This window comes from Vicugna pacos, chromosome 24 (genome assembly GCF_048564905.1).
Source record: "Vicugna pacos chromosome 24, VicPac4, whole genome shotgun sequence".
Lineage (NCBI taxonomy): Eukaryota > Metazoa > Chordata > Mammalia > Artiodactyla > Camelidae > Vicugna > Vicugna pacos.
Genome location: NC_133010.1, coordinates 2,826,788 through 2,970,966, shown reverse-complemented (window position 1 = coordinate 2,970,966; position 144,179 = coordinate 2,826,788). Strand labels below are relative to the sequence as shown.

Sequence of the window (144,179 nt, the reverse complement as noted above, 5' to 3'; positions counted from 1 at the left end):
GATTCCATGAAGTCAGGGCAAGTGTTAAAGTCCGACTAGAAATTCAACTGTAAGATTCCTGGCAGCTAAAGCAAAAAGAAAAAGATGATGGGGCGGGTGGTAGAGCATGTGCTTAGCGAGCTCGGGGTCAAGGGTTTAAGCCCCATGGCCTCCACTAACAGATAAATACGCCTAGTTACCTACCCGCAAAAAGAGCCCCAAAGAAAACAAAAAGAGAAATTTCTTTTCCAAAAATCCTTGATATTAAATTTGGATTAAATACTTAAAAAAATAAAAAGAAAACTAGAAAAGATAAGTGACACTCTGAAGGAAAAGCCCAGCTGGGTTAACAAGCTAAGTCAGAAATATAAGTGTGATAAGTGTCGGTTTACTGATCTAAGTTTTGCTGGGCTACCTGGTAAACCTGAAGTTTAGTGTCAGTTTACTGGGCTAATAAGCTAACTCCTAAATCCAAGATCAACAATTGTCATTAACGAGATCTGTTCCAAATTGATAAGCTTCAGTGTACTGATTCCTTGCTTTTTGCTCTTTGAGTCTTATTGGCTAATAGCCCCGTACTTGTAATTAACCCTATAAAACCTCATGTGCAGGACTTGGAGGTGCTCAGAGCCACAGAACAGAAGACACTCTGCACCTGCAGGCGTAATAAATCTCAGTACTCCCACCCTCTGTGTGGTGCTTGTTTCTTGGCTAGCGTGTTGTTTCTGTAACAACACAAGCGATAATGCCTGTGAAATAAATCTGCGGTGGCTGCTGGGAGGTCCCCATGTCTCACGTGGGAAAATCTGAAACATCCTTCTCATCAATCATAGTCATCCTCAGTCCACCTCACCCCTCCCGCTGTTAAATGCAGGAGCACAGGCAGGGCCAGGCCTTTGCTCTCTCCGTGTCATCAGAGTGAGACAGGATGGAAAGGGGGCAGAGCACAGCCATTCAAGGAAGGCCACAACAATTAACATCAAAATGGTGAAGGATTCAACCCCAATAGGCCTTGAGGCTCAGGATGAAGAGATTTAAATTCTAGCAGATCTTGAGATTCATTAAACACCCATTGTAATAGTAACATGGTGAATAACATGCCCCCAGACACAATAGCAGTCCCAAGGCTAGCTACAATATATCACAGGATGGGAAATGGCCAACTCCCTGGGAATCCCAGCCCCTTGCCCTTAGGCTGGTCCTTCTACTTATTAGCATATGAAACCACCAAGCCCAAGAAAACAAGCAACAAAGCGCCACCTCACGGGCACCCCTCTCTCTCCCTCTTCCGAAAAGGCCCACACTCTGTCTGTGGATTGTGTACCTACTTTTAATCTGAGCATCAAACCCCCAAATCTCGTGATGTTTCTCTTGCCTTTCAGTGTATCTCTCTGAATAAATCTACCTTTACTCAACACTGGCTTGCTCTTGAATTCTTTAATGCATGAAGCCAAGAAACAAAATACTGGTGGGGCACATCCCAGGGGCTCAATCAAAGCCTGGGACACAGCCCTTCTCATGCCCTACATTTTTTTTTCTTGTATCAACAGGACTGGGTTGTGAAGGGAGCTCTGAGGCCCCAGCTATGGGACAGAAGCAGCCTCCAGGGCTCCAATTGGCGGGCAGCCTCTCCCCCAGCAGGGCCTTGGGGTCTGTCCGGTTCTCTGTGGTTCCCTTTCGTGCTGACTCCCCAGCCAGTGAGCATTCTCCTAGGCCTGTCCCCACGGAACCCTTCTCTCCAAAATACAAGCACATCATGTCACAATCCTCTTGTTCAACCAGGGAATGTTCAGCCCACTTTTTTCCTTCCCAGTTAAATACCCAACTGTCCTCCCTCCAATCCCACCATTTCTTTCTTTGTGAGAACTCTGCACTCTCCACACACCGTCCTGAACGCAGGTGCCTTGCTGGCTGGGACCGAGATGTTTCTTTCTCACACAGCCTGTGTCCTTTCACTTTCCCCTTGTTACCTTAAAAAAGCCTTTCCTGAGTCTCCCACCCCTCTGATGCTGAACTTCACAAAGTGCTGAGATTACAGTCACTATGTGCACACCTCCCAGGTTTTGGCAAGGTTTCCTTCACAAGATCTTCATTAAGGTGTTGCATGAAGAAGTTTAAATAGGCTATTCTTTCATCTGAGTGGAATCTGCATAAAATTTAAATGGCTTTGAAGTGAGAGTTAACCAGGGACAGAGATGTTGCAGGTCCTAGTCAAAAGTGTCATGAGGCAAAATGTTCCTCAAAGGCTCAGGGTGGCTTCTGAATGCAGAGTCGGCAGGGAGGAGGTGACAGGCAGTGAGTGGGGTGAGTGACACAGGGTACGCTCCCCCAGCTGGGGAAGAACTGGATTCTTTTCTAGTTTTCCAAACAATTTCTTACTACCTTTTTCTCTTATTGTCACATATCATTTCCTACGAATTAAGCATATCAATGTCAGTCATTTGGGCCGCTTGGGAGAAGCTACAGGATGACATTCACAGGGCTGGGACATGACAGCCACACCAGTCTAGGTTGAAAGACCACTGGGGATATTTCCATGTTATAAACGGGTATGCAGCAAACTCCGCAGCTTCAATGACCTCATCTCAAAGGTGGGGCCAATAAAACTACCAAGCAAAGTGCGTGATGTTTACGGCCGACACCTGTTTACTAGGTAAGTGCCCGTGAGAGCTGCCGCTTAATGGGGAATGTTTACGATCAATGAGGCCCAGTCTACCTGGCCACTCGCGCCCTACCTTCCTGCCTTGGTGCAGCAGCAGAGATTGTTTAGCTGAGATGAACGCCCCCAGAGCAGCCCCAACGGGAATGCTGCCAGCGCTGAACGGCGAGACCTGTTCCTTCCCTTCTCAGAGCTGATCACAGTTTGCTGTCGTCTGTTTTTATGTTTATCCCTTTTGTAACTGCCTCTCCTCCGGAGTTTTTGCTGAAGCAGCGCAGGGCCAGGTGTGTCTTGCGGCCTGCCGGATATTCTGGGCTGGGAAACAGCCGATCCCACATCTAGCTCTGGTGCTGAATGGAGAGGGCAGAAGGCCCAGGGGCCCATGCTGAACCGAGGCCCCTGCACCCAAAATTATGGTCTGACTTTGGGCAAATTACACAGTCTTTTTTACCCTGAGATTCCTCATCTGTCCATGAAAATAACTGTCCATGGCACAAAGAGCTACAAGTGTTAAAGGAAATCACCAAATTCACAACCTAGCCAAGGGGCTACCAGTGCATCCTCAACAGACAAATACTGCCTTTCCAGCTCTGACACACGCCAAGCGTGGCGGCCGCACAAAGTGTACACTGCTAAGTGCCAGTGTGTTAAGTGCTTCATGTATACTATAATACTCTTTAGAACATACAAAAATCCCTGGAAGAAATGAATACTATCATGCCCATTTCACAGATTCTCCAACAGGTTGAGAGGTTACATTCTAGTCCAAGGCCCTGTGGTGAAGAAATGGTGATTTCAAGCTGAATATGGGCCCAGGCCTGGACTCCATCTCTCTCCCATCCACCTGACCACTTGCCTATGAAATCCACCTGTCCAATACCCAAGTTTGAAGCCAGCCAGCTTTTAAATGCAATGTGTGTCTCCGTTTGTCAATATTGGTTAATTACCATAGACAGTTCTCAGAAATCACTTCAGAAAGAAATGTTGGACTCACGTCCCTGCCCACATAGAAGAGGAATTCTGCCTTGCCTTCTCCTGTAACGTGCAGAAACCCTTCCCATTCACCACTGAATCCTTTTGTATGCTTCCTCCATGTTTATGTTTGCACACGTCTTATTAAAGTAGAAGGTACCTGCAGTAATTCCATGTCGGTTCTTTCCAAGGTTCCAGATTATACATAATCAGTGTAATATCAAAATTTCCTGTGAACAAAAATACTACAATGTGAATGAAAATACTACAACCTTGTCACTAAACAAAGAATGCTGAAACCAAATCATCAGCACTGCCGCCACCCCACAGTGAAGACAGGCCTGCAGCCACTCACAACGGTGCCCTCTGAGCAGACTCAGAATAAGAAAGGATTACTGGCCTTAGATAGCTAGGTGCTTGTCTAAAGAATATATTCAGTCAGCCCAAATGTTTGCTTACTCCCATATATTGAAAAGCACTAAATTCTTGAACTCGAGATACCTGGCTTTCTTTAGATAACAAGCAATGTTTTATTGTTCCAACCACCTGGTCTTTGTTGTAAAGCTCCTATATATCCTAGCTGTTCTCAACCTCTTCTGAGCTGTCCGTCAGAGCAATCTGAGTGGTTGTCATCCCGGCTAGAGTCCTCCCGCCAAATTAAACTTAACTCTAAACTTTTAGGCTGAACATGTATTTCAGTCAACAGTTTTGGCCACCATGAAGGGACCCAGAGCAGACTTCTCTCCACCTGGACTCTCTGATTAACCGGAGCCTTGGTACCATCAGTGGCCCTTTATGCCCATCTGCCTCCTCAGGGAGTCCAGATGAATTTGGGTGAGTCTGTCCTGGTTCTCGGATCTCCAATATTGATTGATGATCCTGAGTTTTATTTGGCGGTGTATCCAGGCACCTGGCCCTCCAGTTGAAGGAGACCGGGGGGGGGGAATTACCCACCCAGTGGAGACATGCTGGGTGGGGCCTTGTTGAAAGGTAACAGGAAATACCCACCTTGAGGAGACACCCGAGGTGGGGCTGTTGGAAAGATACCTGGAAAATACTCACCCAGTGGAGACGTCCCGATTGGTTCCAAGTTGAAAGACACTGGGATCAGGACTGAGTGGCTAGGTAGGAGACTGGTCTAATGCTTTCCTCAATTTAGTTAACTCCATTGAATTTTTTGGGATAAAAGTAAAACTCTTATGAAGAAACTTTCAACTCCAAAAATGGGACCCTCTTCCTGGCTGATAATAGCTTTCTCGGGTGAGAGAGAAACTTGAAAGAGTGGTAGAGGAAAAGACTTCATGCCACAGAGTTGTCCCTGCGGGAAATCTTACTAGCAATTTTATTCTGACAACCCGGCCTTAGAATGGGGCACAGAACTTTCAAAAAAAAGAAAAGAAAAATAAATGACAGATTGCCAACCTCCAACTAATAACCCAGCCAGGTTTATATACGTAGAAAACTTACAACTTTAATTGGGAACTAGAAAAAAAATCTCACTCTGAAAGTAACTAAGCAGGCCTGATAAAAATATTTTTTGGAATTCTGAACTTATAAAAACAAAATCCCCTTTAGGGGAACTTGGATTTCTCTTCCTGTGTCCTTGTAATATAAACGTTTTTATTTCTCTGGGTATTTTGTGTGTGTATATGTATGTACATATGTGTTTCCTTTTTTTTTTAAAGGAAATCTTGGACTCTGCCATGCGAAAGGTACAAGTATTGTGCACATATGGTGGCCACGCAAATGAATTGGGATTCTCAACAATCCTTTGTTTGTACCATTTTTTAGACATTTTGCCATCTTAACCTTTTTTGCATCAGCCTGGACCACAAAGGCCTTTAGCTTTTGGAGAGTAAACTTTTGAATTTCATTTAGGCAACACCCCCACTCTCATGTGGAAAAGCCTCTTCATCTTTTTGGTTTTGAGATATATATATATATATATATAAATTGATGGCCATATGATGGATCCTTTAATTTGGAAAAACTTTTAAATTGGTGAAAGTTGAAAGAGCTCTCAATATAAACAGCTGTTTTCTTGGTACGTATTAAAATCAAGTTTAAAGGTAGAAAAATATATCTAATGTTTAACCCAAGAACTTAGTTATAAAAAAAAACCTGGTTTGAAAAGCTACATTTGTGTTTTTCCTTTCACATCAATGGTTTTAGAGATGCTAATAAAAATTTAGAACAATTAATGTTAATTAGGTTGAATAACTGGAAAGAGGATTGTAAAAATTTCGATTTTTTCTTAATGAAAAAAAAAGTTAAGGGGCTTATCCCAAATGGATAAATATTTTTATGTTGTTATTTTGAATGAGATAAATAAAATGGACAATTTTGGATTTAGATACAAGATTTTGATACTACACTACGTAAAGTTAAAAAAAAAGGGCCAAAGAGATCACCTACTGCCCCCCAACATTAAAGTTGAAACAAGTCCGTTTTATTTACCACAGTTTAATATGTATGTATGAATGTATAGGGCTAAAATATACATATATATATATATTTATATACTGAGATACTTCATCAATGATTGGGACAACAGATCAATTAATCAAATTAAACACTGAGAAGGGTGTAAGCCCTTTGGCTCAAACTTGGGAATTCCAGAGACTTTTCTATTAAATTAGATACAATGCACAAAAACAAGCAAACAAAAAGGCTTCTGGCACTCCTTCTAGAAATAAGAATTATTGATTAAACCTAATAAATATTAAAATTAAAGCTATAAGAGTTAATAAATTTGAGATAAAAGTTTGTAAAATTGGTATATTTAAATCAGCTTTATATAAATTTTTACTTAATTATGTTGTGGGATAGATATGTTTCAATGGAAAAACGCTTCCCCTTTTTGGTATTATAAGGCTGGGCACATATCTGTCCCTCAGAAAATATTGACTGAACAAAGTAAAGGAAAACATTAGAGTTACATGAGCCGTCCAATATAACGTAAAACTAGAAACTAATATTCAGTGGCTAATAAAAAAATATAATAAGAGGTTTACCCTGAGTTTAACTTATAACTCAAGGGAAAGAGACCTTACTTAATGCCTTATGCAAGCTTTGGAAGACAAGATAAAGTAAACTTTAAAGTTTTAACACATGGAATTCTTTGTTTACAGCTCTTCACACTGATTCAAAAAAGCAAATTAAGGAGATGCAATTGGGCCTGGGTGACAGAGCAGTTCTCTGGAGAACTGGACACATGTGTCTCTGTCTTGCAGATCAGAAATGTAAATACAGCAGTGACATAGGTGTGAACCTAATTAGCTCAATGAGATAAAACTTAAGGCCAAAGAAAGTTTTCGCATTTTAGAACTGAGAACTCTGACGGGTCCTTCAGATTTGTCAAGAAATCTTTTATGTCTGTTTCATAAATAGTAAGCCTTAGTGATTTGAGCAAGCAAATTCAGCTTACTCCAACTATTATTATCCCTATCTCATAGGTAAGTTTTAAAGTGAAGCTATGAGATCTCTAGCTTTTGTCTCTTTATAAGCCGGTGTACACATTATAGATGTGAGATATTTATACACCAAAAAAAAAAAAAATACAAAAAACAAAGTCAAAGAGCTCTGCTTAATTGATGTAAAAAATAAGAGGTTACAAATTAAGTATTTTTAAAATAAAAACTGACCAAATTGACCTTCAGGTTCACGTGTACTGGAAAATATTCAATATTAAGATAATATTTGATATTAAGTATTGTTTAAGTAGTTCTAATTAATATAGACATCTTTAAATTCATCAATAATAAGTATAATACCTTTACTGTACCTAGGTTTAATGAAAGTCAAATAAGATCCTTTTACATCCATTGTAGATTTGTCAAAAAAAAAAAAAAAAACAATACTAATGTGGTGTGGTAAAATTTTAAGTAAATTTAATGCAAATGAGATGAGAATTTTGGGTAAATTCTTTCAAATACATTTTTAAAATGTATGCTTAACATAATCTCTGAGTGTTTACTATCTTTAAATTCTAGAGTTGTGCTAAATTAAGTTAAATGATAGGATTTTATTAAATAGCTATGCCATTTTCAGATAAATTAAGATTGAAATATGAATTACATAACATTTAACTTCCTCTTACAGAGAAAATAAAGCTGTTTAGAAATATGAATAAATGATTGGTGCCATCCTGAAATAGTCTCTATTATTAAGGGAAAGATCTCATTATCCTAGGAAACTAAGATAAATGTGTAAGGGAAGATATAACGAATGGAATTATATTTTGTTAATGAAAAATAGTGACTTTGTACTGAAGCTGGTTACTTCTGAATGGAAGAGAAAATGAAGGACACACTAATATGAATATAGAAAGCTGTGGAAGTCTTGTGGAAGAGGAAACCTGAGGAAAGAGTTTTGTACGTGGTCGGAATTGGCCAAGTTTAGAATCAACTTGGGCAAAATAAATGAATATTAGAAGTAAGCTGGTACAAGACTAGAATTGGTTTTCTCACTGTTAAGAGGACAAAATTTTCTTAAAATGATAATCCACCTTCAGTAACAAATTGTAAAACTTCTTATAACACTTAACTGACTTGTTCTGCCTTTACCTTTGACGTATTATCTTTTTAATGAATAAGTACTACTTTACAGTGATCTATATGTTTATCTGACCAAGTGTTTTGAAATCTTTCAAAAAGCTCCCCAGATATCAATTTCTAATTAAAGTTCTTTTAATCTCCAGTTAAGTTTGGGATGCTACAGAGGGCCCCTGAAACATCCCAAAGAGAGATTTTAAACAACTAAGTTTCATTTGGCATGTTAAATAACATGGTATTGTCAAATGAATCATAAATCTTCCTAGGTTATATTGTATGAGAAAATATTATTAATATAGAAATTACAGAATTTATATGGACTCCCTAAAATTCTGGTATATCTGAAATGTTACCATTCATAATTCTGGTTATTGTGACCAGGTTACATTATCAATTATAGTGTAATGGTGCTTAACCATGCTTTTAAATCTTTTGTCATTTATAGACAGTTAATTGTTTTCTTCTGATGATTTTGTAAAATGCATGATCTTCAAGGAGATTTACTGATTTCTAATAAATTTCAAACTATAGCACTGAACTAAACTGGGTAAGAAATTTTAAAGGTCTAATGAAAACTCTGATTGAAAGAATTAGTTACATGGGACTGAGTAAAATGATGAATATGGTAATAATTTTTGATTTTGTCTGAAATACTACTCGCTTTAAACCTGTTTCCCAGACATAAAGAAACTCTTCTCCTTAAGCTAGTTATGATTCACAGCAATTTGATAAATTATACCTATGTAAGCAGCCTTGGAAGAGTTATCTTTTCTCTCTATCTGATCCCTCAAGAGACTAAAAACTCTTAGGTCCCCAGTGGCTCTATCAGACAAATTAGGAAGATCATCTCCTAATAGATATAGGAATCTAAAGATATTTTAAGGATTTTAAAGAGAAAAGAATTTACCTAAATCTGTACGGCAGAAATCCATGTCAAGCCCTTGACGTGGCTTTCCTGGCCTTAGAAAACCTTATTAACTTTCTACCCTTAGACTCCTTATTAAAAGTTCCAAAACAGCCAAGTTAAAAAAGCTTATATGATCAAATAATCAGAATTAACTTGTAAACAAATTAATCCTTATTTGGCTATATTTGAGAAAAATGATGGTCACTTTATAGAGAAAAAAGTTTATATATTAGTGGATATTAAACTCTAGTTTCGTTAATTGAGGTCTATACTTAGTAAGACACTTCCCAGATCATTCCTTGATGTTATGTGACATTGCTGAAAAGTTTAATTGAATTATTGAAAGGATACCCTAGCTTTGTTTCTGAAGCTCAATAATCTAACTTTGGGTAAAGTTCCAAAGCCCCATGACCTGCAGCCAGGGGATTATACATACTGGAACAGGCATGACTTAAAGAACTGTCTACAACCTGAATGGAAGGACCCTTTATCAGGTACTCTTAACTAGACAATACACATCAAAACTGAAGGAAACGGACATTCAGAATCATTTCCTATAAGAAACATCCCCTGCAGTGCAATGGCCAATAGAGCACTGCTCACCTTTAAGCAATGCCCAATTGGAGAAAAAGCTACCAGGCCAGGATGAGAAGAAGACGACATCTGAGGTACACAGCTGACCTAAGACACCGGACCAGGCCTGTATACCAATTACTGTGATAATTTCTCCTACCTTTGATTATGAACTACTCCAATTGTTAAGGTTATGGTAAATTAACTATGTTTATTACTTCTGTGTTACATTGGTGGGTTTCCCTACTCCAAGTCTCTAACTAGATAGCCCTCAGAAACGTTATTCTCAAAAGAAATTATAGTTCTATTTAGGCCACTGTTGATCTTACATGGTGGGAGACATCACCTGGCCAATTAATAACTTCCCTGAGCCTGATCATAAATATGAACTTCCTCGTAAGATCACTCAGACTCAATCAGAAACACAAGCAAAATTTTACCCCAGAATATAACTTCTCAACTATTAAATTCTTACTTGTGACTTTATTAACGTTACTAGCTGTATTAGTTATATACTGTCTATTTTATAAAATTGTTGTCTCTTACATTTCCCAATGTGTAACTAGGCCTACAAGATTGATGATGGCTAAACATCTTGAAGAAATAGATAAAACCTATAACCCTGCAGAAAGTAAATATAATAGTGTGATTCTATTTATGGGAATGAACAACGAAGGGAAAACATTTCCTGGATTAAAATAGGCTAGTATGGCAGGCGATCCAGAGAACTTTCAGTATCAACAGGGCATGAAAAATAACCTAACACCTTGAATGGCAGCTCAGAAGATTCTTCACCTGAACTAGGATATGAGCCATCATAGCACCGTGGGACAAAATTGGTCTTGAAATGTCTCTCAAAATATTGGTCGAATTTAGGAACAAGGGGGAGCACTGTGAATGAAAATATTACAATGTGAATGAAAATACTGCAACCATGTCAGTAAACAAAGGATGCTGAAACCAAGTCATCAGCAGCTGCCGCCATCCCCCAGCGAGGACATGCCTGCAGCCCAGCCTCTCAGTCACTCACAGTGGTGCCCCTGAGAGGACTCAGAATAAGAACGAACAGGATACTGGCCCTAGAAAGCTAGGTGCTTGTCAAATATATGGATTCAAAGACCCAAATGATTGCTTTGTCCATACATGGATAAGCACTAAGTACTTGAACTTGAGATACCTGGCTTTCTTTAGATAACAAGCAATCTTATTATTTCAACTACCTGGTCTTTGTTGTAAAGCTCCTATATAATCCTAGCTTCTCCCCTACTCTTGGGTGTAGTCCCTCAGTGTGATCTGAGGGGCGGTCATCCTGGCTCGAGTCCTCCCGACAAATAAAACATAACTCTTAACTTTTAGGCTCCACGTTTATTTCAATCAAGTCCAAGAATAGACACAAATCGTCAATTCTGTAAAGGGACACACTGGATCAGGAACCAAAAGCGTGTTTTAGTCACGAAAATCTACGGCTCCCTCTTTCTTCCTGTCATTATACAATCCCACCAGAACTCATTAGTTTGCTGTCTGCTCATCTGGTAACCAAACTCAGAGAAGAGTCAACTCAGCAGAGCGCCATGTTCGGGAGAACCCCCGTCGAAACACTGCGGGCTGCCTGCCCTCACGCACGCTCTGCTGACCCCTAGTGTCCTCCGTGGAGACCAGGCCAACAGAACTGCTCCAACAGCTGCAAAGTCCCACACATTAAATAAAAGCATTTTATTTTATACTATATGTTACGTATATACTCATTTCTGAAAACAGCTTTGCCAGAAGCCCAAATCTTCAACATTAATCTGCAAAGTCAAATCCGGTCCCCAAGGGAAAACAAGTCTTAAGACAATGCTAAGGCCTACAAAGTCCTCTCCATGACCATCAACCAAACTTCTGTAGGTCTGCAGCTGCAGGAGGCTACATGTCTGCTTTTAAAGCAACCCCTTCCTGCCCTCGGGTGCTACAATGTCCTTCCACGCCCTCCCATCTCAGGGTAAGAGCAGCCGCTGCAGAACCTTGCAGGGCAGCACTGACAGGACTGGACAAAGAGGATCAGAGCTTAACTAAGCCTTCTGATGACACGAGCTTGTCACTCTGTCACTTTACAGATGAAGATATACATAGAGAGAGGTGGGGTGATCTTGCTCAAAGTCACACAGATAATAAGTGACAAAGTCTATAACTCTGCTCCTCCCTCCGGTGTGACACCCCAACTGGGATACACACAGGGCTCTTTTGTGCCTGCCTGACCAGTCTTTCCCATCACTCATGACATACCACAGGGTCTGAAATTAGCATGCATTTTCAGCATCTTTTCCCTCCAGTTTCACAGGAACAAGGCTGTTCGGGCCACTGTATGAATCCCGGCTCCCCGAAACCTCCGTGCTCAAGCTGGTCTTGCCTGTGCATCCGGCCCCCTGCTCAGAGACTCTTCTCCCATGCAGGAGGATGTTTCCACTCTCCACAGAGACACCCACTCCGGGGAGCCCTACTCTCGCCCCCAGCACGGCAGGTGTCCCAGGCCACACCCCGAGGAGCCCCATTAGGACTGTGGGTGCCCAGGCCTGGTAGTCAGACCAGCAGCCTAAGACCCAGGGATTATGCCCAGGTCACCCTGCAAACCTACTGCCCACCTCACAGTCCCCAGCCAGCAGGTCACATGGAAGTCACAGTAAGTGCCCCACCCCATCCAGGAGTCTCTTCATTTGCCAGCACAACTGATGACAGGTTTCCAACCTTTGGTCAGTTTCGCACAAAACAGCACCCTCTACTGTGAAGCGGGTGGTTTTCGCTTCTGTGCCCCATTCTTACTGCAAACGTTAAGGGAAATCAAGAGGCCTTTTATCAACCCTTTTCTGATGACACCCTCCCACCCACAATACTCTCATGCTCAAGAGCTTTGGATCCACGTGATTTTGTTTCCCTTACGCTAAGTGGCCCAAAACACTGAGGGATTCTTTCCCTTTTGAGGGTATTTGTACTCAGTTTATCAGCTTTAATCTGTTTTTGTCTCTCCCTTCAGTGTCCGTAGCAGTTGCCACTTCTTAGTCACTTCAGCAGCCTCCCTCCCAACAACTAGTCTAGGAAATCTGCTGTGATGAGGGGCCCGGGGTCAGTCACAGAAGATGCAACTAAGGCACAGAGAGGCTACATAATTTGCCCAAGAAGATCAGCTTCAACCCCCAACAGTGTGTGTCAATGCCCTCTGTTTAACTCTTATGCTAAGCAAGCTAACTTTTTGTAGATTATGGTTATAAACAGATGAGGTATCAAAATACATACAAGGACACACATCAACTCTAAGATGGTCATTAACTCCACTATTTTGTTTCTATTTATTTCTATTAAAAAAAATTAAGAACCTCTGCAGTCAATAGAGCAAAATGTTACTGGGGGCTTTAAATCCAGAATATAGAGGTGTTAAGTGTGTCATTACTCAGACTTATTTGTATGTTCACAAGACAAGATGATTTGAATGTAACTCTCCCCTCCCCCTACTCACTACTGGGTCTCACCTGAGCTCCCAGACCACACATTCAAAAGCCTTTAAATTTACCCACAGCTGAACTCATTAGTTTTCCCCCAGAAATCCCTCTGCAGCTTTCCCTAATCATAGCAAAGCAGGACCATCATTTACCTCGTTAATCCACACAGAAACCTTGGCCTTACTCCATCCTACATTCACAGACAACATTCATCCTTTCCTTTTTACCATCGAAACATGCCTTCAATCTGTTCGCTTTTACCCACTGACCATCTCACCGCTCAAGGGGAAGCCACCAACACTGCCCACCTGGACACAAGAGTCTCCCAAGTGGCCCCACAGCCACTCTCCCCTGCTTGAGACAAATGGGCTTGTGTCACATCCGCGTTTTTTGGACTCTTTTCAGACCCACTGTTCCTAGAAGAAACTCCAAGTTCTTCACCTGGTGAAACTCTTTGCCATGAAACTGTCAGCTCAGGGAGGGCAGGACATGCCCTCTCCCCTCGGTCCCGCCCTCTGTAAGAGCATCAGCTTGGGAGGACCTGCTGAACTACACCAGCCTGTATTCTAGACCTTGTCTTGAGTTCTTAGCAAACTGCTTCACTTATCCATACAAATCCAAGGTAGATTACAAAGATTTTAGATGTTGAGCTAGACTATTGATTTGAAGATTTTGCACTAGCAACCGGCAAGGACATGTTCAATGATTCTGTCTTCTTAAAACCACACCCAGTTTAAAGGAGTAATTGTGGAATGTCTTCGGATTAAAGGGGACTGTACTTTTACAGAATTTTTGTTTTATAACATGAACAACCTGGACAGGGTCACAAAAGGAACTGCCTCACAAGTGACCGGAGACAGGTGAGAGGCATATAGCAACAGGTCATAAAGATGGTAAGAGTGAAGTTATTTCTCCAACCCCCAAAAAAATTCCTCCAAGAACCGAAAAATCTGAACTTTGAAAGTAAAATAATATCATATAAAGAAATAAAATAAATAATCCTCTTCATCAGGATTTCAAGGTCTGACTGCAGAACTTTTAGCATGCCATACTGAATCCTAGCACAGAAAAGTCACAAGGACAAGTGGTGAGTAATTTCCAGGAAAATGGCAGTAATTCCTCCACTTGTAAGAGGACACACACTCACTTGTAGAAGGTGATTGTAAACCACATTCTGCAGAAATTAAGAAGATTCCGTCACCGCTTCAAGATGGTGATGACACGGTAGGACGGCTTGGATGCATGCTTCTAACTGAATCACCGGCATTCTTACACTGCAAGGGGATAAGGAGGCCCCCATTCAAGAGCAGAGATATTGCTGTCATGTCTCCCAGGGCTTTCCTCGGGGACTCAGTGTCCTGCAGCATCCGGCCCCAGGCGAGGACAAGCAGCGTAGCCCACACAAGCAGGAGGGGCACTGTGCTTGAGAAATCCCATCTCCGATGGGAGCAAGAGGGGCTGGTGTGGTTGTGTGAACCTATAAATGCTCATAGAAATACACCTGCATACATTCAAGTGATACAAATAACAGTAGCAGGATATTTAACAAAATTTCAATTGTCAGTGTTAATTTTACCATTCTTTTCCTCTTGTTCCCTGCACTCTGAGACAGGCGTAGGCTCTCTCACACCTGCAGCTCTGATGCAATAGTTGTGAAGTTATTTTACTTTGCTGCAAGTGTTTCCACTCCCCGTGTCGCTGTGACTGTCGTGTCTTAACACAGTCAGATGTCTTCCTGGATCTCTCCCTGAGTTCCTTGCTTCTTCTTCTCAGATCCTGAGATAAAGAACAGGTGAAGGCACATGACTAGAAAAGGCACTGTGGACTTGACCAAAGTTCTCAGGGAACCCCTAGGTGAGTGCTGCCCTTATCTTCGATTCTCAAGGTTCTTCTCAGGGTGACATCCAGACCGGAGACAGTCTTCGACCCAATTAAAAGCTGTGTGGTTTGGGTGCGGGGAAAGTTGCAGGAGCTGGTTCTGGATCCGAGTCCCTCCACACCTCTGCTCCTCTCTCTCCCGAGGCCCCGCTTCCAAGCCCCCAGGCTCCCTGACCTTCTGTCCTTCTCTTCTACTCTACTCCAAGCCCTTTTCCTCTTCCTTTATTCCCTGATTATCCCCAGCTGGAGTGATTTTTCCATCACAGTATCTGAAACAATTTCCTGCTGCTGGAAAAGAGGTCTCCAGAGGTCAATGTGCATATGGCGGTTCCTGAAGAGAGCCCATGGTTAGGGGGCACTCACCAACACTCACGGGGCATCAGGCATGTTGCAGGGTTGACCACCCCCAACAAGAGTTTGCTGTGACCCCAAGGCACGCACAGCATACCTGCTCACAAAACTGTAGTTGGGCCACTCATCTGTTATTAAGAAGCAAAAACAAAAAAATTTCTCATATTTCTTACTAAAATCATTTATGAGGTGTAAAAAGAAATTGTAATAGAAAAGAATAAATTTGACTCCATGTTAGATGTGTTCGTTTGGCTTTATACATGTACCCTGTTTGCTATCTCTGCAGCTTTTGTAAAAGAAAGTTGCCTTTAGCCTGAAATATCCAGGAGCGCCTATTCTTGAAGGATGTTAGCTCTTCTACATTTATGTAGAGATGGAAAATTGCAAAATAGAGAATAACCTTTGTTTTTTTGGAGGTTTTACGGGGGCACCATGATTTGACACATATGGACAGCTGCTAGAACAAAGGATTCCAAGGACAAACAATTCATACAGCAAGAAGTTTGCAACAACTGACCACATTCCCGCCACTTTTTACTATAAGAGGAGACTGAATTCTGACTTGGGGAAGAGAGTTCACCTGGATATCAGTATGCCATCTTCTGGGTCTGCCAGCTTTTAAAATAAAGTCACTATTCCTTACTCCAACACCTCATCTCCCGATTTATTGGCCTGTCAGGCAGCAAGCAGAACGAGTTTGGACTTGGTAACAAAATGAATGCACTGGAGGTAGTATGTCTCCACTTTTTCCTCATTTCCAGTATGTCACAGCCTATCAATTTTATATGCTGTTTAACAACACGACCAAAAACCTATTATATGGAATTGATTCCACAGAAATAAAATTATTTCTACTCTTTCAAAATTTATTTTTTCTTTTCTATTTTATTTTGTTGCTTATAGAAAAGAAAATACAAGTCAAATCATTTTATTTCATGTATTTTTATAGCTACATAATCTAACTACTACAAAGATTTAAAATGCAATTAAAATTGTTCATATATTAGCATAAAGATATATACACAATCAATGCAGATTAGGAAATGAGTGGATATTTACTAAAAATCCACTCACATCCAGTCTTTTACAAGCATATTCTGGAATATAAGCTCTATTATCCAGGTGTCCCCCACCCCCATTCTCACTGCCGAGTCCCTTAGTAATCAACTACCAAGGCAGCAGCATAGAACCACACGATCACTATTTTAGGTATACATGAGGGAATTAGCTCATTCAATTCTAAAACAGAAACCTTAAAATAAATACTGAACTTATTTTCAGATAAAGAAAATTGGACACTAAAAGAACAGTTTCTCCCCCACATCACAAAGATAATAACTGGTAAAGGCAAGATTTGAACTCATCTGCCTGATTCTAAAAACTAAGGTGGAAATCCCATTTGGCTGGGGAAGGTCCAGCAGCACAGCCTATCATCCTATCTTCGTTCAGATCTAGCCTTAGACAGCCTGAGACCGTACCCCATTCCTATGGAAGTCGAGGGGAAACGATAACAGTAAGGATTTTATATTGAGTAGTTTCTTAGGTCTCATTTATATATAGTGTCAGCAGGTCAGCAGAAAACTCTGGGAAATATGAGTGGGAACTCAATATATCAGGACAGAGTGACCTTCCCATGAGAGTCCTCATGGACATAAACTAAATGCAACTGAGCAATGAAAACTAGCAAGACCATGGAACTCAAGCAAGAAGGATCCCTGCCATCCCCTGCCCAGTTGCCTCTTCACCTTTGTGGACAAGACGGCAGAAGGTCCATGTTCTTGTCCAAGTTACAACATCATGGATTCTCACCCATATAATATTACGACTCTATGCTGTCTTAAGTCCTTTCCAACTAAAATATGATGACACCATTATCTCAGCAGAATGTCTATGTCTCACTTTCTCTCTTCTATTAGGAGACTATATCTATAACCACAAAGCAGAAATCCAATTAAAAACACCATGCACGAAGCCTGGTGAAAGTCTGCATAAGAGACTTTGTTCTCACGCTCAGTGAATGAAAAGTCAGAAAAAGTAGTCCTCCCTCTGCAGGTGGGAGGTAGCCTGATTGTGTGTGTGTGTATGTGCATGCGCGTGTATGTGTGTAAACCAAATACAATGTATTCTGGGATGTGTACAGATTTTTTTTATGTTACTGTCATTTCATGAGGATGAGCAAACCTTTAAAGTAATTTGAATCTAGTGTTCTGAAAGAGTCTCAGGCTCTTTTGGTGGAGGATGGGAAAGGGGAAAGGCAAGGAGGAAAGATGTAAATGAAGCATAGGAGTAAGAATACTGCTATGGAAAGGCAAGACATTAATTTTGTTCCTACTTGCATTACACACAAATTAGGGACTGGCTTTCCCCCATGTCTTGTCAAGCACTAACTTGCAGAAGAAGAGGCGACAGTCCATTTTTCACTGAGATTGTGACTGTACGTGGCATCTTATAGACAGAAATTATTTACCCTGATCAAACACTCAAGCAGCAGGCTGTAATTCTCCTATTTTGAGAGACAACAAAACAGGAGTTGAAAGAGTGTATATAACTTGACAAAAGTCAGAGGACCAGTAAACTAAAGAGGATGAATTCAAACTCAGATCTGAATGCAGAGTCTGATATTCCCACTCCCAGGGCTCGAAAATCCTTAACTCACAGGCTCCCCAGCACCCCTGCATTGTTCCCAGCACCAAGCATTTCCCATGGCGATGGTCTCCAGCTCTCAGACACAGCACTTTGTGCAGCCAATAACCTCCATTCGACCTTGATCATCTACCTGCCTCGCCCAACAGGCTTCACAATACAGGCAGGAAAGCTGGCTTTCAAGTGCATACAAAGCCACCCCTGTTCTGACCTGGCCTCTTCAGTGGCTTTTCCAGCATAAAGGCAGCCATAAAACTGCTCACAGTTTGTACATGAGCCACATTACCTCTCTCCATCTGTCTCCCCACCTATACTACTTAGCTGTGACCATTTTGATAATGTTGGAAACAAATTTTTAAAAACAGAAAAGAAAGGATTCTGGAACAAGTACTTAATACTTACAATTTTAAATGACAAGTTACAAAGTGAGTGTTTACAAACCGAATCTGCCTTCCTAAGTGTCAGTTTTAACAGTTACAGAATATAAGAGCAAAAACTTCTCACTTACAAAATTAACAAAAACATCAACAATAATCTGGAATAAACTCAAAAACAATGCCCATGTTGTACATGGAGAAAGTACAGGACTGTACTGAGGGGTAAAGTAAGAGGTGTGAATGTAGAGACATCAACATATTTTATGGAGGAAAGCAGTTTTGTAAAGATGTACTTTCTCCTAAAGATAATTCAAAACTTACTAAAAAATCCCATGACAACTCTTATCTATTTTTTTAACTTGAAAATAGTAGTTTAGAATTCTTCAGGAGTAATAAAGTCATTATACTAGCCAAGAAAATTAGGGATGGAAAAAAGAATAAAAAAAATCACACCGTCAAATATTATGTAAATTTTTACAATATGTAAGAAATAGCGCTGGAGTAAGAAAGAAAGATTGATAGAAATAAACCATGAGCTCAAAAAGAGACTCTAGTGTATATAAGTATTTTGTACAGGTGGGATTTCAAATCAAAGAGCAAAGTATGAATTCAATAATAGTCCTGGGACGATCAGGGAATCACCTGGAAAAAACAAATTCTATTCCTGTCATAATGACCACAAGAAAAATTACAGATAGTGATGTAAATTTCAGAAAGTACTAATAACAGAAAACACAACCATTTGCTCATATTAATTCAACTTCTCCTCACTATGACAAGTACTATTATCATCTCCATCTTAGAGATTAAAAAAACTACAGAAGAGATTTATACCATTATAAGAAACTATTCCTAAGGTTAATATCAAGGATAAAACCCAAAAAGTAGACATTTACTATCTTAAGATTATTTTGGGCCACAACAAAGATAAACCTACTGAACAAAATGAAAGGCAAGAAATGACAAGGAAAAGCTCTGTGATACATGCTGATGAAGACAAGGGGTTAATTTTCATAACATACAAAGAGCTGTCACAAAGAAACAAGACGCTCCCTCACTTAAATGTGTGCAAAAGTAAAAAGGAATCATTCACTTTTAAAAGTCAGAAGGCTAATGAGTGAAAAATGCTCAATACATCACTGGTCATCAAGTGCAAACTAAAACAATGAAAAAGCACTTTTCTCAGCATATTGGCAAATATTTTTAAAAGATATTCTAGCTAGTGTACATCTTTCATAGAACAAACTGTGAGTGATCTTTTTGGAGGACGACATGCCAATGGATATGTAAACTCTGAAAAACGTGTGTACACACAGACTGAACTCCACTTTTAGGAATCATTTCGTTAAGGAAAAAAATCAGTTCAAAAAGATGTACTCAGAGCATTTACACAGCACTGTTTACAATAGTGGGAAGAAAAGCTGAAGTGAAATCATATTCAGCTATAGAGAATTGGTTACATAAGTTATTCTACATCTTTTCATTCCCCACAGGAGAAGGAATTTCTAGAGTCACTTGAAAGGAGCCTGTGATGTATACAGTTGTCATATCCAGGGACTAAATTTCCAGAAACCTTAACTAAAGGAATACTCATACAAGATCACAGAAATGTTTGTACGAGAAGGATGCCAGTCAAACATCCTTTCTGGCAGTGGAAAATGGAGAAAACTTATGTGTCTACCATCAAGACAATGATGCAGTAAATCAAGGTGAGCTGTGGGCACTAAGGGTCCGGCGTTTCGGCGTAGTCCAAGGCCTTGTCCACAGTACTCTCCCACGAAAGGTGTCCTTACACAAGAGACCAAACCTGCACATCAGGAGACCCCTCTACTCTATCTGAAAGGACCGGGTGGGTCTGGTGTGGGAGGACATCTATGATATACACTTGAGTGTATAAACCGAGCTGCAGAATACATATAGTATGGCCTTATTTTTCAATAAAGCATTTATACACACAGATATACATAGATTTCTCATATACGTGTATGTATGTATGTGTATATATATATCACATAGGCATAAAATTCATGAAATATATACACCACATTGTCAGCAGTTTTTACTCTCAGGAAAAATGGGAAGGGATGTATGGGCCTTTCGGCACCACCACAGTACTCTTTTCAGTATTTCAGTTACGTATACTTGGAATTTAAAGGTTTATTTAAGTCCGGAGAAAAATGGACGATGCCTCCACAAGACAGAATGCTATACTGGTCATTAAAAATCATGCCAGGGGAGATAGAATATTGTAGAAAAATGTGTAATAAGCCGAATGGAAAATGGAGGTCTCCACACAATAAACAGGCACAGATTGCTCACTGGCTTTTATGACAGAGGTATTACACACTGATGAAAAGAACAGAAAGTAGATGTTAATGTGTTACTTATTATCTCTGAGTAGTGGGATCAGGAAGATCCTTTTGCCCTTTTTTCAGACTTTTATATTAAATACACTTTTTTTCATCTAAAAAAAGCATTTTTAGATGTGTATTACCACACAGTGAAAAAAATACACGAGTACTTACAGAAACAAATAACTAGGAGACACCGTAGCAGCGTCACACAATGTAGAACGGGCGATCCTGAATAACACCGCACAGTTATATAAGGACCCACAAAGTGAGAGCACCTGCTGTAACAGGACGCGGCCCCCTTCTATTTGTCAGCAATGTCTTCAGGGCTGAGGCAGTTCTGAGCACGGCCAGTGTCAGTGCTGGTGTCTGGATGGATGCCACTGGAGGTGAGGGCACCTGCAAGCCGAGAGGAAGGACAGAAATCATCCTCTGCTTTTTCTGTCTTGTTTCATTGTTACTTTAAAAGAGAGGCGTAAATAAGATAAAGAATCTTCCCTACTGAAATTTCAGTAATGAAACCGTTTTTAAAGTGTTCACAACTTATATTCTGCCTATAACTGTCTTTTCAAAAAAGCATCATATTTATTAAATGTTAATTAACCTGTTGAAACCTATTAAAGAACATGAATTGCACTACTTAAAAGCACCACGCCTGTAGTGACTACTTTAGCTGTCTTGACGGCAGTGAATTTAGCCTCCATCATCCCGTGGCCCTGAGCTTCTGACGCTGGTAAGAAAGCACGCTGCCACCTCAGATGGAGAGAAATAGTGAAAGCATTTTTTGAAATCTACAACACTGACAAAGCATAACTGACAAATCCTAGCCTCCTTTGAGGCTGTCATTTTCTTTCTGTGGCCAACACCCGTCAATGAGCAGAACCACCCCATTCCTGAGCCATGGGACTCACGTGGGAAGCAGTTTTGGAGAAATTTCCAGGTATAGAATGTAACCAACTATACATAGAACTCTGAAAAAAGAAAAGGAGCAATACTCTGATTTTGGAACACACTAAAAATATTCTCCTGAGCCTTAGTAGCTGGAAAGGCTGAGCTTCTCCTAAACCACTTATTTATTTCACAGCCAGTGAGCATCTCACACAAACCCTGCTTCCCTGTGTCTACTGGGAGCCTCAGGCACACTGTTGCTGTCGATCTTATCAGTCACAGGGCAGAGGCTTGTGTCTCATGCCTACAACTCTCACACAGGCTTACCTCCTAGACTCACTGTCTGAACTTGGCCCCATTTTCTCACCTGTTTACTTGGTATCTGTTCTTCTGTAAGCTGCCTGAAGTGCTTTTTGGAACAAGTCAGAAGGATCAGTGGATTGAGAAATGGACAGATGGACAGGTGAGAGATGGGGAGACAAACAGAGAGACTCCAAGGAAAGGGGAACAAAGAAAATTTCCTATGCAAAACCGTCTTCTAGTCAGGGAAGAAAACCACCACAGAGAAGTATGAAGAGGCAGGTGGCTTAGGACTGTCTCCTGGATTCCATGAAAAGTCACACCAAGAGATGAGAGGGTAGAATTATAAATAATAAAAGAAAAAAAAGCATGCATGCTTGAAAAATATATCTACACTATGTACTTTCTAAAGAATAGATTCAACTCAGCAGGGCCCAATAACACAATTCTTGGGTATTTACAGAATTGAGAATCCCATCTCCAAACCACAAGGCATCCATTCGGAGCACTGAGTGTCTACACAGTGCGGTCATAAGCCGTCACCGGAAAATCTATGCTATCCTGCACTTACGAGGAACGAGCAGCTGTGCTCGGGCTGCCCACATGAGTCATTTACACCCCACAGCACTGCTACGGGAGGGGGACGCCTAGCGAGCCCCATCTCTACAGGACCAAAAACAAGTCCGGGAAAGGATAAGCCGACCTACCAGTTCTCCATCTCACAAGACTGGTCACTCCAGAGCAGGAATCGAACTCAAACCCACATTTGCAACCACAGTACTACCGTACTTCATGTGCTTTTTGTGTGCATAATACATTTGTTTTGGGCATGAAAGGATATTTAATAAATGATCGGTTGTCTTGTCTATCCAATTAGCTCACAATCTTTATTTTTTTTGAATTGTACACTTTTCCCCTGGAGAAAGGAACGGAAAGAGCAGGGGCCAGAATAAGGTGGGGCTCCATTCTTTAACTGTTACCTTATCTCATTCAAGTCCTGAACCAGGGAGAAGGAGCAAACGTTCTCTTCATCTTTTAAAGAGATTGCTCCACTGATGGTGACTTACTCAACTACAAAACCAAGTCTGGGGGAAGGGTGCATGCAGCAACCAGAGCAGTATCACCTGTAGGTAGGTGAAAAGAGCTCAGGGGATGGCTCAGGGGGTCAGCCTGATTTAATTTGAATCTATAAAAGAATACCACAGTCTAAAAATACTAGCATGCAATGTATTTGCTCTTTCCTGATATCTAACAAGTTTCCACAGCCCACATGTAACATTATCGTAAACTAGTGTAAGGAAGAGTCCACAGACAGGGAAAATCAATGCCACAGGCAGGCTGAAACCCAGGCTGGAGGAAAGGAAGAGAAAGGGCATAGTTAAGAAGAGGGGAAAAGCTGGGAAAAAGACATCATCACAAGGACTCTAAAGCATCATCCAGCAATCATATAATCAATCATTCAAGAGAGAGTTACTGACGTCCTATTTTGTGCAAGATTTTACAGCGGGCAAAGAAACCGCAGCGTCCATGGTGACAGCAAGTGGCGGGGCTATAATACAATTCTGATCCCGGTACCTTGCACAATTGTACTCAGTATAAAGGTAAAAATATAAAGTAAAATAATACTATGTAAACTCTACGCATTGTTGACAAAAAATTAATGAAGACCTAAATACCAGGACAGACACACCATGCACATTCATGGATCAGATGACAGCGCTCTTGGAATGGGAGTGCTCCCCAGAGCGATCCGTATACTCAACGTGGTCTCGATCACAATCCCAGCGGGCTCCTCTGCAGTAACTGACTAGCTGCTGCTACAACTCATATGGGAATTCGAGGGTCTCAGTAACCAAAACGTACTTGAAAAACAAGAACAATGTGAGAGGACTTGTAATTCTCAATTTCAAACCTTACAACTGTATCTCCAGGTGAGATTAGAGGCCATTTTTAAGTTATTACTGTGTTTATCCTTATTTTCTAAATTGTGTACAATGAATATATCTGTTAGAATAAGAAAAATAAAAAGTAAAGTATCTTTTAAAACATGCACACCGATTCATTCATTGGGAAAAAATTATTTTAACTATAAAGAGGTAAAAACATATCTAGTGAAAAAGGAGTACTTAAAAACAAGTGTGCATTTACAATTTTCATAAATTGAAAACTGAAAAGCACAAATACATCAAGTTTCTAGGGAGACTGGTGAAACATATTAATAGCTATTTTCAAAAATTCTAATTGAACAATGAAAACTCAACAAAGGGAAATTCGTGATTAACAACCAACTGGAAACACATGGAGAGCAAAGGCCTAGAAATCACAGTTCCTTTAACTCTGCTACTAACTCAATAGGAGAGGAAATTCCTCACTGAGGGGACAGTGGAATCCCATGCATAAGACAGGATACACAGTACAAACTGCAGTAGTATCGGGCATGAATTCCTTAGAAGAATTCTAAAGTTACAACATTGCTGAAAAACTATAAAAACACTGACAGACAGATTAAAACACACAGTCATATATATTACATAGAAACTTATGAAGCCTGCTCCCATGTTGCATAGAAATACAAACATATTTGTTCATTTATAGGCACTGGTTACTTTATACCAAATAGAATATTTCAACTAAAAGAAAAAATCAATACTACACTCCTCTTGTCAAAACTACTTGGTAAGTTACCCTGCTATGTAACCATAAAGTGTCTAAAATAGGTCTAAAATTAGTGACAAAGATCTTTGTATGTTTCTTGAATTCTTTTAAAAATTCCAAGCTTAATTTTAAAATAGATCTGAGCAGAATTTCTATATTATCTTTTCCCTCGTGAAATGAACAACACAGTCTGTTGTAAAAATTCTGTCCTTACAATGATTCACGAGCACCGTATCCTCACAAAACTGCTGGACAACAAGGCACTATCCAGACACTGTGACCAAACAAATGAAACACAGGGAAGACAGTGACCCTATTCTAGAGGGCTTATAAGCCGTGTCGACACCTGGTTTTTATTTGATTGTTTTGATTGGCTATCAAAATAAAATCAATCAAGTAATTTCTTCTTTGAGCATTCTGTAAGTCATGACTGTTTTTAGTGTCATGAGCAGGAAAGACTTAAGCATGACTTGATTAGGTCAACTAGCAACAATCATCACTGGAGAGTGAGTAATAAAGAAGTTAAGTGATAGCAATGCTTCTGCCTACATGAGACCTAAAGTAAATCAACACTGATATCCGAAATGAAAATAAGGAGATGAGGTCCCTAATGAGAAAACAAACTAACAAGAAATCAAAAAAGGACAGAAGTTTTCATTAACGATTCCAGGCAGTAGTGGAGCATGTTGGTGAAGAGCACAGATGCTGGGGACAAACATGAGGGTCTGAATTCCCACAGCACTGGGTAGCTGTGACACTGATATTTCAGTGAAATTTTCTGCATCTGAGTCTCCTATCCATAGACTGGTGACAACAACTGCACCCATTTACGAGAACGGTCCTACAAATTAAGTTATTTTATATATAAAAGTTTAAATAAAATACCTCAGATTTTAAATAATACCCCAGAATCACAAGGAACAAAGAAAACAGATAAATTGGAGTTCATCAAAATTTAAAATTTTGCTTCAAAGTGCACCATCCAGAAAGTGAAAAAACAGCACACAGGAGAAATTTTTTTTAAATCATTTATCTGACTAGGAATTTGTATCTCCAAATGAAAAAAAACAAACAACTCTACAACTAAACAATAAAAAGGCAACTCAATTAAAATGTGAATAAAGTATCTGAAAATTTATTTTTCAATGAAAATATACAAATGGCCAATAAGCAAAATGAAATGATGTTCAATAGCATTAGATGTAAGGGAAATCAAGTCAAAACCTCTAGAAGAAACCGCTTCACACTCACAAAAATAGATTATAATAAAAAAAGAATAACAAGCACTAACGAGGACACAGAGGAAGCGGAGCATGCAGCCCTTGCTGATGAGGTCGAAACACAGCATGGCAACTTTGGAAAACAGCCTGGCAGGTCCTCAGACAGTTGAACATTTGGTTTCTGAATGACCCAGCAATTCTGTTGTCTGGGCACACACGTAAGAGAATGGAAAACTAATGTCCAAATAAAAACTCCTAAAAGAATATCCACGGCAACACTACTCATCACAGCCAAAAAGCAAAAACAACCCAAATGCCTATCACCTGATGAATGGGTAAATAGTGCGGCCCAGCCATACAGTGGAATATTATTCAGCAATAGCAAAGCATAGAGCACTGACCCAGGCCACAATGTTGACAGACATTGAAAACGTTACTCAGTGTGAAAGAAGTCAGTCACAATAGACGGTTCCACTTACATAATGTGACTCGATTTACATGAAATAGCCAGCACAGGCAAATCCACAGACAGAGAAGAGTGGATCCTTGGGGCTGGGGGAGGATTGGGAAGATGGGAATGACTGCTTATGCATACGGGGCTCCCTGTTGAGGGGATGAAAATGTTCTAAGATTGAATGGGATGCACAATTCTGGACATAGAGTAAAAACTGATATACATTTTAATGGGTGAATTGTATTAAAACTGTTAAGAAAAAAAGCACCTCGGGCGAGTACCTTCCATAGTAAATGCAAATTGCTAATTTTTATTAGAGGAAGAAGAAACTGCCCTCAGAATGAAAGCAGGAGATCAGCAAATGTGAGTTAACCGAAATTGGACAAGAGCATTTCACTTCAAACAGTTGCTGAGTGTAAACGAAATATTCAGAAATAGGAAAATCAATTTCACATCAAGGAGAAGCATTCTGCTTCAAATGCAGATCAAGGCTTCAGCAAGCGCAGCTGCTAGAAATGACCAGAGAAGAAACCTGCTTCTAAAAACAAGCACCAGAGCCAACAAGGAAATGGTGGTGAGGAAAGCAGGTGGACAAATATCTGGAACAGTTTGCTACAAATAATTTCTCCACTGAAAATTTAAAAATAAAATGAAAGTGATGAAATGCTCTGTTGACCTCACGTGAATGGGCTTCCTTCGGTGCTCGATTGTTCTGTAACCCCGATTGAGAGACTCAGGAGAGTCAGCATGGCTCCTGGGAGTCCCCAAGTTACTGCCCACCAGCACGCTGACCACCATCACATCTGCCAGGTTTGAATTGCAAAGAAGAGACCAACTTCTGAAAGGCAGAGAATATGTTAACAAGGGAAGAAAAGGCTGCATTCAGTCCTGGGACAGAGGCCCTGAGAGCAGAGGCCAGAAGTCTGCAGGTGAATTGCTGTGGCCCTGGGGCAGGAAGGGAACACAGGGAAGCATATCTCAATTACCTCCTCTCTCTCCCTCGGGTAGGAGATATAAAGCTTGCATCGTTCTCACCTGGAACTGTGGGTTCTGGCTGGCAGAAGTCTTACCTACAGGAAATGATTACTCCAGACTTTGTGGAAAAAGACAAGAAATTGAGAGGGATTAGGGAGCCAACTCCAAGAGCCTCTCAATTTCTCCCATATTTATTGTGTATAATCAAAGGAAATATTCATTAACAGTTGTGTGATAGTAAGGAGGAACTCCGGGAAAGACAGGGTGAGGCAGAGATTGTACAATACACAATGAGTACAAAGGATTATTGTATCTTTAGGGAAGTCATGGGGTGAGGGGAACAAGATATATTTTAAGATATGTGAATTACAAAGCAGACTACCAGACCAGCCAGGTCCTTGTTTTCGGGATAATAGAATATCTAACAGCACACAAGCCCAGCGTTTATACCTTAGGGCCCCGGTCCTTGCTTTGCAACCAGCAGAGTGCTATCTAAAACCTCAACTATGCAAGAGAAGCATTGTCTCTGCTTTTTAAGGCAAGGAGGCTGGAGAGAGGATGCACAGGCACTTGCTTGCAAAGCAGTTTCAAAGCATATTTTTTTCTTCTTAAAGATTACAGGCGACTGGGGTGTGTTACAATTTGTTAACCCAATCATGGGCTCCCACATGGAACCATTATGGAGGACAACTTAGGGTGACAAATCCTTATTGTGGGTCTTTTCCTGCCAGCTTCAGCCACTCTAGCAGTGTCTAGGCACATCCATGAATAACGATCATACAGAACCACCCACACTCTTAATTCCTGGTGCTTGAAACTTAATTTTAGCTCTACACAACTTACCGTAGAAAAGTTTCAGAAATAAAAAATATAATATTCCTTTTATATTTCAGTATATTACTGATTTTTCTGATTGCTCTAAGCTGCTTCATCTTGGTAAAGCACATAATTCTGCAGCTGAATTCAGTACTTTCCTTTGGGCATATCTAGACAGTTTGGGCTCACTAACTTCTGTTGGTCAACTACCGATACACTTAATTGATTTTTTTGTTTATCAATTTCAGCTGGGAGGAGAGGGAGTGTCACTCTGTTTTTCAGCCCACCCTCAACTCTTTTCTCATCAACTCAGGCCCCCTGAAAACAAAACAAGGAATTTGTTTCCCTTCTACTCTTTCCACACACCCAACAGGATACATCAGCCTCGAGAAAGGATTCAACAAAAGTGTTCAAACAATAATCTACAAACCTGAAGCAACTCCATCTAAGAATCAAGATACACAATGACATGAGAGTGTGTCAGGCACAAAGCATGGGTGAGGCTGACTACCTCATTTCTATTTTTCAAAGGAAGGAAGTTTATCATACTTTTTTATTATCACTCTTTGTCATTGTTTCTGCTTAAGCCAATAAATAGTTTATGAAATAATTAAGCACTGCAAAAACAGATATTTGCTGTATTAATTACAGAAGGCATTCAGAGGTGATAGGAAAATCCACCTCTGTAAATAAACAAAAGTTCTTCCCCTCTGAAGAACACGTATACAAAATGCAACAGAGAATTCAAATTCTTGTGGAGAGGAGGAAAATCCAAAGAATCAATGCAACGTCATTACTATGAGTCAGTAAAAAATTCACTGGACAAACATGCTCAATGCATTCAAATAATTTTAAAGGCATACTGCTAACCATTCACTTAATGATCTGCAGGCTAGAGGAAGAATTTCCCTCTTTAACCGACAACAGAAATCAATAGGGTGCCCCACCAAACAAGGACCAAAGAACAATCAGGTTTTTAACAGTTCTGATAAATCAGCATGTTCTAAAGATCAAAATCCAGAAATTTTAAACATTCATTCAAACCACAATGAAACCAGCACTTAAAAAAAAAAAAAACAGAGAAACTAAGCACATAGATCATGTACATATATCAATGAGAATTTCTTGTACGGCTGGAAGTAAGAACAGTCTACAGCTTTTACTTGAAAAATAAAACTACTTTTAATGATAACTGCTGAAACACATTTCATCATTCATGTTGCCTTGAAAAATCTGAGGCAATTGTATCTGATCAGAAAAGCCATTCTGAGAAATAGTAGGTTACAATTCAGTGCCAGTTTGCTGTAGAAGAAAAAAGAAAAGCTACAGTTTCTCATATCCTGCACAAAGTGTGAAGTGCCTCCTTGCCTCTTTCTCCTCCCATTTTCTAAGCTCATGCTCCCCAACACTTCTGAAACAAGTATGAGAACCTCTTATTCCCAATATGCCAAATGACAAAAGAATATCAAATTATTTGTGTAAATATATGACTACACCATGAACTGGAGGAGAAAGGTATCAGAAGTCTATATGGAAGTTATTTCTACCTTCCTGAAATCACACACAAAAACGTTCACACATACACAGACACATACCCCCTGGATTACTGGGCACTTCACAAGCTTAGTACTTACAACTTCTAGAAGATAACTTTGTAGTTAGTTTAAAATACAAAACTGTCAGCTTTTGAAAGCCTAGATCATCTGCTAAACCATCCAAACATCAAAGAGACCCAATTAGCCTTCTCTGCAGAATGTAATTTCCCTTGATGGCAAAAGGGACCCTAAGAAGTACTGGATCAAAGATTCATGTTTATCACTACCTATGATCGTTTTTAAGCACATTAACAGATTCAGAAATGTATGTCCCAACAACATCTATTCTTATTGAAATAGCATACGTTTTCAACTGTCTATACAGAGACTAGATCCCATGAGGGTGTTTAAGAGCAATTTTGTGTATTGCAATATTTATTTTAAAGTGCAGACAAGGAGGGTGGGTATTACTTAGTTGTAGAGCATCTGCTTAGCATGCACAATGTCCTGGCTTCAGTCCCCAGTACCTCGAAAAAAATAAATAAAAACAAGTGCATATTGAAAAACAAGAATAAAGTTATAAAAAAAATGCAGACTTAAAACCACTGCAATCTAGGTGCTACAATTATACTAAAAAAACAAGTGTTTCTATCAAATATTGACTATATGCCAATCACAGAGACAACCACAAATCACACCTGACAACCATCACGTGTGATTCTCAGCAACCCTACTAAGTAGACACGGATGAGAAACCCAGCGCTGCAGAAGAGGAGACGGAGTTCGGAGGAGCCGGGGACCCTGACCGTCCTGCTCCCCGTGACACCGCGTCAGCCCAGGGCAAGCGCTGACGGAGCTGCTCTGAGGGGACACCCAGCTGCATGGAACCTTGGGGCACTGTGGAGTCCTAGAAAACACTAAAAATTTTTCAGTGAAAAACCAGCTCAAATGTATTACACTGTGTCACATCCTTTAAAAAGGGAACATGACTGAGACCTTTTTGATGCCTCCGTGTCCTTTCTGCCATCATCAATTATTTGCCCTCTCAGCACGACCAATGATGAACTAGAACCCATATGAAGTGCACTCAGATGGAAGAGCTTTTAAAGTTATTTTATGAAGTTTGTAAGACTCTGTCTATGCCTCACACAGGCGGTCATCCATCATTTCTCACCGGTGTTGACGTACCACCTGAAATCACTCCTTTCTTCTATTTAAGATCCCTTCATCTAATCCAGACATTTCAAGGGCAAAGAAGTAGCTCAACCACAGACAGTAACAGCTTTTCACCAAACGGACTCGAACAGCCCATCGGACTACCTGGAAGCCCTTTTCTTCTATTAAACCCACTTCCAGGTACTTCATCATTTTCTGATTGGTGAACTTGGCCTCTGACTGGCTTACTCAGAGAGCTCCCAGCCTCACATCCGGGGTTGGGAGAGGACCCTGCAGTTGGGGGAAATCAGTGCTGATGGTGGAAATCCTCCAGCCAGGTCTGCATGGGTAGAAGTGCCACACGTGCTCAGAAATTATACCGTCAGCACCCCTGGGCTCCCATTGACTGGTTTCCCATTAACCAAACTCATGACACACTGATGAAAGGAAACCAGAAACTTAACTTATTAATGTAACAGAAGATGTGAAACTATGAACCAGACTGAAATATCAGAGTTCAACCATGAGTACATTTTCTCCTCCACCTCCCAATCACGGGCAGGCAGTCACATGGCAAGCATGGACAGAAGCAAAACAGGAAGGGTTTCTAGATTAACTCAATGGACTAAATTTCTGTTATAAGAACAGATATACTGCCTGGAAAACAATTAACATCAATCACGGTGCACTCTCTATGGACAGTGGCCGAGACACGACTATGAGAACCTGTGTAACTCTCCTTTCCCTGTCCTTTCTGGGCTAACTGATGCACAGAGGTACAGAGATTCTGGGATGCAGATACATCTAAAAACCCAAAGCCCATCTCTGGGAGCCTCAAAACCAGACAGCCAGGGTTTAAATACCAGCTGTGCCACTTGCTGGTTCTGTGATTTTGGCCAACTTACTTACCCTCTGTGTGCCTCAATTTCCACACTGTAAACCTGGGACAACAATCAAACCTTCCTTACTCGCTTGTTGAGAAGATTGAAGGATTCATTTCTGTAAAACTCCCAGAAAAGAATGTAGCACACTTTTGGTGCTCGACGAATGTCAACTTAATATCAAAGTGATTTACAAGTCTCCCTTCTAATCATCTTATGTGTTTCCTGGCTAGTCTAAGTCCCAAAGAAAATCCTTATTTCTACTTTTATAAACTCTTGGGGAGCACCCTTCTGTTCCATCCCACCACCTGTTTAAACCAAGGGAGGTGATGCCTCCTAACCACTCCTCTGGGCCATTGAGAGTGCTTCTCCCTTCACACCTCTGGCCCCTGGCCCACACCTAGCACTCATCACACTAACAGAGTGAGGTGTGAGTCCGGGGAGACAAGCAGGGTATTTGAAACCCTTCCTTCCCCTCCAGTGTTGGTCACCAGTGGGAAGCACCCGGGATGCTCAGCTCCATGGCAGGAAAGCCCTGTGCTTGAAGGGGCAGGTCCTCTCAAGGGAAGGCTCGCTGTGGCCCAGAGCTACATGGGATAGGGTGAATCTCAAATTCTGGGACACATTATCATGACACGCATTTCCCACAGGCCTGAAGTTCATGGAGAACGTGGCTTCATCAGTAACAAAGAAGACATTTATCAACTGTCTAATATTTTGTGTCATTTCTCAGTTGGCTGCTGGAGACAACATGTGTATAAGTATTGGATCTCCTTAGGCCCCAACATGTATAAAGTAACAAATAATTCTGTGGCTTAAGGTTGGTTCAGGGCGACTGTGTAACAATTCTTACTCTGCTGATTCTTACTTATGCGTATAGGAACTATGGAACCTCCTCAAATATCTTTCATCATAAAACCAGCTTTTCTTATTTTCCTGTTTCTTAGTAATTGCCAAAGACTCTCAAATGATGACTTCACACCAAAGAGCAGCTAAAGTTTATGAGCCCTCTTGACATACCCACTGAGGTAAACACTTTACATGATATCTAATTCTCACAATTCTACAAAGCAGATACGAATGTCCCCATCTCACAGAAGAGGGAATATCTCAAACGAACTGACTCAGGCTCACATGGCTCAGTGGCAGCACGTGCACGCAAACCCAAGTCAAAAAACTACACACCTTCGTATATGTACCAAATCTCCTACGACCAATTAACGCACAGCGGCGGGGTCAATACTCAGGGAACTCAATACACTTCTTAGCTTTAAGGTGCTCCTGAGGCCGCTTCTAGCTGTTTTATAAAATCCCAGCTCACTGGTTTCTAACACTGGAAGAAAAGTCCAAGTTTTCCATTGTTTGCACAACAAGTCTGAAATGTTCACAGTGACATAACAGAATAAAACTAAGATATAAGCAGAATAATTTTTCGAGGAAGACAGACGTAATGGACATTGTGCTATTCTGAAGCATTAAGCAAAGAAATCAAAATAAAATAACTTTGTTTAAACCTTCTATTACAAATAGGTAAATTAAGACTGTAAGAAGGTGCAACAGCGCTACCTATGGCTAAAATGACCTTCCATGTTGCCAGGAAACATGCAACACAAAAATTGCCTGTAGGATCAGAAACGAGAATCAGATAACTAAAAGCTTATGTAGCACATACTGCACTTTGCTTCTGGGGAAGGGTGGGATGTTCAGTATTTAATCTCATATTGCTAATACTCCTGTATATAAACAGAAGTCATTGGCTCATGGAAACTCATCTTAGAAAAGGAAAGAATACAGTCCAGCCACTTTATTTTACAGGAGGGGAAACTGAGACATGGAATCTGTCCTCCTGGCAATCGGCAGCAAAGCTCTCCTAGGCCTCATGTCTTGCACTGTAGCAAAAACCAACAGATTTGTACTAGACCTATATTCATAAAAGTCACGTCTGTATTTTTCCAACAGTAGGTTATCTAAGTATCTTGCAAAATAGTTCTCAAAGAGCCAGGATATCATAAAAGTTTGTTGAAATACAAAAATATTTATTTACATAATAAAACAGCATGAGCTTCATTCTATTATAAAAGTGACATGTCAAATCAATCTTTTGATATTTTAAACCTGTTAAGAGTGCAGGAAAAAAGTCAAAATTTTCTTTAATCACAAAAGAGAGAAGCTTATTCCCTGAAAATGATCAATGTGGATTTTACTAAACTTAATGGATCTGGTCAGAATCCCACGAATTTAAATGTCTGAGTGGATGGTTACACGGCAACATGAATTCTGAGTTGTAACAACACATTGTCTGTGTAAATAATCTTCAAGGTCATCTGATTAAGGCTATTTAACTATTCCCTGTCTCAGTAGAATGATACAGATTTCATTAAAACTTCATACTACACTAAAAAAAAAATGAATCCTTGTTACTTTAAACCATATTCAAATATAACATATATATACATATTGAATATGCATCAGAAATAAGCGACATTCTTCAGTATTCAGAGTTGATACTTCTAAAATATCTCTCATTATTAAGCACCTCTTGGGTTCTTTGTATACAAGGCGTCTAACTCTCACAGTCAGACACTTTAAACGATATTACTCAAATTTCACAAATGAGGAAATGTACTTAAGCCATGAAAACAACTTATATTTTCATCAAAAGGAAACAAAAGAGTAAAGATTTTACTTACAATATTCACTGACAAACTTTCTTCCCTATTAAGGCTACATAAAACCTATTCAGTCTCTGTAAGTATTTCTGTCAATAAGGGCCACTAGAGAAAAACAAGTAACATCATTAGAAGTGGTTGGACTTTCAAAGCCCACTTCTCTTTTGCACTATAATTATTTTTAATGTTTTGTTTTTAGTGCTTACAGAACACTAAAATAAAAAAAATTAACTTTTTAAATAATTACCTGAGAATGCAACATTTGTGAAACTGTACAATTTTAATTTATGCCACTCTGTCTCACATTCTCAATGGTGTCTCTCTTTTGAAGGCCTCATCAGGCTGAGATCACTATAATCGGCCATTTATGGAGTCACAGGTGTTCGGGTAACCACTCAACGGGAGGCTGATTAGAGGAGCAATTAAGAATGCATACTGTGCAGCCTGGGTTCCAGCACCAAGCTAGCCACCGCCAGCTCCGTGTGATTTGGGACAAGCTGCTCCATCTCACAATCCCTCAGCTGCAAAAAAGGAGACACTGATACCAACCCGCAAACACCTGCTATGAAGTAAAACGTGAGGAAAGCATTTTAGCCTTAGGAAGGTGTCCACTCAGAGAGAGTTTGGTCATTATGATGATGAGGATAGCTGTTAATAAATTAAGATAGACCAAAAAGGAGAAATCACCTTAAAGGAGAAACATTTTAAGTCAATGAGCATTTCTTTTTGGATGGATTGCAGAATATTCTTTTGATTTTTTTAATAAACCAAATTTTGTAAACTAATTATAGATTTACAGTTTCATGGACAAGTCTCCAGAAAAAGAATTAGAGGCCTCTAACCTCTGAATACTAAAAAAGTAAAGTTTAAAAAAAATCAAGGGGGAGATAATACCTCATTTGGGAAAGTATGTGCTTAGCATGCATGAGGCCCTCAGTTCAGTCACCATTAACTCCATTTAAAAGCTTTGTTTTTTAAGAAATGGAGAATTAAAGCAAAAAGATGGAGGAATACAGAATTTTTTAGAGACTCATCTCAGATTTATGATTGGGAAGAAACCATCCATTTCTCAGAAGATATCTTGAGAACTATGTAAACTGGATCTGAGATGTCTAGTCTTCAAACATTATTCATGAATTCATATTACCAAGTCTTAAAACTACCTGATAACCCACAGTGGTGATACTGATCTTAACAGCTGCCATCACGGATCGAGCTCCGGCTAGGACTGCTCTGTTCTGACATCTCTGCCCCTGAGGCCTCACCAGGCTGACAGCACTAAATTCGGTCATTCATCAGCATCACGTGTAAGTCCTCCCATTGTGCTCCTCACTCTCCCCTCACCAGCCCCTCTGAGGGAAGCACTGTTATCATCTTCCCCACCCGCAGATAAGGCCACTGAGGCACAGAGACTAAACCAGTTCCAGGTCACACCGGCATTAAAGGATGTCTGTATTTCTGCTGTTTTGCTTTTGACAAAGGAATCTGAGATGTCAATTCAAGGGAGACCGTTAAATAATCAAGTCTGTCAGGTCTTCACCCCAAAGAGCAGATACTATAAATTCCCGATGTAGGATGAGGCTGCCGACATAAACTGACTCAGCTTGAAATTAATATCCAAGATGAAGCAGCGGATACACATAAATATTCACGACTGTCAACTCCACTCACGGGTCTTGGCCCTTCACTGCCTGAACGGGGGTGAAATCCCCACCCGTGTCCGGGAGGGAAGCGCCGCTCTTCCCGGGTTCACCCAGGTTTCACGGGCTATTACTCCCCACAGACTGGCCTCAACGATTAAAAGTTCTCAAGATTTTTACACCATGCAAAACTAAAAGACATTTCTGCAGATGGAGCACTTTCTCAGGCTTAAACCTTTTTTGCCTACACTCAGCAAGGGGGAAAAAAGAAACATGACTCTACAAAGTCTCTGAACCTCACCTCTCACAGGAGTAGAACGGCCACAGCAGATGACTCTTCACATTGCAGGGTGAGAACAAAATAAAGCCGCCCTACAACAGGCCCTCCCAGAGACAGCATCAGCAGTCTTCTGCACACTCACGGTTGTGCAGCCCTCACCACCATCTATTTCCAGAACACTTCATCACCCCAAAACAATCCCCCTGTCATTAGCAGTCACTCCCTAACACCCCTCCACCAAGCCTCTTCCAACCATCACCTACTCTCTGCCTCTGCATGTGCCTATTTTGGGCATTAAAGATCACTGAAATCAACAATATGTGGCCCTTTGTGTCTGATTCCTTTCACTTAACATGCTGTTACCAAGGTTTGTCCATTTTGAAGTGGTATCAGTATCTCTCTCTTTTATTTTTTTTGAAAACATTAAAGATTATTAGAAGGTGGTAATTACTATCAAAAAGAGTAGAGTGGAGCATAAGTGATTGGGTTTCAAAGGGAAAGGGGCGGGTTGAACAGTCAGGGTAGACTTCCCAAAACAGGTGGCCTTTTTCATTTTCCTCTTTTTTTTTTCTTTTTTATTCACTCTTACGTGTGAATAATGTTCCACTTCATGGAGATACTACATTCTGTCCATCCATTCAGCAGCTATGAATGGACAAAGTTGAGAAGAATGAGTGTAAGGGGTGACTAGCAGGGATGGCATTTAAGCAAAGGGCAAGATGTGCTTTCAAAAAAAAGCCAGCAACAGAGACACAAGGAAATTCAGTGCTTTTCTGAACAAAGTGCGTGCTTGTTTCGGCAGGACTTCCGTGCAGGGCTGGGGCAGATATTGGCAGGAATCACGGTGAGGGAGTCACCTGAGAAGACTCCCCACTGCAAGCAGCTCAACCAATTCTCCTCCCTCATCCTGTATTGTTAGAGCCATGTTTCTAGGTTACTGTTATTTCACATAATAGCACTTTAACTGCACATCTGATCATCTCCATCAGACCACATTAACCCCAACCCACAGAAAATCATTCACTGACTGGAGAAGCTCCAAGACATAACGGTGATGGATCAGGGAGTCCTGCAGCATTCCAGCCTGCAGGCACAAACCCCACATGTGCCCTGATGATGTCCAGAAAATAAAATGTATGGAAATATCTCACTGCTGGTACACGATATCTGCCCTCAAATTGTCCCAAAATCATGCTGGCAAAGCACTACTCAACACGCTCACTACAAAAAAAAAAAAAGCTAAGAAGGCAAATTTAGGCTCTACCATTGAAAACCAGCAACCATCACTGCCAGTATCTGAGCTGGAATGCTCCTGACTTTGAAAACCACTGCGCAGTTACTTTTCAAACTTGAAACTCATATATGTATACCACGTAGATGATATTGCAGTAGGATTTTTCTTTTCAAATTCTCCAGTTGCAACATTATCACAAGAAAGTTTATGTTTCAGCTTTAAAAAAAATTAATTGTCCTCCAGTTTGTTAATTTTGAACATATTATTATTTTGTAAATAGAGTTATGCTGCGTATTATAAACCAACTCTTTGATTTCTGCAAACAAGACCTTTATGACCTCACTATTTCACAGCAAACTTTAATGATTCTTTGAGAGGTGGGGCCTAGGGCACTCAGTAACAGCTCTTTAAATACTGACAAGGATGTGCTATTAAGTAATGCAAAGGCTCTAACTCCACATTAGCTCAGAAAGCAAAGAAACTACACCAAACACTTACTTTAACAATTTTATATATTCCTGTTCTTTTGAATATTAAAGTTCTTAAAAGATATGATTTTTTTTGAAAAAGACAACAGCTGTATTAAATTTCCTCTCAGCAAGAAAGCAATCTTTATCAAGAATAAAAACCACTATGGAAATCGAAATCTCAGGACGTTTCTAGCTAAGTAAACATCCAGATCTGGAAACAAACCTATATCCTATCAGATCTCACTCGAACGAGCTCAACAAAGTCCTGGGCTACACTGGAAATTAGCTCTTCTGTTCCAAATGTTGGCTGAGCTAAGATCATCACACAAGGCAGGGAAGGAGAGAAGACAAAAGTCCACCTGGTGGCCTCCATCGGTTTTCTTCCAGCCACAATGTGCCTCTAGGGTGACCCCGCTAACAAGCCCCCATAAGGAAATCTGGCATCCACACTGCCCCTGCCGTCCCCAAGCAGCCCCGACGCCCTTCTCCCAGCCTGTGAATGGTCTTCTAATGACACCCCAGTTGGTGGCACCCACCCCCTCTTCCCCGCTACACACACACACACACACACACAGCCACGGCAGTCTTCCCAAATCACAAATTTGATTACATCACCCCACTTCAAACCCTTCAGAGGCTCCCTGGTGGAGTTCTAGCCCCACCACTGACCCTGCTCGTTCAGCCTCACATCAGTACCCAGGTCCCCAGTGAACTCAGGGGCCCCCTGACCTGCTCCTACTTGACACTTGCCTCCAAGATTATTTTGACTGTTTCCCAAGGAAGACTTCCTTCCCTCCAAACTCCTCAATTTGTTCCCCTGTTCCTAGAACATTCTAGGCTAAGTCAACTTCTGACAATGCTAAGATCTCAAGAAGCAAATATATTTTGCTTACTAATGTGGCTACACACTCCATCCCCTAGACTCACAGTAGTGCACGTGTTATGAATAAATGAATGATGGGGTGGGTCTCAAAGGGACAGACATACCTGCTCTCGCCTGTCCCGACCCTTCTGTCTGTAGAATATCACAAGCAAAACCAGAAGTACCTTTCCTGAAGGTCACTTTCTGATGACACCCTTCACTGTCTATTATGTCAGTTCTAGAAAAACCCAAATTCTTCCAAAGCCGTACACCCCGGACACTCTCCAGTGTCCTCCCCAGCAGGGGCTCCCTCCACCCTGGACCACACAGGGCACTCTCCCCGGGTCCCCACAACAAAAGCCTGCAGGCCTCTGCCTGGGCTGCACCTGTGACCTGAGCCACATTCTTGACTCCTTCTCCTGGCTGACTCTTACTCTGTCCTCACAACTGAATGTAGAGCCCATTTCTTTCAGGAAGTCCTCTCTGATAATGTCCTTTAGGTCTTGGCTGGGCTCTATGTATAGCAGCAGTACATGGTGATGAACTGGGACTTTGCCCACTACGTTGAGACCACGAAATCTTGGGGGCCACATGGGAAGGAGTGAGAGATTACAAGAGGGGTGGGGAAAGCAAAAAGCAAAAATCACAGCCCAAGTCCCAAATTCAAGGATACTTTCTCAGGAAAAAGTATAAACTATTTCACACTTGTGCAATTTGGCTCCTATTTTTGTGGCTTGTGGACAGCAAGAACTTGGTGTTCTAGTCCAAAGCCCAGATTGCATGCAAATAAATGTATGTATTCATATCCAAAGGAAACCAGAGATGCTCAACAACAGTTTGCAGTTAGAATTGAAAAGAACTTTGATAAAGGCAATCTCTCTCTTTCTCTCTCTTCTTTCTTTTCTGGCATCATATAATTTTAGAAGTATTTGCGTGACTAAGAGGTGGCTACAGCCCGTGATTCTGCGCTGGAGTGTTTGGGGCTGAGGAAGCCCAGATCATATTCACTGTGTAAACGCAATCACACCAACACACTGACAGGAGCCCTGGTGGTGGAGCTGATGTTCCAAAGCGGGCAACCATATGTTGTAAGAGAACTCTAAATAGAAAGTAAGAAATGCAATGTTCTGTACTAAATAACATTTGTTATATGGGCCATTAACTGATTGTATATCTTGACTAATGAAACCCAAAAATAAATTGTCAACGTCGATTTTCTTCATCTGACCATTTTCTGCTAACTTTGGATATTAAACCCTGACTCCATAAATAAAGCTCAGCCTTATGCTGCAGCACAGCTACATCCCATGGAAGAAAGCAGATCAAGGGAGAAATGCAGAGTTTCCCTTCAGAAGCTGCTAAGTCTGGTTTTGCACCTGTACGTCATTTGCAACCACGTCATCATCAAAGGAGTGACACCTTACATCTGTGGGGTGAAAAGCACTGCGGTGCTTCAGAATCATCAAAGAATACTGAGCTTTGTGCAACAGTCCTGAGGCACTTAAATTGCACTTTTTTTGAAAGGTTCCAAAAGTGATCCATTTCACCATTCCAGGTACAATAGGGAAGTACTGGAATTAGTAGAGAAAACACGCCCTTGAAGTCTGACAAGGCCCTGCTTGAATCCTGCTACAGCATTTACTAGCCGCTAAATGAACCAATTCCTTAACCCCTCTGAGAAGGCTTCCCAATCCACAAAAGGGGGCTGCCACCGCCCACCTGGGAGGCATGGATGTGAATGCAACACGCAAGTAGGGCGGCCGACTGGTACCTGACACGGGGCCTGGCTAGTTTATCTCTGCTGACCTTCTCCCCCTTTAAAGTTGCACTGTTCCCCCAGTAAGGATCAAGCCCCCGGAACAAACTGCCCGTATCTTCTGTGTATCCCCGGATACATGCCTTATGATTAGGAGGCCAGAAAAACTGCCTCGTCCCCAGTCACTATCAATGTTCTTAAAAGTCTGGGTATTTTTAACTGTATTTTTCAATGAGACTATTCCAGAAATTTCCAAGCACCATTTTCCAGGTTGGCTCCCCTCCCAGCGCCCATCCATTCTCACCTCAGAAACTCTGCATGATTGCTTCTGTTCATGGGAAAGCGAGTCCGGTAGGGTGGGGACTCCCAAGGACTCCCCCCCTCACAGGTGAGTGTGACTACCTTCACCCCACTCCGACTCCAGCTTCTGAGGATTCTCCCCTCCCAGACCCTGCAGCCTCTGCAGCTTCCCAAGACACACACGTGGCCACGACCCTCCCTTCAGATTTCTTCCTGGCTGGCCCTGCCCTCCCCCCGGCCCCTTAAAGATAAATGGCTTTTGTCTGAAAATCGCAAACGCCGCTGACTGACACACCATAGCTGCATGGTCTGGGCTTTCCTCCAACACAGGCCCAGCCCCGCCCTCCCTCAGCCTAAGTCTGCACCTCTCGAGATGATCTAATTCACATGCAAGGCTGTGAACACCAGTTAAGAATGACGACTCCCAACGTGAATCTCCAGTCCGGCTCCTTCACCTGAGCCCCAGTCTCATAGACACGAGTGCCTCTTTGAAGTCCTAACTTGAATGACAAATGGCATCTTAAAAATGACAAATGTCCACCATTTACTCTGGAATTCGAATCCTGGCAGGTACCTCCCAGGCTCCACATTTTAGTAACAGCCCCAGAACCCACCTAGTTGTTTGAGGTCACATTCAATTTCCACTGTTCCCTCCCCCAAGCCCTGCCCTGGAATCAGTCCTATTTTTTCCATTGCTAAGCCCATATCAAGTCTGGTTCTGCAGGGACAACGGCCGGAACCCTAGAGGCTCACAGCATGGTGCACTGAGTCACAGTCCTCCGTAGGGAGCTCCCTGGAGAGGGAGGCATCTCCTGGCATGGGTCACCTCAAAAGGCACTGGATTCTCACAAAGGAGGCCCAGGAGAAGGGACTCAAGATTCTCCCGTGGTCTGAGCTTTGAAGGGCCCGAGGTCTGGGGGAGCTCCTAATTAGCAGACACAATTGCCAGTGAGCAGATGAGGATGGAGGATCCCAGGAAAGTCTGTTCTCAATCCGACCTCTGGACTCTCGGGAGCCACGGGAAAGGCCTGTGTCCAGAGCGCAGCCCGGCCATCACAGATCCCAGCCTGCATTTGCCAACCCGGACAGCCTGGACTCCATCTACTTGCGACATTTACTTCTATTCTGTTCCCCACCCAGAATGGACTCATTCAGATATTCTGGCCTGACTCAAGCGAGGCAAATTCAGTGAAAAATGAAGTGTCCGCTTTTGGACCAGAACATGAAAGGAGAAACAAGGCCTCATGGACAGCATGATGGTGGTGGCGAAACCCTTCCCCCGGGTGAGATGAACCAGGGTAGGGGTGAGAATGCAAGTTCCTAGGTCGGCCAAACCATCTTCCTTCACGGTTGACTGGGGTGTTGGAGACTCACTACCGCAAACTAATGACAAGGCCGACAGTGGTGGACGTCAGCTGCAACAGGCACGGAGACAGCTATTTACTGCCACCATGGGTTAAAAGTAAAGGCCGGGGCAGGGAGGCCTGCACGGCTGCTGAGGCAAACCACAGACCTGGCTCTGCATGCCCACTGGCTGAAGCAGAGAGGAAGCTACGGTCCCCTTTAGCAGTCCTTGTGTCCACCAGACCCAGGTGAGCCAGCTAGTTAGGAGAAGGCCATGTTGTCCTGATACTCAGAAAAACAAGCCTCGTAAAGGGAACAAAAGAGTGGCATGGATTTTAGACACAATTCTGCCCCTTTATGAAGGCAAAGTAAAGTTAATGGCACGGGGAAGTTGAACGCAAAAAAAAAATTAAATAACAAAATGATGACTGCTTCCTCCAACAGCGTCCCCTGCAGCCGCTCACCCCCGAGCCGGCCACATCCCCACCAGGGACCACCGGCCAGGAAGCTCCGTCACTCACGTCACGCACGTCACGCACGTCACACAGTGACAGCCAGGAACCACGTGCCGAGCACGTTTGTATAAAAGCAGGAATGGAGCAAGATCCTGCAGACTTTGACTTTCCAAGTTTAAATACTTCATGAAAAGAATTCCTCAGCAGCTGCCTAAATCAATTCGCATCTCACTTTTTCAAAACATTCAAACAAATTTAATAAGGGCGCTTTTGTCACCAAATATAAGGAGGACCAAAAAGGTTCCTCAAAGCAAGGATTTTAACAGGTATCAAACTCCAGTGGGTGATGGGCTAACAAGACAAATATTCCAAAAAATTAGAAAATAAAAAGATGACTAGGATAATACATGGATCAAGGCAGCTGTTAAGTTTTTGCTTTTTAAAGAGATGAAGACAGTACGGAGGGAAATCTGGCTATTTCAAATGCAGGGTGTGAACAGCCCACATTTTCAGACGCAACAACATGCTCACTGGGCAGTACAAGAGAAAAAGGAATAAAGAAAAAGGAAAAGAGGAACAAGAGAAAATTAGAAACACACAAGAACAAACATGATTTTCACAGCATGTACAAGATTTACGTGAGTGTGTGAGGCCAGGGACGCGGGGACGATGGGACCCACCCTCACCTCCTGTTCCAGGGAAGGCAGGGGCCTGAGGGGAGTGGTGCTGCCGGGGGACCCCAACGTGGTCAGCACCCCTAACCAAAACTCCACCTACATGCGTCTAGGCAGCTTTAGAGCTACAAATTTTGGTGGCATTTCAGGCTCGACAGTTGTACTCACGCCCACCAAGAGTAGCAGGAGAGAATTAGTCTCCTCTCCTGCGCCAAAGCATTGTTTAAAAAATTAATGACTGTGGAATAGTAAAAGCAACAATGAATTAAAAGAGACTGGAGGAGAATGTGCTTGACCCGAGCTCACTGGCCGCGTTATCTCATTGACGTTCAGATGCTGGCTGTGCCCTTATGATACCAGAACAGACAGGCCCACAAGGAGGGAGTTTTAATGCGCTGCTGTATTTTGATGCCGGAAGCCATGCCTGGTACACGAGGTTCTTGGTAAACAATGGTGACAGTGTCAGCCACTATGGGCTAAGTACACATCCAGCTACTAAGCCAAATCCAAAGGGCAGACTTCAAAAGGCAAAAACAAGCTGACATTCTCTGGTGGGTTTGTAGACTCAGAGCCAAGCAGTTGCTGAGCAAAAATGTCACCAGTACCTCCTATGACAAAAGACGAGGCACTGGCCAGGGGACTGGGGCAGGGCTCCAGGCTTCCACTGCTCACCCACCAGCCTGTCCATGGGGAGAAGATGGTCGCTGCTTATGTTGCACTGATGTACCTACCTTGAGTAATGCCTGAGGCCTCAGCAGGAGGTGACATGAGAGGTGAACAGAGCCAGCCTCAGTGTAGCACAGTGCTGGCAGCTATTCCTTCAGCAGTGTCCAGGCTCATAAACATGCCAGCTCATCTCCAAGAAGCAGAACGGGAGTGCGGGCATGTAGATCACAGGGCCCTGTGTGGACAAGTACAGATCATGGTCACAACATGCCTTGCCCCTTCCTTAAGCCATAGAGGTATGTTCGGGAGGAACAGAAAATTCATCCAGAGCCCGCTAGGTGGGCTCTCACAGGTGGAACTTGGGTACCCTTTGCCTCTCACACACAGGGCTTGTCTGGACATTCTTTTTATCAATTCTCTAGCATCTTATCCTCCAACTTACCAACAACCAGAAAGTAGGATCTGATCTTAGGTAAGTTCAAGAATCACAGAGCACCGCCTCCACAGCGGGCCAGGCAGCACGTGCCAGGTCCTCCGACCGTCACCTGTGGGACCGCCATGAGCACCTCCAAACTTAAGGCCCGAGGCCGTAGGCCGGGGGGACACAGCTTCCCTCACTCTCCACAGGAAAGGGGGACCACCTGTCGGCAAAGGCATCTCACCCTATTCTTCCCGAGGAACAGCACGATAGATACACGTGGAAACAGAGCAGAAGGTGGGGGTTAGGCAGCCCAGAAGAGCTCCTCTGTATTTCCGAGGCAAAGTGGGGCCGTTGACTTAATCACAGGGAAAAAGTGAGGATGAACATTTCCCTGCTTTGTCCCATACTTCATGATACGCCTTTCCCTGCATAAGGAGTTCATTCGGAAGTCCCTGGTGGTGTTTCTGATGTCCTAAATTGGCATGCTGGCTGTCAGGCAGGAAGAGAGGGCCTGAGCCAATCAAGTTCTGGGCCTGGGAGGCAGCAGACACTGGCTCCATCCCCAGCTCAACCAGCGCTGCCTCTCGGGATTCAGCATCTCATCTATAAGCAAAGGGATGAGACTGTCTCAGGACAGGCTGCCCAAGAGAAATGAAATGGGAGCCATGTAAAGGAAGTTTCCCAGTTGCCACAATTAAAACGGTAAACAAAGAAACAAACCAACAAACAAAAAAAAAACTAGAAACTGATTTTAAGAACAGATCTTACTTAATCTACTGTATGTAAAATTCTATTATTTTGACATGTAATCAATATAGGAAGTAACAAGATAGTTTATATACTTTTACTAGACAAGCCTCAGCGTCTGATGAGCATTTGACCTACAGCACATCTCAGCTCAGAGCAGCCTCCTCCCCAGCTCTCCTAGCATCAGTGGCTGTGGCTACTCTATTGGACAGCAACTCCAGGGGTCCCATCATGGTCCTGGCTGAAAAGCGGGATTAAGTGTCCACACTAACCCTAATAGAATCTCTCTGAAACAAAGGCAGATTCACTTTTAAATGTCTGTAAACCGGCGGGCTGCACCTCCCTCCCCCCTTGGCTACAAGACAGCTCTCTTCCTTGCTGATTCCTTTCTGGATGTAGGGAACCAATCCGGCACACAGCCAGGGTGGACTGGCCTCCAGGTACTTACCTGCTGTCTGTGTCCAGTCCCATGACGTCCTCCTTCTCAAACGGGATGTAGACGAGGGGGATCTTGTCCTCAGACTTCTTGGGGGACCCTTCCAGCCACTTCGACTTGGGCAAGATGAAGAGTGACTCAATGAAGTCTTCGACCCTCTTCTCCACCACCCTGCAGTCCTCGTAGTTTGAAGGACAAGTCAGTGGGTGGCTGCTCGGTTACCTTCCCATGCAGCACAAAGACAAAGAGCTGAGAGTCATTAAGCGTGGTGCCATACAGCTCGTCTGCATGTGGAGCTTCTCGAAGGCCCTGGCCGAGACACAGTCGGTAATGGTGACAAGGCCCACGACATTGCGGTGTGTCTGGAAGCCGCTCCACCCATTCTCAGGCACATAGTGGTAATTTTAGTGGATACAGAATGCCCACTGGGGGCCACAATGGCTGATATGGCTATCCAAGGAGATTCGCTTATTGATGCAAAAGAAATTCTCCTCTGAGATGATCCCCATGGGTTGGACCACAACGGGAAGGGTCTGGTGGTCCTCAGCACACTGCACGAAGTCAGGGATGCTAATGTTGCAGGCCCTGCCGACAGGGGAGAGGAGATTGAGGTACATACTCTGCTGTGGGCTGCAGGCCCATTTGGGTGGCGGTGACCTGGTGTGTACCAGCCAGAAGGCAAGGGAAGCCAAAGCAAATCTGGGGGTACAGTTTGTCCTCAGAATCTGCACATGGCTACCGTAGCTCGGATCACATTACCCAGCTTTTGGTCTAGGCTTCCTGCCCCTGCAGAGAAAGGTCATTTCTTATTTTCTGTTTCCAAACAACTAGCAAGGCCCTAATGCAAACTCACTGCTCAAGAATGCTAAATAAAGAAATGAACAAAGGATCTGCTTTCCCCAACCCCCTTCAGCAGAAGATAAAGAAAAGGACTACAGTAGGATCAAAAGATCTAGATTTATGTCCAATATATTTGAATCCCTAAGTTTCATAATAATGGATAGGAAAACTTGCCTTGGGAAAGAGGGTACAATTCAGTGGTAGAGCACATGCTCAGCATGTACAAGGTCCTGGGTTCAAACCCCAGTAACTCATTTTAAAAAGTGAAGTAAATAAATACACATAATTACCATCCTCAAAAAATATTTTTTCACTCAAAATTCAAAAAACCCCTTGCAATTGAAAAAACATTGTAAACTTGACTATATATCAATTTAAAAAAATCCTTGGCTTACAAGAATATATCTGGATTAAGGAAGTTTGCAAATGTAAAATGCCTAGGGTACCACCTGCAGAAAAAGTGGTGACTGTGCAAATTTACTATCGCTCCTTTATGAGCTATATTTCCTTTGGGGGGATTATAACCTCTCAGAGCTAATTTTCTCAGTTTAAAAAAAATAAACGTTACCTCATTCTCAGTACTGCTGAAGAATCAGATAACCCTATGAAAGCATCTGACCCACAGAGGTTTCTCAATAAATGTTTGTTGAATGAATGAATAAACAAGCAAAGTGAATGCTGCTCCCTGCCACAGACCATCATAATGGTACTGCCTGCAAATCTCAAGCTCACGTTCCTTCCATCTCGACACTAACCATGTGGGTGACTTGGGCAGGCCTGAGTGATTCTCTAAGCCCCAGTTTAATCGTGAATAGAAATGAGGGCAATAATGCAAACCTCAAATTGTTAGTGAGACAGTAATGAATTGTACCCCAACTTTGCACGATGGAACCATTCAGGAAAACTGGGCAAAGTGTCCATAGGCCCTCTCCATATAATCTCTTACAACCACATGGGAATCTACATTACATCTCAAAATAAAATATTTAATTTTTTAAAGAGGTTATTGAGGTTAAGTGAGCTCACTGTCTCAAATAAGGGACACACAGTATAAATGGGACAATGCCCAGCCCATGAGATACACTCAGTTAATATTCCCACTGAACCCACTGGTACCTCCAACTTCAGAGCACAAGGATGGGTCCTCGTGGCAATAGGCCACTGCACCTGAAGCTAAGAAAGCTAACAGTGCCCACTTCCAAGAGCCCCTGTCACCACCATTTTTATAATTTTCTATTTGCAATTTTTTACTTTTTATTAAATAGAGACTCCCAAATGCATAGCCTTCACCTGACCAGACATCATGATGGCAGCCCTTCAAAACCTGACCACAGAGATCATGAAGGCAGCCCTCCTTGGTGAAACAATAAAATGAAAAGCCATTTCCACAAGACCTCTGTGTAAATCTACTAGGGAACTTCATCCTGGACTGATGAAGAGGACTGGGAATTTGGGGGAAGTCTGGGGCAAAGAGAACTATGGGCCACCTGTCCCACGATGGACTTTAGACTCAACCTCACCCTCCAGGAACTTCAAAATACAAACCGACACAGTGCTAAGGACAAGATTTTTTTTTTTAAATCCCTGAAACCCTAGCATGTCTGTTTCTACCGAGACAGAAATGGATTCTGTGTATAATGTTTCACTAAAGCCCTAAAATATTATCACCCCAACTTGACACATTAAGAAACTGAGGTAGAGAATTTTATCACATTGTACAAGATTAGAGAGAGGCCATGTCAGACACTGTATTTAAATCCAAGCCCCTGCTCCAATGCTCACACTAGAAAGTGTGACATACTGCCCCTTTCCTGCACTCTCCCTGCAATAAATCTCTGAAGTCTTTTCTGTGCCACCTGGAATCACAGTCACATCAATTTTCCACAAAGAGCTATGTCACTCCTTGGAGGATTTATCAAAATCTAAAGGGTTGGTTTGAGAGGAGAGATTTGCATTTTCTGTTTCTCAAAGGGACCATGGCTTTAAAAGAAACTGAAAAGCGCTTATGTAGTCTAAGCCATCATTGTGCAGAGAAAGAAACGGAGGCTGAGAAGAGATGAGGAAAGTTCCTTATTAACAAATATTCCCTCAGCGCAGCACCAAGCCAGCCCTGGGCACTTCTGTGGGAGGATCTGGGAGTCCAAGGAGAATGAGTGTTAGAAAAAGGAAAGAGAAGAAGCATACAAGGCCCTGTCTCTACACCACCATACCATGAAATTCCACCAAATTACCCAGTGTGGGTGCAGCCAATATTAAGGTGGGCTAAACAGGTTATAGAAACCTGGAATTCTCAACCATAGTGGAAATTCCAACATTTACTGTGCTTTTTTCCCAGTTCAAGCATCAACTCAGTGGGCACTCTGTACCAGGGACTACACGAGGCCTGGAGTTCTCCCAAATACAGATCTCTATTACCACATGTGCAAACCACATAAAGTCCACCAGAAGAAAAGTGCCCACAGATAAGATGGAATTACTGAAACTGAAAGCAGCCAAAGAGCATATATTACTAGGAAAAATGGTGCTCCCTGAAATGGACTCATGGACATAGAAAGCAAACTGTGGTTAGCAGGCAGGAAAGGGAGGATTAACAGATACACAGTAATAAATATAAAATAAATGACAGGAACCTACTATATAGCACAGCGAACTATATTCAATTTCTTGTAATTAGTTGTACTAAAAGCAATCTAAAACATATATATATACATATGCATATGTTTATAACTGAATCTGTGCTGTACACCTGAAACTAACATTGTAAATTGACTACACTTCAAAAAAAATTAATTTAAAGAAATAAGTAAAAATAAAATCAATGCCATTAAGACAAAATAAAAGAACACTCAAATCCCCTTAGCTGTAGGTTGTGGAGATTTCTGGTTGCAAGCACCAAGTCCACTGGATCACTCCAGCACTGGCTCTCACTCTTTCTGACCATCAGAGAATCACTTGGCTTCACTGAGGTTACTTTTCTTTTCTGTGAATTGTTACAGTTGCAACTAATGATGTATAGAACCTCATCATTCACAAGCCCAAAAATTAGTGAGGACTTCCCATGGGTCAGGCTCTGGACAGATAAAAAGATAGGGCCCCAAATATATTCATGGGTAGAAGAAGTTTATGCCATAACGACATTAATTCTTCCTGATTTGATAGACAGATTCATTGCAATTCTGATTAAAATTCCTACCAGATTTTTCATGGAATGTAGCAAGTTAATTTATGGTCAGGAACAGCCAAGAAACTTCTTTAGAACCACCACTGGGGAGGGGTGGACAGGTCATTCATTTCCACTGATCTTTCTGAAGTGATGAAAACGTTCTGGAATAATAATGGTTGCACAACTGTGAATATGCTAAAAGCTGCTGAATTGTAACATTTAAATGGATGGACTTCATGGTGTGTGAACAAAATCACTATAAAACGGTTATATGAAAAAATATTTCTTGACAATTATTTTTCCTTTTATTCCACTTGTCTGCCCCACAATTTAAGAAAAACAAAAACCAAAACAGACCAAACTGTGCCAGGAGCTCTTTTGCACTTCAATGTCCCTGGATCTCCAACGCCTCTGGTGGTGCTGTTCCTGTACACACACTAGCTGGGCTGGTCTAGTTAGGGACTGTAACTATCTTTTGAAAATCGGCGGTCACACGTTTCACCCTGGGAGAGGGAAAGAAGGAGGATGTCACAGCCTCATGCCTTCAGCTCATTTTTAACTGAACCAAGCCCTGCTTTCAACACTGTAATCCCTCGCACTATAAAAACACATGACATCAAGAAGCACTGCCATCATAACACATGAAAGTGTTCAAGGTACTTACCTGGGGCAGAAACACTGAGGGAGGTGACCGAAGCTAGCTCAGCACTGATGATCCCTTTTCCCGACTCCACCAGGAGAAGCTGGGCATTACAGCCTGAGGCTCTCAGCCCAGGGAGCAGTGCCCACGCCACTGAGCTGGTCCTCAGGGAGCGGGAAAGGGAGAGCAGTGCAGCCCCGGGGTCGCGGGGCAGGGAAAGCGGGGGGGGGGGGGACACGGGCTGCAACTCCGCTAGGAGGCCAGCCCCAGCCCCACCCGCCCACCCCTTCCAGGTCCGCAGACCACGCCCGCCAGGGTCACAGCCCGCCCAGTGGTTGGGACGGGCCGGCGGCCAAGTAGAGAAAGCCGGGATGAGAGAACTCGCGGGTGGGAGAGGGGAAGGGGACGCCAGCCGCGGACTGAGGGGAGCCCGGCTGGGTGAGTAGCGGCAGGGGCACACCTGGCCCTGGACAGCTGTGGCTGGGGCGCCAGGGCAGGTGGCGCGGCAGAGGGGTCTGGCCGGAGCAATTCAGCTGAACACAGGCTGACTGGCGCCCTGGGGGTCTGTGACAGGAGGACCACCCTCCTGCAGCCGCCTGACCCCTTTCCCGGGAGCCCCCCACATTGCACTTCCACAGCCAGAGGCCCCGGCTCCAGGTAGGTGCCAAAGGCCTACCGGGCAACAGAGCCAAGAAGCCTTTGGGCCAATCCCCGACTCGGAGTTGGAGCTTCCAACCAGTGGTCCAGCTGGTACCGACTGCGCATGCGCAGGAGGGCCAGCGATCCTTTGTGTTCTGTGAGGGAAGGTGGGGCAGCAAGGGAGGGAGAAGATGGGAGCGGGTGCAGAGGACGGGAAAAGTGGGGGGAGACAGATGGACAGGAGGAGCAGAGAGATGGGAGGGATCTGGAGAGGGGAGGGTCGTAGAGGAGATGGAGAGAAAAAGCTTTACCTCTGGGGCACCCCGAAGGAGGCTGCACACCTGCCTCTGTACCCTTCTGTAACCCTTCAAGGCCCGCAGCTCAAGTTTTACCTCCCTGATCCAGCCCTCCATTGGATGCTTCTGCAGAACCCCTACGGGTATCACACCCTTTGCCCCCACAAGGAGCTGGGTTTTCTGTTGCTCTGGGAACAAAGCACCCTCAGGTGTTGTCGCTCAGAACTACCTTTGGAAGAGTACATATTCCCCTTTTACACGCTGGGAAACAGGGAGGAAGGATCTCTGCCTTAGCTCCACTCTCCCAGGTGTTGGGTTGGCGGGGAGCGTTGTGGTACAAGATCAGAGCCCCAGACGGAGGAGACTGCCTGAGTGTTGATGCATAGTCCCCATCCCTCCTGGGTAAACCACACCCCACCCTAGTGGAACTATCAAGGGCTCACAGTAGTTCCCTGGGTTTGGGAGAGCTGTACTCATGTGAAGGAAAAGTCCAGCTGGGCTAGAAAGCTAAGTCACAAATCTTAGTGTGATAAGTGTCAGTTTACTGATCTAAATTCTGCTGGGCTAACTCGTAAATCTGATGTATAATGTCAGTTTATTGAGCTAACAAGCTAACTCGTAAATTCAAGCTCAACAAGTGTCAGTAACGTGATCTTTTACAAATTGATAAGTTCCAATGTACTGATTCCTTGTGTTTTGTTCTTTAAGCCTTATTGGCTAATACGCCCTTACTTGTAATTAAGCCTTTAAAACCTCATGTGCATGTCTTGCAGGTGCTCAGAACTTCGGAGCAGAAGCCCCTCTGAGACCGCTGGCATAAAAAATCCGAGAACTCCAACAATTCGAGTGGTGCTTGTTTCTTGGTTAGGCTGTTTCCATAACCCTCAGCTCCAGTGCCCAGCTTTCTAGGTAGATAGGAGTGTTACCAAGTCCAAATTCATTCTCCTCAGTGCAGGACAGGCCAATAAGTTGGGAGACCAGGTGTTGGGGCATGGAATAGCAAGTTTCTGTAGACCTAGATGGCAAACTAATGTCATGGAAAACCATCTCCCCAAGTCCCAATTCAGGCCCTTTTCTATGTGCTTGGTTGTTGCAAACTTCTTGGTGTAGGAATTCCTTCTTGTAAGAATTCTTTGTTCTTGCAGCTATCTGCCTGGGTCAGATCCCTGTAAATCTCCAACAAAACAAACGTTTTTTTTCTATTCTGCAATTTGTTATCTTTTTATGAATGAAATAGTGTTAAATATCCTTAAAGGCCAGCGCCTTCAGAATAGGCTCTCCTGTATATTTTAGGCTCTAAGCAACATTGTTTTACAAGCAAGATGAATCCTAGGAGACAGAGGACAGGGTTAAATTCAAAGGAACAGATCTAATATGGAGTCAGATTTGTTCTGTTCTATTATCTGGGCAGAAGCCACTTGAGGATTTAAATCCCTTTAAGTTAAAAAAAAAAGTTTAAAGGAATTTACATACATAGGTAGGAATGTGCAAAGCATATCTGGAAAAGCACCAAAAGGATAGTAAACAGTTGCATCTCCAGAGAGGGCTGAAAGAAGAGAGGTTGAGGGAAAACATCTTTCACTTGTGTATTTTTGTGCTCTGTTTGAGTTTTTTTTTTAACCATTTGCTTGTATTTCTTTTTCAGTTAAAAAAATATGTAATGGAGCAAAGGAGTAACTAGCTTAGCAAATACAGCAGCCATGGAATCACTGAGTCATCACTTTTGATTTAAGCCAGAAAGCATTTATTGACTCTCTCCAATGTGCTCAGTGCTGTTTTAAGACTTCTTTTATTATTATTATTACTATTATTATTATTATTATTATATGAAATTATAACATGGTATACCACACCCTGCCCATGGCTGGCAGAAAACCAACTGAGTTTTTATTGAGTTGTTTTCCAAGGAGTATAGATGTGTTATAAAAAGAACACATATTCAGGGCAAAACAGGCGGAGTGCTTTTCCAGCAGGCCAGACAGCTATGAAGGGTTTTCAATAGATGCGCCCAGAATCTGAGAGACACGGCCACTAGGACACTACAAAAAGCTGTCCAAACTGCCTTCTCCATGGCACTACTGAAATAGGAAAGAATAAATCTGACTCCATATTTGATCTGTTCCTTTGATTTTAATAAAGCCATGTTAATATGCTCCGGTCTTTTCATGGGTTATGATGTCACAGAGGAGATGGACAGGTCAACAAGGAACCACTCTGCCGTGATCACAGAGCCGGGGAAATGGGTGGGCTGCAAAATGTATGACGCAGCCACAACTGTGCCCGTGCTTCTAGGCAGGTACACAAAGTCGCTTCGACAAGGTGTCAAACACTTGTGCCCACGTCCTCATCAACAGACATGTATTAAAGAGAAATGGAAACATATAAAAGGCCAATATCCTTTCTGGGTACACTGTCCAAAGAGCAATGTCTCAGTTTAACAACTGGCCATCTCGGTTCCCTGGGATTCATTCTTTGAGAACCTTAAAAACCACTCCTCTGTCCTCAAGAAGTGCTGCATATTTGTCCTATCTTTGGCTCAGGGATGGAGCACGTTCAAGTGAACTTTAATGTCTGCAAAGATTTGATTGTTTTTCTCCGGGTTCACTTGTCCAATCCAAAGAGGCCTGAGCTAAGTCCATCTTCCGTAAGATCTATTCCCTCCAGTGACAGCTCATTGAGCCTGCAATTAAAAGCCAAGTGAACAAGACTGTCCTCAGCTAAAAATTTCACCCACCCTTCACTGTTTTCTTAATCTCCTCTCCTGGCTAATTTCAACAGACTAACACCTCCCTCCACCAAGATACCCAACTATGTCATTTTGTCTCCCCAAAGAGAAAGTAAGTTCCATAAAACAGTAGACAACTACATAGTCACCTCTGAATTCCTAGCTTATAGTAATGTCAATAAATAGAACTATGATTATGGCTACTTTCCTTTAAAACCTTTGTGGTTATTTGAATGAGACTTTGGAAGAGAGGTGTTTGTGGTCCAGTATCTTGATCCACAGGACTCTGGAGGCCTTTCTCTGAATGGATGTTCACTGATTCATTCAAAACACATCTTCTCAATCAAGGACTAGCTGTGCTATTCTGCCAGGAGTTTGTGGTCACTCTCATGCCAGAACAGCTTTAAAATATATCCTTACTTTGGATTTGTTATTTTTCCCCTCTTCCAACAAAATTGACTTTCCTTAATTTCTTGCCTTGAGGAATATTTTTTTCCTATTTCACCATTTATTTAACCAGGATTTCAGGATGGGCTTGGCCGATAATATGATCAGCCATCCAACTCCCAGTGTGAGAGGCATGGGGCTCCCCTCCTGCACCCCTGTCAAGGCAACTCAAAATCAGTTCAGGAGCCAACCGGCACCCCAGGGCTTCTAAGGCTCGTGTATCTCCCAGAATCCCTGCTTTCTCGTTTGTCTTGGCTTCTGAGGATTTTCCCTCACTTTCTTGACAATTTGTTGTGCAGCTTGAAAGATGAAGAAGGAAGGTTTTATTTCTTAATCAGCATTTTAAGCAACTTGTGTAATAAAGGTTTTCACGAGTTTCTAGAAACCTCCAATGCCAAGACAGAAAACACACTAGATTTTTTCTAATTTTAGCTCTCATGTGCATTTTTAATTTGGTTTTGTTTTCTTAACTGTTAACAGATATTTTTTAATTAAAAAAAAATAAGGCCCCAAATAGGATAGAACATTGAAGGGGAAACAAAATTAAAGGGCAAAGACAGAAAAATGATAAGTACTCTACAAAGTTAATAGAATACATACTCTGTGGATCAGATCAGCAATTCTCAGTAACAGCTAATTGAAACATGACCATGATGTAAAATATCTCTCCTGTCAGGACATGGCCAACAGAAAATAGAATTAAAACAACAAACAAATATCCTAAGTCTGGGCAGGTATAGAAGTCTACTAGCTAAATGTGTCTTCTTCTGGAAAAGAGGGAGACTCACCAGCTCTTTTCAGTGGAGCCTGAGCCCAGGGGAGAACAGTGAAGTGAGCTCTGTAAGTACCCAATTAGCAAAGTGAGTGATGAATAAAGAGACGTGAGCTTTGATGACAGACATGATACTACTATTGATTTGTCCTGTAAAGTATGTCTTCACGTCCAGTGATCAATACTTTGGCGTCCTCAGGGGTTGAGATTATAGGAAAATGCACAGCCCGGGCGCAGACCTCCTGTTTGAGCTCGTGACACTGCACTTAGATGTCTCAAGGGCCCCTCCAACTCCACCTGGAAAGAGCTGACCTCACGGTGCTCCTCCCATAGCCGTCCTGCCCAGGGCCCCTGGTCAGAGGGTAAGGTCTCCCTGTGTCTCACAACTCAGGCCCATCACTCACAGATGTGAATGGACCCCTCTTTCAGGGCCCAGATATCCTCAGTCACCGAGTCCCACCACCCTCACCTGACCTACAAGGTACTCACTGGCACTCAGCACTGACTCTGTGCTGGAGACCACACTGCACACTGTGCACACGTTATCTCACTGGATCTCCACAGCAGTCCTGGGAGGTTGGTACATCACTGCTTCAATTGATTAGATAAATTGTTTCACTTCCTTGAGTGTGTCATCCAAAGTGACACGGCTACTGAGCCACAAACCTGGGACTGAAAACCACTTGAAAACTGAACACTGCTACACCTCGCAGCCACCCTACTCTGACTCATCACATCACCTCCTGCCAAGCCTTCTAAATGTTTCCAAGCATTCTACAAGACAAAAGTGAACTACTAGGACACCCCACTCCCCTACTTAAAATCTGTCAATGACGGTCCACTGCCCTTAGGTGGAACTCCCACCAGGCCTGAGCACAGCCGAATGACCCGGCATCCGCGTTCCCTGCGCAGCCGCGCCACCTCACCCACCACGTAGCTCTACACGTGCCGTGTCCAGGACAGGGATGCTGACTCCGTACAACCCAGGGCTTGTCTCATTCGAACAATCATTACCTTCTTCAGTGATCATCTTCTTCATTGCTGACTCTCAGAAAAATGTTTTCTCAGGATGAATCAATATCTTTTTCCTTACAATTTCCCGTCATTCATAATGAGCTCCCTCCAAAAGAGAGAAGACCTAATGCTCAGTCTCCTTATCTGTAAAGTGAGAATAACAAGGAAATATGTGAGATTTTAAGAGAAATAATATTCATGTGAGGCTGAGGGACAATTCCATCATACAGTAAGCACTCAATATGTGCTTACTTAATATTAATAAGAATATATTGCATTCCAGCAACCTTCAATCAATGTTTTATGACTTTGTCCAACAGACTACTGACAAACTGTTGGATGAACCCCTTTGAGCAGATCAGCAAAAGCGTACTGGGAGAGGAAAGCACGGACTCCATTTACAGCTGCAGCTACCCAGCACTACGGGGTGGGGGCAGTTTGCTCAAACTCTTAGATGTTGCTTGAGCATTTAGTTGTCATTATTGAATAAAGACAGGTGTTCTTTAGTCAAAGCTCCTGAAACATAAATCTTCAAAGATTGATGCAAATTAGGTTTCAAGTACAACACTCTCACTAGAAATTATTTTAAAATGATAGTCTTAACTCCTCTGCATATCAAAAGGGAATGTTCTTAATGTATCTGACTAAATACACCTTAAAGGGTTGTTTAAAAGGAATTAAGAAGAAGCCATCCTGAATAAGCTCTCAGTATCATCTGCACAAAGCCCCACCCAAGTGTCTCATTTCTCACTTCCACATAGGTGTTCAGATAGCTTAACTTGGGTCTTGGTTTCTTATAACACAGGGCGGGGAATAGTTGTGGATAGATTTATTTAGCAAATATAAACCTAGGGTATTTGCTGTGAAGGAATTCTAGAGATAAGAAGATTGATATATAGTCCCACCTATAAGAAACTCAGCCTTTCCATCTACAACAGCATTAAAACTAAAATGAGAGATACATTTAACAAAAATTTACAAGATTTGTACATTGAAAATTTGAAGTATCACCAAAATAAATTTTAAAAGATCTACTTATATGGAAGACATCCCATTTTCATGGAAATATAGACAATATTATTAAAAATGTTAAGACTCCTCAAAGTGATCTCCATATTCAGTGGAATCCCTATCAAAATTCCAGCTGACTTCTTTGTAAAAATTGGCAAACTGATCCCAAAATTCATATGGACGTGCAAGGGGCCCAGGACAGTCAAAACAACCTTGAAAAAGAAGAGCAGAGTTGGAGGACTCTCTTTAAAGTGTACTAAAAAGCTATAGTACACAAGTCAGTATGGTGCTGGCATAAGTTTGGATAAATAAACCAATGAGACACAATAAAAACCCATGGGGAAAAAACTTACATTTACAGACAGTTTTCCACAATGGTGCCAACAACACTCCATTGAAAGAATAGTCTATTCAACACATGGTGCAGGAACAGCTGGGTATCTGCAGGCAAAAGGATCAATCTGGAATCTGGACAGCCATATTTTATATAACAAATAAAAATTAATTCAAAATAGACCACAGACAGAAACGTAAAAACTAAACCTATAATCTTTCTAAAAGAAGACAGAGTATAAATTTTTGTGATCTTACCATAGGCTTTGGTTTCCTAGTTACAGTATGAAGAGCACAAGTGAAAGAAGGAAAAAGCAGATAAACGACTTCATCAAAATTAAAACCCTTTTCTTACAAAGGACATCATCAAGAAAGTGAAATGACAGGGGAAATGGGTATCTCAAGTGATAGAGTGTGTGCTTAGCAAGAAAAATAAAATAAATCAATACATCTAATTACCTCCCCTGTAAAGAAATTGTTTTAATGTTTAAAAATCTATAGTGAAAGGACAATGTGCAGAATAGGAGAAAAATTTTGCAAAGCATGTATCTAATAAGAGAGTAGTACCCAGGATATATAACAAATGCTTAGAACTGAACAAAACAAAAAAATAGACCCAATTTTTAAATTTACCACGAATTTAAATAGATATACAAATGGCCAATACGCATTTGAAAAGATGCTCAGCATCACTAACCAAATCAAAATCAAAATAAGACCTCATTTTACACCCACTATTCTGGTTATAATCAAAACATGGACAATAAGAAGTGTCAGTCAGGAGGCAGAGAAACCTCATATGTAGCCAGGGGAAAGGGACAATGGTGCAGCTTCTTTGGAGAAGTCTGGTATTTCCTCAAAAGCTTAGAGTTATATGACTCAGCAATTAAACTCCTATATATACAGTCATCCCTCAGTATCCTTGGGGGGTTGGTTTAAGGAATCCCCCACCCGGGATACCATAATCCAAGGATGCTCGAGTCCCTTTACAATCAGCCATCTAGATCCATGTAGTGGAAACTACAGATATGGCGGGCCAACTGTACAGCCAAAAGAATGAAAACATATTCTCACAAAAACTTTCACATCAATATTCATAGCAGTATCATTCAGAGTAGCCAAGAGTTACTAACAATATCCATCCATCAATGAACGGATAAACAAAATTACCAAGAATAGGCCCACAAACTTTTGGTCATTGAAACTTTGACAATGAGGTGAGAACATACAATGGAGTAAAGGCAGCCTCTTCAGCAAATGGTGTAGGGAAAACTGAACAGCTGCATCTTAATCATTGAAGTTGGACTACTCCCTCACAACATACACAAAAATGAATTCAAAATGTGTTAAAGACTTAAACATGTAGACAAGACACTATAAACCTCTTAGAAGCAACCATAGGCAAAACATCTGACATATAACTCAGCAATGTTTTCCTAGAGCAGTCTACTCAAGCAATAGAAATACAAGCAAAAATATACAAGTGGGATCTAATTAAACTTACAAGCTTTTGCACAGCTAAGGAAACAGTAAGCAAAACTAAAAGACAACCAACCTATGGAATGGGAGAAAATATTTGCAATAAATGAACTGACAAGGGCTTAATTTTCAAAATATGTAAATAGCTTTTACACGTAATAAGAAAGAAAAACAAACAATTCAATTCAAAAATGGGCAGAAGTCCTAAAGAAACATTTCTCCAATGAAGACATACAAATGGCCAATAGGCACATGAAAAAATGCTCAATATCATTATCAGAGAAATGCAAATCAAAACTGCAATAAAGTATCAACTCTCACCAGTCAGAATAGCCATCATTCAGACATTCACAGACACTAAATGCTGGAGAGGCTGTGGAGAATTGGGAACCCTCCTACACTGTGGTGGGAATGCAGTTTGGTGGAGCCAATTGTGGAAAACTGTATAGAGGTTCCTCAAAAGAAAAAAATTGACCTCCCATATGACCCAGCAATCCCACTCATGGGTATATATCCAAAAGGATCCATAATTCAAAAAGAAGCACCCCAATGTTCACAGCAGCACTATTTGCAATAGCAAGACATGGAAACAACATAAATGTCCAGTGACAGATGACTGGATAAAGAGGTTGTAGCTTATTTGTCCAACAGACTACTATTCAGCCATAAAATAAGAATAAAATAATGCCATTTGCGGCAACATGAATGGACCTGGAGAATGTCATTCTAAGTGAAGTATACCAGAAAGAGAAAAGAAAATACCATATGAGATCGCTCACATGTGGAATCAAAACAACAACAACAACAACAACAACAAAAAAACAAAGAAACAAAAAGATAAACTTATCTACAGAACTGAAACAGACACAGGGACATAGAAACCAAACTATGGTTACCAGAGGGGAGAGGGTGTGGGAAGCAATAAATTGGGAGTTCAAGATTTGCAGATGCTGAGTATGTAAAGAATAAACAGCAAGTTTATACTCTATAGCACAGGAGAATATATTTAATATCTTATAGTAACTTATGTTTAAAAAGAGTATGAAAATGAATACAGGTTTGTTCCTATTTAACTGAAGTATTGTGCTCTACACAAGAAACTGACACAACATTATAAACTGACTAGACTTCAATGAAAATATTTTTAAATAGACAAAAAAAGAAAAAAAAAGAAAAAGTATATTATCAAACAAAAAGAATAACGTACTGATTCAGGCTACAATATGGATGAAAGTTGAAACATTATGCTAAAATAAGCCAGACAAAAAAGGCCAAATACTGCCCTTTAAAGTGAACTGTATCTAAGCGTTTATTGTACTACTCATGTAAATTTTCCGGAGGTTTGAAATCTATCAATATCAAAATAAAATGTATTATTCATTAAAAACATAAAACACTTTCTCACAGGAGGGCTTTAATTATTAAATGCAAAAATGCATGTTAAGCTCTTGGAACAACACTTTGCACGTCCACACACAATCACTACTGTCACTGCCACTCAGAGGGTGGTGCCAGCGCTGATGAGAGCTGCCTCCACTTGCTCCCCTGCAGACAATAGTGAGGGCCTGAGCTCTGACAGGCAGGGTGAGTGTGAACCTGGGTCAGACACAGCCAAGTCCCAGACTCTGCATTACCCAACTTTCTTATACAAACTGCAACATGTAATGTAATCACGCTACAGGGATGTATCTTACAACTCAGTGAATACAGCCAATGTTTTACAGTAACAATAATTGGAGCATCTATTGTACACGTGAAACTTATATCATATTTTAAAACAGCTATATCTTTAGAAAAAATTAAAAAATAATTTAAAAATGTTATCACTTTAATATTCAATTCGGTTTTTAAGTAACTACTAAACAGCTTAGAATGTATAAAAGCATTTAAGTGTGCTGTATGTTTACATATTTATTTACATTCAGCTTCCTGCTAAAAGAGAATTTAAACAATTTTTTTAAACACAGCTTAACAAGCATAACAACAAAAAGGCAAAACTGAGAGTGAAGAGAAAATGGAGATTCAATACTTAAACAAAACCATGGGAAGATAAATTCATAAAAATGGATTCCATGAAGTCAGGGCAAGTGTTAAAGGCCGACTAGAAATTCAGCTGTAAGATTCTTGGCAGCTAAAGCAAAAACAAAAAGATGATGGGGCGCATGGTAGAGTGTGTGCTTAGCGTGCACGGGGTCCTGGGTTTAAGCCCCAGGGCCTCCACTAACAGATAAATACATCTAATTACCTACCCCCCCAAAAGAGCCCCAAAGAAAAGATAAAGAGAAATTTTGTCCCCAAAAAACCCTGATATTAAGTTTGGATTAAATACTTAAAAATATAAAAAGAAAAATAGAAAAGATAAGTGACACTGTGAAGGAAAAGCCCAGCTGGGCTAACAAGCTAAGTCACATATCCAAGTGTGATAAGTGTCGGTTTACTGATCTACGTTTTTCTGGGCTACCTGGTAAACCTGAAGTTTAGAGTCAGTTTACTGGGCTAACAAGCTAACTCGTAATTCCAAGGTCAACAATTGTCAGTAACGTGATCTGTTCCAAATTGATAAACCTCAGTGTACTGATTCCTTGCTTTTTCTTGTTTGCGCCTTATTGGCTAATAGCCCCATACTTGTAATTAACCCTATAAAACCTCATGTGCAGGTCTTGTTGGTGCTCAGAGCTCTGGAGCAGAGAAGCCCCTCTGAGGCCACCGGCGTAATAAATCTCAGTACTCACACCCTCTGATTGGTGCTTGTTTCTTGGCTGGCCCTTTGTTTCCCTAACAACACAAGCGATAATGCCCGTGAGATAAATCTGCGGTGGCTGCTGGCAGGTCCCCATGTCTCACGTGGGAATATCTGAAACATCCTTCTCACCACTCAGAGTCATCCTCAGCCCACCCCACACCTCCCGCTGTTAAATGCAGGAGCACAGGCAGGGCCCGGCCTTTGCTCTCTCTGTGTCATCACAGTGAGACAGGATGGAAGGGAGCAGAGCACAGCCATTCTAGGAAGGCCACAGCAATTAACATCAAAATGGTGAAGGATTCAACCCCAATAGGCCTTGAGGCTCAGGATGAAGAGATTTAACTTCTAGCAGATCTTCAGCTTCATTAAACACCCATTGTAATAGTAACATGGTGAATAACATGCCCCAGGCACAATGGCAGTCCCAAGGCTAGCCACAAAAGGTCACAGTGTGGGAAATGGCCAACTCCCTGGGAATCCCAGCCCCTTGCCCTAAGGCTAGTCCTTCTACTTATTAGCATATGAAACCACCAAGCCCAAGAAAACTAGCAACACAGCACCACCTCGCGGTCATCACTCTCTCTCCCTCTTCGGAGAAGGCCCTCACTCTGTCTGTGAAGTGTGTACACACTTTTAATCTGAGCATCAAACCCCCACACCTCGTGACGTTTCTCTTGCCTTTCAATGTATCTCTCTGAATAAATCTACCTTTACTCAACACTGGCTTGCTGTTGAATTCTTTACTGCACGAAGCCAAGGAACAAAATCTGGTTGGGCATATCCCAGGGCCTCAACCAAAACATGGGTCACAGCACTTCTCATGCCTCCCGTTTTTTTCTTCTTGTGTCAACAGTACTGGGTTGTGAAGGGAACTCTGAGGCCCCAGCTAAGGGACAGAAGCAGCCTCCAGAACTTCAATTGGTGGGTAGCCTCTCCCCCAGCAAGGGCGTTGGGTTCTTCCCGGTTCTCTGTGTTTCTCTGTTGTGCTGACTCACCAGCCAGAGAGCGTTCTCCCTAGGCCTGTCTCCACAAAACCCTTCTCTCCAAAATACAAGCAGATCAAGTCACAATCCTCTTGTTCATCCAGAAAATGTTCAGCCCACTTTTTCACTCCCCAATAAATACCTAACTGTCCTCCCTCCCATCCCACCACTTCTTTCTTTGTGAGAAATCTGCACTCTCCACGCACCATCCTGAACGCAGGTGCCTTGCTGGCTGGGACTGAGATGCTTCTTTCTCACACACCCTGCGTCCTTTCACTTTCCCCTTGTTACCTTAAAAAAGCCTTTCCTGAGTCACCCACCCCCCTGATTCTGAACTTCACAAAATGCTGAGGTTGCAGTCACTGTGTGCATACCTCCCAGGTGTTGGCTGGGATTCCTTCCCAAGATCTTCATTAAGGAGCTGCAACAAGAAGTTTAAAGGGGCTATTCCTTCATCTTAGCGGAGGAGCCTGGAAAAAACCTAAATGGCTTTGTAGAGAGAGTTAACCAGGGACAGAGATGTCGCAGGTCCTAGTCAAAACTGTCATGAGGCAAAATGTTCTTCATAGGCTCAGAGTGGCTTCTGAACGCGGAGTCGGCAGGGAGGAGATGACAGGCAGTGAGTGGTGTAATTGACACAGATTATGCTCCCCCAGCAGGGGAAGAATTGGTATTTTTCTAGTTTTCCAAACAATTTCTTACTACCTTTTTCTCTTATTGTGACATACCATTTCCTACGAATTAAGCATATCAATATCAGTTATTTGAGCCATTTGGGGGAAGCTACATGATGCCATTCACAGGGCTGGGGCATGACAGCCACACCAGTCTAGGTTGAAAGACCAGTGGGGATATTTCCAAGGTATTAACAGGCATGCAGCAAACTCCCCAGCTTCAATGACCTCATCTCAATGCTGGGGCCAATAAAACTACCAAGCAAAGTGCGTGATGATTATGGCCGACACCTGTTTACTAGGTAAGTGCCAGTGACAGCTGCCGCTTAATGGGGAATGAGTACGATGATCAATGAAGCCCTGTCTACCTGGCAACACGCGCCCTGCCTTCCTGCCTTGGTGCAGCAGCAGAGTTTGTTTAGCTGAGATGAACGCCCCAAGAGCAGCCCCGACGAGAAAGCTCTCAGCTCTGCACGGTGAGACGTGTTCCTTTCCTTCTCAGAGCTGATCACAGTTTGCAGTCATCTGTTTTTATGTTTATCCCTTTTCTAACTGCCTCTGCTCCGGAGTTTTTGCTCAAGCAGCGCAGGGCCTGGTGTGTCTTGCGGCCTGCCAGATATTCTGGGCTGGGAAACAGCCGAACCCACATCTAGCTTTGGTGCTGAACGGAGAGGGCAGAAGGCCCAGGGTCCCATGCTGAATCGAGACCCCTGCATCCAAAATTCTGGTCTGACTTTGGGCAAATTACCCAGTCTTCTTTACCTTGAGATTCCTCATCTGTCCATGAAAATAACTGCCCATGGCACACAGAGTTACAAAGATTAAAGGAAATCACCAAATTCACAACCTATTCAAAGGGCTACCAGTGCATCCTCAACCGACATATGCTGCCTTTACTGCTCTGACGCATGCTAAGCGGGGTGGCCCCACACAGTGAACACTGCTAAGTGCCAGTGTGTTAAGTGCTTCATGTGTGCTATAATACTCTTTAGAACTTACAACATTCCCAGGAAGAAACGAATATTATCATGCCCGTTTCACAGATTCTCCAACAGGTTAAGAGAGTTTACATTCTAGTCCAAGACCCTATGGTGAGGAAATGGCGATTTTAACCGGAATCTGGGCCCAGGCCTTGGCTCCAACTCTCTCCCATCCACCTGACCACTTGCCTATGAATTCCACCTGTCCAATACACAAGTTTGCAGCCGGCCAGCTTTTAAATGCAATGTGTGCCAACGTATGTCATTGTTGGTTAATTACCATAATCTGTTCTCAGAAACCACTACAGTAAAGACAGGTGGACTTAAGGAATTCTGACTTGCGTTCTCCTGTAATGTTCAGAAACCCTTCCCTATACCACCAAATCCAAATGTATGCTTCCTCCATGTTTATGTTTTCACATGGCTTATTAATTAGAAGGTACCTGCAGTAATTCCATCTCGGTTGCTTTCCAAGGTTGCAGATTATCCATAATCAGTCTGTGAACGAAAATACTACAATGTGAATGAAAATGCTGCAACCATGTGTGTAAACAAAGAATACTGAAACCAAGTCATTAAAGGCTGCCGCCACCACCCAGCTAGGACAGGCCTGCAGCCCATCCGATGCAGCAACTCACCATGGTGCCTTCTGAGCAGACTCAGAAAAAGAAAGGACAGGCTACTGGCCCTAGATAGCTAGGTGCTTGTCTAAAAAATGGATTCAATGAGTCTAAATATTTGCTTCCTCCCGTATATACAAAAGCACTACATTCTTGAACTTGAGATACCTCGCTTTCTTTAGATAACAAGCAATCTTTTATTGTTCCAACAACCTGGTCCTTGTTGTAAAGCTCCTATATAACCTCGCTCTTCCTCAACCACTTGGGAGCAGTCCCTCAGAGAGATCTGAGAGGCTGTCATCCCGGCTCGAATCCTCCCGCCAAATAAAACATAAGTCTTAACTTTTAGGCTGCACATGTGTTTCAGTCAACAGTTTTGGACACCATGAAGGGACCAACAGCAGACTTCTCTCCACCTCAACTCTCCGAGTAACCGGAGCCTTGGTACCAGCAGTGGCCCTTTGTGCCCATCGGCCTCCTCGGGGAGTCCAGATGAATATGGGTGAGTCTCTCCTGTTTCTTGGATCTCACATATTGGTTGATGATCCTGAGTTTTATCTGGCAGTGTTTCCAGGTACGTGGCCCTCCAGTTGAAAGAAACTGGGGTGAATTACCAACCCAAAGGAGACATACTGGGTGGGGTCTGGTTGAAAGATAACAGGAAATACCCACCTTGAGGAGACGTCCGAAGTGTGTCCGGTGGAAACATATGAGGAAAATACTCACCTAGTGGAGACGTCCCGAGTGGGACGTCCCAAGTTGAAAGACACTGGGTTCAGGACTGAGTGGTTAGGTATGAGTCTGGTCTAATGTTTTCCTCAATTTGGTTACCTCCATTTAATTTTTCAGTATAGAATTAAAACTCTTATTAGGAACCTTTCAACTCCAAAAATGAGGCCCTCCTCCTGCCTGGTAACAGATTTCTCGGGTGTCAGAGAATCTTCCAGGAGTGGTAGAAGGAAAGACTTAATGCCACAGAGTTGTCCCTGCAGGAAATCTTACTAGCAAATTTATTCTGAGAACCCGACCTTACAATGGGGAAAAGAACTTTCCAAAAAAATAAAAAACAGAAAAAAAAAATAAGAAATGACACATTGCCATCCTCCAACTGTTACCCCAGACAGGTTTATGTACATACAAAATTTACAACATTAATTGGTAATAAGAAAAAAAAAAACTCACTCTGAAAGTAACTAAACAGGCCTGATAAAAACATTTTTTGGAATTCTGAACTTATAATACCAAAATCCCCTTTATGGGGAACTTGGATTTCTCTTCCTGTGTCCTTGAAATATAAATGTTTTATCTTTCTCTGGGTGTTTTAAGTGTGTGTATGTATGCGTATATATGTGTACTTTTTTTTTTAAAGGAAACCTTGGACTCTGCCATACAAAAGGTTCAAGTATTTTGTACATATGGTGGCCATGCAAATAAATTGGATTGTAAGCAATTCTTTGATTGTACAAATTTTCAGATATTTTGCCATCTTAAACTCTGCTTCATCAGCCTGGACCACAAAGGCCTTTAGCTTTTGGACAGTAAGCCTTTGAATTTTATTTAGGCAACACCCCCACTCTCATGTGGAAGAGCCTCTTCAACTTATTGGTTTAATATCACTATATATGTATATATAAAAATTGACGGCCATATTATGGATCCTTTAATTTGGAAAAACCTTTAAATTGGTGAAAGTTTAAAGAGATATCATTATAAACAGCTGTTTTATTGGTACCTATTAAAATCAAGTTTAAAGGTAGAAAAATATATCTAATGTGTAACCTAAGAACTTAGTTAAAAAAATAAAACTGGTTTGAAAAGCTACATTTGTGTTTTTCATTTCATATAAATGTTTCTAGATATGCTAATAAAAACTTAGAATAATTAATGTTAATTAGTTCGAATAACTGGAAAAAGGATTGTAAAAATGTGAAAAAAAAAAGATAAGTGGCTTATCCCAAATGGATATATATTTTTATATTGTTATTTTGAATGAGATAAATAAAATGGACATTTTTGGATTTAGATACAAGGTTTTGATACTACACTACGTAAAGTTAAAATAAAAGGGCCAAAGAGATCACCTACACCCCCGAACATTAAAGTTCAATTAAGTCCGTTTTATTTACCGCAGTTTAAATTATATGTATACATAGACTGAAATACTTGATCAATAATTGGGACAACAGACCAATTAATCAAGTTAAAAACTAAGAAGGGCCTAAGCTCTTTGTCTGAAACTTGGGCATCCTAGAGATGTCTATAAAATTATATACAATGCACAAAAAAAAAAGGCTTCTGGCACTCCTTCTAGAAATAAATATTGATTAAACCTAATAAATATAAAAATTAAAGATATAAGATTTAATAAAATTGAGATAAAAGTTTGTGAAATTGGTATATTTAAATGGTCTTTATACAATCCTTTTGCTTATGTTGTGGGATAGATATGTTTCAGTGGAAAAATGCTTCCCCTTCTTGGTATTATAAGGCTGGGCACATATCTGTCCCTCTGAAAATATTAATTGAACTAATTAAAGGAAACCAATATTGATACATGAGCCGTCCAATATAAAGTAAATATAAAAACTAATATTGAGTGGCTAATAAAAAAATATAATTAGAGTTTTACCCTGAGATTAACTTATAACACAAGGAAAAGAGACCTTACTAAATGCCTGATGCAAGCTTTGGAATACATGATAAAGTAAAGCTTAAAGTTTTAAAACATGGAGTTCTTTGTTTACAGCTCTTCTCACTGACACAAAAATGCCAATTAAGGAGATAAAATTGGGTCTGGGTGACAGAGCAGTTCTCTGGGGACCTGGAAGAGAGTGTCTTTGTCTTGCAGATCAGAAATATAAATACAACAAACAGTGACCTAGGACTGAGCCTAATTACCTCAAAGAAAATAGAACTTAAGGCCAAGAAATTTTTGGCAGTTGAGAACTCAGAACTCTGACAGGTCCTTCAGACTTTGTGAAGAAATCTTAACTCTGCTTCATAAATAGTAAGCCTTAGTGATTTGAGCAAGCAAATTCAGCTTACTGCAACTATTATTATACCTATATTATAAGTAAGTTTTAAAGTGAAGCTATGAGATCTCTAGCTTTTGTCTGTTTATAAGCCTGCGTACACATTATAGATGTGAGATATTTCTACTGCTAAAAAAAAAATCAAAGTCAAAGAGCTTTGCTTAATTGATGTAAAAAATAAGAGCTTAAAAATTATTTTTAAAATAAAAACTGAACAAATTGATTTTCAGCGTCACGTGAAATGGAAAATATTCAATATTAAGGTAATATTTGATATTGTTTAGTTTAAGTATGTTCTCATTAATATAGACATCTTTAAAGTCATCAATATTAAGTATACTACCTTTACTGTACCTAGGTTTAATGAAAATCAAATAAAATCCTGTTATATCTGTTGCAGATTTGTCAAAAAAAAAAACAATATTAATGTGGTGTGGTAAAATTTTAAGTAAATTAAATGCAAATGAGGTGAGAGCTTTGGGTAAATATTTAAAATATATTTTTAAAATGTATGCTTAAGATAATCTCTAAATATCTGCAAATTCTAGAGTTGTGCTAAATTAAGTTAAATGATAGGATTTTATTAAATACCTATGCCATTTTCAGATAAAATAAGATTGAAATATGAATTACTTAACATTTAACTTCCTCTTACAGTGAAAATAAAGGTGTTTAGAAATATTAATAAATGATTGGTGCCACCCTGAAATAGTCTCTATTAGTAAGGGAATGATCTCAGTATCCTAGGAAAGTAAGATAAATGTGTAAAGGAAGATATAAGAATGGAATTATATTTTGTTAATGAAAAATAGTGACTTTCTCTGGAAGCTGGTTACTTCTGAATGGAAGAGAAAATAAGGCACACACTAATATGAGTATAGAAAGCTGTGGAAGGCTTGTGGAAGAGGAAACCTGAGGAAAAAGTTTTGTACGTGGTCAGAATTGGCTAAGTTTTGAATCAAATTGGGCAAAGTAAATGAATCTTAGAAGTAAGCTGGTACAAGATTAAATTTGGATTTCTCTCTGTTAAGAGGAAAATATTTTCTTAAAATGTTAATCCACCTTCAATAACAGATTATAAAACTTCTTATACCACTTAGCTGATTTGTTCTGCCTTTATCTTTGACGTATTTTCTTGTTAATGAATTAGTACTGCTTTACAGTGTTCTTTATGTTTATCTGACCAAGTGTTCTGAAATCTTTTAACAAGCTCCCCAAATATCAAATTCTAATTAAAATTCTTTTAATCTCCAGTTAAGTTTGGGATGCTACAGAGGAACCCTGAAACATCCCAAAGAGAGATTTTAAACTAGTAAAATTAATTTGGCATGTTAAATAACATGGTATTGTCAAATGAATCATAAAACTTCTAAGGTTATATTGAATGAGAAAATATTATTAATATAGATATTGTAGAAATTATATGGACTCCCTAAAATTCTGGTATATCTGAAATGTTACCAGTGATAATTATTGGTATAGTGAACAGATTTCTTTATCGATTTTAGTGTAACAGTGTTTAACCATGCTTTTAAATCTTTTGTTATTTATAGACAGTTAATTGTTTTCTTCTGATGATTTTGCAAAATGCTTTCTATTCAAGGAGATTTACTGATTTCTAATAAATTTCAAACTATAGCACTGAACTAAACTGGGTAAGAAATTTTAAAGTTCTAATGAAAACTCTCATTAAAAGAATTAGTTACATGGGACTGAGTAAACTGGTTAATATGATTATAATTTTTGATATTGTTTGAAATACTACTGGCTTTTAACCTGTTTCCCAGACATAAAGAATCTCTTCTCCTTAAGCTAGTTATGGTTCACAGCAATTTGATAAACTATACCTATGTAATCTGACTTGGAACAGTTATCTTTTCTCTCTATCTGATCCCTCAAGAAACTAAAAACACTTAGGCCCCCAGTGGCTCTATCAGACAAATTAGGAAGTTCATCTCCTCACAGATATAGTACAATAAAGGTATTTTCAGGATTTTAAAGAGAAAAGAATTTACCTAAATCTGTAAGGCAGAAACCCATGAAAGCCTTGATGTGGCTTTCCTGGCCTTAGCAAACCTTATTAACATTCTACCCTGAGACTCCATATTAAAACTTCCAACACAGCCAATGTAAAAAAGCCTATATGATCAAATAATCAGTCTTAACTTGTAAAGAAATAAATCTTCATTTGGCTTTATTTGAGAAAACTGAGGGTAACTTTAGAGAGAAAAATGATTATTTTATAGTGGATATTAAATTCTAGTTTTCTTAATTGAGGTCCATATTTACTAAGACACTTCCCAGACCATTCCTTGCTGTTATGTCACATTGCTGTACAGTTTAATTGAATTATGAAAAGGATACTCTAGGTTTGTTTCTGAAGCTCAGTAATCTATCCTTGGGTAAAGTTCCAATGCCCCATGACCTGCAGGCAGGGGATTATACATACTGGAACAGGCATGACTTAAAGAACTGTCTACAACCTGAATGGAAGGTCCCTTTATCAGGGACTCTTAACTAGACCATACACACCAAAGCTGAAGGAAACGGACTCTCGGATTCATTTCCTATCAGAAACAGCCCCTGCAGTGCACTGTCCTATAGAGCACTGCTCACCTTAAAACAATGCCCAAATGGAGAAAAAGCTACCAGGCCAGGATGAGAAGAAGACGACATCTGAGATAGACAGCTGACCCAAGACAACGGACCAGGTCTGTATAACAATTACTTTGTTAATTTCTCCAACCTTTGATTATGTACTACTCCAATTGTTAAGTTTATGATAAATTACCTATGTCTAGTACTTCTGTGTTACCTTGGTGGGATTCCCTACTCCAAGGCTCTAACTAGATAGCCCTCAGCAACGTTATTCTCAAAAGAAATTATAGTTCTGTATAGGCCACTGTTGATCTTAGAAGGTTGGAGACTTCACCTGGCTAATTAATACCTGCTCTGACCCTGACCATAAGTATGAACTTTCTTATAAGATCAAACTCAATCAAAAACGCAAGCAAAATTTTAACCCCAAAATACAACTTCTCGACTATTAAATTCTTACTCGTGATTTCATTAACGTTACTAGCTGTATTACTTTTATCCTGTCTATTTTATAAAATTGTTGTCTATTACATTTCCCAATCTGTAACAGGCCTACAAGATTGATGATGGCTAAACATCTTGAAGAAACAGATAAAATTTATTAACCTGAATAAAATACATATAATAGTGTTTCTAGGTATGGGAATGAGCAATGAAGGGGAAACAGTTCCAGGATAATAATAGACTAGTAAGGCATGTGATCCAGAGAACTTTTAGTATCAACAGGATCTGATAAAAAAAAAACTAACACCTTGAATGGCAACTCAGAAGATTCTTCTCCTGAGCTAGGAATGAGCCATTATAGCACCATGGACAAAATTGGTCATGAAATGTCTCTCAAAATGTTGGTCGAATTTAGGACCAAGGGGGAGCACTGTGAATGAAAATACTACACTGTGAATGAAAATACTGCAACCAGGTCAGGAAACAAAGAATGCTGAATCCAAGTCATGAGCAGATGCTGCCAACCCCCAGTGAGGACATACCTGCAGCCCGGCCTCTCAGCCACTCACAGAGGTGCCCTCTGAGCGGACTCAGAGAAAGAAAGGACAGGACACTGGCCCTAGATAGCTAGGTGCCAGCCAGAGGAATTCTTTCAATGACCCAAATGTTTGCTTCCCACCATACATAGAAAAGCACTAAATACTTGAACTTTTGATATCTGGTTTTCTTTAGATAACAAGCAAAATTTTATTGTTCCAATTACCTGGTCTTTTTCGTAAAGCTTCTATATATCCTACCTCCTCCGCTACCTCTTGGGAGAAGTCCCTCAGAGTGATCTGAGTGGCTGTCATTCCGGCTCGAGTCCTCCAGCCAAGTAAAACATAACCCTTAACATTTAGGCTGAACGTTTATTTCAATGAAGTCCCAGAATAGACACAACTCATCAAGTCTGTAATGGAACACACTGAATCAGGAACCAAAAGCATGTTTTGTTTCGGAAAAACTACGGGTTCCTTTTTCTTCCTGTCATTATGCAACCCCTCCAGAACTCATTAATTTGATGTCTGCTCCTCTGGCAACCAAACTCATAGAAGAGTCAACTCAGCAAAGCATCCTGCTGGGGAGAAACCCCCGCAGCAGTACTGCAGGCTACCTGCCTTCCCGTACGCTCTGCTGAACCTTGGTGTCCTCCGGGGAGACCAGGCCAACAGAGTTGTTCCTAACAGCTGCAAAGTCGCACACGCTAAATAAATCACTTGATTTTATACGATATTTTACGTATATACCCATTTCTGAAAACAGCTTTGCCGGAAGCCCAAATCTTCAACACCAATCTGCAAAGTCAAATCCGGTCCCCAAGGGAAAACAAGACTTAATACGATGCTAAGGACTCCAAAGTCCTCTCAAGGACCGACAACCAAACTGCCTGCAGGTCTGCAGCTGCAGGCGGTTACATGTCTGCTTTTAAAGCAACCCCTTCCTGCCCTTGGGCGCTACAATGTCCCTCAACTCCTTCCCTTCTCAGGGTAAGAGCAGTCGCTACAGAACCTTGCAGGGCAGCACTGACATGACTGGACAAAGAGGATCAGAGCTTAACTAAGCCTTCTGATGACATAGCTTGTCACTCGGTCACTTTACAAATGAAGATATATATAGAGAGAGGTGGGGTGATATTGCTCAATGTCACACAGCTAATAAGTGGCAAAGTCTATAACTCTGCTCTTCCCTTCAGCGTGACGCCCCAGCTGTGAGGCCCACAGTGTTCTCTCGTGCCTACCTGAACAGTCCTTTCCTGTCACTCATAACCCACCACAGTGTCTAACCTTAGCCTGCCTTTTCGGCATCTTTTACCTCCAGTGTCACAGGAAAAAGTTGGTTTCGGCCACTGTATGTCTTCCGGCTCCCGGGAACCTCAGTGCTAAGGCTGGTCTTCCCTGTGCATCCGACCACCAGCTCAGAGGCTCTTCCTCCTCTGCAGGAGGACCATTCCACTCTCTGCAGGGACACCCCCTCAGGGGAGCCCAATTCTCGCCCTCAGCACAGCAGGTGTCCCAGGCCACATCCCGAGGTTCCCCATTAGGACTGCATGTGCCCAGGTATGCTAATCAGAACGGCAGCCTCAGAGCCAGGGATTATGCCTGGGCCACCCTGCAAACCTACTGCCCGCCTCACAGCCCCCAGCCAGCAGGTCACCTGCAAGTCACAGCAAGTGCCCCACCCAATCCAGAAGCCTCTTCATTTGCCAGCAACGCTGATGACTGGTCTCCAAACTTTGGTCAATTTTGCACAAAACAGCACCTTCAACTGTGAAGCAGGGGGTTTTCGCTTCTGCTCCCCATACTTACTGGGAAAGTCAAGGGAAACGAAGAGGTCATTTCTCAACACTTTTATGATGAAACCCTCCCACCCACAATACTCATATGCTCAAGAGCTTTGGATCCACGTGATTTTGTTTCCCTTACACTAAGTGGCTCAAAACACTGAGGGATTCTTACTCTTTTGAGGGTATTTGTACTCAGTTTATCGGCTTTAATCTGTTTTTGTCTCTCTCTTCAGTATCCCTAGCAATTGCCACCTCTTACTTTCTTCAGCAGCCTCCCTCCCAACATCTAGTCTAGGAAATCAGCTGTGATGAGGGGCCCGGGGACAGTCACAGAAGATGCAACTAAGGAACAGAGAGGCTACATAATTTGCCCAAGAAGATCAGCTTCAACCCCCAACAGTGTGTGTTAAGGTCCTCTGTTTAACTCTTATGCTAAGCAAGCTAACTTTTTGTAGATTATAGTTATAAACAGATGAGGTATCAAAATACACACAAGGACACACATCAACTCTAAGATGCTCATTAACTCCACTATTTTGTTTCTTTTTCTTTCTATTAAAAAAATTAAGAAACTCTGCAGTCAGTATAGCAAAATGTTACTGGGCTTTAAATCCCGAATATAGAGGTGTTAAGTGTGTCATTACCCATACTTATTTGTATGTTCACAAGACAAAATGATTTGAAAGTCCCTCTCCCCTCCCATTACTCACTACTGGCTCTCACCTGAGCTCCCAGACCACACATTTAAAAGTCTTTCACTTTACCCACAGCTGAACACATCAGTTTTCCCCCAGAAATCCCTCTGCAGCTTTCCCTCCTCACAGCAAAAGAGGACCATCATTTACCTCATTAATCCACACAGAAACCTTGGCCTTACTCCATCCTACATTCACAGACAGCATTCATCCTTTCCTTTTTACCATCTTAACATGCCTTCAATCTGTTCGCTTTTACCCACTGACCGTCCCACCGCTCAAGAGGAAGCCACCAACACTGCCCACCTGGACTCACAAGTCTCCCAAGTGGCCCCACAGCCACTCTCCCCTATTTGATACAAATGGGATTGTGTCACTCTCGTGCTTTTTGGACTCTTTTCAGACCCACTGTTCCTAGAAGAAATTCCAAGTTCTTCACCTGGTGAAAGTCTTTGCCATGAAACTGTCAGCACAGGGAGGGCAGGACCAGCCCTCTCCCCTCAGCTCCACCCTCTGGCAGAGCATCAGCTTCGATGGACCTGCTGAGCTACACCAGCCTGTATTCTAAACCTGGTCTTGAGTTCTTAGCAAACTGCTTCACTTATCCTTACAAATCCAAGGTAGGTTGGAAAGATTTTAGATGTTGAGCTAGACTATTGATTTGGGGATTTTGCACTAGCAACCTGCAATGTCATGTTCTAATGATTCTGTCTTCTTAAAACCACACCCAGATTAAAGGAGTATTTGTGGAATGCCTTCGGAGTAAAAGGGAATGTACTTTTACAGAATTTGTGTTTTATAAAATGAACAACCTGGACAGGGTCACAAATGGAACCACCTCACAAGTGACAGAAGACAGTTGAGAGGCACAAAGCAACAGGTCACAAAGATGGTAAGAGCAAAATTGATTCTCCAACACCCCCAAAAATTCCTGAAAGAAGCAAAAATTCTGAATTTTAAAAGTAAAAGTCTATCATATAGGGAAATGAAATAAATAATCCTCTTCATCAGGGTTTCAAGATCTCACTCCAGAGTTTTTAGCAGGCCATAGTGAATCCTAGCACAGAAAAATCAGATGGACTAGTGGTGAGAAAGTTCCAGGAAAACTGCAGTTATTCCTCAACTTCTATAAGGACATACACTCACCTGCCGAAGGTGAATGTAGACCGCATTCTGTAGAAATTCGGAAGCTTCCCGGCTCCGCTTCAGGATGCCGAAGACAAGGACAGCTTGGAAGTATGCTTCTAACACAGTCACCGGCATTCTTACACTGCAAGGGAATCGGAGGCCCCCAGTCAAGAGCAGAGATGTTCCTGTCATGGCTCACAGGCCGTGCCTAGGGGACTCAGTGCCCTGCAGCAGCCCAGCCTCAGGTGAGGACCCGCAGCTTGGCCCACCCAAGCAGGAGGGGCACTGTGCTTGAGAAAGCCCATCCCCGATGGCGGCAAGAGGAGCTGGTGGGTTTGAGTGAACCTGAAATTACCCACAGAAATCTGCCTGCATTCATTCAAGTGATACAAACAACAGTAGCAGTCTATTTAACAAAATTTCAATTGTCAGTGGAAATTTTGCCATTCCTTTCCAGTTGTTCCCTGCACTCTGAGACAGGCTTAGGCTCTCTCACACCTGCAGCTCTGTGCAGTAGTTGTGAAGTCATTTTACTTTGCTGCAAGTGTCCTCACTCCCCGTTTCACATTTTCTCTCCTCTCTTAACACAGTCGGATATCTTCCTGGACCTCTCACTGAGTTCCTTGCTCCTCCTCCTCAGATCCTGAAATAAAGGACAAGTGAAACACATGACCAGAAATGGTACTGTGGACTTGAACTTAGTCCTCAGTGACCCCCTAGGTGAGTGCTGCCCACCCTTTACCATCTATTCTCAAGGTTCTGCCCAGGGTGACATCCAGCCCAGAGAGGTAGCCCAGGCCAATTAAAAGCTATGTGGCTTGGGCGTGGGGACAGGTACAGGAGCTGGTTCCGGAGCCAGGCCCCTCCCCACCTCTGCTCCCCTCTCTACCGAGGCTCGACTGCCAAGCACTCAGTCTCCGTGATCTTATGTCCTACTCTTCAACTCTACTCCAAACACTTTTCCTTTTCCTTTTTTCCCTAATTATCCCCAGCTGGAGTGATTTTTCAATCGCGTTATCTGAAAGAAATTCCTGCAGCCGAAAAAGAGGTCTCCAGAGGTCAATGCCCATATGCTAGTTCCTGAAGAGAGCCCCTGGCTAGGGGGACCCTCACCAACACTCATGGGGCATCACACATGTTGCAGGGTCGGCCACCCCCAACAAGAGTTTGCTGTCACCCCAATACCCGCACAGCATCCCTGCTCACAAAAATGTAGTTGGCCCACTAATCGGTTATTAAGAAGCAAAATACAAAATTGCTCCTGTTTCTTACTAAAATTATCTATGAAGCTGAAAAGGGAATTGTAATAAAAAAGAACAATTTTGACTCTATGTTAGATCTATTCCTTTGGCTTTAAACATGTGCCCTGTTTTCTAGGCTCAAACTTGGTAGCTCTGCACGATTTGTAAAAGAAAGTTTCCTTTAGCCTGAAATCTACAGGAAAGCCTATTCCCCTGGCCCTGATCTTTAAAAATGTTAGCTCATCTGCACTTATGTAGAGATGGCAAGTTGCAAAAAAGAGAATAACCTTGGTTTTTTTGGAGGTTTTACAGGGGCACCATGATTTAATCCACATGGACAGCTGCAAGAACAGCGGATTCAAAGGACAAACAATTCATACAGCAAGAAGTTTGCAACAAGCAACCACATCCCCGCAACTTTTTAGTATAAAAGGAGACAGAATTCTGACTTGGGGAAGATGGTTCTCCAGGACATCAGTCTGCCGTCTTCTGGGTCTGCCAGCGTTGCAAATAAAGTCACTATTCCTTGCTCCAACACTTCATCTCCCGGTTTATTGGCCTGTCATGAGGCGAGCAGAACAAGTTTGGACTCGGTAACAAAATGACTGCATTGGAGTTAGTATGTCTCCACTGTTTCCTCATTTCCAATATGTAACATGCACATCATTTATGATCTAGTGCAAATAATTCATCAAAGACAACAACAAAAAGAAACTATACTCACCTAGCTATCAACACTGAAGTCACATCCTGTCAATTTTATATGCTGTTTAACAACACAATGGAAAAACCTAACATAGGGAGTTGATTCCACGGAAATAAAATTATTTCTACTCCTTCAATACTTTTTCTTTTCTTTTCTATTTTATTTTGTTTTGATTATTGAAAGGAAAATAAAATTCAAATCATTTTATTTCACATATTTTTGTTATAGCTACATTCTTTAAATACTACAAAGAGATATAAATTGCAAAAAAAAATTGTTCACATATTATTATAACGATATATACACAATCAATGGGGATTAGGAAGGGAATGGACATTTACTAAAAATCCACTGCAATCCAGTCTTTTACAAGCATATCCTGGAATATAAGCTCTATGATCCAGGGGGCCCCACCCCCATTCTCACTGCTGAGTCCCTTAGTAATCAACTACTAAGGCACCAGCATAGAACCATGTGATCAGTATTTTAGGAATAAATGAGGGAATTAGCTCATTCAATTCTAAAACAAACACCCAAAAATAAATACTGAACTTATTTACAAATAAAGAAAATTGGAACCCAAAAAAGTAAAGTTACTTCCCAAAGGTCACAAAGCTAATAACTGGTAAAGACAAGATTTGAACTAATCTGCCTGATTCTAAAAACTAAGGTTGAAATCCCATTCGACTGGGGAGGGTCCAGCAGCACAGTCTATCACCCTATTTTTATTCAGATCTAGCCTTAGACAGCCTGAGACAGCACCCCATTCTTATGGAACTCGAGGGCAAATGATAACAATAAAGATTTTATATCCAGTAGTTTGTTAGGTCTCATTTATATATAGTGTCAGCAGGTCAGCAGAAAAACTCTGGAAAATATGAGTGGGTCCAGAGCTTTTTGCTGATTAGTAACTCAGTCTATCAAGACATAGTGACCTTCCCATGAGAGGCCACATGGACATAAACTAAAGGCAGCTGAGCAATGAAAACTAACAAGACCCTGGAAATCAAGCAAGAAGGATTCCTGCCATCCCCCACCCAGTTGCCTCTTCACCCGCGTGGACAGGACGGCAGGAGACCTAGGTTATTTTCCAAGTTACACCATCATGGATTCTCACCCATAAAAAGTTACGATTCTATGCTGTCTAAAGTCATTTAAAACTCCAATATGATAACACCAATATCTCAGCAGAATATCTATGTCTCCACTTCCTCTCTTCTAATAGGAGAATATTTCTATGGACACAAAGCAGAAATCCAATTTAAAAAACCATGCACGAAGCCAGGCGAAATTCTGCTTAAGACACTTTGCTCTCACTCTCAGTAAATGAAAACTCAGAAAAAGTGGTCCTTCTCCCTCAGCAAATGGGAAGTAGCCTGATGTGTGTGTGTGTGTGTGTGAGTGTACGTGTGTGTGTGTAAGTCAAATACAATCAAGTCTGGGATGTGTACACTTTTTTATGTGACTGTCATTTCATGGGGATGAGCCAACATTTAAATTAATTTGTATCTAGTGTTCTGAGAGAGTCTCAGGCTCTTGGTGGTGGAGGTGAAAGGGGAGAGTAAAGGGGGAAAGAGGTACATGAAGCAAAGAAGTAAGAGTACTGCCATGGAAACGCAAGACGTTAGTTTTTTTCTTCCTTGCGCCACATACAAATTAGGACTTGCTTTCCGCTGATGACTTATCAAGCACTGAGTTGCAGAAGAAGAGACGACAGCTCATTTCTCACTGAGCTTGTGACTGTATGTGGCATCTTATAGACACAAATCATTTACCCTGATCAATCACTCTAGCAGCAGGCCGTAATTCTCCTGTTTTGAGAGACAAGAAAGCAGGAGTTCAAACAGGATATATAACTTGACAAAAGTCAGAGGACCAGTAAACTAAAGAGGATGAATTCAAACTCAGAGTTGAATGCAGAATCTGATTTTGCCACTCCCAGGACTGGAAAATCCTTAACACACAGGCTCCCCAGCTCCCCTGCAATGTTCCTGGCACCAAGCATTTCCCATGGTAGTGGTCACCAGTTCTCACAGACACACCGCTCTGTGCAGTCAATGACCTTGATCAGACCTTGATATCTACCTGCCACGCCCACCAGGCTTCACCATACAGGCAGGAAAGCTGGCTTTCAAGTGCATACAAAGCCATCCTTGGTCTAACCTGGGCTCTTCTGTGGCTCCTCCAGACTAAAGGCAGCCATGAAACTGCTCACAGTTTCTACATGAGCCACACTACCTCTCTCCATTTGTCTCCCCACCTGTACTACTTAGCTATGGCCATTTTGAGAATCTTGGACACAAATTTTTAAAAACAAAAAAGAAAGGATTCTGGAACAAGTACTTAATACTTACAAGTTTAAATGACAAGTTACAAAGTGAGTATTTACAAACCGAATCTTTCTTTTTAAATGTCAGTTTTAAGCATTTAAAAATATAATAGTAAAAAATTCTCACTTACAAAATTGACAAAAACATAAACAATCTGGAATAAATTCAAAAATAATGCCCATGTTCTAAATGGAGAACCTTCAGGACTGTACTGAGGGGTAAAGTAAGATGTGTGAATATAGAGACATCAACAAATTGCATGGAGGAAAGCAGTTTTGTAAAGATGTATGTTCTCATTAAATAATTCAAAACTTACTAAAAAATCCCATGAAAAATCCAATCTGATTTTTTTTAACTTTAACAAAATATTTTGGAATTCTTCAGGAATAATAAAGTCATAATAATGGACAAGAAAATTTGAGATGGAAGAAAAGAATCAAAAAAAATTCAGACTGACAATTATTAAATAAATTTTTACAATATGTAAGATATGGTGCTGGAGTAAGTAAGGCAGATTGACAGAGGAGGACCATGAGCTCAAAAAGAGACTCTAGTGTAGATAGGTAATTTGTACAGGTGGGATTTCAAATCAAAGAGAAAATTATGACTTCAATAATTGTCCTGAGACAATCAGAGAATCACCTGAAAAGAATAAATTCTATTCCTCTCATAAGGACCACAAGATAAATTACAGACCGTGATGTAAATATTAAAAAGTACTAATAACAGCAAATACAACACTTTGCTCTTATTAAGTCAACTTACCCTTACATTAACAAGTACTACTATCATCCCCATCTTAGAGATTTAAAAAAAACCTACAGAAGAGATTTATTCCATTATAAGAAAGTATTTCTAAGAATAATGTCAAAGATAAAACCCATAAGGAAGACATTTACTATCATAAGAATATTTTGAGACCCAACCAAAATAAAAATCCTCCTGAACAAAATGAAAGGCAAGAAATGACAAGAAAAAGCTCTGTGATACATGTTGATGAAGACAAGAAGTTAATGTTCATAACATACAAAGAGCTGTCACAAAGCAACAAGAAGGTCACTCACTTAAATGTGTGCAAAGGACAAAAGGAATCATTCATTTTAAAAAATTCAAATGGCTAATGAGTAAAAAATGCTCAATACCTCACTGGTCATCAAATGCAAACTAAAATAATGAAAAAGCACTTTTGCTCATCATATGCGCAAATATTTTTAATAGATATTCTAGCTAGTGTCCATCTGTGGGAGAACAAACCATGAGCGACATTTTCGGAGGATGACATGTCAATGGATATGTAAACTCTGAAAAACCTACGTACACACTGACTCAACACCACTTCTAGGAATCGTTTCCTTTAGGAAAAAGAAAAATTCAGTCCAAAAAGATGTATCAATCAGGGCATTTACACAGCACTGTTTACAATGGTGGGAAGAAAAACTGAAGTGAAATCATATCCAGCAATAGAGAATTGGTTACATAAGTAATTGTGCATCTTTTCATTCCCCAATGGAGAAGGAATTTCTAGAGTCACTTGAAAGGAGTCTGTGATGAATGTAAATGTCACATCCAGGGACTAAATTTCAAGAAGCCTTAACTAAAGAAATACTCATACAAGATCACAGGAATGTCTGTACAAGGAGGATGCCAGTCAAACATCCTTTCTGACAGTGGAAAATGGAGAAAACTTAACTGTCCACCATCAAGACAATGATGCAGTAAATCACGGCGAGCTGTGAGCACTGAGGGAGCCGGCGTTTCACCGTGGTCCAGGGCCTTGTCCACAGCATTCTTCCACCAAAAGTGTGCGTGGACAAGAGACCACAGCCGCACATCAGGAGACCCCTCCAATCTATCTGAAAGGACCGGGTGAGTCTTTAGTGGGAGAACTATGATATACACCTGACTGAATAAAGCGAGCTGCAGAAAAACATATAGTATGGCCTTATTTTTCAGTAAAGCTTATATACACACAGGTATACATAGAATTCTCATATTTGTGTAAATATGTATGTCATAGGCATAAAGGTCATGAAATATATATACCAATTTTCAACAGCTTTTACTCTCAGGAAATAAGGGGAAGGGAGTTAGGGGCCTTCCTGTACCACCACAGTTCTCTTTTCTGTATTTCAGTTAAGTATACTTGGAATATAAAAGTTTATTTAAGTCCGAAGTAAAATGGACAATGCTTCCACAAGACAGAATGCTATACTGGTCATCAAAAATCATGCCAGGGGAGATAGAATATTGTAGAAAAACATATAAAAATCCGAATGGAAACTGGAGGTGTCCACACAGAAAACAGGCACAGAGTGATCTCTGGTTTTTTATGACAGAGGTGATACTCAATGACGAAATGATAGAAAAAAGACGTTAACGTGTTAATTATTATCTTTGATTAGCGGGACCAGGATAGCCCCTTTTGCCCCCTTTTTCAGACTTATTATTTTAAATGCACATTCTTTTTCATCTGAAAAAAAGCATTTTCAGGTGTGTAGTACCATGCATTGGAGAATAATACATGAATACTTAGAGAAACAAGTAACTAGGAGACAAGGCAGCAGCGTCACACAATGTACAACGGGCGATCCTGATTAACACCATGCAGTTACATAAGGACCCACAAAGTGAGAGCACCTGCTGTAACAGGGCGCAGCCCCCTTCTATTTGTCAGCAGTGTCTTCAGGGCTGAGGCAGTTCTGAGCACGGCCAGTGTCAGTGATGGTGTCTGGATGGATGCCACTGGAGGTGAGGGCACCTGCAAGCCGAGAGGAAGAACAGAAATCATCCTTTGCCTTTTCTGTCTTGTTTCTTTGTTACTTTAAAAGAGAGGCATTTATAAGATAAACTGTGTATCTTCCCAAATGAAATTTCAGTAATGAAACCGTTTTTAAAGACTTCACAGCTTATATTCTGCCTATAAGTGTTTTTTCAACAAAGATCATATTTATTAAATGTTAATTAACTCACTTAATTAACTTCCTGTTGAAACATTCTAGTAAAGAACATGAAATGCCGTATGTAAAAGAACCACACCTGCAGTGACTAGCTCAGCTGTCTTGACGGCAGTGCAGTCAGCCCCCACCATCCCGTGGCCCTGAGCTCCTGATGCCGGTAAGAGAGCACGCTGCTTCCTCAGATGGAGAGAAACTGTGAAAGCATTTTTTGAACTCTACAGAACTGACAAAACATAACTGACAAATCCCAGGCTTCTCTGAGGCTGTCATTTTCGGTTTCTGGCCAACCCCCGTCAATAAGCAGAACCACCCCAATCCCGAGCCATGGGACTCACGTGGGGAGGAGTTTTGGAGAAACTTCCAGGTATAGAATGTAACCAACTATACATAGAACTCTCACAAAATAAAAGATGCAATACTCTGATTTTGGAAGACACTCAAAATATTCTTCTAAGCCTAAGTAGCTCAGCCACTTATTTATTTCACAGCCAGTGAGCATCTCCCACAAGCCCTGTATCCCTGTGTCTGCTGGCAGCCTCAGGCACACTCTTGCTGTCCATCTTGTAAGTCACAGGGAAGAGGCGTGTGTCTCACGCCTACAACCCTCACACAGTCTCGCCTCCTAGCCTCACTGTATGAATTTGGCCCCATTTTCTCACCTGTTTATTTGATATCGGTTCTTCTGTAAGCTGCCTGAAATGCGTTTTGGAACATGTCAGAAGAATCAGTGGGTAGATAAATGGACAGATTGAGAGGTAAAAGATGGGCAGACAGACAGACTCCAAGAAAAGGGGAACAAATAAAATTTCCTATGCAAAACCCTCTTCTAGTCAGGGAAGGAAACCACCACGGAGGAGTGTGAAGAGGCAGGTAGCTTAGGACTGTTTCCTGAATTCCATGAAAAGTCACACCAAGAGATGAGAGGGTAGAACTTATATAGTAAAAGAAAAAAAGCATGCATGCTTGAAAAATATATCTACACTATGTACTTTCTAAAGAATAGATTCAACTCAGCAGGGCCCAATAACACTATCCTCGGGTATTTACAGAAGTGAGAATCCCATCTCCAAACCACAAGGCATCCCTTCGGAGCACTGAGAGTCTACACGGGGCGGTCATAAAGCCGTCACCGCAAAAGCTATGCGATCCTGCACTTACGAGGAATAAGCAGCTGTGCTCGGGCTGCCCACGTGCGTCATTTACACCCCACAGCACCTCTACGGGGGGGGGACGCCTAGGGAGCCCCGTCTCTGCAGGACAGAAAACCAGTTCTGGAGAGGCTAAGCTGACCTACCATTTCTCCATCTCACAGGACTGGTCACTCCAGAGCAGGACTCAAACTCGGACCCACGTTTGTAACCACGATACTACCGTGATTTGTGTGCTGTTTGTGTGTATAATACATTTGTTTCTAGCATGAAAAGATATTTAATAAATGATCGGTTGTCTTGTCTATCTCATTAGCTCACAATCAATCTTTATACTGTTGTATTGTACTCTTTTCCCCTGGAGAAAGGAACGGAAACAGCGGGGGTCAGAATGAGGTGGGGCTCCATTCTTTATCTGGTACCTCATCTCATCCAAGTCCCCAACCAGGGAGAAGGAGCAAATGTTCTCTTCATCTTTTAAAGAGAGGGCGTCACTGATGGTGATTTACTCAACTCCAAAACCAAGGCTGGGGAAAGGGCACATGCAGCAACTTGAGCAGTATCAGCTGTAGGAAGGCGAAAAGAGCTCACGGGAGAGTTCAAGGGGCAGCTGATTTAGTTTCAATCGATAAAACAATAACACACTCTAAAAATACTGGCATACAATGGATTTGCTGTTTCTTGACATCTAGCAAGTTTCCACAGCCCACATGTAACATTATCGTGAACCAGTGAAAGGAAGAGTCCACAGATAGGAAAAATCAATGCCACAGGAATGCTGAAACCCAGGCTGGAGGAAAGGAAGAGAAAGGGCATAGTTAAGAAGTGGGGAAAGGCTCGGAAAAAAAAATCATCACAATGACTCTCAAGCATCATCCTAGAATCATATAATCATTCATTCAAGAGAGAGTTACTGAGATCCTATTCTGTGCAAGATTGTACAGCAGGCAAAGCAAGAGCGAAGCGTCCATGGTGGCAGCAAGTTGCGGGGTTCAAATACACTTCTGATCCCGGTACCTTGCACACTTGTGCTCTGTATAAAGGCAAAGAAAAAAAGTAAAATAATACTCTGTAAACTCAAAGCATTGTTGAAACAAAAGTTAAAGAAGACCTAAATACCAGGACAGACACTCCACGCACATGCCTCTATCAAAAGACAGCGCTCTTGGGATGGCAGTGCTCCCCACGGCGATCCGTATACTCAACATGGCTTCGATCACAATCCCTGTGGGCTCCTCTGCAGTAACTGACTAGCTGGTGCTACAATTCATATGGGAATTCGAGGGTCTCAGTAACCAAAACGTACTTGGAAAAGAAAAACAACGTGAGAAGACTTGTAATTAATTTCAAACCTTACAACTGTATCTCTAGGTGAGATTAGAGGCCATTGTGAAGTTATTGCTATGTTTATCCTTATTTTCTAAATTCTCTACAATGAATATAACTGTTACAATAAGAAAAATTTAAAGTAATTTATCCTTTAAAACATGCACACTGATTCATTCATTCAGAAAAAATTATTTTATCAATAAAGATATAAACAAATATCTAGTGAAAAAGGACTACTTAAAAACAAGAGTGCATTTTCATTTTTCATTAATTGAAAACTGAAAAGCACAAACACGTCAATTTTCTAGGGAGACCAATGCAACATATTAATAGTTATTTTCAAAAATTCTAATTGAACAATGAAAACTCAGGAAAGGGAAAATCATGATTGACAGCCAACTGCAAACACATGGAGATCAAAGGCCTAGAAATCACAGTCCCTTTAACTCTGCTACTAACTCAATAGGAGAGGAAATTCCTCACTGAGGGGACAGTGGAATCCCATGCATAAGACAGGATACACAGTACAAACTGCACTAGAATTGGGGGTGATTTTCTTAGAAGAATTCTAAAGTTACAAAATTGTTAAAAAAAACTATTAAAACACTGACAGAAAGAATAAAGCACACAGTCATATATATTATATAGAAACATATGAAGTCTGCACCCATGTTGCATAGAAATACAAACATATTTGTTCATTTATGGGCACTGATTACTTTATCCCAGGTAGAATATTTCAACTAAAACAAGTAATCAATATTACACTCCTCTTGTTAAATCTAGTTGATAAATTATTCTGCTATGTAACCATAATGTGTCTAAGATAGATCTAAAATTAGTGAAAAAATTCTTCTTATGGTTTTTTGAACTATTCTCAAAATTCAAAGCTTAATTTTAAAACATATCTGAGCAGTAATTCTATATTACCTTTTCCCTCGTGAAATGAACAACACAGTCTTTTGTCAAAATTCTGTCCTTACAATGATTCACGAGCACCGAATCCTCACAAAACTGCTGGACAGCAAGGCACTATCCAGACACTGTGACCCAACAAATGAAACACAAGGAAGACAGTGACCCTATTCTGGAGGGCTTATAGTCTGTGTCAACACCGGGCTTTTTATTTGATTGGTTTGATTGGTTGGCAAAATAAAATCAATCAAGTACCTTCTTTTTTGAGCATTCTGTAAGTCATGACTGTTTTTAGTGTCATGAGCAGGAAAGACTTAAGCATGACTTGATTAGGTCAACTAGCAACAATCATCACTGGAGTGTGAGTAATAAAGAAGTTAACTGATAGCAATGCTTCTGCCTACATGAGACCTAAAATAAACCTACACTGATCTCTGTCAGGACAATGAGGAGATGAGGTCCCCAATGAGAAAACAAACTAAAAAGAAATCAAAAAAGTAAAGACTTTTTCATTAACGATTCCTGGAAAGAGTGGTGAAGAGCTCAGATGCTATGGAAAAACATGAGGGTCTGAATTCCCACAGCACTGGGTAGCTGTGACACTGATATGTCAGTCAAATTCTCTGTATCTCAGTCTCTGATCCATAGACTGGGGACAACAACAGCACCCGTCTCCTAGAACGGTCCTAAGAATTAAGTTAATTTATATATATAACTTTAAATAAAATACCTCAGATATTAAATAATACCCCAAAAGCCCAAGGAAAAATGAAAACAGAGATAAATTGGAGTTCATTAAAATTTAAAACTTTGCTTCAAAGGACACCATCCAGAAAGTGGAAAAACAACAGAGAGGAGAAAATTTTTTCAAATCATTTATCTGATAAGGAATTTGTATCTCAAACAAACAAAAAAAATTCCACAGCTCAACAATATAAGGGCAACTCAATTAAAAAATGAATAAAGGATCTGAAAACATATTTTTCAAGGAAAATAAACAAATGGCCAATAAGCACAATGAAACAATGTTCAATAACACTAGCTCTAAAGGAAATCAAGTCAAAACCACTAGGAGAAACCGCTTCACACTCACTACAATAGGTTATAATCAGAAAAAGAGTAACAAGCTCTAATGAGGACACAGAGGAAGCGGAGCGCACAGCCCTTGCTGGTGAGGACGTAACACAGCGTGGCCAGTTTGGAAAACAGCCTGGCACGTCCTCAGAGACCTGAACATTTGATTTCTAAGTGATCCAGCAATTCTGCTTCCTGGGCACACAAGTAAGAGAATTGAAAACAAATGTTCACATAAAAACTCCTACAGGAATATTCACGGTGCCATTACTAGTCAGAGCCCAAAAACAGAAACAACCCAAATGTCTATCACGTGATGAATGGGTAAACAGAGGGGCTCAGCCATACAGTGGAATATTATTCAGCAATAGCAAAGCATAGAGTACTGACCCAGGCCACAACGTGGACAAACATTGAAAACGTTACTCAGTGTGAAAGAAGTCTAGTCACAATAGACGGTTCCACTTACATGAAGTGACTCGATTTGCATGAAATGTCCAGCACAGGCAAATCCACAGAGAGAGAAGAGGGGCTCCCTGGGGCTGGGGGATGGAGAAGTTGGGAATGTCTGTTTATGCATACGGGGTTTCCTGTTGGGGGATGAAAATGTTCTAAGATTGACTAGGATGCACAATTCTGGGCATAGAGTAAAATCCACTGTACATTTTAATGGGTGAATTGTATTAAAACTGTTAAGAACAAAAGCACCTCGGTCTAGTACCTTCCCATAGTAAATGCAAATTGCTAACTTTTATTACAGGAAGAAGAAACTGCCCTCAGCATGAAAGCAGGAATCAGTAAATGTGAGTTAACCAAAATTGGACAAGAGCATTTCACTTCAAACAGTTGCTGAGTGTACACGAAATATTCAGACATGACAAGGAAAATCAGTTTGACATCACGAAAAAGCATTCTGCTTCAAATGCAAATCAAGGATTCGGCAAGCCCAGCTGGTACAAATGACCAGAGAAGAAACCTGGTTCTTAAAACAAGCGCCAGAGCCAACAAGGAAATTGTGGTGAGAAAAGCAGGAGGCCAAAGATCTGGAACAGTTTGCTACAAATAATTTCTCCACTGAAAATTCAAAAATAAAATGAAAGTGATGCAATGCTGTGTTGACCTCACGTGAATGGGTTTCCTACGGTGCTCGACAGTTCTTCAACCACGAATGAGAGACTCAGGAGAATCAAGATAGCTCCTGGAAGTCCCCAAGTTACTGCCCACCAGCACGCTGACCACCATCACATCTGCCAGGGTTAAATTCCAGAAAACAGACCAACTTCTGAAAGGCACAGGAAATGTTGACAAGGGAAGAAAAGGCTGCGGTCAGTCCTGGGACAGAGGCCCTGAGAGCAGAGGCCAGAAGGCTGCAGGTGAACTGGAGTGGCCCTGGGGCAGGAAGGGACCACGGGGAAGCAGATCTCAATTATCTTCTCTCTCTCCCTCGGGTAGGAGAGATAAAGCCTGCATCCTTCTCACCTGGAACTGTGGGTTCTGGCTGGCAGAAATCTTACCTACACGGAATGAATTACTCAAGACTGAGGAAAAAGGAAAGAAAGCAAGAGGGATTAGGGAGCCAACTCCACGAGTCTCTCAAATGCTTCCATATTTATTGTGTATAATCAAAGGAAAAAGTCATTAACAGTTGTGTGATAGTAGACAGAAACTTGGGGAAAGACAGGATGAGACAGAGATTGTAGAATCCACCATAAGTACAAAGGCTTAGTGTACCTATAGGGAAGTCTTGGGGAGAGGGAACAAGATGCATTCTTTAGACATGTTCATTACACAGCAGAACACCAGACCAGCCAGGTCCCTGTTTTGGGGCTAATAGACTATCTAACACCACGCAGGCCCAGCGTTTATAGCTGAGGGCCTGGGTCATTGCTGTACAATGAGCAGAGTGCTATCTAAAACCTCAACTATGCAAGCAAGGCATTGTCTCTGCTTTTTATGGCAAGGAGACAGGAGTGTGGATGCACAGGTGCTTGCTTAAAAGCAGTTACTAAGCACATTTTTTCTTCTTAAAGTTGACAGGCGGCTGGGGTGTGTTACAACTTGTTAATCCAATCATGGACTCCCACATGGAACCATTATGGAGGACATCCTAGGATGACAAATCCTGGCTCTGGGTCTTTTCCTGCCAGATTCGGCCACTCCAGCAGGATCTAGACACATCCCTGAATAACGACCCCACAGAACCACCTAAACTCTTAACTCCTTGTGCTTGAAACTTAATTTTAGCTCTACACAACTTAACGTAGAAAAGTTTCAGAAATAAAAGATATTATATTCTTTTTATATCTCATCATATTACTGATTTTTCTGATTGCTCTAAGCTGCTTTACTTGGTAAAGCACCTAATTCTGCAGGTGAATTCAGTACTTTCCTTTGGGCATAACTAGATAGTCTGGGCTGTCTGACTTCTATTAGTCAAATACCGATACACATAATTGATTTTTTTGTTCATCAATTTCAGCCTGGAGGTGAGGGTCTGTCACTATTTTCCTCAGCCCACCCTCTTCTCTTTTCCCATCAGCATCACAGGCCTCCAGAAAACAAAACAAAGCATTTGTTTCCCTTCATCTACACTTTCTACAAATGCAACAGGAATCATCAGCCTAGAGAATGAATTCAACACAAATGTTAAAACAAAAATCTACAGACATGAAGCAACTCCATCTCCGAATCATGATACACAATGACATGAAAGTAAGTGTGTCAGGCACAAAGCTTGCATGAGCCTGACCACCTCATTTCTATTCTTCAAAGGAAGGAAGGTTTTCATATTTTTTCTTATCATTCTTTGTCATTGTTTCTGATTAAGCCAAAAAATAGTTTAAGAAATAATTAAGCACTGCAATAACAGATTTTCGCTGTATCAATTACAGAAGGCATTCAGCGGGGATAGGAAAACCAACCTCTGTAAAAAATGCAAAATTTCTTCCCCTTTAAGAACACGTATACAAAATGCAACACAGAATTCAAATTCTTGTGGAGAGGACAAAAGACACAGAATCAAAGCAAAGTCATTATTACGACTCAATTCAAAATTCACTGGACAAACATGCTCAATGCATTCAAATAATTTTAAAGGTACACTGCAGACCATTTACTTAATTATCTGCAGGCTAGAGGAAGAATTTCCCTCTTTAACAGACAATATAAATCAATAGGTTGCCCCAATATACGAGGACCAAACATCAGGTTTTTAAGTTCTGATAATTCAGCATGTTCTAAAGATCAAAATCCTGAAATTTTAAACATTAATTCACACCAGAATGAAACAAGCACTTAAAAAAAAAACCCAAAGAAACTTAACACATTGATCACGTACCTGGATCAATGAGAAATTCTTGTTCTGCTGGAAAAAAGAACAGGCTATATAGCCTTTTACTTGAAAAATAAAACTACATTTAAAGATAACTGCTGAAACACATTTCATCATTCATGTTGCCTTGAAAAATCTGAGGCACTTGTCTCTGATCAGAAAAGCAATTCTGAGTATTAGTATGTTACAATTCAGTGCCAGTTTGCTTTAGAAGAAAAAAGAAAAGCTACTGTTTCTCATCCTGCACAAAGTGTAAAGAACCTCCGTGCCTCTATCTCCTCTCATTTTCTAAGCTCATTCTCCCCAACCCTTCTGAAACAAGTATGAGAACCTCTTATTCCCACAAATATGCCAAATGACAAAAGAGTATCAATTTATTTGTGTAAATATATACCTACACCTTGAACTGGAGGAGAAAGGTATCAGAAGGCTATACGGAACTTATTGCTACATTCCTGAAATCACACACACACACATTCACAGAGACACAGACATATACACACTGAATTACTGGGTACTTCACAAGCTAAGGACTTCCAACTTCTAGAAGATAACTTTGTAGTTAGTTTAAAATACAAAACTGTCAGCTTTTGAAAGCCTTGAACATTGCTAAATCATCCAAATATCAAAGAGACCCAATTAGCCTTCTCTGGAGAACGTAATTTCCCATGATGGCAAAGCAAACCCTAAGAAGTAGTGGATCCAATTCTCGTGTTTATCACTACCTATGATCGTTTTTAAACACGTAAACAGATTCAGAAACGTATGTCCCTACAACATTTATTCTTATTGAAATAGCATATGTATTCAATTGTCTATGCAGAAAATAGGTCCCATGATGGTGTTTAAGAACTATTTTGTGTATTGAAATATTTATTATTAAGTGCAGACAAGGAGGGTGGGTATTACTCCGTTTTAGAGCACCTGTTGAGCATGCACATGTTCCTGGCTTCAATCCCGAGTACCTTCATGAAAATAAATAAACACAAGTGCTTATTTAAAAATAAGAATAAATTTATAAAAAAAATGCATACTGAAAACCACTGCAATCTAGGAGCCACAATTATAATAAAAAACAAGTGTTTCTATCAAATATTGACTATAGGCCAATCACAGAGACAACCACAAATCACACCTGACAACCATCACGTGTGATTCTCAGCAACCCTACTAAGTAGGCACGGATGAGGAACCCGGCGCTGCGGATGAGGAGACGGAGCTCGGAGGAGCCAGGGACGCTGACCGTCCTGCTCCCAGTGACACCACGTCAGCCCAGAGCAAGCGCTGACATTGCTGCTCTGAGGAGACAGCCAGCTGCATGGAAACTTGGGGAACTGGAGAGTCCCAGAAAACACTCAAAAGTGTTCAGTGAAAAACCAGCTCAAATATATTCTACTGTGCCGCATCCTCTAAACACAGAACATGACTGAGACCTATTTGATGCCTCCGTGTCCTTTCTGCCATCATCATTTACTTGCCCTCTCAGCACGGCCATGATGAACTGGACCCTTATGAAGTGCACTCAGATGGCAGAGCTTTTAAAGCTGTTTTATGAAGTTTGTAAGACTCTGTCTAAGCCTCACACAGGCGGTCATCCATCACTTCTCACCGGTGCAGATGTACCACCTGAAATCACTCCTTTCTACTTTTTAAAATCCCTTCATGTAATACAGACTTTTAAAAAGCAAAGAAGTAGCTCAACCACAGACAGTGGACAGCTTTTCACCAAATTGACTCGAACAGCCCATCGGACTACCTGGGAGCCCTTTTCTTCTATTAAACCCACTTCCAGGTACTTCATCATTTTCTGACTGGTGGACTCGGCCTCTGACTGGCCTACTCAGAGAGCTCTCATCCTCATATCCGGGGGTGGGAGAGGACCCTGCTGTTGGGAGAAATCAGTGAGGAAGATGGACATCCTCCAGCCATGTCTGCACGGGTAGAAATGTCACAACGTGCTCAGAAATTATACCGTCAGCACCCCTGGGCTCCCATTGACTGGTTTCATATTAACCAAACTTATGACACACTGATGCAAGAGAACCAGAAATTTAACTTATTAATGTAACAGGAAATGTGAAACTATAAACCAGACTGAAATATCAGAGTTCAACCATGAGTACAGTTTCTCCTCAACGGCCCAAACTCGGGCAGGCAGTCACATGGCAATCGTGGACAGAAGCAGAGCAGGAAGGGTTTCTAGACTAACTCAATGGACTAAATTTCTGTTATAAGAACAGATCTGCTGCCCAGAAGACAATTAGCGCCAATCACGGTGCACTCTCCGTGAACAGTGGCTGTGACACGACTGTGAGCACCTGTGTAACTCTCTTTTCCCTGTCCTTTCTGGGTTAACTGATGCACAGAGGTACAGAGATCCAGGGATGCAGATACCTCTAAACACCCAAAGCCCATCCCTGGGAGCCTGGAAACCAGACAGCCAGGGTTTAAATCCCAGCTCTCCCACTTACTAGCTCTGTGACTTTGGCCAACTTATTTACCCTCTGTGTACCTCAATTTCCACCCTGTAAACCTGGGATAAAAATCAAATCTTCCTTACTCACTTGTTGTGAAGTTTGAAGGATTCATTTCTGTAAAACTCTCAGAAAAGAATGTAGCACATTTTTGGTGCCCAACAAATGTCAATTTAATAAGAAAATGATTTACGTCTCTCATCTGATCATCGTCTATTTCATGGCTAGTCTGAGTCCCAAAGGAAATCCTTATTTCCCCTCTTATAAACTCTTGGGGGCACCCTTCTCTTCCAGTCTACCACCTGTTTAAACTGAGGGAGGGGATGCCTCCTCCCCACTCCTCTGGGCCATGGGAGACTGCTTCTCTTTTCACACCCCTGACCCCTGGCCCACGGCTAGCCCTCCTCACACTAACAGATTGAGGTGTGAGTCCGGGGAGACAAACAGGGCATATGAAACCTTTCCTTTCCCTCCAGTGTTGGCCACCCTTAGGAAGCACCCGGGATGCTCAGCTCCATGGCAAGACAGCCCTGTACATTATGGGTCAGATCCTCTCAAGGGAAGGCTTGCTGTGGCCCAGAGTTACGTGGGACTGCGTGAGTCTCTAATTCTGGGACATAGTGTCATGACACCCACTCTCCCACAGCACTGAATTTCATGGAGAACGTGGCTTCATCAGTAATGAAGGAGACATTTATCACCTGCCTGTTCTTCTTTGTTATCTCTCAGTTGGCTGCTGGAGACATGTGTATAAGTATTGGGTCCCCTTAAGCCCCAACATATATGAAGTAACAAAAAATTCTGTGGCTTAACATTGGTTCAGGGCGACTGTGTAACACTTCTGACTCTGCTGATGCTAAATTATGAATATAGGAACTATGGAACCTCCTCAAATATCTTTCATCATAAAACCACCTTTTCTTATTTTCCTGTTTCTCAGTAATTGCCAAAGACTATCAAATGATGGCTTCACACCAAACAGCAGTTAAGTTTATGAGCCCTTTTGGCATAACCACTGTGCTAAACACTTTACAAAATTTCTAATTCTCACAATTCTACAAAGCAGAAATGAGTGTCCCCATCTCACAGACGAGGGAAAAACTCAGAACGAACTGACTCAGGATCACGTGGCTCAGTGGCAGCGCGTACACGCAAACCCAAGTCAAAACACTACACCCCTTTGTATATGTACCAAATCTCCTACCACCAATTGACACACAGCGGCGGGGTCAATACTTAGGGAACTCAGTACACTTTTCAGCTTTAAGGTGCTCCAGAGGCCGCTTCTATCTGCTTTATAAAATCCCGGCTCACTGGTTTCTAACACTGCAAGAAAAGTCCGATGTTGCCATTGTTTGCACAGGAAGTCTGAAATATTCACAGCGAGATGATAGAATAAAACTAAGATATAAGCAGAATAATATTTCCAGGTAGACAGACATAATGGGCATTGTGCTATCCTAAAGCACTAAGCAAAGGAATCAAAACAAAATAACGTTGTTTAAGCCTTCTTTTACAAACAGGAATATTAAGATTGTAAGAAGGTGCAACAGCGCCAACTATGGTTAAAAAGACCTTCCAGGTTGCCGGGAAAGATGCAACAAAAAACTTGCCTGTGGATCAGAAACAAGAATCAGATAACTAAAAGCTTATGTAGCACATACTGCACTTCGCTTCGGGAAAGGGAGGGGTATTCAGTATTTAATCTGATATTGGTAATACTCCTGAATATATACAAAAGACCCAGGCTCATGGAAACTCATCCTTGAAGAGGAATGAATCCAGTCCAGCCACTTCATTTTACAGGAGGGGAGACTGAGATCTGGGATCTCTCCTCACGGCCATTGGCATCAAAGCTCTCCTAGGCCTCATGTCTTGCACTGTAGCAAAAACCAACAGACCTGTACTAGGCCTATATTCATAAAAGCCACGTCTGTATATTTCCAACAGTAGGTAATCTAAGTATCTTGCAAAATACTTCTCAAAGAGCCAAGAAATCATACAACTGTATTGAAATACAAAAAATTTATTTACATATTAAAACAGCATGAGCTTTTTTCTATTAAAAAAGCTGACATGTCAAATCAATGTTTTGATATTTTAAAACCTATTAAGAGTGCAGAAACATAAATCAAAATTTTCTTTAATCACAAAAGAGAGAAGCTTATTCCCTGAAAATGATCAATGTGGATTTTTCTAAACTTAATGCTTCTGGTCAGATTCCTACGAATTTAAATATCTGAGTGGATAGTTACACGGCAACATGAATACTGAGTTGCAACAATACACATTCTGTGTAAATAATCTTCAAGGTCGTCTGCTTAAGACAATTTAACTAGTCCCTGTTTCAATAGAATGATACAGATTTCATTAAAAGTTCATACTGCACGCACACACACACGCAAATCCCTGTCATTGTGACAGCACATTTTTACTAAGCAGCTCATGGATGCTTTGTATACAAGGCGTCTAACTCTCACAGTCAGACACGGTAAACGGCATCACTCAAATTTTACAAATGAGGAAATATACTTAAGCCATGAAAACAACTTACATATTTGTCATCAGGAAAGAAAAGAGTAAAGATTTTACTTTCAATATTCACTGACAAACTTTTCCTCCATACTAAGACTACATAAAACAAATTCAGTCATTGCAAATTATTCTGTTAATAAACCACTAGAGAAAAACAAGCAACATCATTAGTAATGGTTGGACTTTCAAAGCCTACTCCTATTTTGCACTATAATCATTTTTAATGTTTTGTTATTTGTGCTTTCATAACACTAAAATAAAGAAAACATAAACTCTTTAAGTCATTACCTGAGAATGCAACATGTGTGAAAATATACAATTTTAATTTATGCCACTCTGTCTCACATTCTCACTGGTGTCTCTCCTTTGAAGGCCTCATCAGGCTGAGATCGCCAAAATCGGTCATTTATAGACTCACAGGAGTTCGAGAAACCACTCAACGGGAGGCTGATCAGAGGAGCAATTGAGAATGCATTCTGTGCAGCCTGGGTTCCAGCCCTGAGCCTGCCACCGCCAGCTGCGTGTGATTTGGGACAAGCTGCCCACTTCTCAATCCCTCAGCTGCAAAAAAGGAGACGCTGATACCTACCCGCAAACACCTGCTTTGAAGCAAAACATGAGAAACGCATTTTAGCCTTTGGTAGGTGTCCACTCACAGCAAGCTTGGTCATTATGATGATGAGGATTACTTTTAATAAGTTAAGCTAGACCAAAAATTAGAAATCACCATAAAGGAGAAACATTTAAACTCAATGAGCATTTCCTTTTGAATGGATTGAAGAAAGTTCTATTGATTTTTTTAATAAACCAAATTTTGTCCATTAATTATAGATTTACAGGTTCATGGACAAGTCTCCAGAAAAAGAATTAGAGGCCTCTAACCTCTGAATACAAGGAAAGTAAAGTTAAAAAAATTACGGGGGAGATTATACCTCACTTGAGAGAGTATATGCTCAGCATGCATGAGGCCCTCAGTTCAGTCCCCAGTAACTCCATTTAAAAACTATTTTTTTTAAAAATGGAGAATTAAAGCAAAAAGATGGAGGACTACAGAATTTTTTAAGAGACTCAACTCAGATTTAAGATGGGGAAAAAGAATCCATTTCTCACTGGAAATCTTGAGAACTATGTAAACCGGCTCTGAGTTGTCTAGTCTTTTAACATTATTCATGAATTCATATTACCAAGTCTTAAAACTACCTGATAACCCACAGTGGTTATACTGATCATAAAAGCTGCCAACGCGGATCGAGCTCCGGCTAGGAATGCTCTGTTCTGACATCTCTGCCCCTGAGGCCTCACCAGGCTGAGAGCACTAAGTTTTGTCATTCATGAGCATCTCGTGTAAGTCTTCCATTTGTGCTTCTCACTCTCCCCTCACCAGCCCCTCTGAGGGAAGCACTGTTATCATCTTCCCCACCTGCAGATAAGGCCACTGAGGCACAGAAACTAAACCTGCTCCAGGTCACATCGTCATTAAAGGACGTCTGTATTTCTGCTGTTTTGTGATTGACAAAGGAATCTGAGATATCAATTCAAGGGAGACTGTTAAATAATCAAGTCTGTCAGGTCTTCACCTCAAAAAACAGATACTATAAATTCCCGATGTAGGATGAGGCTGCCGCCACAAAATGACTCAGCTAGAAATTAAAATCCAAGATGAAGCAGCGGATACACGTAAATATTCATGACTGTCAACTCCGCTCATGGGTCTGGGCCCTTCAATGCCTGAACGGGGGTCAAATCCCCACCCATGTCTGGGAGGGAAGCGCGGCTCTTCCGGGTCTCACCCAGGCTTCACGGGCTGTTTCCCCCAACAGAGTGTCCTCAACGATTAAAATACTGTCAAGAATTTTACACCATGCAAATCTGAAAGACATTTCTGCAGATGGAGCACTTTCTCAGGCTTAAAACCTTTTCGCCTACACTCAGCAAGGGGAAAAAAGAAACATGACTCTACAAAGTCTCTGAGCCTCACCTCTCACAGGAGTAGAATGGCCTCAGCACAAGATGAGTCTTCACACTGCAGGGTGAGAACAAAATAAAGCCGCCCCAACAACAGGCACTCTCAGAGACAGCATCAGCAGCCTTCTGCACACTCACGGTTGTGCAGCCCTTACCACCATCTATATCCAGAACACTTCATCATCCGAAAAGAGCACCCCTGTCACTAGCAGTCACTCCCCAACCCCCCTCCATCCAGCCCCTTGCAACCATCACCTGCTCTCTGCCTCTGCATGTGCCTTTTCTGGGAATTTCTGATCACTGAAGTCAACAATAAGTGGCCGTTGGTGTCTGGTTCCTTTCACTTTACGTGCTGTTATCAAGGCTCGTCCATGTTGAAGTGGTATCAGCATCTCTCTTTTTTTTTATGAAAATGTTAAACTTTATTAGAAGGTGGTAAATACTATCAAAAAGAGTAGAGAGGAGTTTAAGGGGTGGGATTTCAAAGGGAAAAGGGTGGGTTGAGCAGTCACGGTGGACTTCCCAGAGCAGGTGGCTTTTTCCATATTCCCCTTTATTTATTTTTTCTTTTTTATTTACCCTTATGTCTGAATAATGTTCCACTAAATGGAGATACTGCATTTTGTTCATCCATTCAGCAGCTATATATGGACGAGGTCCAGGAAAATGAGTGTAAGAGGTGGCTTGCAGGGATGGCATTTAAGCAAAGGGCAAGATGTGCTTTCAAGAAAAAAAAGCGAACAATCAGAGGCACAACGAAATTCAGCGCATTTCTGAGAAAGTGCATGGTTGCTTCAGTAGGACTGCCGTGCAGGGCTGTGGGGGAGAGTGACAGGAGACACAGTGAGGGAGTCACCTGAGAATATTCCCCACTGCAAGCAGCTCAGCCATTTCTCCTCCCTCATCCTGTATTTTAGAGCCATTTTTGCTAACTTTTCTCTTATTTCAAGTAACAGTAATTTAGTTACACATCTGATCACCTGCATCAGACCACATTACCTCCAAGCCACAGAAAATCATTCACTGACTGGAGAAGCTCCAAGACATAACGGTGATGGACCATGGAGTCCTGCCGCATCCCAGCCTGCAGGCACAAACCACACATGTTCCCTGGTGATGTCCGGAAATTAAAATGCATGGAAATATCTCACTGCTGGTGCACGAAATCTGCCCCCAAATTGCCCCAATATCATGCTGGGAAACCACTACTCAACCCTTGCACTGCCCCCCCCCCAAAAAAAAAGAGAGAGAGAGAGAAAAGAAAAGAAAAGGAAAGAAAAGAAAAGAATAAAGCTAAGAAAGAAAATTTAGGCTCTTCCTTTGAAAACCAGCAACCATCATTGCCAGTATCTGAGCTGGAATGATCCTGACTTCAAAAACCACTGTGCAGTTACTTTTCAAACGTGACAGACATATATGTATTTCACGTAGATGATATTACAGTGGGATCTTTCTTTTTGAAATTTCCAGTTGCAACATTAGCAGAAGAAAGTTTATGTTTCAGTTTTTAAAAAAATCAATTATCTTCCACCTTCTTAATTTAAACCTATTATTATTTTATAAAGGGAGCTATGCTACAGATTATAAACTGTTTGATTTCTGCAAACAAGACCTATATGACTTCACTATTTCAGAGCAAGCTTTAATGATGCTTTGAAAAGTGCGGTCTGGGGTGCTCACTAACAGCTCTTTAAATACTGACAAGGATGTGCTTGTACTGCAAAGGCTCTACCTCCACATCAACTCAGAAAACCAAAGAAACTACACCAAAGCCTTACTTTATCATTTTTAAATATTCCAATTCTTTTGAATATTAAATTTCTAAAAAGATAAGATTTTTTTTGAGAAAGCAGTTGTATTATATTTCCTCTCATCAAGAAAGCAATCTTTATCAAGAATTAATACCCCTGTGGAAATCGAAATGACGGGACGTTTCTAGCTAAGTGAACATGCAAATCTCAACAAAAGCCTATATCCTATCAGATCTCAGTCGAACGAGCTCAACAAAGCTGGAACTTAGCTCTTCTGTTCCTTATGTTGGCTGAGCTAGGATCATCACACAAGGCAGGGAAGGAGAGAAGAGGAAAGTCCACCTGGCGGCCTCCATCTGTTTTCTTCCAGCCACAAGGTGCCGCTAGAGAGACCCCGTTAACAAGCCCTCCCCATAAGGAAATCCGGCATCCACACTGCCCCTGAAGTCCCCAAGCAGCCCCGATGCCCCTTTCCCACTGGTCACCTCCCAGCCTGTGAATGGTTTTCTAATGACCCTCCCAGTTGGTGGCACCATCCCCCTCTTCCCTGCTACACACACGCGTGAGCGCGTGCACACACACACACACTCACAGCCAAGGCAGCCTTCCCAAAGCACAAATTTGATTACATCACCCCCACTTCAAACCCTTCAGAGGCTCCCGGGTAGAGTTATAGCCCGATCCCCGACCCTGCTTGCCCAGCCTCACTTCAGTACCCAGGTCCCCAGTGACCTCAGGGGCCCCGTGACCTGCTGCTACTTCCCACTTGCCTCCAGGCTCATTTTGACTGTTTGTCAAGGAAGCCTTCCTTCCCTCCAACCTCCGCACTTTGGGTTAGGTGCCCTGCTGTGTTCCTAGAACAATCTACACTAAGTCAACTTCCGACACTACTAAGCTCTCAAGAAGCAAGTACATTTCTTACTATTCTGGGTCCACCCCCTCTCCCCTAGACACTCAGAATTGCGTGTGTTATGAATAAATGAATGACGGGGTGGTGCTCAAAGGGACAGGCAGAGCTGCTCTCCTGAGGGTCACTTCCTGCTAACACCCTTCACTGCCTCCTCTGAGTCAGTTCTAGTAAAAATCAAGCTCCTCCAAAGCCCTCCACACCTAGGCCCTCTCCAGTGTCCTTCCCAGCAGGGGCACCCACCACCCTGGACCACATAGGGCTCTCTCCCCGAGTCCCAATCCCACAAGCCTCCAGGCCTCTACCCGTGTTTCTCCTGCCACCTGAGTCACCCTCTTGATTCCTTCTCCTGGCTGACTCTTACTCTGTCCTCAGAACTGAATGTAGAGCCAATTTCTTCCAGGAAGTCCTCTCTGATGATGTCCTTTAGCTCTTGGCTGGGCTCCCTCTACAGCAGCACTGCTTGGCGACCAACTGGTATTTGTCCACCTGCTCCTTTGAGACCATGACCTCTTGGAGGCCACGTGGGAAAAAGGAGTGAGGTGACAAGAGGGGTGGGAAGAGCAAACAGCAAAATCACAGCCCAAGTCCCAAATTCAAGGATTCTGTCTCAGATAAAAAGAATAAACTGTTTCATACGTGTGTCATTTGGCTATGATTTTTGTGGCTCATGGAAAACAAGAGCTTGGTGTTCAAGTATAAAATCCAAGTTACATGCAAAGAAATGTATACATTCATATCCAAAGGAAACCAGAGCGGCTCAACAACAGTTTGCAGTTAAAATCCAATGGAACTTTGATAAAGGCAATCTCCCTCTCTCTCTTTATTTTTATTATTTATTTTTTTTGGTATCATATAGTTTTAGAAGTATTTGTATAACTAAGTGATGGCTACAGCCTATGATTCTGCACTGGAGTGTTTCGGGCTAATGAAGCCCAGATTACATGCACTGTGTAAATGCAATCACACCAAAACAATGACAGGCGCCCTAGTGTCTGAGCTGAATTTCCAAAGCAGAGAACCTTACATTGGAAGACAGCTCTCAGTATAAAGTAAGAAATGCAATGTTCTATACTCAATTTCATTCGCTTTATGGGCCATTGACAGATAATATATCTTGTTTAATGAAACCCCAAAATATATTGTCATCTTCGATTTTCTCCATCTGACTGTTTTATGCTAAATTTGGATATCAAACCCTCACTCCATATGGAAAGCTCAGGCCTTCGCTGCAGCACAGTTACATCCCGAGGAAGAAAGCCCATCAAGGGAGAACTGGAGAGTTTCCCTTCAGAAGCTGCTAAGTGTGGTTTTGCACCTGTATGTCATTTGCAACCACGTCACCGTCAAAGGAGTAAAACCTTACATCTGTGGGGCATAAAGCACTGCGGTGCTTCCGAACCATCAAAGAACACTGAGCTTTGTGCAACAGTCCTGAGGCACTTAAAGAGTACTTTCTCTGAAAGGCTCCAAAACTGACTCACTTCACAATTTCAGGTACAACGGGGAGGTACCCGAATTAGTAGAGAGAACATGCCCTTGATGTCTGACAAGGCCCTGCTTGAATCCTGCTACAGCATTTACTACCCGCTAAACGGACCAATTCCTTAACCCCTCTGAGAAGGCTTCCCAATCTGCAAAACGGGGCTGCCACCGCCCACTTGGGAGGCATGGATGTGAATGCAACACGCAAGTAGGGCGGCCGACTGGTACCTGACACGGGCCCTGGCTAGTTTCCCACTGCTGCCCTTCTCCCCCTATAAACTTGCACTGTTCCCCCTGGTAAGGGTGAAGCCCCCAGAACAGACTGCCCAATTCTTCTGTGTATCCCCGGATACATGCCTTACCCTTAGGAGGCCAGAAAAACAACTGCGTCCACCACAGTCACTATCAATGTTCTTAAGAGTCTGGGTTTTTTTAACTCTATGTTGCAGGGAGACAATTCCAGAATTGTTCAACCACCTTTCTCCAGGTTGGCTCCTCTCCCAGCGCCCATCCCTTCTCACCTCAAATCTTCTGTCTGATTGCCTTTTGTTCATGGGAAAGAGAGTCCGCTAGGGTGCGGTCTCCCTAGGCCTCCTTCCCTTACTCACAGGAGAGTGTGACTACCTTCTCCCAACTCCCCACTCCGACTCCAGCTTCTGAGGAGTTTCCCCTCCTGGACCCTGCAGCCTCTGGATCGTCCCAAGACATGCACACGTGGCCACAACCCTCCCTTCAGATTTCTTCCTGGGTGGCCCTGCCCACCCCCCAGAACCTTAAGGATAAATGCCATTGCTCTGAAAATCGCAAACGCTGCTGACTGACACAGCAAAGCTGCATGGTCTGGGCTTTCCTCCAAACCAGGCACAGCCCAGACCCCCCTCAGCCACAGTCTGCACCTCTTGAGATGAGCAGATCCACTTGCATGGCTGTGAACACAAGCTAAGAATGACGAATCCCAACCTGTATCTCTAGTCCCCCTACTTCACCTTAGCCCCAGGCTCATAGACCGAGTGTCTCTTGGAAGTCCTAACTTGAATGACAAATGGCATCTTAAAAATGCCTTATGTCAAAAAAAATAAGCCTTATGTCCACCATTTACTCTAGACTTCGATTCCTGGCAGGTACCTCCCAGGCTCCCCATTTTAGTAACAGCCCCAGCACCCACCTAGGTGTTTGAGGTCACATTCAATTTCCACTGTTCCCTCCACCTGACTCTGCCCTGGAATCAGTCTTGTCATTTCTGTCGCTAAGCCAGTCTCAAGACTGGTTCTGCAGGGACCACGGACGGAAACCCACAAGCTCACAGCAAGGTGCACTGAGTCACAGTCCTCCGAAGGGAGCTCCCTGGAGGGGGAGGCATCTCCTGCCGCCGGTCACCTCAGAAGGCACTGGATTCTCACAAAGGAGGACCAGGAGAAGGGACTCAAGGATCTCCTGTGGTCTGAGCTTTGAAGGGCCCGAGGTCTGGGGGAGCTCCTAGTTAGCTGACACTCCTGCAAGTGAGCAGATGAGGATGGGGAACCCAGGCAAGTCTGTTCTCGCTCCGACCCCTGGTCTCTCGGGAGCCACGGGAAAGGCCTGTTTTCTTGGCACAGCCCGGCCATCACAGATGCCAGCCTGCATTTGCCAACCCAGACAGCCTAGACTGCTACTTGCGACTCTTACTTCTGTTCTGTTCCCCCACAGAATGTGATGGACTCTTTCAGAAAGTCTGGCCTGTCTCAAGCGAGACCAAGTCATTGAAGGATGAAGTGTCCACATTTGGACCAGAGCATGAAAGGAGAAACAAGTCTCATGGCCAGCATGACGGTGGTGGCCAAACCGTTCCCCTGGGTGAGAAGAACCAGGGTCGGGGTGAGAATGCAAGGTCCCTTCACGGCTGACAGGGGTGTTGGAGATTCACTACCGCAAAATAACGACATGGCCGTCAGTGGTGGACATCAGCTGCAACAGACACAGAGTCAGCTATTTACTGCCAAAAAGGGGTTAAAGTACAGGCCAATGCAGGGAGGCCTGCACGGCTGCTGAGGCAAACCACAGATCTGGCTCTTAATGCCCACTGGCTGAAGCAGAGAGGAAGCTACGGTCCCATTTAGTGGTCCCTGTGTCCACCAGATCCAAGTGAACCAGCTACTTAGGAGAAGGCCATGTTGTCCTGATGCTTAGAAAAACCAGCCTCATAAAGTGAACAAAAGAGTTTCATGTATTTTAGACCCACTCCTGCCCCTCTATTTATGCAAAGTAAAGTAAATGGCACTGGGAAGTTGAATGCAAAAAAAACCCAAAAAACAAAAAACCGGTGACTGCTTCCTCCAACATCATCCCCTGCAGCTGCTCACCCCCGAGCCAGCCACTTCCTCACCAGTGACCGCCAGCCAGGAAGCGCCGTCACGCACGTCACACAGCGACAGCCAGGAACCGCGTACCGAGCACGTTTGTGTAAAAGCCAGAATCAAGCAAGGTGCTGCAGATTTTGACTTTCCACGTTTAAATACTCCATGAAAAAATCCCTCAGCAGCCGCCTAAATCAATTCGCATCTCACTTCTTCAAAACAAATAAACAAAATTAGTAAGAGCACATTTGTCACCAAATATAAGGAGGAACAAACAGGTTCCTCAAAGCAAGGAATTTAACAGGTATCAAACTCCAGTGGGTGATGTGCTAACAGAGCAAAAATTTCAAAAAACTAGAAAGTAAAAAGATGACCAGGATAATATATGGATCAAGGCAACTGTTATGTTTTTGCTTTTTAAAGTGATGGAGACAGCACAGAGGGCGATCTGACTATTTCCAATGCAGGGTGTGCAAAGCCCACATTTTCAGACCCAACAACATGCTCACAGGGTGGTATAAGAGAAAAAGGAAAATAGAAAAAGGAAAAGAGGAACAGCGAAAATTAGAAACACACGAGAACAAAAATAACTGAGAGCATTTACAAGAATTTACGTGAGTGTGATGAGGACAGGGACGTGGGGACGGTGAGACCCACACTCACCTCCTGATCCAGGAAAGGCAGGGGCCTGAGGGGAGTGGCGCTGCCGAGGGACCACAACGTGGTCAGCGCCCCAAACCAAAACTTCACCTAAATGCGTGTAGACAGCTTTTGAGCTACAAAATGTGGTCGCATTTCAAGCTGGACAATTTTACTCACTCCCACCAAAAGAAACAGGGGAGAATTAGGCTCTGCTCCTGAACCAAAGCACTCTTTTAAAAATTAATGACTGTGGAATAGTAAAAGCAACAATGGAGTAAAAGTGACTGGAAGAGAACTTGCTTGACCCGAGCTCACTGGCCGCGTTATCTCACTGACGTTCAGATGCTGGCTGAGACCTTATGGTACCAAAACAGACAGACCCACAAGGAGGGAGGTTTAATGCGCTGCTGTATTTTGATGCCGGGAGCCATGCCTGGTACACGAGGTTCTGGGTAAAACAATGGTGACAGTGTCAACCACTATGGGCTAAGCACACATCCAGCTACTCTGCCAAATCCCAAAGGCAGACTTCAAAAGGCAAAAACAAGCTGGCATTCTGTGGTGGGTCTGCAGACTCAGAGCCAAGCAGTTGCTGAGCAAAAATGTCACCAGTGCCTCCTATGACAAAAGAGGAGGCACTGGCCTGGGGGCTGGGGCAGGGCTCCAGGCTTCCACTGCTCACTCACCAGTCTGTGCAGGGTGAGAAGGTGGTCCCTGCTTACATTGCACCGATGCACCTACCTTGACTAATGCCTGGGGGCTCAGCAGGAGGTGACAAATCAGGTGAACGGAGCCAGCCTGGGTGTGGCCAGTGCTGGCAGCTGTGCCCTCAGCTTTGCCTAGGCCACTAAACCTGCCAGCTCATCTACAAGGAGCAGAAGGGGAGTGCAGGCGCGTAGATCACAGGGCCCTGCGAGGACAAGTACAGATCATGGCCACGACATGCCTCTCCCCTTCCTTATACCATAGAGGCATGTCCGGGGAGGAAGTCAAAATTAATCCAGAGCCCGCCAGGCACCACATGCAGGTGGGACACGGATCCCCTGTGCCTGTCATTCACAGGACTGTTGTGGACTTTCTTTTTATCAATTCTCTGGCATCTTCTCCTCCAACTTACCAACAACCAGAAAATAGAATCTGACGTTAGAATCACAGAGAATCATAGAACACCTCCTCCACATCAGGCCCGGCAGCAAGGGCCAGGTCCTCCGACCGTCACCTGTGGGACCACCATGAGCGCTCTCAAGACTTAAGGCCTGAGGCCGTAGGCCGGGGGGACACAGCTCCCCTCAATCTCCCCAGTAAAGGGGGACCACCCATCGGCAAAGACATCTCACCCTCTTCTGCCCGAGGGACAACTTGAAAGATACACAGGGAATCATGGTAGAGGGTGAGGGGCTAGGCAGCCCAGAAGAGCTCGTCTGCACTTCCAAGGCATAGTGGGGCCTTTGACCTAATCACAGGGACAAAGTGAGGACGAATTTTTCCCTGCCCTGTCCCATTCTCCGTGACACGCCTTTCCCTGCGTATGGAGCTCATTCGGAAGACCCTGGCAGTGTTTCTGATGTCATAACTTGGCATGGCGGCCATCAGGCAGGGTAGAGGGCCTGAGCCGTGTTGGTGCTGGGCCTGGGAGGCAGGAGACATCGGCTCCACCCCCAGCTCAACCAGCGCTTCGTTCTGCATCTCGGGATTCAGAGTCTCATCTATAAACAAAGGGATGAAACTGTCCCACGACAGGCTGTCCAACAGGAATGAAATAAGAGTCATGTAAATAATGTTTCCCAGTTGCTACGTTTAAAAAGTAAAAAAAAAGGGGAAAAAAAACTAGAAACTGATTTTAAGAACAGATCTTACTTATTCTACTGTATGTAAAATACTATCATTTTGACATGTAATCAATATAGAAAGTAAGAAGATAGTTTACATTCTTTTTACTAGACAAGTTTCAGCATCTGATGTGCATTTGACCTACAGCACATCTCAGCTCAGACCAGCCTCCTCCCCAGCGCTAGTAGCATCATTGGCTGTGGCTACTCTATTGGACAGCAACTCCAGGGGTCCCACCAAGTGTCCTGGCTGAAAAGGGGGAGTAAGTGTCCACACTAACCCTAAAAGGATCTCTCTGAAACAAAGGCGGATTCACTTTTAAACGTCTGAAAACTGGCGGGCTGCACCTCCTTCCCGCCTTGGCTACAAGACAGCCCTCTTCCTTGCTGATCCCATTCAGGATGTAGGGAAGCAACCTTTCACACAGCCAGGGTAGCCCGGCCTCCAGGTTGACTTGCCTGCTGTCTGTGTTCAGTCCCACGAAGTCCTCCTTCTCAAACAGGATGTAGAGGAAGGGAGTATTCTCCCCAGAATTTTCGGGGTCCCCATCCAGCCACTTGGACTTGGGCAAGATGAAGAGAGACTCAGTGAAGTCCTCGATCCTCTTCTCCACCAACCTGCAGTCCTCATAGATTGAAGGCCACGTCGGCGCGCGGCTGCTCGGCCACCTCCCCATACAGCACAAAGACAAAGAGCTGAGAGTCGTAGAGTGTGGTGCCATACAGCTCCTCTGTGCGTGGAGCTTCTAGATGGTCTTGGCCAAGAGGCAGTCGGTAATGGTGACAAGGCCCACGACATTGCGGTGGGTCTGGAAGTCACTCCATCCATTCTCGGGCACATAGTGATACCTATAGTAGATACAGAGTGCCCACTGGGAGCCGCACGGGCTGATCTGGCTCACCAAGGAGATTCCATTATAGATGCAAAAGAAATTCTCCTCTTAGATGATCCCCACGGATTGGACCACAACGGGGAGAGTCTGGTGGTCCTCAGCACATTGCACGTAGTCAGGGGCGCTCATGTTGCAGGCCCTGCCGAGAGGGGAGAGTTCGAGGTACATACTGTGCTGTGGGCTGCGTGCCTCACTGGGCTGCGGCGACCTGGTGTGTACCAGCCAGAAGGCAAGGGAAGCCCTAGCAAATCGGGGGTAAGTTTGTCCTCAGCGTCTGCACATGGCTACTGTGGCTCAGACCACATTACCCAGCTTTTGGTCTAGGCTTCCATCCCCTGCAGGAAAGGGTCATTTCTTGTTTTCTGTTTCCAAGCACCTAGCCAGGCCCTGATGCAAAGTCAGTGCTCAAAGCTGCTGAATAAAGGAATGAAAAAAGGAACTGCTTCCCCACCTCTCAGCAGGATATAATGCAAAGAACCATAGTGGGATCAAAATATCTGGATTTCAATTCCAATTTATTTGAACTCCTAAGGTGCAGAATAATGGGTAAGAAAACTTGCTTTGGGGAGGAGGGTACAGTTCAGTGGTAAAGCACGTGCTTAGCATGTACGAGGACTTTGGCTCAATTCTCAGTACCTCATTTTAAAAAATGCAACAAATAAATAAACCTAATTACCCCCCTCAAAAAATATTTTTTCAATTCAAAATTCAAAATAAAAACACCTTGCAATTGACACAACATTGTAAACTTGACTATAAAACAATTTAAAAAAATCCTTGCCTTACAAGAATACATCTGGATTATGGAAGTTTGCAAATGTAAAATGCCTAGAGTACCACCTGCATAAGAAGGAACTATACAAATGTGCTATCCCTCATTTATGAGCTATTTTTCCTTTGGGGAGATCATAACTTCTCAGAGATATTTTCTCATATTAAAAAATAAAAGAAAACTACCTGATTTTCCATACTGCTGAAGAATCAGATAACCCTACAAAAGCATCTGAATTATACAGTTTATTCAATAAATGTTTGTTGAATGAATGAATAAACAAGCAAAATGAATGCTGCTCCCTGGCACAGACCATCATAAGGTTACTGCCTGGAAATGCCAAGCCCACGTTCCACCCGACTCTACACTAACCACGTGGGTGACCTGGGCAGGCCTGTGTGCTTGTCTTAACACCAGTTTATTCATAAATAGAAATGAGGGCAATAACACAAACCTAAAAGGGTTAGTGAGTCACAAATGAATAGTACCCCAACCTTGCAAGATGGAACCATTAAAGAAAATTGGGCAAAGAGTCCATAGGCCCTCTCCATATTATCTCTTACAACTACATGGGAATCTACATTACATCTCAAAATAAAAAGTCTAATTTTTTAAAGAGGCTATTGAGGTTAAATGAGCTCACTGTCTCAAATAAGGAACACACAGTACAAATAAGACAATGCACAGCCCATGAGATACACTCAGTAAATATTCCCACTGAACCCACTGGTCTCCCCAACTTCAGAGCACGAGGAAGGGTCCTCGTGGCCAGAGGCCACTGCACCTGAAGCTAACAAAGCTAATGGTCCCCACTTTCAATAGTCCCTGCCATCACCCTAGGCCTAATTTTGTATTTGTAATTTTTTCTTTTTATTAAATAGAAATCCCCAGTTGCATAGCGTTCAGGTCACCAAAATCTGACCACAGAGATCATGATGGCAACCCTGCTTGGTGAAACAATAAAATGAAAAGCCTTTTCCACAAGACCTCTGTGAAAATCTACTAGGGAACTTCAACCTGGACTGAGAGGAAGAGGACTGGGGAGGAGGGGGCCATCTGAGGCACACAGACCCATGGGCCACCTGTCCCACGATGGACTTTAGACTCAACACTCACCCTCCAGGAACTTCAAAATACACACAGACAGAGTGCTGTGGACAATATATATATATTTGTAAAGAAATACCTGACTCTCTAGCAGGTCTTGTATCTACCGAGACACAAATGGCTTATGTGAATAATGTTTCACAAAAGCCTTAAAATATTATCACCCCAACTTGACACATTAAGAAACTAGGGAGAGAGGTTTATCACATTGTGCAGGATTAGAGAGAGGCCACGTCAGACACCGTATTTAAACCCAAGCCTTTGCTCCAGTGCTTACACTAGAAAGTGTGACATACTGCCCCTTTCCTGCACTCTCCCTGCAATAAATCTCTGAAGAGTATTTTCTCTGTCACCTGGAATCACAATCACATCAATTTTCCACAAAGAGCTATGTCACTCCTTGGAGGACTTATCAAAATCTAAAAGGTTGGGTTGAGAGGAGAGATTTGCATTTTCTGTTTCTCAAAGGAAACATGGCTTTAAAAGAAACTGAAAAGCGCTTATCTAGTCTAAGCCCTCATTGTGCAGAGAAAGAAACGGTGGCTCAGAAGAGATGAGGAAAGGCCTTATTAACAAATATTGCCTCAGCGCAGCACCAAGCCAGCCCTGGGCACTTCTGGGGGAGGATCTGGAAGTCCCAGGAGAATGAGTGTTACAAAACAGAAAGAGAAGAAGCATACAAGGCCCTGTCTCTACATCACCATACCATGAAGTTCCACCAAATTACCCAGTATGGGTGTAGCCAACATTAAGGTGAGCTAAACAGGTTATAGAAACCTGGAAGTCTCAACCATAGTGGAAATTCCAAAATTTACTGTTTTTTTCAAGTTCAAACATCAGTTCAGTGGGCACTCTGTACCAGGGACTACACGAGGCCTGGAGTTCGCCCAAATACAGATCTCTATTATCACGTGTGCAAACCACACACAAGCCCACCAGAAGAAAAACGCCCACACATAAGATGGAATTACAGAAACCGAAAGCAGCCAACCAGCATATATTACTAGCAAAAGTGGTGCTGCTAGAAATAGACTCATGGACATAGAAAGCAAACTGTTTTTAGCAGGCAGGAAAGGGAGGATTAACAGATACACATTAATAAATATAAACTAAATGACAAGGACCTACTATATAGCACAGGGTACTATATTCAATTTCTTGTAATGAGTTGTACTAAAAACATTCTGAAAGACATGTATATACATATGCATATGCTTATAACTGAATCTCTGCTGTACATCTGAAGCTAACATGGTAAATTGACTACACTTCAATAAAAAATAATTTTATATAATAAGCAAAAATAAAAGCAACATCATAAAAAAAGTAAAAGAACACTGTAATCCCCTTAGCTGTAGATGGTGGAGAACTCTGCAAGCACCAAGTCCACTCAAACACTCCAGCACTGGCTGTCACTAATTCTAACCATCAGAGAATCACTTGGCTTCTAGGAGGTTACTTTTCTCTTCTGTGAAAGTCTACAGTTGCATCTAATGATGTATTGAATCTCATCATCCACAAACCCAAGAATTAATGAGGATTTCCCATAGGCCTGGCTCTGGACAGATGAAAAGATAGGGTCCCAGATATATTCATGTGTAGAAGAAGTTTATGCCATAAAGACATTAATTCTTCCTGATTTGATAGACAGATTCATTGCAATTCTGATTAGAATTCCTCCCAGATATTTCATGGAATGTAACAACTTAATTTATGGTCAGGAACAGCCAAGAAACTTCTTTAGAACCACCAGTGGGAAGGAGTGGATAGGTCATTCATTTCCACTGGACTTTCTGATGTGATGAAAACGTTCTGGAATAATAATGGTTGCACAAATGTGAATATGCTAAAAGCTGCTGAATTGTAACATTTAAGTGGGTGGACTTCATGGTGTGTGAACAATATCACAATAAAGCTGTTATATGAAAAAATCCTTCTTGCCAATTATTTTTCCCTCTATACTACTTGTCTGTCCCACAATTTAAGAAAAACAAAAAACAAAACAAAACAACAACAACAAAAAAAAAAACAGATTTTGCCAGGAGCTCTTTAGGACTGCAATATCCCTGGGACTCCAACGCCTCGGGTGGTGCTGTTCCTGTTAACACACACTAGCTGGGCTGGGCTAGTTAGGGACTGAAAGTATCTTTTTAAGATCGACGGTCTGACGTTTCACCCTGGGAGAGTGAAGGATGGAGGATGTCACAGCCTCATGCCTTCAGCTCATTTTTAACTGAACCAAGCCCTGCTTTCACCACTTTAATCCCTCTTACTATAAAAACACGTGACATCAACAAGCACAGCCATCATAACACCTGAAAGTGTTCAAGGTACTTACCTGGGGCAGAAATACTGAGCAAGGAGACAGAAGCTCCCTCAGAACTGTCGCTCCCTTTTCCCGACTCCACCAGAAGCTGGGCGTTACAGCCGGAGGCTCTTAGCTGGGAGAGCAGCGCCCACGCCGCTGATCTGTACCTCAGAGAGCGGGAAAGGGAGAGGAAGGCAGCCCCGGGGTCGCGGGGCAGGGAGAGCGGGGTGGGGGAAGCGGGCTGCAGCCCCGCTCGGAGGTGAGCCTCAACCTCAGCCCCATCCCCAGGTGCCCGCCCCCGTCCGGGTCCGCAGACCACGTCCGCCCGGGACGCAGCCCGCCCAGGGGCGGGGACGGGCCGGCGGCCGAGGAGAGGAAGCCCGGGAGGAGAGGACTCGCGGGCGGGAGAGGGGAAGTGGACGCCGGCCGTGAACTGAGGGGATCCCGGCTGAGCCAAGTGGCGGCAGGGGCACACCTGGCCCTGGACAGCTGTGGCCGGGGCGCCGGGGCAGGTGGCGCGGGCAGAGGGGCCTGGCCCGAGCAATTCAGCAGAACACACGCTGACTGGCGCCATGGGGGGCTGTGACAAGCCGACCGCCCTCCCGCAGCCGAATGACCCCTTTCCCAAGATCCCCCCACCTTACACTTCCACAGCCAGAGGCCCGGCCCCAGGCAGGAGCCAAAGGCCTACCGGGCGACAGGGCTGTGAAGCCTTTGGGGCCGATCCTCCGCTCGGAGCTGGAGCTTCCAACCCGCGGTCCAGCTGGCATCGACTGCGCATGCGCAGGAGGGCCAGCGATCCGCTCTGGATCCTGAGAGAGAAGGTGGGGAACTGAGGGAGGGAGAATAATGTAGGAGGAGGGGAGGAGGGGAAAAGTGGAGGGAGACAGATGGACAGGAGGAGCAGAGAGAAGGCAGGTATCTGGAGTTGGGAGGGGAGTTGCAGAGACGGGGAGAAAGCGTTTTACCTCTGGGGGCACCACAAAGGAGGCAGCAGTCCTGCCTATGCACCTTTCTTTAACCCTTCAATGCCCACAGCTCATATTTTACGTCCCTGGCCCAGCCCTCCAGCTAAGGTCTCTGCAGAAATCTCACCCGTTGCCCCCACAAGGAGCTGGGTTTACTGTTGCTCCGGGAACCAAGCACCCGCAGGTGTCGCTCAGAACTACCTTGGGAAGAGTACACATTCCTGTTTTACACGCTGGGAAACAGGGAGGCAGGATCTCTGCCTTAGCTTCACTGTCCCAAGTTTTGAGCTGGCAGGGAGCGGGAGGTAAAATGTCAGAGCCCCAGAAGGAGCAGACTGCCTGAGTGTTGGTGCATAGTCCCCATCCCGCCTGAGTAAACCACACCCCAACTTTGGGGAATAATCAAGGGCTCACAGTAGGCCCCTGTGTGTGGGAGAGCTGCCCTCAGTTCCAGTGCCCAGCTTGCTAGGTAGGTAGAAGTGTTACTGAGTCCAAATTCATTCTCCTCAGTGCAGGACAGGCCAGTAAGTTGGGAGACCAGTTGTTGGGGCATGAAATAGATAGTTTCTGTAGACCTAGATGGCAAACTAATGTCCTGGGAAACCATCTCCCCAGGTCAGAATTCAGGCTCCTTTCCTATGTGCTTGGTTTTTGCAAATTTCTTTGTGTAGGAATTCCTTCTTGTTAGGATCCTTTGTTCTTGCAGCTATCTGCCTGGGTCAGATCCCTGTAAACCTCCAACAAAACAAACGTTATTTTCTATTCTGCAACTTGTTATCTTTATATGATTGGAAAAGTGTTAAATACCCTTAAAGATCAAAGCCTTCAGAATAGGCTCTCCTGTATATTTTAGGCTCTAGGCAACATTGTTTTACAAGCAAGATGAAGCCTTGGAGACAGAGCACAGGGTTTAAGTCAAAGGAACAGATCTAATATGGAGTCAGATTTGTTCTTTTCTATTACTGTGGCAGAAGCCACTTGAGGATTTAAATCCCTTTAAGTAAATATAAGTAAAACTTTAAATGAATTTACATACATTGGTGGGAATGTGCATAGCATATCTGGAAAAGCACACAAAGGATTGTAATCAGTGGCGTCTTACGGGAGGCGTGTAAGAACAGAGGATGAGGGAAAACTTCTTTCACTTGAGTATTTTTTGCTCTGTTTGAATTTTTTTAACCATATGCATATATTTCTTTTTCAGTTAAAATAAAAGTGTAATGGAGCAAAGGAATAACTAGATCAGAAAATACAGCAGCCATGGACTCACTGAGTCATCACTTTTGATTTAAGCCAGGAAGCATTGATTGTCTCTCTCCTATGTGCCCAGTGCTGTTTTAAGACTTCTTTTATTTTTTTTTTTATAAAATAATAACAAGCTATCCCTCACCCCTGCCCAGAGCTGCTGGAAAACCAACTAAGTTTTTATTGAGTTGTTTTCCAAGGAGTAGAGATGAGTTATAAACATAACACATCTTCAGGGCAAAACAGGCGGAGTGCTTTTCCAGCAGGGCAGATAGCGATGACCGGTTTTCAATAGAGGCGCCCAGAGGCTGAGAGAGAAAGCCTCCAGGACCCTACAGAAAGCTGCCAAAAGTGCCTTCTCCATGGCACTACTGAAATAGGAAAGAACAAGTCTGACTCCATATTAGATCTGTTCCTTTGACTTTGACAATGTGCCCTGTTTCCTAGGCTTAGTCTTGTTGTTTCTGCACCTTTTGTGAAACAATGTTGCCTAGAGCCTGAAATATACAGGAGACACTATTCTCAAGGCTCTGACTTTGAAGGATATTAACACTTTTCCGTTCATATAAAGGTAACAAGATACAGAACAAAAAATAACATTTATTTGTTGGAGATTTACACGGATCTGACCCAGGTGAAGAGCTGAAAGAACCAAGGATTCTAACAACAAAGAATTCACACACCAAGTTTGCAACAACCAAGCATTCCCGCTTCCCCTTTTTAATATAAGAAAAGCCTGAATTCTCACTTGGGGTGATGGTTCTCCAGGACATTGGTCTACCATCTTCTCAGCTGGCTTTACAAATTAAAGCCACTATTTCTTGCCCCAAAACCTGGTCTCCTGATGTGTTGGCCTGTAATGCACGAGTAGAACAAGCCTGGACTCGGAAACACAAACATACATTGAAAGTATGCATTTTGTATATTAAATGACCTGCTTCCACTCGTCTTCCTGGCGTTTTATTCTCTTGACCACTCCTACTATATTTATGAAAAACCTGTCATGTGGACACATTTCCATCTCTAGCCACTACCCTTCCAGGTAAGAACTGATGCCAAGAAGGCAATGGAAGTTGCTAGAAGGTATTACCTGGCCAAAAATGAGCAGAAGTGGGTTCTAGCTGATATTCAGAAGCAGGCCGGGGCACCTGACAAGATGTCATAAGTATGGATAGACAGCTGGGCACCAAAGGAGAAGCTTCTAAACTTCCATGAGAGACTTGTTGGATAGGAAGGAAAAGTCCCAGACTATAGCTCTGATCCCACCATGAGCTTCCTGGGCAAGGCTGGGCAAGTCATTTAAATTCTCTAGGCCCGTGCTGTTCAACATGGGAGCCATGAGCCACATGCAGGATTATGATGTTATTCTGTAGCCAGACAGAATTATAAATAAACATTTTATTGCAAAGGGTCAGAAGGTATAATATTTAAAAACATTTTTGGTTATCTTGCCCTAACAAGTTATTTTTGTATGTCTTGCTTTCGGTGGTTTGTAATGCCTGCGACTAATGTTTCCCTTACAGTGAGGTATTTTGAAATTATAAGTTACTGGACACAGTACCCTCATATCACAGTTGAAAACAACTGATCCACATAAGCAAGATGGTCTGACTTAGTAGTTATGAGCAGGGGCTCTGGGGCCAGCCTGCATAAGTATTAATTCTCACTCTCCCTCCAGGGAGTTCTGTGTGAATCTTGGACAAATTATTGTTGTTGTTGTTGTCGTTGCCGTTGTTATTATTTGTGCCTCTTTTTCCTTACCTTTCAAATAGCGAGGAATATGTAGACTTTATCCCCTACTGTGTTGGCAGGATTAAATGAGTAAACGTCTGTGCTGCCCACTTCCCTGGGTTTCAGCATTCTCCAGTCAATCAGTGCCAAACTCAGTGTTATCCTCCACTGTCTTCGTCAGTCTGGGATGCTGTAACAAATTACCGTGGGTCGGGTGGCTTAAACAACCAGCATATTCCTTACTGTTTGGAGGCTGAGGCTTTCAAGGTCAATGTATCTGGGAGAGGATTGCCAGCTCGAAGATGGCTGTCTTCCCACTATATTCATGGGCCAGAGAGCAGAGAGAAACAAGCACTCTGGGGCCCTGTATAAAAACACTAATACCATTCATGAGGGCTCTACACTAATGACCTCATTTTATCCTACTAATCACCTCCCAAAGGCCCCGCCTCCCAATACCATCACCCTGGGAGATGGGGTTTCGACATAAGGATTTTGAGGGGATGCAAACATTCAGTCCACACATCGGCTAACTCTCCCCAACATGCAGTCGTCAAACCTGTAGTTAAATTCAAAATAATGTTTATATCTCTCTGCCCATTTCCATTCCTACATCCACTAACACTGAAGCCCTGTTACATTTTATTCCTTATTTTTCTGGTAGAGGTTTAATTGATTCCTCTAACTCCAAGGCTCCGCTCGCTCCAGTCTGCTTGACAGCCCTGCCAGGTAGGTCTTCCTTAAAACACCTTCCCACTTCACCTGGTTGTTTTTTAGCGGTAAATGTCAGAATTCTATCCACACCCCATCCTATACCTTTAATCCCTTACACTACCGCTCACTATGTTATTTTCCTATTACCACTGTAACAAATTTCCATAAGCTTAATAGCTTAAACTAGCACAGAATTATCAGCTTATGGCTGTGGAAGTCAGAGATACAACACAGTTCTCCTTGGGCTAAATTCAAGGTACCAGCAGGGTTCCTTCCTTCTAGAGGGTCTAGAAGAGAATGTTTCCTTGTTTTGTTTTCTTTTTCCAGTTTACAGACGTCACCCACCTTCCTTAGTTTGTGCCCATCAACTTCCTCCATTTTCATGGCCAGCAGCCTTTCTGAACATTGCTCCATGGCTACACCTCCCTCTGATTTTAAACTCAGCTGGGAAATATACTCCATTTTAAGGAACCCTGTGATTACATTCGGCCCACCTGGACAATCCAGGCTACTCACCCTATTGTCTTATCTCAGGATCCCCTTGTCTCATCCCACTCAGGCAGTATGTATGTGGCCGTGACATTCACCTTGTGTAACATTTCCTCTCACGAGCAATTTATGGTTCAAGGCACTTATAAGTGACTGTTTTTCTTCCTTATCTTTCTACATTCAGTATGTCTGGTGAGATTATATGAATCCTTTTTATTTGTGCCCCTGCACTAATCTTTAATAATGTACTATGGATTTAAAAGGCTAACTAATAGACAATTTAGGAAACAGAAATCCTCTAAGATTTTTGTTCTAAAATATCTGACATCCCTTTTGCCATGTACAGTAACATGTCACAGGTGGCTATCCTGTGGCCGGGGAGGGACATGATTCTGCCATCACACTCCCCTCATTCTCACCAATGTGCTGATCACCTAACCAAGGATCTATGCTCCCCGCTTCACTCAATTCCTCCTCCTTTCCACTGACTATCCTGTTCCTACTGCTTCCTTCATTCATCACATCAGGATTTCATGACCACATTCTTCTCTAAATGAAATGGGTATCTTGCATCTAATGTCTGACAGCTGTTCTTATTGTATATGCACACACTGACCTACATATAACCCCGTCCACCTCTTTATTTTCCTAGAATCTTCCAGAGAAATCAGTTCCATGATGATGATGATGATGATACTGACAATGACGACAGGGGCTCTCAAGGATTTGATAAAGAGGGAATCAATAAAGGGAGGGAATCAATGCAAAGTTACCCCAGAAACAGGCTTAAAAGTAAATAACTGCTATAGTGTTTAATGAAATTGACTAATATTTAACTATTTTTAAAACTTGATATCACTGAATTTAAAATTTTAATGGGAATTTTCGTTCATCACTAACCAAGATTCAACTCTAGGACCAAAATCTGAGGATTTCTGTCTTCTAAAAAATTGTCCACTAGCCTTTTAAACACATGATCCTTTTAAAAAGCTTAGTACTGTGCTGAAAATAAGCAGGATTCATATAATCTCACGAAACACAATGAATGTGGAAAGACTAAGGAGGAAAAAAAAGCCATTCTTAACGTCTTGAACTTTACGTTGCTCACAGGAGAAAATGTTAGCCAAGGTGTCACATCAACATGACCATTAAGTGGGATGGGGAAGCTGATCTGCCTTATCAGACATTTATGCTGATTTGTTAGATGCCAAACAGTTTCCTCATTGGATTTGCTTCTAATAAGTATGGAAGAATTTAGGTCCTACCAAATGCAGGCTAAACATTTTCCCCTGCTGTCAGGTCTCTGGACTGAATGTCCCCACAAGAAGGACATGATTATCTTTCATAGGGAAGTCTTCCTGAGAAGCAACAGGCTTTTCCAAGGCAGAAATGTAGGGCCCTCCATGGAGGGCTGGAGGAAGGCTAGAGGGGACACAGGAAAAACAGCAGGAGTGAGTTCAGATACTGCTGCTCGGGTCGCCAAAGACAGCGTTACTATCTCTAAGGATATGACATTCTCCCAAAAGTTCTATGAGTGAAGGAGCCTGTGAACACTAAGCAGGTTATTAAGACACAGCAGCACATAATTTGTGTGACAACACAATTAGAGTGTGATTTGATATTTGGAAAATAATTAGCCCATTGTTCTTTGAAACTGCAGCAGTTGCAATAGAAATAAAAAAGACTGAGCCGTCTTGGAGACAACAATCAATAAACAATTCTAAATCTGTAGGATTCCTTGACAATATGCAAGCAATGAGCTAGATGTGTGCTGCAGATACCTCTTGCTGCAGGGCTCACTCCTGCAAAGCATAGAATTAATTTCTCAGCAGACAGAGGGGACCAAGTCAAGATTCCTAATCTTTTGAGATTTACTATATGGCTGGAAAGATCAGAGAAGTACATACAGCCAAATGTGAATAAAGGTAATCAAATAATATCAAATGTGATTGGAGCACAGACGAAAGAGAAATTCCTTTCATCTGGGATCTAGAGAGACTTCTTCAGAAAATGTGGCTTTGGAGATGGCCAAAGACATGTGTGGAATTTTGGCAGAACAGGATGTAAGGTATTTAAAAACTGATTCCAAAATTCATATAAAAATTCAAAGGATTGGGAAAACTGGACAGCAGCATGTAAAACAATGAAGCTAGAACTCACCCTTACACCATATACAAAAATCAACTCAAAATGGATTAAAGACTTAAACATAAGACAAGATACAATAAACCTCCTAGAGGAAAACATAGGCAAAACATTATCTTACATACATTTCAAAAATTTTCTCCTAGAAGAAGTAAAAGCAAGAATAAACAAATGGGACCTAATGAAACTTACAAGCTTCTGCAGAGCAAAGGAAACCAGGAATAAAACAAGAAGAAAACCTACGAAATGGGAGAAAATTTTTGCAAGTGAAACCGACAAAGGCTTGATCTCCAAAATATATAAGCAGCTCATATGACTCAATAAGGAAAAAATAAACAACCCAATCCAAAAATGGGCAGAAGACCTAAACAAGAAACTCTCCAAGGAAGACATACAAATGATCCAAAGGCACATGAAAAAATGTTCAATATCACTAATTATCAGAGAAATGCAAATCAAAACTACAATGAGGTATCACCTCACACCAGTCAGAATGGCCGTCATTCAAAAATCCAAAAATGACAAATGCTGGAGAGGCTGTGGAGAAAGGGGAACCCTCCTACACTGCTGGTGGGAATGCAGTTTGGTGCAGCCACTATGGAGAACAGTGTGGAGATTCCTCAAAAGACTAGGAATAGACTTACCATATGACCCAGGAATCCCACTCCTGGGCTTGTACCCAGAAGGAAATCTACTTCAGGATGACACCTGCACCCCAATGTTCATAGCAGCACTATTTACAATAGCCAAAGCATGGAAACAACCTAAATGTCCAACAACAGGTGACTGGATAAAGAAGATGTGGTATATTTATACAATGGAATACTACTCAGCCATAAAAACCGACAACATAATGCCATTTGCAGCAACATGGATGATCCTAGAGAATGTCATTCTAAGTGAAGTAAGCCAGAAAGAGAAAGAAAAATACCATATGAGATCGCGCATATGTGGAATCTAAAAAACAAAAACAAACAAAAACAAGGCATAAATACAGGACAGAAATAGACTCATGGACAGAGAATACAGACTTGTGGTTACCGGGGGGGGTAGAGGGTGGGAAGGGATAGACTGGGATTTCAAAATTGTAGAATAGATAAACAAGATTACACTGTATAGCACAGGGAAATATACACAAAATGTTATGATAAATCACAGAGAAAAAAATGTAAAAAAAAAGTGAAACACTTCTACACATGGAAAAAAAAGAAAATTCAAAGGATCCCAAATATTCAAAACAACTTTGAATAAGAAAAACAAAGCTGGAAGACTTGCACTATCTGATTTTCAGACACTTTTTTATAAAGCTACAGTAATCAGAAAGTATGGTGTTGGTGTAAAACAGGAAAATAGAATAATGGAACACAATAGAATGTTCAGAACTAAACCAAAACTTATATAGACAATTGATTCTCAAAAAGCATGCAGTGGAGAAAGGATCTTTTCAACATGTAGTGCTGGAACAATTAGATAGTGATACGCAAAAGAAAGAAATGAACTTTTATCCACACCTCACAAAATATACAATATTTAACTTAAAATGGATCATAGATCTTAATAGGAAATCTAAAACTATAAAACAGCGAGGAGAAAAAGCATAGGCTGAAGCTTTATGACCTTGGGTTTGGCAAATATTTCTTTGCTATGACACCAGAAGTATCATCTATTTTAAAAAGAAACTGATAGAGTGAACTTTATCAACATGAAGACTCTTCAAAGCTCTTCTAAACACTGCTAAGCAAATGAAAAGACAAGCCATAGACAGAAGTTATTTGCAGATCATATATCTGATAAAGATCTCTCTTTGTATCTGATCCAGAATAAAAAGGTCTCAAAATTCAATAATAATGCAAACACCTGAATGAATGAATGAGGCCAGGAAACACACTTCAGTAAAGATATCCAGATGGATAATAAGCATATGAAATGATGCTGATTAAAGATGCCATTAGTCATTAGAGAAATGCTTTTTAAAACCACAGTGAGATACTAGTTCACATAGATACTAGAATGAATACGATTAGAAAGACCGACCTTACAAAGTGCTGGCAAGGAAGTAGAGCAACCAGAACTGATACACACCACGAGGAATTTATAATAGTACAACCATTTTGGAAAAGTCTTTAACACTTTCTTTAAGAAATTTAAACACCTATCTACCATATAACCCAGAAATTCCTCATCTGGTGCTTTAGAAAAGAAAAGCAGATATCCATACAAAGACTTGTAACCAAATATTCACTGCAAATTTATTTATAATAGCTCAAGTTGTAAATAACCCATGCATCCATCAAGAAGTAAATGCAGAAAGAAATGATGGTCTATCCAAATACTGCTCACAATAAACTATTCAGTAAAACGCAGCACTAAACAATACTCTGCTATAAGGTAAATAAGCTATTAATACAGCAACACAGATGACTCTCAAAATAATTACACTGAATGAAGGAAGTCAGACAACATAGAGTAGATACTGCATGAATCCATTCATATAAGGATCTTGAAAATGCAAACCAATATCTTGTGATAGAAAGCAGATCAATGGTTTCCAGGGGAAGAGATGGGGGGGAGGGAGGGACAACAAAAGGCAGGAGAGAAGCTTTGGGGTGATGGGTATGTTCACTGTCTTGAGTGTGGTCATGGTTTCTTGGGGATATACTTACATCAAAACGTATTAAGCTGTACACTTCAAACGTGTGAAAATTATTTTGCCAAGTATACCTCAAATCTGTTTTATGAAAAAAGGCACTTTAGTCCTGATCCACCTCAGCGCCTTATTGGAGTGACATGATCAGTCCCTCACACTGTCTGCCTAACGGGAAGGTAGAAAACCTCTCACGGAAGATAACATATGCATTTTTCATTTGCAATGTCTACCATGTAATAAAGAATTTCTTGACATGCAACATGTCCAGACTGTATGACAGATAATATGAGTATAAGAAGCATTAGACAAAGGATGCAAACCCCCAGGTGATGTACGAATCAGAGTTACCAATAAAGGCTATAAAATACTTTTAATATATTCAAGAAAATAAGGAAATGTTGGGAGAATAGATAACAGGGTAAAGACTTTCAGCAGGGAAATATACTGGAATGTATTTTTAAGAAAAATCAAACAGATACTCTAGAACTGAAGCTTTCAGCTCTGGAAACAGGTAAACAGAGCTAATTAGGATCCCTTTTAAGAAAACTTTCAGTAATGCCGGGTAAAATACAACAAAGTAACACAGAGCTAACTATGAAGAGAGAAGTTCCCAGGTGACAATAAAAAGAGGACACTTAAAGCCCAGAGTGGTCACCTTGTGAGCTGATGCCACTGAACCCTGGAGGGAAGTGGTTTTCATCTGCACATAAATAGGGATACAATGTCCATTTAGGAAAAAGGGTCCATACCAGATATAGAAGACTCTTCCTCTATATCTATATAGTCAGAGACAGAGATGTAAAGTGGCAGCAGAGGTCACAGTGACACAGGGCCCTGGGCCAAGGAGTGTGAGCACCTCTGCAAGCTGGGAAAGGTAGGAAGACGAATCTCTCCCTAGAGCCTCGGTGTGGAACGTAGCATTGGCCACACGTTGGTTTTAGCCCAGTGACATTGACTTTGCAATTCTGCACCCTAGAACAGTGAGAAGATGTATGTGTATTGCTTTAAGCCACTGAGTCTGTGGTCCTTTGTTACAACAGCAATCGGAAAGGAACTCAGAAACCAACGTGAACATGAACCACAGGCTGCCTGCTGTGCTGGCAGGAAGTCCTTTCTCTCTGATCCTGGGGGAGTCTCCTGTCTTCTGGCAGCATCCACAAACTACCTCATGCTAACTTGACAGCTTGCAGGTGGTCAAATCATAACCCTGCACAGTTCTTGATATTTAGTTAATAAAAAAGATGGTGTCATCATGGGTATTTTTCCATCTTTTAAATACCCTTCAGTCTTCTAATAAAGCTACTTCTAATTAAGAGACCGTGTAAATAGTTTTCAATCTTCATAATAAATAACTGTGATTTTATTTGGTTACTTAAATTATGAATAACAATATTCACATTTTAAAAGTTATTAAAATCAACAGTGTTTAATAAAAATATCATTTCTTTTTGCACGAACATATATTAACTACAAGAAATGTTCCATGCTTTGTTCTACGATTTACTGTTAGAGCCTTAAAGAATAATATTTTCCTCAAAAGATATTACGGAGAAGGGACTTCTTTTGGTGGAACAGTTCCGGCATCAAATCTGGTGCATGGCTCAGGCCACTGGGAACATAGAGATGATAGAAATTAGGAGGCATTATAAACACAGAATCATTTTTAAAGGAATTTAAAAAACTGGATGTGTGAAAACAAATAATCAGAGAATATTCTGGTGAAATAAATGTATTTATCAGCTTAAGCAAGGCACGGGGTGAATAAATCTAAAATGAAAAAATCACCCACAGATTAGCAGCTAGCCATGCATGCAGTGTGAATGATCAAAACCAAGTTGTTTCCAAACCAGTGTGCAGGCTTGATGCCTTCATGAATCAAATCTGTGTGGCACCAGGCCACCTCGAATACATGTTGATGAGGTATACATAAGCCCTTCACCCTCCCAAATCAAAGCCCACACACGAGCCACAAGACCATCACCTACACATTTGCAAAACACACAGCATGGTGAATAGCACTTCTTGTTCAGTAGCCGGTGGCAGGGAACTGTGAGCAGACAGAGATACAGGGACACAGAGGCACCTCCCCTCACTCAGCTGATAAACTTCCTTGCATTCCTGGGGACAGGATTGTCATAAAATGCACCATGGATTGATCCTCCTCCTAGGAAAGGAACCTTAGGGCTGTCCTTAGGTGTGAGCAAGGGTGGGTGGAGGATCTCAGAAGAGTTGTTTCAGCACAACCAATAGAATTGTAGGCCACCGTGACCATGAAAGACAAGTCCCCTGCCATCCCGGTAGGCACTTGGGCTCCTGACAAAAGCTGGGCTCAGTAAAGGGTTGAGTAGAAGGCACAGACCTGAGGGATGCCCCTGCAGTAGGCAGGAGGTAGGGCCTGGTTTATACTGCTCTGGGTGTATCCCAGCCTCATCCGAATATGAAATCAGAAATTTGCAAAACAGCAGAGCTGGGGTGTATCATCTACTCTAGACTCCTCACCTTACAGTTAAAATGGTAACAACCCTGACTGGCAAAGCAACGTGCTAAAGGCAGAGTGTGGAAGTGGCAGCGCCAGATGTAACGCAGAGTGCAACCCCCGTTCAAAGCCACTGACACTGAGGACGGGGCCAAGGTTTCCAACGAGGAGAATAAGACAGTGTAAATACTTTGTTCCCCCCAAACCCCCAAATGTTTATTAAAGGCACAAAAACTCACCTTAACTCTCTCTCTTCTGAGGGGGCTCTCTTCTGCTTCTTCGTTTTTCTGTCTGTCTCCATTTCCCTCTCTCAGACACAAACACATACAGTTTTGTGAAAGGGGACTTCCTGCCATACAAAGACAGACTTCACATCTTCAGAAAGATACCTGACAAAGCACGTTTCTCAATTCAAGTCTTTGTGTGAGTTCTGGGCAACTGGCTTATTTTCTAGAACAATCGGTAGTTACAAAATCAGGAGATCATCTTCCCCAAAGGAAGAGTTCTGGTCCGTGTGGATGAAGTTGGGGATGACACATTTCATGAGTCTGTTCGGCTCCTCCTCTGGCCACCTGCTGCATCTGATGACTTCCTGGAGCCGAATATCACTCTAAAGGGCTATGGTAGGGATACCAGCTTTGGCCTTGTCCAAGTGGTCCACTTCATTGATGTAGCAGTGAAAGAGGGGCCTAGATTCGTCATTGCACTGCCAGAGAACACCTTGGGCAGCAGCAGTCTTCCAAAGTCTGACACAAAGCTGTTCAGTCTGAATCTCTTCTCGGGAGACTCTGCATTGCTATAAAGAAAACCAAAATAAAATATCGTTCACACTGTAGATCGGTGACCTGAAGAGTCATAGTTTTTGCCATCTACTGAGAGCAAATCCCTGCACAGAGCATGCTGACAAGCACTGGAAGTGAAAGACATCTCTTCTGAACACATACAATTAAACCCAAGGCAAAACTCTCAAGTGAGGGCCCTTGGACCATCCTGAAAAGACATCGTTCCCTGAGAATCCTCAATATTGGTGCCCCGCACACCAGTGTTTCTCAGTGGGACACTCAGATCTCTTCATCAGAATTAGTTAAATTGCTTCTTAAAATGCAGTATTCTGGGGTGCACACCCTCAGAGTCTCCAGAGGTAGCGACCGGTAGTCTGTATTTCCATAGCCACCAGGATCACTAAACATGCTCAGGTTTAGCACCACGGTCTACATCGGGTCACCTGAGCATCGACAATGCTGTCTCACGGGGTGGGGGGGTGCCATGTGTGTCAGGGTGCTGTCCTACCCACGTGTCTACCCTGATTCTCAGAACTGACAGGGCTGCCCCATTGGGCACGAAATACCACCATTTCACAATGCATACGCAGGGCGCCCGACTGACAGATACATTCAGTGATAGGAGAGGGGACAAAACTCAGCTTCCTGATCCCTTGTTTCACTTACTGTGGGACGAGTGATCAATTCAAGGGTAATAGATCGGTGAATGAGTGAATAACATGACTCTCGTTAGTCCCACGAGTGCCTGGAAGAGCAAGCCTGGGCACTCTGAGAACCATAAAAGCCCATCTACTTAATTGTCATCCTCCACAGATCTATGTAAAGGTTACTTCCACCCAGGCAGTGACTCCAGAAGGGCAAGAATCATGTATGAACACACTCTCAAATCCAGAACAGAATCTGACAACAATTAGGCTCTGGAGTCTGTGTTTAGTGAGTGTGGAAGCTCAGTGATTCCAGCTCTTACACCTTGCCTTCCCATCCCACCCTTCACGATATGGCCCTTATGACCAGTTCTCCCGGGGCTGGGGCCATGGAACCCATTTATAGGACTGGAAGAATCTGATCATATAAACTATCCCCCAGATTATCATCAAGAGTCACCTGCATTTCAGGGATCAGTAATCCCAGAAGATTTGCAGTTCAGGCAGCTGAGGGATTTTTATATCAGCTCTGTCTTCTACTGTGACTGCCTGGGTGACATCAGACAAGGAATTTTGAAAAGCCAGAACTTTTCCTTTCAGGAATAATCTAATTAACAAATCTCTTTGACCACTCAACAAATGTGATGTGAAGATCAATGATTTACACAGGAGTACAACATTCACTAGGTCGTGGATTTAGAATCAGAGAAAAATCATTTGAGAAAGATTGACAGAATGTAGCTTTAATGCGAATTTAAGTATTCTTACCTTTCAGTAAATCATCTTCCCCTACTTATCACTTCACCCATGTTTAAAAGATGTTTGAGAACAGGGATGAGTGTGCCAGCAATCTGTGACCCAATAACCTAAAATGTCACCTAGGAAAAAGAGGGGAGTAACACATTTTTAAAAAGCGTGGTGAGGATTGCGGGGCCACAGCCAACTCCAGACTAAGAAGCTCTGAGTAATAGCTTTCCTGCCTGCCTGGGGCATCAGCTGATGTGAAAATCCACCCAGAAAACTCACTGTCCAGCAGCTCTTCCGTAACACAGGCTACACATTCTCAGAATTAAGAATTGCGTCCAGTAACCACTTCGCTGAAGAATAAAGACAAAGGAGAACAAGAGAGTTCTGCCCCTCCCCAGGGGAAAGCCCAGACCTTGGGCTGCATGCACTGTGCCCACCTCCCAGGAGAAGAATAAACTGGAGAAGGGAGTTCTGTGAAACTGGGGCAGCAAAGGTTGAGATGGGAACAAATTGACCAGCTGGCCAGGGACAGCCCCCTCCGTCGCTGCCTTGGCGGCTGCCTCAACCCTGTCAGCCATCCTGCCCACCTCCGGTGGCTAACCTGTCAGGGAAAATGCTTTGCGACCTGGGGCAACAGAGGCTGCCTTCAGGCCAAGCTGCGGAAGAGATGGGAGCTAAACCACCAGCTCCCAAGCGGCAGGCTCCATACCCCCGCCAACACACTGATGCCCCCGCACCCTACTGCAACCCCGGGGAAATATGACCCGGAGAAGTGTGACCTGGGAATGAGGGGCAGCAGAGGCCGCCCCCATGTCAGGCCTCCAGAGAGATGGGAGCTTATCCTCCAGCTCACCAGGGGCAGCCCCCTGTCCTCTCCACCCCCTGATCTCACAGCGCCCACCTCCCAGGAGCAACCAGACCGGGTGTGTGGTGTCAGGCGAATCTTGGGGGGGAGAGGCCGTCCCCAGGCCAGGTCAGGGGAGAGGAGAAGAAGTGGCCCCATTAGGCGAGGCAGCCGGCCGTCGCAGCTGCCTCTGCCCCTCGACCGCATCCAGCCCGTCTCCCAGGAACAAGCTGACCTGGAGACGGGCATCCGGCTTCTTGGGCAGCAAAGGACGCCCCCAGGATTGGCCGCAGGGAAGAGGAGAGCAAATTGACAGGCTCCGCGCTGCATGTCTTCTACCCCCGCCGTCGCCACCCCCGCACCTTGAAGTCACCGCCCAGGGCGCCCCTCCCCCAGCAGGCTGAGTGGGACAGGTGTGTCTGGTGATCTGAGGCAGGAGATGCCACGCCCACACCAGGCCATCAGGGAGACGGGAGCCAATCCACCAGCCCCACAAGGCAGCCCCTACCCCCGCAGCAGCCACCACTCTTGCCCCTGACTTCAAAGTGGCCTCCTCTATGGAGCAGGCTGACCTGGAGATGGACGTCCGGCAATCTTGGGACAACAGGGACCGACCCCAGGGCAAACCATGGGGGGAAGTGGGAGCAAATGGACAAGCTCCATGGGAAAACCTGCCGCTGCTGCCACCACCCCCAACATACCAAGTCCAACTCCCGGGGTCAGGCCGACTAGGATACACGGGTCTCGTAACCCAGGGCAACAGCGACCGCCCCCAGGACAAGCCGCGGGGAAGATGAGAACAAATGGGCCCACTCCCCCGCTGCAGGCTCCCGACAACCGCCACCCCTGCACCCTTATTACCCTGCCTCCCCCCTCAGCAGGCAAAGTGGGACAGGAGTGTCCCGGGACCTGGCGCAGCAGAGGCCACCTTCAGGCCACGCAGTGCAGACAGGGAGCTAATCCACAAGTTCCTCCGGGGCAGCCTCCCTATGCCCTCAGCCACCACCTTACCGGCCCTCTGACCGCACCGCACCCATCTCCCAGGAGCAAGCTCACCTGGAGTCGGATCTCAGGCAAATCTCCGGCGGCAGAGGTCGCCCCCAGGCCAGGCCGCGGGGGAGAGAAGAAATCAAGCAGCTCCCTGGAACACATCCCCTCCCCCTGCCGCCGCCGCCCCGCCTCCCAGGAGCAAGCTCACCTGGAGACCCGCGTCCCTCCTCTAGGGCAGAAGAAGCCGCCCCTGGCTCCGCCGCCGGGGAGAGCGGAGCGAATTGACCGGCTTCCCCGCGGCAGCCCCCCTCCCCCCGTGGGCCCCGCAGCTTAACGACACCGCCTCCGCTCCCCACTCAGTAAGCTGAGGGGGCAGGCGTGTCCGGCCACCTGGGGAAGCAGAGGCCGCTCCCAGGCCCGGCAGCCGGGAAAAGGCAGCTATTCCACCAGTTCGCCAGGGGCAGCCCCGCTCCGCCCCTCTGCCGCTCCCGCCGCCCCCTGACCTAACCGCCCCACCTCCCAGGAGCAAGCTTACCTGGAGTCCAAAATCTGGCGAATCTCTGGCGGCCAAGCCCCACCCCAGGCCAGGCTGCAGGGAAGAGAAGAAATCGACCAGCTTGCCCGGGCAGCCTCCCAACCGCCACCGCCGCCGCCGCCGCCCAAAAGCATTGTACTAGCCTCCCGGGGTCAGGCTGACTGCAAGGATGTGCACTTGCCTTCTAATCCTGGCCATGTCCCTGAGCACCTCCCTGCATCCCTACACTCCCTGCACATTTGCACCCCTGCTACTCTCTGCAATTCTGCATCCCTCCACTCCCGCATCCCCTGAACTGCCTGACCCTCCACAGCCCCTGCACGCCTGTCATCAGTTACTTTTGCACTGCCTACACTCCTTCACCCCTGCATGTCCCACACACCACCTCTTGGGCCTTTGGCAGCTGTTAGATCAATGCACAGGGACTCACTCTTTGCCAGTATATGATGCATCAGTGGACGTCAGGGTTTGCCTGCAGGAAGGTACATGTTCCCGGTCACTAGCCTGGGCCACTTGGGTGATCTCTGTGAGGTCACCAAGGACGGGCTTAGAGATGCTGTTTCCCGGGAAGAGAGGAGTTGAAACAGGTCTTGAGGGCAGAGCTGTGCTCACCAGGCCGTCCACATTTCATGTTTTACACAGGGCTTCGGAGAAGTGAAATGGATCCGGCCAAGTAAGACCGGCCTGCTGTGCGCCCACCTCAGTCCTGGGCTCTGAGTCAGACTGACTGGCTCCCACCCTCAGGGCCCAGTTTGGGCACCTGAATGGTCCCTTTGAGGCATCCCATCAGTTCTCAGGAAGAAGTCTGTCTGCTTCCACCCCATGGCCCTCCCTCCTACTGTGCTGGCCTCAGGAAGGTTCCTTATTTGGGGAAGAAGGCAGCCCACCCCCTACCCCACCCCTCACCATGCTCTCACCCAGGCTGGTGCTCTCTCTGCCCATCAGAGTCTGGGAAGCCATCCCTCTTCAGTTATGTCCCTTCTGAGATGGACTTGCTTCCACTCAATTCTAGGCGAGAATGCACCATGGAATGCACTGGGTAAGAGAACCAAAATAAATAATTTCTTCTGTGAGGTTGTCTGTTTATCTACTGGGGCTGGGCTGTGTGTAGTTTGCTACAGCTATTGGTGTGAGAGGCTAAAACAGCCTGCGTGTCCTTGTTTTCATCTCCCTGCTGTCTTTGGGTTTTCCCTAGACACTCCTGAGACATTTACTTCTTTTAGTTTTATTCCTGTTATTACACAGGGGCCCTACTGTCATGGAGGTAAGGTGTTGGGGGAGTGGGACAGAGCAGGGCATCTGCAGTCCTGTGATTAGTTCTCATTGAGCCTGTGCCCTGAGCTGTGACCTCCACAAGTGTGTCTCTTTCCCCCCACCACAATTTGGGTGAGACAGAAGGGATTTCCCTTCTCCCAGGTTGGTTAGGCTCTGGTAAAATAATTTTTCATTAAAAAAAAAAACAAAAAACAACTACACCCAATGAAACAGAATGTTCTGGGTGTATTTCAATAGAGTTATTTTCTCCTTTCCAGGCAGGAAGCATGAGGAATTTTCCTCTGACCTTCATTCTGAGAACAGGACACGTTCTTGGAGGTAAAATGCATGGAAAAGAGCATGGGGCCCATCTGACTGGCCCCCTGGAGTTGTCACACTCAGATTTACCCATGCTGAGCCTCCCGCTGGCCTCAGGGACCTGTTAAATCTGCCTGCCCCCGGGGTTATTACAAAAGACGGTTCTGCCCTGGGAGCTGTGACTTTCTAAGCCTGCCCGGCTGCCTCTCTGGGTTGGGAGCAGCTTTCCCCCTCAGTTTTCTTGTGGATCTAAGAAGAGCAGTGGGTTTTCAGCTCCCTCAGCTCTGGTATTTTAAGGAGAGAAGGAGCAACTTCTGAGCTCCTCACAAGCTGGACTAGAGTCTGCAAGCCTCCCCTCCTCTGCCTCCATGCACACAATCAGTGGCTGTGGTTCTAGCCGAATTTCTGAAGATGTGGATTTAAACACACACATCCCAGCCCCCACAGGAGCACACAGTCCCATAAATCCCTACAACATCCACTGGTAACTACGGAGCTGATGAGGACATGGGTTTCGGGGCTGCAGGGGCCTGACTGCACGACTTGCTCGGTGGCCTATTAACGTGGTTGCTCCGGGCCTTGTCCCAAGTGGCTTGCTTACTATACCTGGTACATGGGAAATATAAAATAAGTACTAGAACCTCCAATTTTTCTCCCTCTTGGGTCTTCCAACCTAAAAAGTAATAAGTGAACTCAGACGGCATAGTCACCACAATGAAGTCAGACCACCCTGGCTCCCCTGAGTGACCGGCACTGACTTGCACCTTAACTCGGAACAGTAGGGGAACCGCCTTCCTCTAACTGGGCCTCTCCCCACACCAGGCATGCCCTTAGCTGAGACGGGGCCAACTCCCCTACTGAGGTGTGTGCTGGTGGCTTCAGTGTGACCTGGCCCTGCCGGGACACAAACCTGCATTGAGGTGGAGGGTCAGGAGGAGGGGGGTCCCTGTTGGGGCAGCAGGGGGCCCGGTGACACCCTGCCCAGCCTGGTGCCTAGGGCTCCCCAACATCTCCTACGGCTCCCGGGTCGGCTCTGGTCTGGGCAACTCCATGCAACCTCCCAGTATCTTTTCATTAAGTCCCTTTTTGCTTTTATCAGACAGAGGTTGCTTCTGTTGCTTGTTAAGTGAAACAGTGCATCAGGAAACCAGACTATTTCTAAGATCAGTAAAATACCAACTTCTGTCAGTGCGCCGGGCAGACCGTGCAGCACAAATTCCAGCACAGGGCTGTGCAAATGCCTTGCGTGAAGGGTACTCATCATCTGTCTTCAGAGATACAGAAGTTGGTACTTCAGGTAAAACCTCATGGAGGGATTGAGGAATCCAAAGCTGGTTGGTTTCAGAGACTAACCAGTCGGACCAGACCCCTGAGCTGTGGTCAGAAGCCTGACTCAATGTCACGCAGACTCAGCGCCCTAAGTGTCCGGTGGGGCTGGTGCTGTTCCCTTCACAAGCTCTCGTTGGGGAGTCACTGCAGCCCCTTACCCTCAGCAGGGAATCCAACCCTCTTAGCCCCCACCCTGAGTGTTCCATGACACAAATCTCGGGAATGTTTAATTTTCATCTTTGTTTAGGAGGATGAAGGTGGGGTAAGTGGAGACATAAATTCACACTTAGTGACACCAAGTCACAGCCAGTACCTCCTCCTCGGAGAGCTATGTGCTCCCACAGTGGTGGCTGGGTGGCTGGGCAGAGCCCCTGCACTGGTCACAGAGGGACTCTCTCCTCTGGCTGCAACTGATTGGTTGGACAACAAATCCAGATGGGAAAGAGCATCTTTCCCAGGAATTTGGAACTGACACACAGAAATTAATTTCACTCATCTGGGGATTGGGAGGAGGGTGGGAATCAAATGAAACCAGAGCAGGAGAGAAAGTTACAAGTGAAAGAGAGAGAGACAGAGAGATTGAGCTTGTGAGAGCAAATAGTGGGAAGGAAGGAAAACAATCCGGACAGAGGAATTCTAGCTCCTGGTTATCTAGTGTGTCCCAGCCCATCAACGAACCTGCGGGATGGTTAACATCATTCCAGTTTTGCAGATTAGGAAACACATTAAGTGCCACTGACCCCTCACTTCCCACTGCCTGAAGGCACCATGATCCTCACAGGGAACCTGCTGTGCTGACAGCCCAGCACCCTGATCAAAGGGCCCCGGCGGGAGTGGGAACCCCTCTGAGTGTGGAGAGTTCCCTACACCGAGATGCCATGCATCAGCAGGTTCCCGCTCACCCCAGGTTAACATCACCCCAGCTGTGCAGTCTCCCGACCCGCTTCCCTCCCTGCCAGGCACCCCCATCCTTACCACCGAGTGTACTGCAGGAATTCAGGCACAGGGATGCCCAAAGCAACACGAGCCCATCGGCTGTACAAACAGCACACTCCCAGCCCCACCAGGGCTCGATGGAGATAGTAGGTGTCCTCAACTTTCATGTATCTAAGGCAATCTGTTTCTTCAGCTGAAGGCTATAGAGAAAAATAAAAGGTCCAAAACATCATTCAGTGAGGAATTCCTCCAAGGACCTGACTCCAGGGTCTATAACCAGTTGTGCTGGCCGCTCCTACCCCTGGACTTTGGGTGAGGTGGATTAATGATCAGCACAATCGCCGGTAGCCCAGCTCCTGAACTTGGCTGCCCAGAGGGGGCTGGGGGAATGGGTAAGGCCAGGGCACTCAGGAAGACCACAGAGGACCTGACCTCTACCCTCCGCACTTGTAAACCCCCAAATCTGAAGGCATCGGATAGAGTGCAGCCAACACAATAATGAGATGCTCCCATCACTTCACTCACTCCTGTCGGTTCACTTATGTGCTGAGCATCCACTGGGTCACAGGACATGACACATAGGATGTCCGATGGAACAGGCTTGGTAATTCCCCCTGGATCCTGTTCAATCTGATGGAAGAATGATCACTCATAAATGGTTTCTCAAAAGAATACATAGACAGAAGACAAACTACAGAGTGAATCAAATTTTAAAATATAAATGATGATCCCCAGTCTCCCCGCCTAAGGTTAACAGCATAAAGAAAATAGACCTTGCCTTTGATCACCAAGGAAGTGGTCACCCCCTCTCAGGGGGAAAGGAGAGTTATTCTTTGAGCAGGATACAGAAGTGCTCCATCGGATTGGACCAGGACCTCTGCATTCATTCAGCAAATCTGTGTAAGCTCCTACTACATATGGGAATCTAGTAACTAGACCCATTCCCAAGGCTCTTGGGCTTTATTATTCAACAAAATAGACACGACTCCCCATCACTGGGGGCTCAGAGTTTTAGCAGAGGAAACAGGCAGCATGTTGGGGGTAGCAAGAGCTTGGGGAAAAATACTAGTGATATGAGCAAACTCAGGTGATGGCGGTGGGGTGCGAGGCAGACAGGAGGGAACAAGGCAATCCTGGCAGATCTCACGGAGAAATGAACTTGAAGCAGCATAGATCCGGAGGAAGAAGGAAGAGTCAGAGCCAGAGGCCCCCAGACTGAGGGGGAGAGTGTGGGCAGAGAGGCAGAGCACGCCGGGTCCTGGAAGACTTTGGGACGACTTTGGATCCTAATGAAATGGTGACCCTTTTAGTGAGTTTTGATGGGATGGGTGATGTCCAATTTATGCTTTTGTTTTGTTTTTTTTTGGGGGGAGGGTAATTTATTTATTTTCGTGAAGGTGCTGTGGTTTGAACCCAGGATCTCATGCATGCTAAGCATGGATTCTATCACTGAGCTACACCCACCCCCTCAATGTATGCTTTTATAGGCTCCCTCTGACTCTGTGTGGATGAGATTGTAGAAAAGCAAAGATGGAAGAATGAGGCTATTTGGTGTCCAAGAAGTGGCTGAAGGTGGCTCCTAGGAGGGTGGAGAACAGGGAGTAGGTGGTTAATGAAGACAGAGTAGCCAGAATTTTCTAACAAGATGGATTTGCTGTGTGTGTGTGTGTGTTTAAGAGAAAGAGACAGAAAGAACATGGTTCCAACATCTGGACCTGGAAAATGGGATGGATGTCCTCTCCATCCACAGGGGATAGGACAAGATGGGGTTGAGCAGGTGGAAAGGGGCTAGAATCAGCTCAGTTCTTCAATGTCATGGTTAAGGAGTCTATAAGATATTGCTACCAAAATTCCTAATAGGTAGAGGAGTCTGGGTTTTTTTTCTTTCTTTTTAACTTTAAAAAATATAATTTAAATGTATTAATTTTACTATGTGAATGAATTTGGAATTTTATTTCATGCCAAGTTATATGTTATAATAGCCAAATGGAAATATATATCAGAAAAGGGGAGAAATGAGGGCTTTCACATAAACTGACTGTCCATAACATAGGTAAAATTTCAATAAAACCAGTCTTCAATGCAAAAACCTCATCTTGGTGCTACATAAAATTAAATGAAAAAGGACTATGTTGATGTATCATTATTTCATGTTACATAATAGCCCCAAACAAACACACTGTTTAACTATGGGGCTTGTAGAAATACTATTCACTTTATTAATATAAATACAGAAATGCAGAAAGGTTCTAAGGTAGAATGAGCATCTTAGTGGAAATAATAGAGATCTGAGCATTTTACATGATATGTATGGACTGATTCAAAATTTGGAAAAGTAATTTACACAGTAGAACACATGTATGAATGTGAAAGCAAGATGAATGAAAGAAAAAGAATATGAGTATCAGGGAGAGAGTTCCAAATGGAAAAGGCCAATCAGGGAGATTTGGACATATTGAGAAATTGAGGGCATGTCAATTTCCAATTCTGGTTGCTTCCACCAAAGGTATCGCAGGACCCAACTCCAGGACACATTCGCATTAAATGTTTGGAAAAAAGAGGAGACTTTGGCAAAAGACCAGCCAGTGGATCGAAAGCAGAGCGATGGGCTGGAGGCCAAGTAAAGCAGGAACACGGGGGAGGAGTGATGGAAGAGCTGGGTCAAATGCTGCCAAAGGGCCACGCATGATGAAGACTAAAAACTGACCACTATATTTAGCAATGTGGGGTCACTGATGGCCTTGACAGAGCAGTTTCCATAGAGCAAGGGATCAGGGGAACAGCCAGAGTGGGTGCAAAATGGGATGGCTCAAGAGAACTCAGACATTGAGTTTAAACTACTCATTAAAGATTTGCTGCAAAGACATGGGGTGGCAATTGGTGGGGGGGAATTAGGGTCAAGGAGTGCTGTTTCTTTCTATTAAGAGGATGGACTTTTATATACTGATAGGAGACAACTAGCAGGAGAACAAAATAGATGAGGTAGTGACAGAGAGGATTGATGTGGGAGTGACAGCCTGGGGAAGATTGGATGGATGGCCCCCATGGCGACTTTTGGATGATCTGGCTTTCGATGTCACCTGTAATAAGAGGTGGGGCAGTGAGAGTGAGGTCACAGACATCAGAAGGCGAGAGGATGTGCTGGGAGTTGCTGGTGAAAGTTCTCTTCTGTTGGCTTCAGTTTGCTTGGTCAAAGTAGAAAAGTAAACTTACCAGCTGAGGGACGAGGAGGAAGAGCTACTAGAGTCAGGAGCATGAGTTACGAAAGAGCCTTCAGGGACAATGGGACAGTGAAAAGAGCAGGGGGAGACGGGGGGAGTGTGCTCTCAGAAAGTTACATTTTCTCTTTGAGGTCCCCAAGTGTTGGATGTGTGATTGCCCTTCCTGCTGTGTACAAAATAAAAGTTGAATATGGTTCAGGGAAAATGCTATTTCATTCTAAGAGGCTGCCTGTTTCTCAGGAATGGTCATCTTAAACTGTAAACATTACAAAAATGTTGAAAAGAAGAACTTGTGTACCCAATGACCCACTATTTTCTATTAATTTGGTTGCTATTTAGTTCCCCTATCAATACCGCAGAACCGATACTGCCTAGGATGGAGATACATCAATGCTTATGTGGAAATTAAATCTGTAACTTTTTCCTAAACTCCATGGCTTCCTTAACATCCCATTCCCCTTGGAATTTAGAGGTGTCTGGTATAAGAAACGAGAAACAGTTTAAGAAAATCCCGGCTAAGAATTACACAGCACAACCTCAGCTCAGAAGTATACAGCAGTAAAAAATGTTTAGCAGCAAATCTCCGTAACTACTCTTAAAGAATTTTGTAAACCTGGGTCTGCCCAGATGTTTGCAAACTGGAAAGGTACTCCAATTACCTGACCGGTATGGGAACCAGAGGCTGGTCAGCCTTTTCTGTAAAACCCAGAGAGTAAATATTTTCAGTTTTGCAGATCATTTTGTTGTAACCATGCAGGTCTGCAATAAGAAAGCTAAGAGCACTGGGAGACAGGAAACAAATGGGCATGCCCACACCCTCCCTTCCACTCAAGGCAGCTTCTCTGTGGTGGGGAGCTTTGTTTCTTTGTTTCCAACTTACTGCTCAAGCTCAGAACTTCAAGTGAGCCTGGTCCTTCAGCATCCATGCAGAGAGAAGGCTGAGCGGGGGTGGGGAACCCACCTGACAGAGAAGAGAGATGGCTTGTCACCATGACAAGAGACAATCACACCTTCCGGGGAGAAAGGGAACAAAGATAAGGGAGGGGAAGAGCAGTGGGACCCCTGGGTCACCTGCCAGGTTTGCTCTCCCTCCACGGCCACCCTGGGGGCCTGGGTGGTGTTGGAACTCAGCTACATTGATTTGGCTGAGGGGACTCAGGATAATGGACCCTCCGTCTCCACACCGGGTTCCAAGCTCAGGCCCTCTAGCTCTACGCTCTGAGTTTCTGAATCTCACCTGGAATAATACATGATCAGGCCAGACCCAGAGCCCAAACACGACAAGGGTCATGTGGGGTTGTAACCCCATGCTCAGTGGTTGGGGTCTCCTTGCAAATCTGCAGAAATCCCTGTTCTGCCTCATTCCTGGGAGAAACCCCACATCTCCTCATACTCTGTCTGTTCTACTCTTGAGGCTATTGTCCTGGAGGGATGCAGAGTCCTTGAACCTGGTCCTCCAAACGTACATAAGCAGCCTGTTCAATAAAACAAATTATGCACTTTTCTACATTTGCTAGTTTTTTGATTCCAGAAAGGCTGCGGGACTCTTTCTCACTGTCTCCTGTGCCCCCAACACTTGGTGGCCCTCTCCTCATGGAAACACGATTTCCCACAACTGCACCCTGCCTCCAAGCTTGTCAGAGGGGAGTGACCCACAAAGACACAGGTGTTTGTGAGGATCCTGTCCCCCAGCAGAAAGCCTACTCCTGGAGCCACGGACAGGGTTCTGGCCTCCTGAGCCGCTCAGCTCTAATTGAAAGCCTAAACTGGGGACCACGAACATTGCTGAATGACTTTCTGAGTCACCTTGGCCGGAGGGGCCTGATTTTTCGTTCCAGGAATGGATGTAGTGCAGCCTCCATTTTCAGGGCTGACATACATGATGGATCTAGCTTCCCCAACTGCACCCCAGGAAGGAGAGGCCCTTCCATTCCACTGGTTAGAAACCCATCCCAGGGGAGTTCCGAAGCACCGCATCGCTGTCAGGTCCAGCATCCCTACAGAGTGGCCCCTCCCCCTGATTGAGCCCCTTCCCTGGGCCTTCCCTGCCCTGACATGACCACACCCCAGGTGGTGCTGGGGAAGGCAGGGAGTGCAGTGACGTGTGGGGGGAGCAGAGCCCCTTGCTCTGGAGTGAGGGTTCTTGGGGAGACCACAGAGCAAGGCACACACCACCCCCAACCTATACCCCAAAATCTTAGCCCAGCCAACACAGGGGCCGCTCTGCGCTCTCTCACCGTGTCTCTCCTCTAAGACTGCACCCAACCCAGCATCTGGCACCCCAGCCCTGCCTCCCCTCTTATGACAGATCCCGTCTTCATGGAAACTGCCTAGCAGAGCGTATTCAAGGCCGGCAGCGGGCCTGGCGGATCTGCATTTCAGGTGCCCTACCTGGCCAGCCGTGCGTGCCTGGGCTCAGTCCTCTATCCTGCCCACCGGCAGCCTGGGTCCACGTCCGGGGCAAAGGGAGGCCGCGGAGCCCAGGCTAATCCCCACACACAGACAGGTGAGGGTGCCCCCGCCCTGCTGCCCGGCTGCCCGGCTGCCCCACTGCCCCGCTACCTCGCTGCCCCTTGCCCCGCCCACTGGTGGCAGCAACGCCCCAGCCTCCGGCCGGCGCCACCTGCAGGTGAGGATATCCGCGCGGCCCCGCCCTCCCCGGCCCCGCCCAGCTGTCCCATAAGCCTCCCCCCACCGAAGTTCTGGCCGCGCCCTGGCTCCCATTGGCTCCGCAAGTTCTGCCCTCGCACATCTAGACTCGGGAGGACGCACGACGCAAGCGATAGGGGAGGGCCCCGCGGCGTTGCCATGGTTACAGGCGCCGCGCTCCGCACGGGCCACAGTGCGCTTCTGGGGCGGGGAGCGGGCTCCGGAAGTGTGTAGCTGCCAGGGACCATGGCGGTGCTTGCTGCTGGGGTTGGCGGCTTGCTTGGCCGGGCGACTAGTTCTGACCTGGTCAGTAGGCGGCCGACATCCTGTCTGGGGCGGCGTCCCACAGAAGGTAAACGTACGTCCGCGCCGTCGGCGGGACCGGTGGACATGAACCGCGGTGGGATCGGGGTTGGGGTGGGGCCGGGGAGGGCTGTGGTGCCGGGGAGCGTTTTGGGGCGGGGCGGGGCAGGGCTTGGGCACAGCCTCAAGCTTTCCTCCCCCTTAGGCCCTGGGGCTGGGGCCGCGAGTCTGGGTCTCCCTTGGTGGCTGCGTCCTCCCAGAACCCCCCGGGAAGGGCAGGCGGAGAACCCATCTTAGATGAAGCGGGGCCTTACCCGGGTTTTGAAGAGCCCCAGAATCAGATGTTGGAATGGGGTGGTTTATCAGCCTTGTTTATCTGCAGGGAAATTTCAGTTCATTCCAGATGTTGGTTCCTTCAGTCAACCTCAGGAATAAGACACAAGGGTCATTGCCGATAAGCAGTTATCTAGGGCTTAACTCAAAATAATCCATGCGGGGTGTAGGGATGGTAGATGGGACCCTCTCTCTTGAAGTTAGCAGTCTTATGGGATTAGAGGCCCTGGCTGAGGATTACATCCTCATCTGCAGTAATGGAGGTTGTGAGAAACACACAGAGAAGGGAGGGGTGTGGTGGCAGTAACTCATTACAGAATCCAGGACCCTTGCCTGGCTCTAGTGTAGAAGAGTCTCACCTAGGATAGGGCAGCATTTATCAAAGTGTATCCAAGTCCCCTGAGGTGCAGGACCATTTTTATAGAAACGCCGGGATGTCACCTGCATTTTGCACACTCTTACTCTCCCGAGTCCCTGTGGGGTTTTCCAGGGAAAACTTGGCCTGTGATATCAAAAAATAGGGAATGCAGAGGTAGATGGGAGAATTCAGCTCTCACCAGTCCAAAAGATATTTGCAGAAATTAAAATCACTGCTATTTTTCTCACTAATGATTTTTGTTTTGAAAAATAGAATTATATTTTGTTTAAGAGTATTAATGGTAACATACAGCAGATTGTTAATATTTTTAAGAGAATTGATGCACTTTTTCTAACTTCTTATTCAACTTCTAACACAGGAAATATTGATAGATTTAACTCACATAGATAGCAGCCTTTTGGGGTTCTCAGTAATTATTAAGAGTGTATAGGATTCTGTAGAACAAGAAGTTTGTGAGCCCCTGGAGAACGGGTGCTCAGGTGATAGTCACGTGCTTAGTGGTGTTAGATGGACGCCAAGATGTTTTCCGCAACTGCTCCTGGACTTGAAGTAATTGGCCACATGGAAATGGGCGGGCAGTGCCTACACTTTACAAACCAGAAGCTGCTGAATGTGTCTGGAGTCTAGGCCATGGGCTGTGCAGAGATTCCCATTGTATCTGTTCTATCTAAGCCGGGATTCCTGTGAAGAGGCCTGGCCCTAAAGACCCGCTCTCCTTTGCTCCCTGCCAGGTACCTTCTGTTTGACTTCAACCTTCCAGAGGGCTTCAGCCTCCGTAGGAACATCTGCATCCACATTGCCTTCCTCCTGAAGACCCTGCTGAAGATGGAGGAGCTGGTACTGGGGCCACCTCTACCACTGGCAGAGCCCCAAAATCAACCAGGTCTGGATTCCCTGGTCCGACTCCTTTGACCTCCCAAGTCTCAACAGAAACATCCCTGACATTGAGTACGAGCAGTTCATTGCAGGTGAGGCGGTGGTCATTTAACTGGGGCCAGATGGTCGTTGTTCTGGTTCCGATCTGAACATCAGGCCATCTTACTTTGGGCTTGTCAGTCTGCTTAGGGGCCTTGCTCATATTTCCCACACTGCAGGTGAATTTGGTTTTTCCATAGTTTTTTCGGGAAATCAATTTGAAGTGTATGAGCTCTATATCCCCTCACCTCTGAAAATCCTGGCCTCCTGGTGAGATGGAGCGATGACAAGGAGGCCACTGCCACAGACCTTGTCCCAGAAGGACTCGCTCCCTGTGCACTCAGGGCTGTTCTTACCTGTAGGAAAACGATGTGTGTGTAGCATGGGCGACGTGCTGGAGAAGGTATGTAACTGCCCATCCAGTATAATTTGGTCCTGCTCAAGCTACACATTTTAAGTTTTGTAAGAGGGAACAGTTCAAGATTTTCTTTGAAAAAAGGTATTTAGAGCTTATCAATTTTTTTAATTTGAAATGTGGTTGATTTAGAATGTTTTGTGAGTTTCAGATATACAGCTGTTTTGTTAGTTTCAGGTATACAGCATAGTGATTCAGTTGTACATATACATAGTCTATTCTTTTTCAGGTTCTTTTCCATTATAGGTTGCAAGATACTGAATATTGTTCCCTGTGTTCTACAGTGAATACTTGTCGTTTGTCTGTTTTACATATACTAATTTGTATCTGTTAATCCCAAACTCCTATTTGCTTTATAAGTCTGTGAGTCTGTTTTTGTTTTATAAATAAGTTGATTTGTATCATTTTTTTTAAATTCCACATATAAATGATATCATATGATACTTGTCTTTGTCTGACTTATTTCACTTAGTGAGATAATCTCCAGTTCCCTCCAAGTTGCTGTAAATGGCCTTATTTCCTTCTTTGTTATGACTGAGTAATATTCTGTTATATCTAAATACCACAACTTTATCCAGTCATCTGTCAGTGGACGTTTAGGTTGCTTTTATGTCTTGGCCATTTTAAACAGTGCTCCTGTGAACTTTGAGATGCAGGTATCTTTTGGAATTAAGGTACCCTCTGTATATATGCCCAGGAGTGGGATTGCTGGATTAGGTGATAAGTTTTTTTTTTTTTTTTTGTCTTTTGAGGAATCTCCATACTGTTTTCCACAGTGGCTGCACCAAACTACATTCCCACCAACAATGTAGGAGGGTTTCCTTTTCCCACACCTCTCCAGCATTTATGGTTTGTGGACTTTTGAATGATGGCCATTCTGACTGGTGTGAGATGATAACATTGTAGTTTTGAGCTGCATTTCTCTGATAATTGAGCGATATTGAGCATTTTTTTATATGTCTATTGGCCATTTGTGTGTCTTCATTGGAGAATTGCTTGTTTAGTTGTTCTGCCCATTTTGGATTTGGTTGTTTATTTATTTCTTATTCAGTTGTATGAACTATTTATATAGTCTAGAAATTAAGCCATGGTCAGTCTCATCTTTTGCAAATATTTTCTCCCATTCCATAGGTTGTCTTTTTGTTTTACTTATGGTTTCTATTGCTGTGCAGAAGTTTATAAGTTGAATTAGGTCTCATTTATTTATTTTGGCTTTTATTTCTGTTGCTTGGGTTGCTGAGATTGCCCTAGGAAAACATTGCTGAGATGTGTGTCAAATAATGTTTTGCCTATGTTTCCTTGTGGGAAGTTTATAGTGTCTTGTTTAATATTTAAGTCTTTAAGCCATTTTGATTTTGTTTCTTTTTGGTTTTTTTGTGACTCTATTGTATGCTTTTGATTTGTGGTTACCTTATTCTTCAAATATATCAACCCATTACTATATCTATTTCCTTTAGACTGATAATCACGTAGGCTCCAACACATCCTAAGAATAACAAAGAAAAAAAAGAAAGAAAAAAAATCTATATTTTCTTGCTCCCCTCTCCCATTCCCACCTTTTTTTATTTTGATGTCCTTTTTCATTTTTACATCTTTATGTTTATTCTCTTGTAACTCGTTATTGCATTTCCAACTATGGTTGTCCTGTTTCTATAGCATCCTGCTTCCTTTCTGTTTAGAATAGAAGCTTTTAATGTCTCTGTTAGGTTCAATATTGCTGAATTATCTCCCCTCCCCCTCTCCCCTCCCCCCCCCCAGGCTTCTGAAAACTCAGTCCAGGAAAGCTAAACCATTCTAGCCTTCATCGGTTCTGGGAAAGCAATCTTCAGAGTGGGAAAAAACATTGAAAAATAATATTCTGTGAGTTGCTTTCTACCCTTGCCCAGAGATGAGAAACATCTGAAGGTGGAGGAAAAAAGTTGGAGGTGGGGAACACAAAGTCTTTTCTCCTTTTGCTACTGAAGAAATGATTGCTTTTGTAATTAGTGATTATGCCCTTTAAATTGGTGAGATCGAGATTCCACAGCTTCAGCGCCTGTGAATAACAAGCTGGGAGAAAGCTCTCCAGGGCCCCTGCAGTCGGAAAGGCAGCCCCTCTGAGCACCTGTTATTCTGTATTCTTCCTGCCTCCACACGGTTTCGCTAGGCACCGTGTAGGACAATGCAGTAACCCAAGGTGGAGGACAGGGAGACCCCTGCTGTGTGGCGAGCCACAGGAGCCCACACTTGAAGGGCAAAATGTAGAGTAGTGGGGCGGTCATAGGAACAGATGATGGTTGAGACCCAGGATAGTGTCCTGGAGTCCAGCAGGCGAGACTGGCGGGGCAGATGGGGCCCTGGAGCATGGGCAGTCGTTGAGGGATCTGAAGCAAAGATAGGAACCAAGAGACTGGATTCGTGTGGGGGTACGGCTCCCCTTGGAGGCTGCGGGGCACCTCAGTGAGCCCAGGGGGATCGGGCACTTCCCCAAAGCTGGGTTGACAGGTCACAACCAACTCACTGGGGACCGAGAGGCACTGAGTCATTTTTAACATTTTGTCCCTCTTCCTGGAAAAGGAACTGCTGCCTGTTAAGTAGCCTGTGTCGAAAGTGAGAATAAAAGACATAAAGCAAGATTGCCTCAAAAGTCATCCATTGTGTAGTTGTTAATAAGGGTCAAATGCAAACTTGATTAGATGAAATGAATCATTCATCAGAGGATTTTAAAACCCTTTAAAATAAAAATTCTTGCTGCCTTTGTTCTTCATTTCAGGGTTCAGTTGGTGATAATAGTAGTAACCAAAGCAACATCAAACCCTTACAGAACTCTGTCCTGCTGTTCCAGGAATGCTGTGTTCACGACAATCCAATGAGTAGGCACCACTATGAGTTCCACTTTAAAGGTAAGGACATTCATTAATCACACGGCTAATAAATGGCAGAGCTGGGACTTGAACCCAAGCTGTCTAGCCCCAGAGCCCCCTCTCAGCACCTTCACTGCAGCTCATCACTTGGCATGCCCGACACAGGCCAGCATTTAAGAGCAGCATGACCTTGGCCAAGGCTGCTTCAATGCTTGGTCTCTGTTTCCTCATCTGTTGAATGGGGGTGTGGGCAGTGAATTCTGTGAACTCAGTGGTCACTTCCTCCAGCTCTGCTATTATTGTGCTTTGAGTTAGTTCGGTAAGTATCCGAGCCCCTACATGGCCCACACATGGGCTGGCCCTTTGCTAGGCAGTGGGTTACGGAGAAAAGTAAGATCAGCCTGCTTCTCCGAGGAGCCGTTGTCCCTCCACGGGAAGCAGTTGCGAGGCCCAGGCTCCCTCGTTGGCAGTCAGGGACTGGGCAGGAAAGTCTGATAAGAGAAGATGGAGGCAGAGCCCCTCCGGGAACAGTTGTGGCCACACAGCTCTCAGTAGCGAGAGCCTCTGTAAAGGCTGCTGAGAGGGGAGTCCTCATGAGGCCAGTAGTCCCCCCAAACTAAGCCCTCAGGACAAAGATCCAGCCAACCCTTCAGTGTCACCATAGAGCCAGTGCATCCTCATCACTGTGCCTCTGTGCTCCTTTGTCCTGGGGCCTCTCTTCCCCCTACACCCAGAAGACTTTCCTCCCTCTCTTCTCTGAGTGTCCCCTCACTTCACCCGTGGTCCCTGCTTCCTGGGTAACCATCTCTGGAGTTGACACTTTGCCCCCTCACACACCCCCGTTTGATCAGGAGCCTGGGTTGACCTCCTTGTGCTCACTTTCCACCTTCAGATCATTGCTCCTCCTCTCTTGGGAGCTCCTGGAAAACCCAGATCCTTTCCTAGAAGTGCCTGCCACCCTGGCCTCCCTGCTCATCTGCCTCATTCAGGAGCACCTGGACCACCAGCTCTGTATTGCCTCACCTCCTACCATCAAGACATCAAAGTTGATTCTCCCTCCACCACCCAGTATGGTCATAGTAGGGTCTTCTTCTCCGTCAAGCTGAGCCAGCCACCCCTATTCACCCTACCCCCGGGCTCATACCCAGGCGTGCCTCCACCCCAGGT

The 144,179-nt window shown here is 43.3% G+C and overlaps 1 protein-coding gene and 2 long non-coding RNA genes across 8 annotated transcripts; 1 reads left to right on the top strand and 2 right to left on the bottom strand.

Annotated features, from left to right (window-relative positions):
- Positions 1-55,816: 55,816 nt before the first annotated feature.
- On the bottom strand, positions 55,817-111,957 carry LOC140688965 (uncharacterized). 5 transcript variants are annotated; one of them, XM_072948944.1, is made up of 3 exons: positions 111,191-111,957; positions 57,450-57,537; positions 55,817-56,229 (listed from the first exon to the last, which is right to left on the bottom strand). In XM_072948944.1, the coding sequence occupies exons 1-2, from the start codon at positions 111,732-111,734 to the stop codon at positions 57,452-57,454; spliced, it is 630 nt and encodes a 209-aa protein (XP_072805045.1). In that variant the 5' UTR covers positions 111,735-111,957; the 3' UTR covers positions 55,817-56,229; positions 57,450-57,451. The 5 variants fall into 5 exon arrangements, with proteins under 5 accessions (XP_072805045.1, XP_072805048.1, XP_072805044.1 ...); XM_072948943.1 differs by lacking the exons at positions 55,817-56,229; positions 57,450-57,537 and adding exons at positions 80,552-81,258; positions 82,043-82,163; XM_072948947.1 differs by lacking the exons at positions 55,817-56,229; positions 57,450-57,537 and adding an exon at positions 76,902-76,928.
- A 12,179-nt stretch (positions 111,958-124,136) lies between these two features.
- Positions 124,137-128,171, bottom strand: LOC140688964 (uncharacterized). 2 transcript variants are annotated; one of them, XR_012063802.1, is made up of 3 exons: positions 128,118-128,171; positions 125,770-125,879; positions 124,137-124,371 (listed from the first exon to the last, which is right to left on the bottom strand). It is a non-coding gene; the product is annotated as an uncharacterized lncRNA (long non-coding RNA). The 2 variants fall into 2 exon arrangements; XR_012063801.1 differs by lacking the exon at positions 128,118-128,171 and adding an exon at positions 127,649-127,747.
- An 11,439-nt stretch (positions 128,172-139,610) lies between these two features.
- On the top strand, positions 139,611-144,079 carry LOC140688852 (uncharacterized). Its single transcript, XR_012063694.1, has 3 exons — positions 139,611-139,807; positions 142,922-143,051; positions 143,905-144,079. It is a non-coding gene; the product is annotated as an uncharacterized lncRNA (long non-coding RNA).
- Positions 144,080-144,179: the final 100 nt, after the last annotated feature.

Coding starts and splice junctions, on each gene's coding strand:
- LOC140688965 (XM_072948943.1), bottom strand. CDS start 111,734: ATGGCGCCAGTCAGCGTGTGTTCTGCTGAATTGCTCGGGCCAGGCCCC. Junction 82,164..111,190: donor GCTCAGTATTTCTGCCCCAG/GTAAGTACCTTG, acceptor CTCGGCTTGCAG/GTGCCCTCACCTCCAGTGGC.